This window comes from Ranitomeya variabilis, chromosome 1 (assembly GCF_051348905.1).
Source record: "Ranitomeya variabilis isolate aRanVar5 chromosome 1, aRanVar5.hap1, whole genome shotgun sequence".
Lineage (NCBI taxonomy): Eukaryota > Metazoa > Chordata > Amphibia > Anura > Dendrobatidae > Ranitomeya > Ranitomeya variabilis.
The window spans coordinates 554,554,851-554,699,029 of record NC_135232.1 but is presented as its reverse complement, the minus strand read 5'-3'; the positions used below and the strand labels follow the sequence as shown (position 1 = coordinate 554,699,029).

The 144,179-nt window shown below is 47.8% G+C and overlaps 2 protein-coding genes and 1 long non-coding RNA gene across 3 annotated transcripts; 1 reads left to right on the top strand and 2 right to left on the bottom strand.

Moving 5' to 3' along the window:
* Positions 1-29,771: 29,771 nt before the first annotated feature.
* On the top strand, positions 29,772-132,153 carry LOC143767623 (ephrin-A3-like). Its single transcript, XM_077256062.1, has 5 exons — positions 29,772-29,962; positions 125,631-125,920; positions 128,024-128,089; positions 128,176-128,253; positions 130,675-132,153. The coding sequence occupies exons 1-5, from the start codon at positions 29,868-29,870 to the stop codon at positions 130,794-130,796; spliced, it is 651 nt and encodes a 216-aa protein (XP_077112177.1). The 5' UTR covers positions 29,772-29,867; the 3' UTR covers positions 130,797-132,153.
* Positions 89,022-91,347, bottom strand: LOC143803992 (uncharacterized). The gene is made up of 3 exons (XM_077281765.1): positions 90,292-91,347; positions 90,058-90,214; positions 89,022-89,936 (listed from the first exon to the last, which is right to left on the bottom strand). The coding sequence occupies exons 1-3, from the start codon at positions 90,404-90,406 to the stop codon at positions 89,174-89,176; spliced, it is 1,035 nt and encodes a 344-aa protein (XP_077137880.1). The 5' UTR covers positions 90,407-91,347; the 3' UTR covers positions 89,022-89,173.
* LOC143803936 (uncharacterized) lies at positions 98,842-102,609 on the bottom strand. Its single transcript, XR_013220964.1, has 3 exons — positions 102,554-102,609; positions 99,128-99,205; positions 98,842-98,913 (listed from the first exon to the last, which is right to left on the bottom strand). It is a non-coding gene; the product is annotated as an uncharacterized LOC143803936 (long non-coding RNA).
* Positions 132,154-144,179: the final 12,026 nt, after the last annotated feature.

Genomic DNA, 144,179 nt, shown 5'->3' with positions numbered 1-144,179 from the left:
TTCGCGATGCCCATGAATCCCAGCCCCGCAGTGTCTTTTCATTTATTCACACTGCGGGGCTGGGATTCATGGCCTTGCGCAGTACATATGTTCGCCTCTCACTCATGTCCTTACACCTGCTTCAGACTGTGCGGCGTCAGCTGATCCCTTATCGCATGCCACGGCTATGAAGCCGCACAGTCTGAAGAAGGCGGAAGGAGATGAGTGACAGCCTGGCGAAGATATGCACTGCTCATGCCCATCAATCACACCCTCGCAGTCTACATAAATAAGACACCGAGGGACGTTGTGTTGGGCAGGGCGGCCGCAGAGGCGCAGTTAGCCAAACAATGATGTCAGAAGATGGGCAGCGCTACCAAGGTGGTTGCTGCATGTCATTACAAAGGAAAGTCACACCTCAGGGACGTTTTAATGGTCTCAGGGGACACATTTTATACGTGTTGAGTTCGACGTGTGCAAGGAGACTAACTTAATAAACCACCTTGTACAAATGCAGCATTACTGCTGTACAAGGTGGCTGTTATACATCCAAATGCCTGGGGGGGGGACAGGCTCCCTTCAATTTCAGTTCTTGTGTCTGCGTGGCGTTTGCAGGACACGTTGCCGGCTACACAGCAGGGGAACAGCTGGCGTTGCTGAACCCCACTGACACATTGGCGGGTGTTTTGCTCTGTGCAGCCAGCACTTCCGGGCACCAACTGGCGGTGTTAGAGCCCGGGGTCAGCAGGAGGAGCAGAGGGAGCAGAGTGTAGGCCGAAGTCTGCACTGGAGGCAGCTTTGTGTCTGCGTGGCGTTTGCAGGACACGTTGCCGGCTATACAGCGGGGGAACAGCTGGCGTTGCTGAACCCCACTGACACATTGGCGGGTGTTTTGCTCTGTGCAGCCAGCACTTCCGGGCACCAACTGGCGGTGTTAGAGCCCAGGCTCTGCAGGAGGAGCAGAGTGTAGGCCGAAGCCTATTTGAACCAATTTTAAAGGTAACCTTTAACCCCCCCCTCAGGTGTTACAAACTAGAAGAGCCACCTTGTGCAGCAGTAATGCTGCACAAGTCAAAGGTTGCTCTTTCAATTTTGCTCCTTGCACACGCTGAATGAAACACGTATAACATTTAGCCCTATATACAGTCAAACTGTCTTGGAGGCGGGAGTTTCCTTCTTAATGAGACGCAGCACAGCTGTGAAAAAAAACACCTTGGTGCTGGGCGCGGCCTCCTGAGCGTCGCATTTTGCTGTACAGGAGTCTGCGCTGTTGTGTTATCCCTTGGCCATGCGCTGTTAGCGCTGCCCGTCTTCAGACATCATTTGATGTCGGCCGGTGCGGTTCGCGATGCCCATGAATCGCAGCCCCGCAGTGTCTTTTCATTTATTCACACTGCGGGGCTGGGATTCATGGCCTTGCGCAGTACATATGTTCGACTCTCACTCGTGTCCTTACACCTGCTTCAGACTGTGCGGTGTCAGCTGATCCCTTATCGCATGCCATGGCCATGAAGCCGCACAGTCTGAAGAAGGCGGAAGGAGATGAGTGACAGCCTGGCGAAGATATGCACTGCTCATGCCCATCAATCACACCCTCGCAGTCTACATAAATAAGACACAGAGGGGCGTTGTGTCGGGCAGAGCAGCCGCAGAGGCGCAGCCAGCCAAACAATGATGTCAGAAGACGGGCAGCGCTACCAAGGGGGTTGCTGCGTGTCATTACAAAGGAAAGTTACACCTCAGGGACGTTTTAATGGTCTCAGGGGACACATTTTATACGTGTTGAGTTCTACGTGTGCAAGGAGACTAACTTAATGAGCCACCTTGTACAAATGCAGCATTACTGCTGTACAAGGTGGCTGTTATACATCCAAACGCCTGGGGGGGGACAGGTTCCCTTCAATTTCAGTTCTTTTGTCTGCGTGGCGTTTGCAGGACACGTTGCCGGCTACACAGCAGGGGAACAGCTGGCTTTGCTGAACCCCACTGACACATTGGCGGGTGTTTTGCTCTGTGCAGCTAGCACTTCCGGGCACCAACTGGCGGTGTTAGAGCCCGGGGTCAGCAGGAGGAGCAGAGGGAGCAGAATGTAGGCCGAAGTGTTATGACCCCAATGGCGAGGGTCTCAGAAATATCAGCAAGTCTGCGAAGTACAAAAATCCAGCTCATAGGGCAGTGGTAACTGGGTTGACCATATATCTACTCCTAACGCCAACACTAGAAGTAGCCGGGGAACATGCCTACGTTGGTCGCTATATGTCTCGCGCCAGCCGGAGAGCTAACTACCCCTAGAAGAGGAAAACAAAGACCTCTCTTGCCTCCAGAGAAAGGACCCCAAAAGTAGGATACAAGCCCCCCACAAATAATAACGGTGAGGTAAGAGGAAATGACAAACACAGGGATGAACTAGGTTTAGCAAAGAGAGGCCCACTTACTAATAGCAGAATGTAGTAAGATAACTTATATGGTCAACAAAAACCCTAACAAAAATCCACACTGGAGATTCAAGAACCCCCGAACCGTCTAACGGCCCGGGGGGAGAACACCAGCCACCCTAGAGCTTCCAGCAAGGTCAGGATACAGATTATATACAAGCTGGACAGAAATGCAAACAAAAACAAAATAGCAAAAAGCAAGAAAGCGGACTTAGCTTAATCAACACAGGAACCAGGATCAGTGGACAAGAGCACTACAGATTAGCTCTGATATCAACGTTGCCAGGCATTGAACTGAAGGTCCAGGGAGCTTATATAGCAACACCCCTGACCTAACGACCCAGGTGAGCATACAAGGGATGAATGACATACCCAGAGTCAAATCACTAGTAGCCACTAGAGGGAGCCAAAAGGTAAATTCACAACACCGAAGCCTGCACTGGAGGCAGCTTTGTGTCTGCGTGGCATTTGCAGGACACGTTGCCGGCTACACAGCAGGGGAACAGCTGGCGTTGCTGAACCCCACTGACACATTGGTGGGTGTTTTGCTCTGTGCAGCCAGCACTTCCGGGCACCAACTGGCGGTGTTAGAGCCTGGGGTCAGCAGGAGGAGCAGAGTGTAGGCCGAAGCCTGCACTGGAGGCAGCTTTGTGTCTGCGTGGCGTTTGCAGGACACGTTGCCGGCTACACAGCAGGGGAACAGCTGGCGTTGCTGAACCCCAGTGACACATTGGCGGGTGTTTTGCTCTGTGCAGCCAGCACTTCCGGGCACCAACTGGCGGTGTTAGAGTCCGGGGTCAGCAGGAGGAGCAGAGGGAGCAGAGTGTAGGCCGAAGCCTGCACTGGAGGCAGCTTTGTGTCTGCGTGGCGTTTGCAGGACGCGTTGCCGGCTACACAGCGGGGGAACAGCTGGCGTTGCTGAACCCCACTGACACATTGGCGGGTGTTTTGCTCTGTGCAGCTAGCACTTCCGGGCACCAACTGGCGGTGTTAGATCCCAGGTCAGCATGAGGAGCAGAGTGTAGGCCGAAGCCTGCACTGGAGCAAGTTGAAAGGGAACCTTTAACCCCCCCCCCCAGGCGTTTGTTGCTGAAAGAGCCATCTTCTACAGCACTAATGCTGCAAAAGGAAAAGCTGGCTCTTTTAATTATGCTCCTTGCAACGCTGAACTAGACACTTATGAAATGTGTCCCCTCACACCGTAAAACCGTCCCGGAGGTGGGACTTTCCTTTGTAATGGGACGCAGCACAGCCGTCATTCCTACGCCCTTGACGCCGTGCGCCGCCTCCTCAGCGTTGTTTGATTCTGTCCCGGAGCCTGCGCTGTTATGTTATCCCTTGGCCAGGCTCACTTAGCGCTGCCCATCTTCTGATATCATTTGGTGTCAGGCTGGCTGTGCCAGTGCGGCAGCGCTGCCCGAGATCCAGCCTCGCAGTGTCGTCTAATGTAATCCCACTGCGAGCCTGGGATCCATGGGCATGTGCAGTGCATATCCTGGCCTCTCACTCCCCTCCCTCCGGCCTCTTCAGACTGTGCGGCGTCCCGGCCGTAGCGGAGGTGAAGATACGCACTGCGCACGCCCATGGATCCCAGGCCCGCAGTGTGATTAAATCAGAAGACACTGCGAGGCGGGAACCCCACTAACACATTGGCGAGGTGTTTGGCTCTGTGCAAACAGCACTTCCGGGCAGCAACCAGCAGTGTTGGAGCCCAGGGACAGCAGGAGGAGCAGAGTGTAGGCTGAAGCCTGCACTGGAGGCATGTAAATGTCTGTTAGTGTGCCAGTGTGGCGGTCGCATGACACGTTGCCGGATACACAGCAGGGGAACAGCTGGCGTTGCTGAACCCCACTGACACATTGGCGGGTGTTTTGCTCTGTGCAGCTAGCACTTCCGGGCACCAACTGGCGGTGTTAGATCCCAGGTCAGCATGAGGAGCAGAGTGTAGGCCGAAGCCTGCACTGGAGCAAGTTGAAAGGGAACCTTTAACCCCCCCCCCAGGCGTTTGTTGCTGAAAGAGCCATCTTCTACAGCACTAATGCTGCAAAAGGAAAAGCTGGCTCTTTTAATTATGCTCCTTGCAACGCTGAACTAGACACTTATGAAATGTGTCCCCTCACACCGTAAAACCGTCCCGGAGGTGGGACTTTCCTTTGTAATGGGACGCAGCACAGCCGTCATTCCTACCCCCTTGGCGCCGTGCGCCGCCTCCTCAGCGTTGTTTGATTCTGTCCCGGAGCCTGCGTTGTTATGTTATCCCTTGGCCAGGCTCACTTAGCGCTGCCCATCTTCTGATATCATTTGGTGTCAGGCTGGCTGTGCCAGTGCGGCAGCGCTGCCCGAGATCCAGCCTCGCAGTGTCGTCTAATGTAATCCCACTGCGAGCCTGGGATCCATGGGCATGTGCAGTGCATATCCTGGCCTCTCACTCCCCTCCCTCCGGCCTCTTCAGACTGTGCGGCGTCCCGGCCGTAGCGGAGGTGAAGATACGCACTGCGCACGCCCATGGATCCCAGGCCCGCAGTGTGATTAAATCAGAAGACACTGCGAGGCGGGAACCCCACTAACACATTGGCGAGGTGTTTGGCTCTGTGCAAACAGCACTTCCGGGCAGCAACCAGCAGTGTTGGAGCCCAGGGACAGCAGGAGGAGCAGAGTGTAGGCTGAAGCCTGCACTGGAGGCATGTAAATGTCTGTTAGTGTGCCAGTGTGGCGGTCGCATGACACGTTGCCGGATACACAGCAGGGGAGTAGCAGGCGTTACTGAACCCCACTAACACATTGGCGAGGTGTTTGGCTCTGTGCAAACAGCACTTCCAGGCAGCAACCAGCACTGTTGGAGCCCAGGGACAGCAGGAGGAGCAGAGTGTAGACCAAAGCCTGCACTGGAGGCATGTAAATGTCTGTTAGTGTGCCAGCGTGGCGGTCGCATGACACGTTGCCGGATACACAGCAGGGGAGCAGCAGGCATTACTGAACCCCACTAACACATTGGCGAGGTGTTTGGCTCTGTGCAAACAGCACTTCCGGGCAGCAACCAGCAGTGTTGGAGCCCAGGGACAGCAGGAGGAGCAGAGTGTAGGCCGAAGCCTGCACTGGAGGCATGTAAATGTCTGTTAGTGTGCCAGCGTGGCAGTCGCATGACACGTTGCCGGCTACACAGCAGGGGAGCAGCAGGCGTTACTGAACCCCACTAACACATTGGCGAGGTGTTTGGCTCTGTGCAAACAGCACTTCCGGGCAGCAACCAGCAGTGTTGGAGCCCAGGGACAGCAGGAGGAACAGAGTGTAGGTCAAAGCCTGCACTGGAGGCATGTAAATGTCTGTTAGTGTGCCAGCGTGGCGGTCGCATGACACGTTGCCGGCTACACAGCAGGGAGCAGCTGGCGTTACTGAACCCCACTAACACAATGGCGAGGTGTTTGGCTCTGTGCAAACAGCACTTCCGGGCAGCAACCAGCAGTGTTGGAGCCCAGGGACAGCAGGAGGAGCAGAGTGTAGGCCGAAGCCTGCACTGGAGGCATGTAAATGTCTGTTAGTGTGCCAGCGTGGCGGTCGCATTACACGTTGCCGGATACACAGCAGGGGAGCAGCAGGCGTTACTGAACCCCACTAACACATTGGCGAGGTGTTTGGCTCTGTGCAAACAGCACTTCTGGGCAGCAACCAGCAGTGTTGGAGCCCAGGGACAGCAGGAGGAGCAGAGTGTAGGCCGAAGCCTGCACTGGAGGCATGTAAATGTCTGTTAGTGTGCCAGCGTGGCGGTCGCATGACACGTTGCCGGCTACACAGCAGGGGAGCAGCTGGCGTTACTGAACCCCACTAACACATTGGCGAGGTGTTTGGCTCTGTGCAAACAGCACTTCTGGGCAGCAACCAGCAGTGTTGGAGCCCAGGGACAGCAGGAGGAGCAGAGTGTAGGCCGAAGCCTGCACTGGAGGCATGTAAATGTCTGTTAGTGTCCAGTGTGGCGGTTGCATGACACGTTGCCGGATACACAGCAGGGGAACAGCTGACGTTACTGAACCCCAATAACATGGCAGCAAATGTTAACTGTGCAGGCAGCACTTCCAGGCACCAACTGGCGGTGTTGGAGCCCAGGGACAGCAGGAGGAGCAGATTGGAGGTATTGCCGCACACACAGCTGGGGAACAGCTGACGTTACTGAACCCCAATAACAGAGGAGCGACTGTTGACTGTGCGGACAGCACTTCCAGGCACCAACTGGCGGTGTTGGAGCCAAGGGACAGCAGGAGGAGCAGAATGGAGGTATTGCCGCACACACAGCTGGGGAACAGCTGACGTTACTGAACCCCAATAACAGAGGAGCGACTGTTGACTGTGCGGACAGCACTTCCAGGCACCAACTATCGATGTTAGAGCCCAGGGACAGCAGGAGGAGCAGAGGAGCACAGTGTAGGCCAAAGCCTGATTGGAGCAAGTCGAAAGGGAACCTTTAACCCCCCCTCAAGGCGTTTGTAGCTGAAAGAGCCAGCTTGTGCAGCACAAAGGATGCAAAAGGAAAAGGTGGCTCTTTTCATTATGCTCCTTGCAAACACAGAACTAAACACTTATAAAATGTGTCCCCTGATACCGTGAGACCGTCCCAGAGGTGGGACTTTCCTTCGTAATGGGACGCATCACAGCCGTCATTCCTACCCCCTTGGTGCCGTGCGCCGCCTCCTCAGCGTTGTTTGATTCTGTCCCGGAGCCTGCGCTGTTATGTTATCCCTTGACATCATTTGGTGTCAGGCTGGCTGTGCCAGTGCGGCAGCGCTGCCCGAGATCCCTCCTCGCAGTGTCATCTAATGTAATCCCACTGCGGGCCTGGGATCCATGGGCATGCGCAGTGCATATCCTGGCCTCTCACTCCCCTCCCTCCGGCTTCTTCAGACTGTGCGGCGTCACGGCCATGGCATGCTATTAGGGATCACCTGACGGCGCACAGTCTGAAGAAGGCGAAGGGAGATGAGTGACAGGCGGAGGTGAAGATATGCACTGCGCGTGCCCATGGATCCCAGGCCCGCAGTGTGATTAAATCAGAAGACACTGCGAGGCGGGATCTCGGCCAGCGCGGCCGCACAGGCGCAGTCAGCCTGACACCAAATGATGTCAGAAGAGGGGCAGCGCTAAGTGTGCCTGGCCAAGGGATAACATAACAGCGCAGGCTCCGGGACAGAATCAAACAACGCTGAAGAGCCGGCGCACGGCGCCAAGGGGGTAGGAATGACGGCTGTGCTGCGTCACATTACGAAGGAAAGTCCCACCTCCGGGACGGTTTTACGGTATCAGTGGACACATTTTCTAAGTGTTAAGTTCTGCGTGTGCAAGGAGCTAATCAAAAATAGCTACCTTTTCCTTGTGCAGCATTACTGCTGCACAAGGTGGCTCTTTCAGTAACAAACGCCTGGGGGGGGGGACAGGTTCCCTTCCATTTCAGTTGTTGTGTCAGCGTGGCGGTCGCAGGACACATTGCCGGCTACACAGCTGGGGATCAGCTGACGTTACTGACACCCAGTAACACTGGGTCGTATGTTTTGACTGTGCAGACGGCACTTCTGAGCCTCAACTGGCGGTGTTGGAGTCCAGGAATTACAGTTCAGGTGGTAGAAAGATGAACACAACAGGAGACCTTGATACTGTAGACAGTCACCCAATTATTTAATCAGGAAGAGGAGTGGCAAATTCCTGCGAGATCCAGGCCTGGTTCATTTTCAGGAAAGTAAGCCGGTCAACGTTATCGGTGGATAGTCGCATGCGACGGTCTGTTAGTACACCACCTGCAGCACTAAAGACGCGTTCCGATAATACACTAGCCGCAGGGCAAGCCAGCACCTCCAATGCATACTGGCTTAGCTCTGGCCATGTATCCAGCTTAGAGACCCAAAACTTGAAAGGGGAAGAGCCGTCTGGGAGTACAGCAAGAGGGCAAGACATGTAGTCTGTCACCATCTGACGGAACCGTTGCCTCCTGCTGACTGGAGCCGCCTGTGATGGTGTAGACATTTGTGGCGGGCACACAAAACTGTGCCACAGTTGGGCCATACTGGTCTTGCCTTGGGCAGAGGCACTGCTTCTGCTCCCTCTTTGTGCAGAGCCTCCTCCACTGCCTGGACGCACTGAGCTGCTTTGTAAAGCACTAGCAGCACTTCTCTCAGTTGGACTGGAGAAGATGATGGAATTCACCAGTGTGTCTTGGTACTCCCGCATTTTACAATCCCGGTTCAACTGTGTGACGAGGGTTTGTACGTTGTCTCGGTAGCGAGGATCGAGGAGGGTGTACACCCAATAATCAGCCATGTTGAGAATGTGGGCGATGCGCCGGTCGTTTCTCAGGCACTGCAGCATGTAATCAACCATGTGCTGCAGACTGCCAACTGGCCAAGAAACGCTGTCCCCTGCTTGAGGCGTGAGCTCTGCCCGCTCTTCATCACCCCACCCTCGCTGTACACACTGACTACTGGACAATTGTGTAACTCCCTCCTCTGGACGGATGTCTTCCTCCTCCATTGACTCCTCCTCATCCTCCTCACAAAGTGTCCCCTGCCTAAGCGTTTGTGAGGAACCACGTGGCGCTGACTGTCCAGAAGGTGATGGAAATGGTGACTCCTCATCCTCCACCTCTTCCACAACATCATCCCTTAGCGCTTGCAGTGTTTGTTGAAGCAGGCAGATAAGGGGGACATTCATGCTGACTAGTGCATCATCTGCACTCGCCATCCACGTGGAATAATCGAAGGGACGCAAAACCTGGCAGACGTCCTTCATAGTGGCCCTGTTGTGAATTTTGTTTGTGGGCTCCCCCGGTGGTGTTTGATGGTAGTGCCACTTGTGTGCTTTCTGCTATCCCTGCTCACCTGTTGCCACCCATTAGGGGAGTTTCCTATTTAAGGCTGCTTGGCTGTTAGTCCTATGCCGGCCAACAATGTATCAGTAGCATTCTGTTGCATTTTCCTGCCTCAAGTTCCTGTTCAGCTAAGTTGAATTTTGTTTTGAGTTTATGCTAACTTCTTGTCCAGATTGCAGTAATGTGACTCGCTGCAGCTGGAAGCTCTTGTGGACTGAAATTGCCACTCCAAGTGGCATGAGTTGTCACTGGAGTTTTAAAGTAATTTCTGGATGGTGTTTTTGAGTAGTGTTTTAAGTTGACCGTGAAGTAACACTTTCCTATCCTTCTGCTATCTAGAAAGCGGACCTCTCTATGCTAAACCTGCTGTTCATCCTACGTATGTCATTTCCTCTGAACTCACCGTCAATATCTGTGGGGGGCTGCTATCTCCTTTTGGGGTACATCTCTGGAGGTAAGACAGGCCTGTATATTCCTCTGATAGGGGTAGTTAGATCTCCGGCTGGCGCGTGGTGTCTAGGGCATCGTAGGAACACTCCCCGGCTGCTTCAAGTGTTGTGTGAGGTTCAGGTCACGGTCAACTTTAGTTTCCATCACCCGAGAGCTAGTCCGTTTTGTTATTTTTTATTTCCTTGCCATTGGGAAATCAGGACAGTTTGGCCGGCCAGATGCGTTAAAACCATGCACTAAAGCAGGAAAGGATAAGAAGAGTTTTTTCCTCTATTGTGTTTGAAACTGCTCCTTAGTTTGCTCATTTGTACTTCTTGCTTAAACTGCAGTCTTCAGCCTTTTTTTTTTCCTCTCCTCTTAATCTCTGAATGGCTTTGGTTACACCTGTTTGAATCATGGATCCACAGAGTCTGGTTGCAGGTTTGAATAACCTTGCTACAAAGGTTCAGAACTTACAAGATTTTGTTATACGTGCTCCAATGTCTGAACCTAAGATCCCTATGCCTGAATATTTTACCGGAGACAGATCCCGTTTTTTGAATTTCAAAGAGAATTGTAAATTGTTTTTGTCTCTGAGATCTCACTCCGCTGGTGATCCTGCACAACAGGTTAAAATTGTTATTTCTCTGCTGCGGGGTGACCCACAAAATTGGGCATTTGCATTGTCGCCAGGGGATCCTGCGTTGCTAAGTGTGGATGCGTTTTTTCTGGCTTTGGGGTTGCTTTATGAAGAACCTAATTTAGAGATTTTGGCTGAGAAGGCTTTAATAGCCCTTTCCCAAGGGCAAGACGAAGCTGAGATATACTGCCAAAAATTTCGTAAATGGTCGGTGCTTACTAAATGGAATGAGTGCGCTCTAGCAGCGAATTTCCGAGAGGGTCTCTCTGATGCCGTGAAGGATGTCATGGTGGGGTTCCCTGTGCCTACAGGTCTGAATGATGCCATGAAATTGGCTATCCAGATTGATCGGCGTTTACGGGAACGCAAACCTGTGCACCATTTGGCGGTATCTTCTGAGCAAAAACCTGTGCACCATTTGGCGGTATCTTCTGAGCAAAAACCTGTGCACCATTTGGCGGTGACCTCTGAAAAGGCACCAGAGCATATGCAATGTGATAGTGTTCTGTCTAGAGGCGAACGACAGAATTACAGGCGTAAAAATGGGTTGTGCTTCTACTGTGGGGATCCAGCTCATGTTATATCAGCATGCTCTAAACGCATTAAAAAGGTTGATAAAAAGGTTGATAAATCTTTTTCTATGGGTACCTTGCAGTCTAAATTTATTTTGTCCGTGACATTGATTTGTACATTATCATCTGTTACCGTGGATGCTTATGTGGATTCTGGCGCCGCTCTGAGTCTCATGGATTGGTCCTTTGCCAAGCGTTGTGTGTTGTGAATTTGGATTCTGGGCTCCCCCGGTGGCCGCTTGTGGAATTGGACTTGTCATCCTCTTTCCTGTTTCACCTGGTTCCATCAGTAGTGGGTGTCGCTATTTAAGCTCATTTCTCTGGTGGTTTCTTGCCGGTCAACAATGTTATCTGATGCCCCTCAGTGCTTGTTCCTGCTTCTAGACTACTACTAGATAAGTTGGACTTTTGTCCATGTTTTGTTTTGCCTATTTGTTCCAGTTCACAGCTGAAGTTTTGTTACTGTGTCTGGAAAGCTCTCGTTGATCAGGGATTGCTACTCTGGCGTTATGAGTTAATGCCAGAGTTTAAGGTAATCTCTGGATGGTGTTTTGTTAGTGTTTTTCTGCTGACCATGAAAGTATACTATCTGTCTTCTGCTATCTAGTAAGCGGACCTCAAATTTGCTAAGACTATTTTCCTGCTGCGTTTGTTGTTTCATCTGAACTCACCGTCATTATATGTGGGGGGCTACTGTCTTCTTTGGAATATTTCTCTAGAGGTGAGCCAGGTCTTATATTTCCCTCTGCTAGCTATTTAGGTCTTAGGCCAGAGCTGGGCATCTAGCGATAAATAGGAAATGCTACCTGGCTATTTCTAGTTGCGCGGCAGGCTTAGTTCATGGTCAGTATAGTTCCATCTTCCGAGAGCTTGTCCCTCTATAGGCTTGCTATGATCTCTGCCTGCAGAGATCATGACAGTTTGACCGGCCAATAAAGTGTTAAAGACCCAGGTTGAGAAAGGAGAGTTATAAGAAGTCTGCTGGAATTTTTTTTTTTTTTTTTTTTTTTTTCCTCCAGTCTGCCTTGCTGCAGTCTTTTTTCTCTCTCTCCTCCTAATCTCTGTATGGCTCTGTGTGCACCTGACAATAATGGATCTCCAGAGTGTAACTACGGGTTTGAATAATCTCATCACGAAAGTACAAAATTTACAAGATTTTGTGGTACATGCTCCGGTATCTGAGCCGAGAATTCCTTTGCCGGAGTTCTTCACAGGGAATAGAGCTAGCTTCCAGAATTTCCGAAATAATTGTAAGCTTTATTTGTCCCTGAAGTCTCGTTCAGCTGGAGACCCTGCTCAGCAGGTTAGGATTGTGATTTCCTTGCTCAGGGGTGACCCTCAAGATTGGGCCTTCTCATTGCCAGCAGGGGATCCTGCGTTACGCGATGTGGATGCGTTTTTTCTGGCCTTGGGCTTGCTTTATGAGGAACCTCATTTGGAACTTCAGGCAGAAAAAACTTTGATGGCACTATCTCAGGGGCAAGACGAAGCTGAAGTTTTCTGCCAAAAATTCCGTAAATGGTCTGTGCTTACTCAGTGGAATGAGTGCGCCTTGGCGGCAACTTTCAGAGAAGGTCTCTCTGATGCCGTTAAGGATGTTATGGTGGGGTTCCCTGTGCCTGCAGGTCTGAATGAGTCCATGACAATGGCTATTCAGATTGATAGGCGTCTGCGGGAGCGCAAACCGGTGCACCATCTGGCGGTGTCTATGGAAAAGACGCCAGAAAGTATACAGTGTGATAGAATTCTGTCCAGGAGCGAGCGACAGAATTTTAGACGGAAGAATGGATTGTGTTTCTATTGTGGGGATTCTACTCATGTTATATCAGCATGCTCTAGGCGTACAAAGAAGCTTGATAAGTCTGTTTCCATTGGCACCATTCAGTCTAGGTTTATTTTGTCTGTAACCCTGATTTGCTCTTTGTCATCCATTGCCACGGACGCCTATGTTGACTCTGGCGCCGCTCTGAGTCTTATGGATTGGTCCTTTGCCAATCGTTGTGGTTTTGATTTAGAGCCTTTGGAGACTCTTATTCCTCTGAAGGGGATTGACTCCACCCCATTGGCTAATAATAAACCACAATACTGGACACAAGTAACCATGCGTATCAATCCGGATCACCAGGAGATTATTCGTTTCCTGGTGTTGTATAATTTACATGACGATTTGGTACTGGGATTGCCATGGTTGCAGTCTCACAACCCAGTCTTGGACTGGAGAGCAATGTCTGTGTTGAGCTGGGGATGTAAGGGTATTCATGGGGACTTACCTTTGGTTTCTATTTCGTCGTCCATTCCCTCTGAAGTCCCTGAGTTCCTCTCTGATTATCAAGATGTCTTTGACGAACCCAAGCTTGGGTCGTTACCTCCGCACCGTGAGTGCGATTGTGCCATAGATTTGATACCGGGTTGTAAATATCCCAAGGGTCGTTTGTTTAATCTGTCTGTGCCGGAACATGCTGCTATGCGGGAATATATAAAGGAGTCTTTGGAAAAGGGACATATTCGTCCATCTTCTTCTCCCTTGGGAGCTGGGTTTTTCTTTGTCTCAAAAAAAGACGGCTCTTTGAGACCATGTATTGATTATCGGCTTCTGAATAAGATCACTGTTAAGTATCAATACCCATTGCCATTGCTTACTGATTTGTTTGCTCGTATAGAGGGTGCTAAGTGGTTCTCTAAAATTGATCTTCGTGGGGCGTATAATTTGGTGCGGATCAGGCAGGGGGATGAGTGGAAGACCGCATTTAATACGCCCGAGGGCCACTTTGAGTATTTGGTCATGCCTTTTGGTCTTTCTAATGCCCCTTCAGTTTTCCAGTCTTTTATGCATGATATTTTCCGCGATTTTCTGGATAAATTTATGATAATATATCTGGATGATATTCTGATTTTTTCTGATGACTGGGACTCTCATGTCCAGCAGGTCAGGAGAGTTTTTCAGGTTCTGCGGTCTAATTCTTTATGTGTGAAGGGGTCTAAGTGCGTTTTTGGGGTCCAGAAAATTTCCTTTTTGGGGTATATTTTTTCTCCCTCTTCCATTGAGATGGATCCCGTCAAGGTGCAAGCTATTTGTGACTGGACTCAGCCCTCCTCTCTTAAGGGTCTTCAGAGATTTTTGGGCTTTGCCAACTTTTACCGCCGATTTATTGCTGGTTTTTCGGATGTCGTTAAACCACTGACTGATTTGACCAGACAAGGCGCTGATGTTGCTAATTGGTCCCCTCATGCTGTAGAGGCCTTTCAGGAGCTTAAGCGCCGTTTTGCCTCTGCCCCTGTGTTGCGTCAGCCTGATGTGAATCTGCCTTTTCAGGTTGAGGTTGACGCTTCGGAGATCGGAGCTGGGGCAGTGTTGTCGCAGAAAGGTTCCGACTGCTCCGTCATTAGGCCTTGTGCCTTCTTTTCTCGCAAATTTTCGCCCGCAGAGCGGAATTATGATGTTGGGAATCGGGAGCTTTTGGCCATGAAGTGGGCGTTTGAGGAGTGGCGCCATTGGCTCGAGGGGGCTAGGCATCAGGTGGTGGTATTGACTGACCACAAAAATTTGATTTATCTTGAGACTGCCAGACGCCTGAATCCTAGACAGGCGCGCTGGTCTTTATTTTTTTCTCGCTTTAATTTTGTGGTGTCATACCTACCGGGTTCTAAGAATGTTAAGGCAGATGCCCTTTCTAGGAGTTTTGACCCGGACTCTCCTGGTAATTCTGAACCCACAGGTATCCTTAGGGAGGGAGTAATTTTGTCGGCCGTTTCTCCTGATCTGCGGCGGTCCTTGCAAGAGTTTCAGGCGGATAGACCGGATCGTTGTCCGCCTGATAGACTGTTTGTTCCGGATGATTGGACCAGCAGAGTCATCTCTGAGGTACATTCTTCTGCATTGGCAGGTCATCCCGGAATTTTTGGTACCAGGGATTTGGTGGCAAGATCCTTCTGGTGGCCTTCCCTGTCACGAGATGTGCGAGTCTTTGTGCAGTCATGTGACGTTTGTGCTCGGGCCAAGTCTTGTAGTTCTCGGGCTAGCGGACTGCTGTTGCCCTTGCCTATTCCTAAGAGGCCTTGGACACACATCTCGATGGATTTTATTTCAGATCTGCCTGTTTCCCAGAAGATGTCTGTCATCTGGGTGGTCTGTGACCGTTTCTCTAAAATGGTCCATTTGGTTCCTCTGCCCAAGTTGCCTTCTTCTTCTGAGTTGGTTCCTCTGTTTTTTCAGAATGTTGTCCGATTGCACGGTATTCCTGAGAATATTGTTTCTGACAGAGGTACCCAATTTGTGTCTAGATTTTGGCGGGCATTCTGTGCTAGGATGGGCATAGATTTGTCTTTTTCATCTGCTTTTCACCCTCAGACTAATGGCCAGACCGAGCGGACTAATCAGACCCTGGAGACATATCTGAGGTGTTTTGTCTCTGCTGACCAGGATGATTGGGTTGCTTTTTTGCCATTGGCAGAGTTCGCCCTCAATAATCGGGCCAGCTCTTCCACCTTGGTGTCCCCGTTTTTCTGTAATTCGGGGTTTCACCCTCGATTTTCCTCCGGTCAGGTGGAATCCTCGGATTGTCCTGGAGTGGATGCGGTGGTGGAGAGATTGCATCACATCTGGGGGCAGGTTATGGACAATTTGAAGTTGTCCCAGGAGAAGACTCAGCGTTTTGCCAACCGTCATCGTCGTGTTGGTTCTCGGCTTTGTGTTGGAGATTTGGTGTGGTTGTCTTCTCGTTTTGTCCCTATGAGGGTCTCTTCTCCTAAGTTTAAACCTCGGTTCATCGGCCCTTATAGAATATTGGAGATTCTTAATCCTGTTTCTTTCCGTTTGGACCTCCCTGCGTCCTTTTCCATTCATAACGTTTTTCATCGGTCGTTATTGCGCAGGTATGAGGTACCTGTGGTACCTTCAGTTGAGCCTCCTGCTCCGGTGTTGGTTGAGGGTGAGTTGGAGTACGTTGTGGAGAAAATTTTGGACTCTCGTGTTTCCAGACGGAGACTCCAGTATCTGGTCAACTGGAAGGGTTACGGCCAGGAGGATAATTCTTGGGTCAATGCATCTGATGTTCATGCTTCTGATCTTGTTCGTGCCTTCCATAGGGCTCATCCTGGTCGCCCTGGTGGATCTGGTGAGGGTTCGGTGCCCCCTCCTTGAGGGGGGGGTACTGTTGTGAATTTGGATTCTGGGCTCCCCCGGTGGCCGCTTGTGGAATTGGACTTGTCATCCTCTTTCCTGTTTCACCTGGTTCCATCAGTAGTGGGTGTCGCTATTTAAGCTCATTTCTCTGGTGGTTTCTTGCCGGTCAACAATGTTATCTGATGCCCCTCAGTGCTTGTTCCTGCTTCTAGACTACTACTAGATAAGTTGGACTTTTGTCCATGTTTTGTTTTGCCTATTTGTTCCAGTTCACAGCTGAAGTTTTGTTACTGTGTCTGGAAAGCTCTCGTTGATCAGGGATTGCTACTCTGGCGTTATGAGTTAATGCCAGAGTTTAAGGTAATCTCTGGATGGTGTTTTGTTAGTGTTTTTCTGCTGACCATGAAAGTATACTATCTGTCTTCTGCTATCTAGTAAGCGGACCTCAAATTTGCTAAGACTATTTTCCTGCTGCGTTTGTTGTTTCATCTGAACTCACCGTCATTATATGTGGGGGGCTACTGTCTTCTTTGGAATATTTCTCTAGAGGTGAGCCAGGTCTTATATTTCCCTCTGCTAGCTATTTAGGTCTTAGGACAGAGCTGGGCATCTAGCGATAAATAGGAAATGCTACCTGGCTATTTCTAGTTGCGCGGCAGGCTTAGTTCATGGTCAGTATAGTTCCATCTTCCGAGAGCTTGTCCCTCTATAGGCTTGCTATGATCTCTGCCTGCAGAGATCATGACAGTTGTGGGTTTGATTTAGAGCCTCTGGAAGTTCCTATACCCCTAAAGGGGATTGATTCTACACCTTTGGCTAGCAATAAACCACAATACTGGACACAAGTGACTATGCATCTTACCCCAGACCATCAAGAGATTATTCGTTTCCTTGTGTTATACAATTTACATGATGTTTTAGTGCTTGGATTACCATGGTTACAAATTCATAATCCAGTCTTGGACTGGAGATCAATGTCTGTGTTGAGCTGGGGATGTCGGGGGATTCATGGGGATGCTCCTTTGGTTCCCATTTCTTCATCTACTCCCTCTGAGATCCCAGCATTTCTGTCAGATTTTCATGATGTCTTCCAGGAGCCTAAAATTGATTCTCTCCCTCCTCACAGAGAGTGTGACTGCGCAATTGAGTTGATTCCCGGTAGTAAATTTCCTAAAGGTCGTCTGTTTAATTTGTCTGTACCTGAACATGCTGCTATGCGGGAGTATATCAGAGAATCTTTGGAAAAGGGTCATATTCGCCCCTCTTTGTCTCCACTAGGGGCAGGTTTTTTCTTTGTGGGTAAAAAGGATGGTTCATTGAGACCTTGTATCGACTATCGACTTCTGAATAAGATTACTGTTAAATACCAGTACCCTTTGCCTTTACTGACTGATCTGTTTGCTCGCATAAAGGGGGCTAAGTGGTTCACTAAGATCGATCTTCGTGGTGCGTATAATTTGGTGCGGATTAAGCAGGGGGATGAGTGGAAGACCGCATTTAATACGCCTGAAGGCCATTTTGAGTATTTGGTAATGCCTTTCGGTCTCGCGAATGCCCCTTCCGTTTTTCAGTCCTTTATGCACGATATTTTCCGTGAATATCTGGATAAATTTATGATTGTGTATCTGGATGATATTCTGATTTTTTCGGAGGACTGGGAATCTCATGTTCAACAGGTCAGGAGAGTTTTTCAGGTTTTGCGGGCTAATTCTCTTTTTGTGAAGGGCTCAAAGTGTATTTTTGGGGTTCAGAGAATTTCCTTTTTGGGATATATTTTTTCCCCTTCATCTATGGAAATGGACCCTGCTAAGGTTCAGGCTATTTGTGACTGGATACAACCTACTTCTCTGAAGAGTCTTCAGAAATTCTTGGGATTTGCTAATTTCTATCGCCGATTCATAGCTGGTTTTTCTGCCATTGCTAAACCTTTGACTGATTTGACTAAAAAGGGTGCTGATGTTGCTAATTGGTCCTCTGCGGCTGTGGAGGCCGTTCGGGAGCTTAAGCGCCGCTTTTCTTCTGCTCCTGTGTTGCGCCAGCCTGATGTGTCGCTCCCTTTCCAGGTTGAAGTGGATGCTTCCGAGATCGGAGCAGGGGCAGTTTTGTCGCAGAAAGGTCCTGACTGCTCAGTAATGAGACCATGTGCGTTTTTTTCTCGAAAGTTTTCACCCGCTGAGCGAAATTATGATGTTGGAAATCGGGAGCTCTTGGCCATGAAGTGGGCATTTGAGGAGTGGCGTCATTGGCTTGAGGGTGCTAGACACCAGGTGGTGGTCTTGACTGATCACAAGAATCTGATTTATCTTGAGTCAGCCAGGCGTCTGAATCCTAGACAGGCGCGCTGGTCGTTATTTTTCTCCCGATTTAACTTTGTGGTTTCATATCTGCCTGGTTCTAAAAATGTGAGGGCGGATGCCCTCTCTAGGAGTTTTGAGCCTGACTCGCCTGGTGATTCCGAACCTACTGGCATCCTGAAGGATGGGGTGATATTGTCAGCTGTCTCCCCAGACCTGCGATGCTCATTGCAGGAGTTTCAGGTGGATAGGCCTGATCGCTGTCCGCCTGGTAGACTGTTTGTCCCTGATGACTGGACCAGTAGAGTTATCTCGGAGGTTCATTCTTCCGCGTTGGCAGGTCATCCTGGAATTTTTGGCACCAGGGATTTGGTGTCTAGGTCCTTTTGGTGGCCTTCCTTGTCTCGAGATGTGCGTATGTTTGTGCAGTCTTGTGATGTTTGTGCTTTAGTTTCCATCACCCGAGAGCTAGTCCGTTTTGTTATTTTTTATTTCCTTGCCATTGGGAAATCATGACATGGCCCACTCTGTGGTTGTGAAGTCTGAACGGGACGGAGTGCGACTTCTTTGCGCCTGATGCAGCTGGTACTCCTTTACTGCTTGCTGCTGCTCACACAACCGCTCCAACATATGTAATGTGGAATTCCACCTGGTAGGTAGGTCACATATGATGCGATGTTCCAGAAGGCGGAATCGGCGCTGCAGAGCTGCAATGCGCGATCTTGCCGTGCTGGAACGCCGTAAGTGAGCACACTCTAGGCGGACCTTGTGCAGCAGTGCATCAAGATCTGGATAGTCCCTCAAAAAGCTCTGCACGACCAAGTTGAGCACATGTGCCAGACATGGGATGTGAGTGAGGTTGCCGAGGCCCAGAGCTGCCACCAGATTTCGGCCATTGTCACACACTACCATGCCTGGCTGGAGATTCGCTGCCACAAACCACACATCGCTCTCCTGCTTGATGGCATTCCAGAGCTCCTGCGCTCTGTGGCTTCGATTCCCCAAAGAAATTAATTTCAAGACGGCCTGTTGACGTTTGGCCACGGCTGTGCTCATGTCGGTCGTAACAGGTAAACGTTCACGGGTCCATGTGGAGGTGGACTGTGACGGCTCCTGCAGTGATGATTCTGAGGAACTTGTGTATGAGGAGGAGTCAATGCGTACAGACTGGATTCCTGCAATCCTTGGAGTGGGCAGGACACGTCCTTCGCCACTCGCACGATCTGTACCCGGCTCAACAACATTAACCCAATGGGCAGTGAGGGAAAGGTATCGCCCCTGTCCATGGTGACTGGTCCACGCATCGGTGGTGAGGTGGACCTTGCTACTGACGGCGTTCCGTAGCTCGTGTTTTATGTGTCCCTCCACATGCTTGTGCAGGGCAGGGACGGCTTGCCTGCTGAAATAAAAGTGGCTGGGCACATTGTACTGCGGGACTGCCAATTACATCAAGTCACGGAAGCTGTCAGTCTGCACCAGCCTGAATGACAGCATTTCCAGTGACAGAAGTTTGGCAATGCCTGCAGTCAGAGCCTGTGCTCATGGGTGGTTTGCCGAGAAAGGCCGCCTTTTCTCCCATGCCTGTACTACCGATGGCTGTAGACTGGGCTGGGAGTGTGAGGATGACTGGGAACGTGGTGCTGCGGGTGGAATTACAGTGGGTCTCTGGACAACAGTGCCAGAGGTTCTTCCATGGCGATCCTGAGAGGAAGCCGAACCAGCTGTGTGTGAGCTGGAGGAAGAGGCAACACGAGCTGAAGAGGTGGTAGCTGCCGCTGTTGGTTGGCCTAGCTCTTCAGTGTGTTTTTCTAACTCCGCCGTGTGCCTGGTCCGCACATGTTTCCACATATTTGAGGTATTGAGGCTGCTGACATTTCTCCCTCTTTTGATTTTCTGATGACACACCTTGCATTTGACAAAGCAAATCTGCAACTGTGTCAAAAAAGGCCCAGGCACTGCAAGTCTTGGGATCGCCCTTTTTGGCTGTTGGAAGAGGCATGCTCCTAACGGGTGCCGAAGTGGAGGCTACAGGCTCCGCAGTCTTCCCCCTCCCTCTCCCTCTTTGGCCCGTTCGGGGAATCTCTTCCTCAGAGCTGCTCCCACCACCTTCCTGTCCCTCACGCCTCGATGGGTCAAGGACCTCATCATCTACACTACCCTCTGCCACCAACTGCTCCTCCTGGGTAGTCTCAGCAGCACAGCATGCACCAGAAAGTGGCACCTGAGTGTCATCAGCGGATGCGTACTGCGGTGTGGTGACCGGAGGCACTGGCCCACCCGCCTCTTCAGACTCAAAGAGAAAAAGCTGTTGGGCATCACTGCACACTGCCTCTTCTTCCATTTCTCCAATGCTGCTTGGCTGGCCCCCTGTTTCCAAGCCAAGAGATTCAGAGAACAGAAGTAGAGACGGCTCCTGTCCTGGGCTCTCTGACAGCCTGGGCAATTTGGCAGGTGGTGAAGAGACAGATGGGTGCTCTCCAGTGCTCTGTGCCTGAGAGGATGTGGCACTAATTGAAGTCGATACGTTAGCTGCCATCCATCCGACAACGGCTTCAATTTGGTCTTCATGCAGCAGCGGTGTACGGCGCTCTCCGACAAAGCTGCGCATGAAGGACTGTTCCCTGCTGAAACTGGGTGATGATGAGTCACCGGTGCCCGCAGCAGGCACAGAATCCCCACGTCCTCTCCCTGCTCCGCGCCCACGCCCATGTGCCTTACTCCCTGCCTTCTTCATCTTGGTTGCCTGATAAAGATAAGCAGAAAAGTACTAAGGGCTTAGTGTGCTTATTCCTGAACAGCTCCTAACAGGTATAAGAAACACTAATTTTCTAAAGTGTGGACTAGACTTTAATATGACCTAATGTGGCCTACACAACTGTAAAGTGGTGTGTTTGGTGAACTTTATTATTTTTTTATTTTTTTGGGGCTGAAATGACTACAGGGCGAGCTGCACTCACACGGAGACCGTGCAGACAGCCGTAAACGGCGCTGCAAGGCCCAAAAAAGCTCCTCTACGTTATCCTATGTAGTGTTTTTCCACAATGTAGCTGGATACGGGTGGAAAGCCACTAATAGGAATTATTTGAAAAAATGTGCAACGGGCTGCACTATTTGCAAAAAAGGACAATGGAATGGATAGAACAGTATGAGACAGTGAACCACCCTGAGCTGAATACAACCAGCTATGGCTGCACACAGACTAGAGAGTGGGCTGCACTCACACACACAGAGACCTTGCAGATCGCTGTGAAAATAGCGCTGCAAGGCAAAAGCAAGGTGAACACACAGCGGTTGCTAAATTAGCCTGGGAAAAGCACAAAGAAGCAAATCGCTATCTCAACTGGCCCTCAGTCAGAAGACAGCGTCCTATGTCTAACTGAATTCACAGCAGAGTGAGCCAGAAAGGGCGGCAGCGTTTTTTATAGTGCATCATGACATCATTTCAGCAGCCAATCACAGCCTTGCCAGTAATTACATGCCCACCATGCTGAACAGGATGTGCCCACACTTGGAATCATTCCTCATTGGCTGAATTCGTGCTGTTTGAATTCTGGGAACTTCCGATTCCGGTATCCGATATGCGGTAAGTATCGGATCTCGGTATCGGAATTCCGATACCGCAAGTATCGGCCGATACCCGATACTTGCGGTATCGGAATGCTCAACACTTGTCACCACCATGCGGTATCAGACAGACTATAGGATTCCATCCTTTTGATGTCTTTAAATTTTGATTTTTTATGTATACTTTACTCATATATTGTTTTCTATTTTTTCTATTTCTTTATATAAAAAACTGGTTCTATGTCTGGACGTAAAATAAATTGAATCTTTCGTTTTCACAAACATTTGAGTGCGAGTTATTCTGAACATTTGCCATTACTCGAGCACCAACAACTACTCTTTCACAGTGTGCCGTGTTTATCTATATAATTTGTACAATTTTCATAGTCATAAAAATACAGAAAAATCTTTAAATGAGAAAGTGTTTCCAAACTTTTGGTCTGTACTGTACATTGTATACATGAGGTATATATGAGGCATACACTGTATACATGAGGTATAGACAGGTACTGACCGGGGCTGAAATTCACCCCTGGCATTTGAAATCACACAGGCCCATGTTGTCCCCGCCCCATGAACCAGATGGGATATATTACTAATATTACCCTGGATGGAAGAAAGGAAGATTTACTACAAGACCAATACTTCTAATGATACCCGTGGCCTGCTGGGGAAAGTGACAGAGTCAGCGACTTGGTGCCTCATCACAACTCTTAACAGTATGGGTATCTTGAGAACATCGATTCTGTTAGCAACGTAGCAGACAAGGCAATCCATGACCAGACAGGCCCTTCTGGCATTTGCCAGAATTGCCAGATGGCCAGTCCGGCCCTCGGTATATATGAGGTATACACTGTATACATGAGGTATATATGAATTATACACTGTATACGTGAGGTATATATGAGGTATACATGAGGTATATATGAGGTATACACTGTATACATGAGGTATACTTGAGGTATATATGAGGTATACACTGTATACATGAGGTATATATGAGGTATACACTGTATACATGAGGTATATATGAAGTATACACTGTATACATGAGGTATATATGAGGTATACACTGTATACATGAGGTATATATGAGGTATACATGAGGTATATATGAGGTATACACTGTATACATGAGGTATATATGAGGTATACACTGTATACATTAGGTATATATGAGGTATACACTGTATACATGAGGTATATATGAGGTATACACTGTATACATGAGGTATATATGAGGTATACATGAGGTATGTAAGGAAAACACGGTATACATGAGGTATATATGAGGTATACATAAGGTATACACTGTATACATGAGGTATATATGAGGTATACACTGTATACATGAGGTATATATGAGGTATACACTGTATACATGAGGTATATATGAGGTATACACTGTATACATGAGGTATACATAAGGTATACATGAGGTATACACTGTATACATGAGGTATATATGAGGTATACACTGTATAAATAAGGTATATATGAGGTATATATGAGGTATACACTGTATACATGAGGTATATATGAGGTATACACTGTATACATGAGGTATATATGAGGTATACATGAGGTATATATGAGGTATACACTGTATACATGAGGTATATATGAGGCATACACTGTATACATGAGGTATATATGATTTATACACTGTATACATGAGGTATATGAGGTATACACTGTATACATGAGGTATATATGAGGTATACATGCAGCATATATGAGGTGTACACTGTATACATGAGGTATATATGAGGCATACACTGTATACATGAGGTATATATAAGGTATACACTGTATACATGAGGTATATATGAGGTATAAACTGTATACATGAGGTATATATGAGGTATACACTGTATACATGAGGTATATATGAGGTATACACTGTATATGAGGTATATATGAGGTATACACTGTATACATGAGTTATATGTGAGGTATACACTGTATACATGAGGTATATATGAGGTATACACTGTATACATGAGGTAGATATGAGGTATACACTGTATACATGAGGTAGATATGAGGTATACACTGTATACATGAGGTATATATGAGGTATACACTGTATATGAGGTATATATGAGGTATACACTGTATACATGAGTTATATATGAGGTATACATTGTAAATGAGGTATATATGAGGTATACACTGTATATGAGGTATATATGAGGTATACACTGTATACATGATGGATATGAGGTATACACTGTATACATGAGGTATATGAGGTATACACTGTATACATGAGGTATATATGAGGTATATATGAGGTATACACTGTATACATGAGGTATATATGAGGCATACACTGTATACATGAGGTATATATGAGGTATACACTGTATACATGATGGATATGAGGTATACACTGTATACATGAGGTATATGAGGTATACACTGTATACATGAGGTATATATGAGGTATACATGAAGTATATATGAGGTATACACTGTATACATGAGGTATATATGAGGCATACACTGTATACATGAGGTATATATAAGGTATACACTGTATACATGAGGTATATATGAGGTATACACTGTATACATGAGGTATACACTGTATACATGAGGTAGATATGAGGTATACACTGTATACATGAGGTATATGAGGTATACACTGTATACATGAGGTAGATATGAGGTATACACTGTATATATGAGGTATATCTGAGCTATACACTGTATACATGAGGTATATATGAGGTATACACTGTAAGACTGTATACATGAGGTATACACTGTATATGCAGCGCCCCAGAGTCCTGGTCGTTGCAGTGCTGTGGCTTCGCCGCTAAGGGGAGCCATGGTACGTTCGATGGCACCGAAGGAGTTCCTCCAATCAGGTATCACAGACACCAATATGTTTCACAGCAGGGCCTCCGGGGGGAGCTAAGGGTGCTATTCATTAGGCCACTCCCCACCATAGTGGGTAAACTGGGGGTCAGGCAGGAAGTTAGTGAGAACGCTGACGGGATTGAACGGAGCAACACCCTGTGGCAGGGGGTGTTGTGAAGGGAGAGACTGTAGGGTCTCTGCCAGGGGTGGGATCCTGGCAGAGGCTTGGCATTGAAAGAACGTAACGGGTCCGCGCAGGCTCCTGGAAGCGGCGGGACTCAGGAAAGGACTAGAAGCGAGATAGATTGTGCTGAGTGAGAAACGAGATCAAGCAGAAGGAGAATACCAGCAGGGGTTTTGTTGAAAGAGGCAGCACCCTGCTGAGGCGCAATACCGGTGGCTGGAACGCCGAGGGAGTGGATTAGAATACAGCTTCAAGCCATACTCCAAACAGCGGCAGGACAGTCGGTCTCAGGCGGGCTGTCTACCACATATCACCTATGAAGTCTTGGGGGGCAATTGCGGGAGAGGGGCGACTCTAGGGTCCCGGAAGAACTCCAGGCCTACCTGACAAACGGGTGCCATTCCAACCTGAATACAGGGAAGGGGTGGATTACAGAGGAACATCAAATCGAGTTGTGAGGGAACTTAAGAAACAGACACAACCGTTGTGGGGTTACTTTCCGTAAGCACAGCAGGGAAGGACTACAACACATAGCGCTAGAAGGAAGGCACAGATTTCCACCTGAGAGGAGAACTCTGGAGGTGCCATTGGACCGGCCGGACTTGCGTAGCCTGGTGAACCGTGTTCTGGACTGAGGACTCAGAGATCTCCAGTAAAGAGGTAAAGAGACTGCAACCTGGTGTCCTCGTTATTTACCGCGACTTACACCCCACAACCGCACCGCTACATTGCTACCATTACTACTACCTATTTCACCGGACGTCCCCCACTGACGGACAGGGCCACGGACCGGGTCTAGCCACCGTGACAACCCCGAGACTGAGAACTAGAGGCCCGGCTCCGGGTACCCCTCGGCCCTGCGGCGGTGTGGGGGCGCTCCAACTTGGCGTCACGAACAGGATCTACTTAAGCCTGAAGAATCAGGTCATGTGTGCCTAGAGACTGTGATTTGTTGTGCTTGGACTGTACTTTATTGTAAGACTGTGCTGCGCCATTAGCCGCCAAAAGTTCCCGCCAAAAGGCGCCGCCATTGCTACACCCAAGGGGAAGGAGGGCGTGTTATGGGCGGAGACTCCCAGTGTGGCGCGAGAAATGGCTACCGCCCCCTGCACTTCTGGCTGCAGAGGAATGACCTGCCCCAAAGCAGAAGAGAAACACCCCTTGATATGCAACGGCGAGAGGCTGGTGACGGAGAAGCCCGACCTCAGAGAAATGGCGGAGTTAGGTGCATGCACTGCCAGCGACTATCAGGTGGCGATGATGAACGGCGAGTGCCTGAGCGAGGAAGAAGCGGTTCAGGCCTGCCTTTCTTCACCGGAGATGGACCGGAAGCCTGCGGATCCGACAGCGAAGCTACGTCCACCAATCCCGACCTCGGAGTTAGAGGAGGAGGAACCACAGCAAGCGGAGCGGAGTCCGAGCATCCCATTGGAGGAGCCCCGGTCCGGGCTGCAGCCGACTCCAGCGTCCTCGTTAACGGACCAGAGCGACACCGATGGAACCACATCAGGCGCAGGTATGGGCGGCGCCCCTACTCCCCTGGACGGTTCTGCTCTCCCGATCGATCCTCCTCACAACAGTAACCCCGCGTTTACAATCGACCGGGCGGTTCTCACCCCCGGCGCGTTGGGGAAGTTGTTACCACCATTGCCAACCAGGTGGGGAGAGCCCATAGAAATGGACCCAGGAGGGGTGATGTTCCGATGGGATGTTCCCTGGGTCGAGCAGGATGGGATTCCAATGGAAGGTCTCACTATTGCGATACTTACCTGGGACCAATACAAACAATGCGTGCTCCAGCATTGGGGGCAGCGCACTGAAGTTGAAAAACGGGAACTGCAGGGCAAAAAAGTGATCTATGATGGGACGGATGCTGTCAGGCGAGGGACGGTGGCGGCATTCCACCCAAAGAAGGGGTGGGGTTCCATTTGGGAGTCGGGTCTACCTACTGGCATCTTCGTTGCCGGCTACGATGTGGAGACTCCCTGCTGTGATCGAGAAGGTGAACCACTCCGGGAGGGGGATCAGGTGACGTATATCCGTCACTGGAACACACAAGGATGGCGTGCCCGGAAAGTTCAGCGATACGAGTCTGAGAGAATGGCACCTGTGGCCCCAACTGTGGTCAATCCAGGGCTGCCAGACCTTGTTACTGTTTCTACTGTACGCTTTGTAGCAGCTCCTGAACTTGCCGACAGAGTTAGGCTTCAAATTCAAACAGCAGGCGACCAGGTGGTCCCCGCGGAGCTTGCCGCTGGTGTCCGCGCTACAGTGGCCGGGGTTCAGGAACCCAAGCCACCAGAAGAAGAATAAACCTCGATACCATGAAGATGTAAATAGTTTTCCTTTAACTGTTCCTGTTTGTTGCTAAAACCCGTCCAGGGTTAATGGATCCCTTTGTTGACCCGGAATCCCTGTTTGTTCTGAGTTTTCCTAAAATTTTGCACAAGTTTAAAGAACTGCAGAAATCATGGACTGTGCATGATTCGAACTTCCGTTGTAAATAGTTTGCACCTTCTTAAAGGTGCTTCCTACTGGTTTTAGCCAAAGACACTTTGCGAAGATGTTTGCCCTATTGGTTTGAGCCAGAGACACTTTGTGAAGATACCTTTTCTACCGGTTCTAGTTAAAGACACTTTGCGAAGATACCATACTGGAACCTTTGCGTGGGCTGGTAGGCTGAGAGAACGAGCTACCTCAGAGAGACTTGGTCCCCTCTTAAAGGGGATGTGAAGAATTGAACTTGAGAGAGATACTGTTGCAGAACAGTAAAGCTATAATGATGCTAGAAAAGAATGTAACTGTTTTCCATGAAAAGTTAAATGTGTTCACTTTGTTTGAAATGTGAAACCTGAATAATGTTTTGAAAGGTGCAGAGAGCCCGTAGGGGTAGATGTAGAGATCTGCATAGCTGAAAGTAAAGAAGTAATGATGAAGGTGAGGATAGAAGGTAAACCCTGCGTCCCCATAGAAAGTTACTTTGTTACTAAGGACAGAAAGTGAACCCGTAGGGGTTAGAGAGTGAGTCCTTAAAGGAGCCGAGAAGAGCGGGCTCAGAGTTCTTTAAACGAAAGGAATGTTATGTCTATACTATGTATAGTAGCGAAAGGCAGTAGGCCCTGGCTGAACGGGGCGGTCCTGTAAAAGAAAGGAGAGGCAGTAGGTCTGGTGCCATAGGGACAGGCGGTCCTGCAGGTTCAAAGTAGGAGAATGTGAAGTTACCTTACCCTGTAATGTGATTATAGGAAGGCCTTTGGTAAACTAAGAGTGTATGTTTCTTAAAGGTAATGTTAATTTATTGTTCCAGAATTTGCACTAAGTAGAATACCCGGTTGGGTAACAGGAGTTATGCATAGCCTGTAATTTATAATGTTGACTATGTTTGTAACGTTAAAAGTGTCCTCACCTCCCATAAAGGGAAGCCTGTTCAAGTATGCTTATCGTTTTGCACTCAACAAAATTGTATGTCTTTTTGCTAATCTGTATTGTTGTTTTTCTTCCCAGTCCTGGAGTACTGTGTTTAACCAGGGGGGAGTGCAGCGCCCCAGAGTCCTGGTCGTTGCAGTGCTGTGGCTTCGCCGCTAAGGGGAGCCATGGTACGTTCGATGGCACCGAAGGAGTTCCTCCAATCAGGTATCACAGACACCAATATGTTTCACAGCAGGGCCTCCGGGGGGAGCTAAGGGTGCTATTCATTAGGCCACTCCCCACCATAGTGGGTAAACTGGGGGTCAGGCAGGAAGTTAGTGAGAACGCTGACGGGATTGAACGGAGCAACACCCTGTGGCAGGGGGTGTTGTGAAGGGAGAGACTGTAGGGTCTCTGCCAGGGGTGGGATCCTGGCAGAGGCTTGGCATTGAAAGAACGTAACGGGTCCGCGCAGGCTCCTGGAAGCGGCGGGACTCAGGAAAGGACTAGAAGCGAGACAGATTGTGCTGAGTGAGAAACGAGATCAAGCAGAGGGAGAATACCAGCAGGGGTTTTGTTGAAAGAGGCAGCACCCTGCTGAGGCGCAATACCGGTGGCCGGAACGCCGAGGGAGTGGATTAGAATACAGCTTCAAGCCATACTCCAAACAGCGGCAGGACAGTCGGTCTCAGGCGGGCTGTCTACCACATATCACCTATGAAGTCTTGGGGGGCAATTGCGGGAGAGGGGCGACTCTAGGGTCCCGGAAGAACTCCAGGCCTACCTGACAAACGGGTGCCATTCCAACCTGAATACAGGGAAGGGGTGGATTACAGAGGAACATCAAATCGAGTTGTGAGGGAACTTAAGAAACAGACACAACCGTTGTGGGGTTACTTTCCGTAAGCACAGCAGGGAAGGACTACAACACATAGCGCTAGAAGGAAGGCACAGATTTCCACCTGAGAGGAGAACTCTGGAGGTGCCATTGGACCGGCCGGACTTGCGTAGCCTGGTGAACCGTGTTCTGGACTGAGGACTCAGAGATCTCCAGTAAAGAGGTAAAGAGACTGCAACCTGGTGTCCTCGTTATTTACCGCGACTTACACCCCACAACCGCACCGCTACATTGCTATCATTACTACTACCTATTTCACCGGACGTCCCCCACTGACGGACAGGGCCACGGACCGGGTCTAGCCACTGTGACAACCCCGAGACTGAGAACTAGAGGCCCGGCTCCGGGTACCCCTCGGCCCTGCGGCGGTGTGGGGGCGCTCCATATATATGAGGTATACACTGTATACATGAGGTATATATGAGATATACACTGTATACACCACTCTCGCTCCGCCGCTATCGCCTTTTCGTCGTGTGATGGGGAAATAGAAATACAATTCCGGTCCTTGCGCGCTGCCGCCTGTTAGTGAGGGGCGTGTCTCCGCGATGTGGGCGGGTCGCGGCGGTGGCGAGCAGCGCGTCCCCGCGCCGGAGGTGGCAGTGCGCTGCTTGGTGCGGCTCTAGGATGGCACTGATCTTTTTGCTGCTTCCTCTGCTCTCTCTGCTCCCCGGGACCGGAGCCAACCGGCACGCCGTGCACTGGAACAGCTCCAACTACCAGTGAGTGTGGAACGGCGCTGCCTGCACCCGAGTGTTCTGTATGGGGGAAAGTGCTATCGTGCAGCGTTATATGGGGGGATTTTTCTACTCTGCGCGTTATATGGGGGGGGGGATGCTACTGTGCTGCGTTATATGGGGGGGGGATAGTGCAACTGTGCAGCGTTATATGGGGGGGATAGTGCTACTGTGTTGCGTTATATGGGGGGGATAGTGCTACTGTTCTGCGTTATATGGGGGGATAGTGCTACTGTGCTGCGTTTTATGGGGGGGGGGGGGATAGTGCTACTGTGCAGCGTTATATGGGGGGATAGTGCTACTGTGCAGCGTTATATGGGGGGGGATAGTGCTACTGTGCTGCGTTATATGGGGGATAGTGCAACTGTGCTGCGTTATATGGGGGGGATAGTGCTACTGTGCTGCGTTATATGGGGGGGATAGTGCTACTGTGCAGCGTTATATGGGGGGAATAGTGCTACCGTGCAGCGTTATATGGGGGTTATTATCCCGCTGGGTGTAATATGGGGGTTACTATCCCGCTGGGTGTCATATGGGGCTATTATCCCGCTGGGTGTCATATGGGGCTATTATCCCGCTGGGTGTAATATGGGGGCTATTATCCCGCTGGGTGTAATATGGGGCTATTATCCCGCTGGGTGTAATATGGGGGTTATTATCCCGCTGGGTGCAATATGGGGGTTATTATCCCGCTGGGTGTAATATGGGGCTATTATCCCGCTGGGTGTAATATGGGGGTTATTATCCCGCTGGGTGTAGTATGGGGGCTATTATCCCGCTGGGTGTAATATGGGGGCTATTATCCCGCTGGGTGTAATATGGGGGCTATTATCCCGCTGGGTGTAATATGGGGCTATTATCCCGCTGGGTGTAATATGGGGGTTATTATCCCGCTGGGTGTAATATGGGGGCTATTATCCCGCTGGGTGTAATATGGGGGCTATTATCCCGCTGGGTGTAATATGGGGCTATTATCCCGCTGGGTGTAATATGGGGGTTATTATCCCGCTGGGTGCAATATGGGGTTTATTATCCCGCTGGGTGTAATATGGGGCTATTATCCCGCTGGGTGTAATATGGGGCTATTATCCCGCTGGGTGTAGTATGGGGGTTATTATCCCGCTGGGTGTAGTATGGGGGTTATTATCCCGCTGGGTGTAGTATGGGGGTTATTATCCCGCTGGGTGTAATATGGGGGCTATTATCCCGCTGGGTGTAATATGGGGGCTATTATCCCGCTGGGTGTAATATGGGGGTTATTATCCCGCTGGGTGTAATATGGGGGTTATTATCCCGCTGGGTGTAGTATGGGGGTTATTATCCCGCTGGGTGTAGTATGGGGGTTATTATCCCGCTGGGTGTAGTATGGGGGTTATTATCCCGCTGGGTGTAGTATGGGGGTTATTATCCCGCTGGGTGTAGTATGGGGGTTATTATCCCGCTGGGTGTAGTATGGGGGTTATTATCCCGCTGGGTGTAGTATGGGGGTTATTATCCCGCTGGGTGTAGTATGGGGGTTATTATCCCGCTGGGTGTAGTATGGGGGTTATTATCCCGCTGGGTGTAGTATGGGGGTTATTATCCCGCTGGGTGTAGTATGGGGTTATTATCCCGCTGGGTGTAGTATGGGGGTTATTATCCCGCTGGGTGTAGTATGGGGGTTATTATCCCGCTGGGTGTAGTATGGGGGTTATTATCCCGCTGGGTGTAGTATGGGGGTTATTATCCCGCTGGGTGTAGTATGGGGGTTATTATCCCGCTGGGTGTAGTATGGGGGTTATTATCCCGCTGGGTGTAGTATGGGGGTTATTATCCCGCTGGGTGTAGTATGGGGGTTATTATCCCGCTGGGGGTTATATGGAAGTAATTGTACTGCTGGGGGTTATATGGGACTAATTATACAGCTAGGGAGTTATACTGCGGGAGGTTATTATATCGCTGGTGGTTATTATACCGCTCGGGGTCATTAAACCGTGGGGGTTATCCCACTGGGTGTAATATGGGGGTAATTATCCCTCTGGGGGTTGTATGGGGGTCATTATACCACTGGGGGTTATATGGGAGTAATTATACCGCTGGGGGTTATATGGGAGTAATTATACCGCTGGGGAGTTATACTGCAGGAGTTTATTATACCACTGGGGGGGTTACATGGTGGTTATCCTGCTGGGGGTTACATGGGAGTAGTTATACCGCTGGCGGTTATATGGGAGTAGTTATACCGCTGGCGGTTATATGGGAGTAGTTATACCGCTAGGGAGTTAAACTGCAGGGGGTTATTATACTGCTCGGGGTCATTATACTGTGGGTGTAATATGGGGGTTATTATATCGCTAGAGATTATATGGGGGGCAATAAGGACAGCAGAGCTGATGATGGCCCCCGGTGACCGAACATATGGGGGCAGGCAGTGATTGCAGTTTCCGCGTCTGCTGTCAGCCTGGTCCTGTGAGCTGACTCCCCATTCTGCAGTTGTGCTCCGCACTGCTCCTCGTCGTGTAGTGACATGTACTGCTGTGAGTGCACGCTCAGCTCTGCTGTTCTGAGTGCTGATTGCTGTGGATGCTGCCTCTGGCGCAGGGCATTGTGTAGGACTATTAGTTCCATAGGATCGGCGGCTGGGTCAGTCCTGTAGCAGTCAGTGGTAGGTGGCCTGCGGACCCCTGGCATCGCGCCCAGGTTACACTGCACATCTGTGGGGGCTTGTAGTGTGGGTTTCCCTGGTGGTATCAGGAAATATCCCTAATTAGTGAAGTGACAGGTCAGCGCCCCTGTAATTAATGAGGTACCAGGATGTAATGTGGGGCAGCGGCTCTCGGAGTAGATTTACACTCTGCTGCTGCATCCATCATCCCGATCTGCTGTGTGATGTCTCGGAGGTGACATTCACCGAGGCCTCAGCCCCCCATACACACACGGCTCAGCACATCCCGGGATCTGCTTCATCACAACATATCGGTGTACTGCAGGGCCTGTCTTCCGGGGCCCCTGGAACCCACATAATCAAGGTGCTTTAGGGCCTGTGTGCTGGGATCCCCGGATCTGACATATCGGGGTACTGCAGGGCCTGTGTGTCGGGCCCCCGCTTGGGGTTCAGTCACTTGTAGCGACAGTGATGCGTCGCCCACTCGACTCTGCTGCAGTTATGTGTTGTGTCTCAGCAAGGCCACCTGGAACCCAACATGGTGGTGGTTGCAGCATGGCCCCAGTTTTATCTGGTGTGCATTCATTACTGACTTGAACTCTGGACACGCTGCCGCAATGGAGTTGGATGAGCATGTGCATGCGTTGGCACTAGCAGCATGTCGTTTGTTACACACCTAATCCATTGCGATTCTACCATGATGGAGTCTTTTGTGCTGGTAGCGACTGCTGTTATTTCTCTTGTAAATTCTTTACTCACGTATCGTCAGGAGATGTCACCACATTGGAATCTGTTGTACAGGTGATGATTGGTGGTTATATCATCTGTATGTTATTTTCAGACGCATCCTCTGGAGATGCCACCATGATGGAATCTGTTGTGGTGAAGACTGCTGGTTATGTCTTTTGTGTGTTCTTTACATTTATAACCTCTGGAGAGGCCACAACGATGGAATTTTTTCTGCTGGTGGCAACTGCTGCTCATATCGCCTTTATGTTATTGTCACATGTATCCTTAAAATATGCCCCCATGACTGAGTGTGTTGTGGTGACAACTGATGGTTATATCTCCTGTATGTTCCTGACCTGCGTATCCTCTGGAGATGCCACCGTGATGGAATCTGTAGTGGTAATGGCTGCTCGTTACATCTTTTGTAAGTTATTGATATACTTATCCTCTTGAGATGCCTCCACCATGGAGTCTGTTGTGCCGGCTGCAGGTTATATCTCGTGTGTTTCTGACCTGCGTATCTTCTGGAGATGCCACCATGATTGAGTCAGATATGACTGGATGTGGTGCTAGTGGGACTGCGTTGATTATAGCTGGTGCCCGTTCATTACACTTGTAGAAGCCGCCATGATGGGTGCTGAGTTGCACTCTTCTAGCTGGAGAAAGCTTGGTGAGCAGGTAACTGGGGAGAATGGGGCTCTCTGGCTGTCGAGTTTCTATTTAACGTCTTTTTCCCGAGCTGCTGGATTTGTGGTGTGAGTGTGGAGAAGGCGATGATCACGCACACAATGATACATAATATATGGACACAAGGTGCATCGTAGACTAACACCATGAAATATGTATGCACAGAGGGCAGCAGCTGAAGCACGTGGTGTCTGCCGTATTCATACGTCCTTCTCCTCCGCTCCCACATTTGAGGGTGATGGTGTAATCTCTGGTGCCTCAGAGCGGACGGCTGCTTGTGTTGCCAAGATTTACCGGATGCTATGAGATAATTGCCTGGTTTGGAGAATAGCTAGGGTAAACAGCGTTCATGGCCATGGGAGGCATGAGCGCTGCCTGCCAGTGTAAAACATATAAAATACTGTTGGGTCGATGTGTAAATGTCTCGCGGCTTCCTCATCACATTCAGTACCGATTCTCATATTGATTCTGTTCTGTCCCAAAACCTGGGATTTGTGTGAAGTGACACATGATCCTGAGTGGTGGGATGTGATTGTGTACAGCGTGTAGCTGGCGCGGCGGAGATACGATGTTGCTGAGAAGGATGTAGGATGGCATAGTGTATAGCAGTGTTCCCCAACTCCGGTCCTCAAGAGCCACCAACAGGTCATGTTTTCAGGATTTCCTTAGTATTGTCCAGGTGATAAGTGCATCACCTTCACAGGCAATAATTCCATCACCTGTGAAATACTAAGGAAATCCTGAAAGCATGACCTGTTGGTTGGCTCTTGAGGACTGGAGTTGGGGAACACTGGTGTATAGCATGTAGCTGCTGACGAGGTAGGACGGCATGGTGTACAGCATTCAGCTGCTGAGGAGGTGGAAGGACGGCATGGTGTATAGCATGTAGCTGCTGAGGAGGAGGTAGGACAGCATGGTGTATAGCATGTAGCTGCTGAGGAGGAGGTAGGACAGCATGGTGTATAGCATGTAGCTGCTGAGGAGGAGGTAGGACGGCATGGTGTATAGCATGTAGGTGATGAGGATAGGGTAGGACTGCATGGTGTATAGCATGTAGCTGCTGAGGAGGTAGGACAGCATGGTTTATAGCTTGTAGCTCCTGAGAAGGAGGTAGGACGGCATGGTGTATAGCATGCAGCTAGTGTGGTGGAGGTAGGACGGCATGGTGTATAGCATGTAGCTTGTATGGTGGAGGTAGAACGGCATGGTGTACAGCATGTAGCTAGTGTGGTGGAGGTAGGACGGCATGGTGTACTGCATGTAGCTGCTGAGGAGGAGGTAGGACATCATGGTGTATAGCATGTAGCTGCTGAGGAGGAGGTAGGACGGCATGGTGTATAGCATGTAGCTGCTGAGGAGGGGGTAGGACTGCATGGTGTATAGCATGTAGCTGCTGAGGAGGGGGTAGGACTGCATGGTGTATAGCATGTAGCTTCTATGGTGGAGGTAGAACGGCATGGTGTACAGCATGTAGCTAGTGTGGTGGAGGTAGGACGGCATGGTGTACAGCTTGCAGCTGCTGAGGAGGAGGTAGGACGGCATGGTGTACAGCATGCAGCTGCTGAGGAGGAGGTAGGACGGCATGGTGTACAGCATGCAGCTGCTGAGGAGGTTTTAGAACGGCATGGTGTATAGCATGTAGCTGCTGAGGAGGAGGTAGGACGGCATGGTGTATAGCATGTAGCTGCTGAAGAGGAAGTAGGACAGCATGGTGTATAGCATGTAGCTTCTGAGGCAGAGGAGGCACGACGGCATGGTGTATAGCATGTAGCTGGTATGGTGGAGGTAGAACAGCATGGTGTACAGCATGTAGCTGGTGTGGTGGAGGTAGGATGGCATGGTGTACAGCATGTAGCTGCTGAGGAGGAGGTAGGACTTCATGGTGTACAGCATGTAGCTGCTGAGGAGGAGGAGGCAGGACGGCATGGTGTACAGCATGTAGCTGGTGTGGTGGAGGTAGGATGGCATGGTGTACAGCATGTAGCTGCTGAGGAGGAGGTAGGACTTCATGGTGTATAGCATGTAGCTGCTGAGGAGGAGGAGGCAGGACGGCATGGTGTACAGCATGTAGCTGGTGTGGTGGAGGTAGGATGGCATGGTGTACAGCATGTAGCTGCTGAGGAGGAGGTAGGACGGCATGATGTACAGCATGTAGCTGCTGAGGAGGAGGTAGGATGGCATGATGTACAGCATGTAGCTGCTGAGGAGGAGGTAGGACGGCATGATTTACAGCATGTAGCTGCTGAGGAGGAGGTAGGACAGCATGGTGTATACCATGTAGCTGCTGAGGAGGAGGTAGGACAGCATGGTGTATAGCATGTAGCTGCTGAGGAGGAGGTAGGACGGCATGGTGTATAGCATGTAGCTGCTGAGGAGGAGGTAGGACGGCATGGTGTATAGCATGTAGCTGCTGAGGAGGAGGAGGCAGGACGGCATGGTGTACAGCATGTAGCTGGTGTGGTGGAAGTAGGATGGCATGGTGTACAGCATGTAGCTGTTGAGGAGGAGGTAGGACGGCATGATGTATAGCATGTAGCTGCTGAGGAGGAGGTAGGACGACATGGTGTATAGCATGTAGCTTCTGAGGCAGAGGAGGCACGACGGCATGGTGTATAGCATGTAGCTGGTATGGTGGAGGTAGAACAGCATGGTGTACAGCATGTAGCTGGTGTGGTGGAGGTAGGATGGCATGGTGTACAGCATGTAGCTGCTAAGGAGGAGGTAGGACGGCATGGTGTATAGCATGTAGCTGCTGAGGAGGAGGAGGCAGGACGGCATGGTGTACAGCATGTAGCTGGTGTGGAGGTAGGATGGCATGGTGTACAGCATGTAGCTGCTGAGGAGGAGGTAGGACGGCATGATTTACAGCATGTAGCTGCTGAGGAGGAGGTAGGACGGCATGATGTACAGCATGTAGCTGCTGAGGAGGAGGTAGGATGGCATGGTGTACAGCATGTAGCTGCTGAGGAGGAGGTAGGACTTCATGGTGTATAGCATGTAGCTGCTGAGGAGGAAGTAGGACAGCATGGTGTATAGCATGTAGCTTCTGAGGCAGAGGAGGCACGACGGCATGGTGTATAGCATGTAGCTGGTATGGTGGAGGTAGAACAGCATGGTGTACAGCATGTAGCTGGTGTGGTGGAGGTAGGATGGCATGGTGTACAGCATGTAGCTGCTGAGGAGGAGGTAGGACGGCATGGTGTATAGCATGTAGCTGCTGAGGAGGAGGAGGCAGGACGGCATGGTGTACAGCATGTAGCTGGTGTGGAGGTAGGATGGCATGGTGTACAGCATGTAGCTGCTGAGGAGGAGGTAGGACGGCATGATTTACAGCATGTAGCTGCTGAGGAGGAGGTAGGACGGCATGATGTACAGCATGTAGCTGCTGAGGAGGAGGTAGGATGGCATGGTGTACAGCATGTAGCTGCTGAGGAGGAGGTAGGATGGCATGGTGTACAGCATGTAGCTGCTGAGGAGGAGGTAGGACTTCATGGTGTATAGCATGTAGCTGCTGAGGAGGAAGTAGGACAGCATGGTGTATAGCATGTAGCTTCTGAGGCAGAGGAGGCACGACGGCATGGTGTATAGCATGTAGCTGGTATGGTGGAGGTAGAACAGCATGGTGTACAGCATGTAGCTGGTGTGGTGGAGGTAGGATGGCATGGTGTACAGCATGTAGCTGCTGAGGAGGAGGTAGGACTTCATGGTGTATAGCATGTAGCTGCTGAGGAGGAGGAGGCAGGACGGCATGGTGTACAGCATGTAGCTGGTGTGGTGGAGGTAGGATGGCATGGTGTACAGCATGTAGCTGCTGAGGAGGAGGTAGGACTTCATGGTGTATAGCATGTAGCTGCTGAGGAGGAGGAGGCAGGACGGCATGGTGTACAGCATGTAGCTGGTGTGGTGGAGGTAGGATGGCATGGTGTACAGCATGTAGCTGCTGAGGAGGAGGTAGGACGGCATGATGTATAGCATGTAGCTGCTGAGGAGGAGGTAGGACGACATGGTGTATAGCATGTAGCTTCTGAGGCAGAGGAGGCACGACGGCATGGTGTATAGCATGTAGCTGGTATGGTGGAGGTAGAACAGCATGGTGTACAGCATGTAGCTGGTGTGGTGGAGGTAGGATGGCATGGTGTACAGCATGTAGCTGCTGAGGAGGAGGTAGGACGGCATGGTGTACAGCATGTAGCTGCTGAGGAGGAGGAGGCAGGACGGCATGGTGTACAGCATGTAGCTGGTGTGGAGGTAGGATGGCATGGTGTACAGCATGTAGCTGCTGAGGAGGAGGAGGTAGGACGGCATGATGTACAGCATGTAGCTGCTGAGGAGGAGGTAGGATGGCATGGTGTACAGCATGTAGCTGCTGAGGAGGAGGTAGGACTTCATGGTGTATAGCATGTAGCTGCTGAGGAGGAGGAGGCAGGACGGCATGGTGTACAGCATGTAGCTGGTGTGGTGGAGGTAGGATGGCATGGTGTACAGCATGTAGCTGCTGAGGAGGAGGTAGGACGGCATGATGTACAGCATGTAGCTGCTGAGGAGGAGGTAGGATGGCATGATGTACAGCATGTAGCTGCTGAGGAGGAGGTAGGACTGCATGATTTACAGCATGTAGCTGCTGAGGAGGAGGTAGGACAGCATGGTGTATACCATGTAGCTGCTGAGGAGGAGGTAGGACAGCATTGTGTATAGCATGTAGCTGCTGAGGAGGAGGTAGGACGGCATGGTGTATAGCATGTAGCTGCTGAGGAGGAGGCAGGACGGCATGGTGTACAGCATGTAGCTGGTGTGGTGGAAGTAGGATGGCATGGTGTACAGCATGTAGCTGTTGAGGAGGAGGTAGGACGGCATGATGTATAGCATGTAGCTGTTGAGGAGGAGGTAGGACGACATGGTGTATAGCATGTAGCTTCTGAGGCAGAGGAGGCACGACGGCATGGTGTATAGCATGTAGCTGGTATGGTGGAGGTAGAACAGCATGGTGTACAGCATGTAGCTGGTGTGGTGGAGGTAGGATGGCATGGTGTACAGCATGTATCTGCTGAGGAGGAGGTAGGACTTCATGGTGTATAGCATGTAGCTGCTGAGGAGGAGGAGGCAGGACGGCATGGTGTACAGCATGTAGCTGGTGTGGTGGAGGTAGGATGGCATGGTGTACAGCATGTAGCTGCTGAGGAGGAGGTAGGACGGCATGATGTATAGCATGTAGCTGCTGAGGAGGAGGAGGCAGGACGGCATGGTGTACAGCATATAGCTGGTGTGGTGGAGGTAGGATGGCATGGTGTACAGCATGTAGCTGCTGAGGAGGAGGTAGGACGGCATGATGTACAGCATGTAGCTGCTGAGGAGGAGGTAGGACGGCATGATGTACAGCATGTAGCTGCTGAGGAGGAGGTAGGACGGCATGGTGTATACCTTGTAGCTGCTGAGGAGGAGGTAGGACAGCATGGTGTATAGCATGTAGCTGCTGAGGCAGAGGAGGCAGGACGGCATGGTGGAGGTACAACAGCATGGTGTACAGCATGTAGCTGTTGAGGAGGAGGTAGAACGGCATGATGTATAGCATGTAGCTGCTGAGGAGGAGGTAGGACGGCATGGTGTATAGCATGTAGGTGCTGAGGAGGGGGTAGGACTGCATGGTGTATAGTATGTAGCTGCTGAGGAGGAGGTAGGACGACATGGTGTATAGCTTGTAGCTCCTGAGGAGGAGGTAGGACGGCATGGTGTATAGCATGTAGCCAGTGTTGTGGAGATAGTCCGTCTTGCCTCTGTTGGTGGTGATACTTGCTGGGACATTCTGGCACTTTGTATGGCAGCATCTCCCCAGGGCCCGCTCAGGTTGCTGTTCCTGCAGCGAATGCTTGCACATAATCACTTACTGCAGTACTGACCAAACTCTAAAGGTACCTTCACACTATTAATACTCCTGGGAGGCTCGATATTCTAATGGTACTTGCAGTCCCCGGTGTGTCCAAACGGAGTGCTGTCTTGTGGTGGTCTGTTACATTGGAAAGCAAAAAAGAGAGGAAAGATATGCACACTAGTGGGATCAACCAATAATAATAGTCTTTATTACAAATAACATTACAACAGAGGCAAAGACAAGGACACGGAATTTAAAAACATTTAAAAGGCCAAAAGGGCCAAATAGACCAACTTAAATCCCCCAGGAAGAAAAAACAGATCACCCAAGAAATATATATATTCTTCCTTATGTATACATGGGCTCATCCGGCAATAAATAGAACAATATATTAAAGCACATGACAATATGTGTTAATATGAAACAAGTTGGCACATACAAGAAAAAAATGGATTTACATAACAAACACCAATAACCTGTGCTGCCCGCTGACCTCAAATGGATGGCATAAGTCCATGTATAAGTTGGTGACCCATGGTTTACATGCAAAAATAGACAAAATATCACAATACCGCCTATTTGGATAATGCACAGTTGCCCACCACAACCAATAATCATACAATAAGAAAGTTAACCAACAAAGTTTGAGACCACAATGCTGAAGCGATTTTGGTTGGATAAAGGGAAGGGAAGGAGATTTCCTGAGTTGCCCCTTGGACAATCAGTGCATATAGACCTGTATCAAGATGAATACAATGCCATGCCAGGGTTACCAAAATCCTGGGGGAATCAAGGCCCCACACGTATCGACGCTGCTAGAGCGTCTTCATCAGGGGAAATGTAAGGCTATGTTCACACGATCCTTTTTTTGATCCTTTTTTTTTCAGGTCCTTTTTCCATGCAGGGTACAGTCCAATGTTACTCTATGGAAAACAAAAACCACTGTGCCCACTATCCTTTTTTTCTCAGGCAAATCCGCGAGGATTTGCCTGCAGAAAAAAAGTACCATGTCACTTCTTTCTGCGGATTCAGCTCCTGTTTTCAACAGGCACCAATAGGAAAGTGCTGTTGAAAACCCGCAGAGGAATCTGCAGAAGAAACTGCAGGAAAATCAGCAGTGCAGTTTTGCACTGCGGGTTTTCCAAATCAGGACCTGAAAAAAAAAGGATCAAAAAAAGGATCGTGTGAACATGGCCTATATGTGTAAAGATAACAAATAGAATGGTAGTCACCTGTGAGAGTGCTACGACGCAAGGGATCGTGCCTCCATGTGTGAAGCCGAGTGGACATCCGGTTCGACGCAAGTACTGTGCATACGCCTGCGCACATAGGTGTCCAGCAGCCAGCCGGGTACAAGTGCGCAAGCGCTGAAGTAACCATGGTAGTGAGTCTATCTGATCGCCCCAGGCGCATGCGCTGGCACATAGTACGATGTACGATCCACCGCTATTGGAAAAAGTTCAAGACATACACTATAATACGGCGTATACAGCTACTAGTACGGCGCAAGTCAAGATTACAAGTTTGCGTATGTGCCCATAGGCACCCAACAGACTAGCTGGATCTTATTATACAGGCGCAAGAGAATATGTACATAACGCAGTGAGCGGCAGGCTGCATAACTGTATGCTAACCTACTGCCCACCAGGAAATATTAAAGGTATCGACCAACATGCACTTAGGTCAAATGTGCCAGATTTTTAAGATACCAATAGGCCTGATACTTAAGGGAGTCCGCGGCACATAGATATTACGCATGCGCCACTGGTCAACACACTAATTCGTGCCATTATCGCTAACAATGCCAAAGTACATGCACGCATATTTCAAAGCAAAGCCAGTAAAAAGTACCAGATTAAAGAAGGTATAGAGAGCACAGCGGGTCCTATGAAAACGAATGGAATAGGGGGTGGCAAGTCCGCCATCAAGAACCAATATATAACCCCGCGGAACTGTACAGACAAGAGGTCCCAGCCCAGTTTTAATAAAGGCCCCTAATCAAGCCAAATGAAAAACACTAAACATAGTAAGTATACGAGAAGAATATCCCACCTCAATGAAGGGGGGGAAAAAGCAGGATTGAAGACCAAGGTTGTCCATTTGATCAGAAATTCTCGCATGGGAGCAAGGACAGCAGTCCCAACCCAAAGCTCGAACAGTATTGGGGCTCGAGCTCGCCACTTAAATGAATATTGGAAATAAAAGATGCAGGAGAAGGAGGAAGCCAACTGATTTACAGGGGAACATGTGTATTTATTACAATGAACAGATCCCCAGCAAAATAACAAGGGAGGGACATACATGTGTAGCATTCACTTAAGGTACCTTCACACGAAACGACTTTGTAACGATATCGCTAGCGATCCGTGACGTTGCAGCGTCCTCGCTAGCGATATCGTTTAGTTTGACACGCAGCAGCGATCAGGATCCTGCTGTGATGTCGCTGGTCGCTGAATAAAGTCCAGAACTTTATTTGGTCGTCCGATCGCCGTGTATCGTTGTGTTTGAAAGCAAAAGCAACGATACCAGCGATGTTTTACACTGGTAACCAGGGTAAATATCGGGTTACTAAGTGCAGGGCCGCGCTTAGTAACCTGATGTTTACCCTGGTTACCAGCGTAAAAGTAAAAACAAACAGTACATACTCACCTGCGCGTCCCCCAGCGTCTGCTTCCTGACACTTACTGAGCGCCGGCCCTAAAGTGAAAGTGAAAGCACAGCGGTGACGTCACCGCTGTGCTGTTAGGGCCGGAGCTCAGTCAGTGTCAGGAAGCAGACGCTGGGGGACGCGCAGGTGAGCATGTACTGTTTGGTTTTTTTTACTTTTACGCTGGTAACCAGGGTAAACATCGGGTTACTAAGCGCGGCCCTGTGCTTAGTAACCCGATGTTTACCCTGGTTACCCGGGGACCTCGGCATCGTTGGTCGCTGGAGAGCGGTCTGTGTGACAGCTCCCCAGCGATCAAACAGCGACGCTGCAGCGATCGGCATCGTTGTCGCTATCGCTGCAGCGTCGCTTCGTGTGAAGGTACCTTTATACAAAGAATGCGTGTACACTGAATTAAAGGTAACATAAGGGCAAGTCAAAGCCAGTAAGGTATAATATTGTGGGCCTACCACAAGCAGTATCCTGCTCTCGTGGTAACAGATATCTAAGTCCATTGTGAGACACCCCCAGTTTGAAAATGGGGGGCACCAGAGTATCAGGGTCCATAAGGGCGTAAATCGCCTCAGTATTGGGTCAAGGGTAAAGAGTAGCCCTAATTGCCGAGATGCATCCATATCCCCGATGGGAGATAGGCAGATAGGGCAGGCAGCTCGAACCAAGTTCAATAGAATCATATAACCTAGGAGAATGCACCACCATGTACCAATCACATATACATATAATTTTCTGATCATCCGTCAACCCAGAACATATGAGATAGCCCTAAACCTAAACAGACATGCACAAAGAAAGTCAATATTATAAAGTTTTTATATGGGGCTAGGTACAGCTGGCAGCAAGGGGACAATATGCAAAAATCTGTTCCATGTAGGTCCAAAAAATCCCAGAAGGTTGCCAATTGGTTCACGTAGCACCACAAGAGGGAAGGAGTCAATACAATTATGTCTGTTATGCCTGAAACGACACAATAACATACATGTAAGGTTAGAACATGTCTACCCAGTCTGTTTGTAAAAGCCCGTGTAGAGGCTAACATTGGCTAACAACGCTCTTGACCAGGTGTGTGCCTCGTCTGGTGAACGGTGGTGCTGGCTGTTCAGAGGTTACTTGCGATGTCGCTATGCAGGATAAGTTGAAATCAGCTATTGCCAAATTAGCATAACCTGCATGATTTTGCATATTTGATCGAGCACTTGGATAGTGAATGGCTGCAGCCGTCCTGTCGGATGAAGCGCACTCACAGGTGCCACACCGGTAGTAATGTCATTGTATGTGGGGTGCCGGCTTTACCCCAGTGTGCCTCATGTAACTGATAATGTTGTGCAGCTTGTGCTGATAACCGGCCTCCTCAGAGGTGGTCACAACCCTCGGAGCATAATAGTGACACACATTTACATGACCTGATTATGGGGTGCAAACATGTTTAGTACCGCTTGTTTCTTGATTTTCAGACCCTGTTAATAGGCTGCCAATCACCCAAATGGCTCGTTCGTCACAGTTCTCGCCAGCACATCAATCTGTGTAATCTAGACACGTGCTGCTGAGATCAACCCACCAGTAATTGTCCTGCGCTCATCAGATGTGCGGTCAGCGTTGGACTCAGGCGATTAAAGAGGTGATCATCCTCGGTAGCCTGTTAGAGGTGGTTGTTCCTGGGTGACCAGTGTGATCACAGCCTTATATGTTCCCTCCACGTAATTTCTCTTTGTGCCATTGCATGGATTTCTAGAGCACATCTATTTGACTGTCAGATTTAATTATACCCTGACCATGTAACAAGGCCGTCCAGGAGCGTGGGAACATGTGAGGGAGCTGCGCCACATCTGTCAAGGGTAGCGACCACCTTGGATGATTGGGGAACAGGAGCCGGGGTTCTGCTGAAGAGCGCCTGCTCCATCTGACAAAATGCTGCACTTGTTTAGTGGCTGGAACATCACTAATTAATGAGCAGATTTGCAAGTCAGATGATGCCTTCCAGCCATGTTATCAAAGTGAACATTCAGATCGCCCTCACCTGAGGTCAGTCCTAATAAATGCCGTCCAGAGATGCTATGCTGCCTCCGTCCCTAATTACATGTTGAGGAGTGAGGCCAATTGTTCAGGAGAGGCGATCTTATCTGCTCCTGGTGGAAAGTAATTAGAGAGCAGTGGCCTCGTGGGGACTCATGGCCTCTACATTCTCTGTCCTTTGTGATTGTTCTGTATGAGATGAGTGACCTCCCCTGGGGGCTCAGGGCATTCTTTTGTCGCCAGCCCAGCCGGCTGCTTTCTGGGAGCTCCTGAGATGGCAGTGCATGTGTGCACAGCCCCTAGTCCGGCTAACCCACCTGTACATCCACTGATACAAATGTGCCCAAGTCCTATGTGGGATGAGGTAAGGCAGCATGGCATCGTTGGCCCTTGTGAACAGTACCTTAAATGCATTCACACCAAGAGTGGTGTCCAGGCCGATGTGAAGCGATGATGTGTAGACCCGTCCCCCACCCCGGCCCGGGATGTACCACGCGCTGCCCTAGTGTTGGTGCTGCTTTTTCCTTCATGGCATCTCTCAGCCTCCCGGATAAATACGAGCGCTGTTTTCCCAGCAGCATCTGCTGTTTCCCGGTCTCCCATCCATCTCGCTGCCTGTGATCTAGTTCTGCGGCTCTTCTATATAATTGTGTCACTGGGGACAGGGTGAAGCGGGAGATAAGAGGCTCGGTTAAACAGTGAAGTGCCACCTGGACCCCCAAGGGAAAGTGCTCAGCTATGGATGGACACGTGTGCGCACCGCGGAGCTCACGGCTCACACTGCTGACAGGTCCGACGATAATCCTACAAGGGTTATTATAGAATGAAATGTGGAGAAAAGGGGTATATAGATAAAAAGATACTTTATTAATAGGTATACAAAAGTAAATAATATAGACAATAAAAACGCAGGGTAAAGTGCACAAGGATAGTGCTGAAGGATCACCGATGCTGTGTACCAGCCAACAGGAAACAGGGAGCGCTTATCTAATAAGATCAATAGTAGCAGTAATTGTGACCAAATAGTCCAAAAATAGTATCAATAGATACAGATAAATAGCGCTTACCAGTATATAAGTTGGAGGGTTCGCAGCGCCGCACAGGACCCGAAAAGAACCCCAACGTACGTTTCGCTTTTTTGTGTAGACTCTTTCTCAAGGGTCATTATAGAGGTGGCCATTACAGCCACTCCCAGGGAGCCGTACAGTGGAGCGTCTTGTCCTCCTGCCCCCTCTGTATTACACTGAGGTGTGAAGCGGTGGGCACCTGCACCCTGGTTCTGGTATCTAGGTGACTGACCGTGAGGGTAGACTTCGTCACATGGTGGTTCAGCGTTGCTGCTTTCTTCTGTAGGTCTGGTCTTTTTTTCTCCACGTGACGTTTCCTGGCTTGCACTGTATCTGTAATTAATTTTTTTCCTGGGGTCAAAATGAGAGAGACAGGAGGGCTCATTATCAGCAGTGCTGCAGACCTGCGAGGCGTCCACGAGGACCCTTATATTTGGAGTCCGCAGTTAACCCTTTGCCGTGCATCGTCCAGGTTGTGCTTAGCTTTGCCACTACGGTGCAGTTCTTTCTGATGAAATGGTTTTCTGCTGCGATGACTGATCAGATATTTTATGCGTGGGATCGGTGAGGAAGGAACCAGGCCCTAATGATGGCAGCATGCATATACTGTGTTAACTCTTCTGGGCCTGTGATTCATGGCAGTCGCGTTGTGAGGACAGACACTGGACCACTTGGCGTCATGCTCGGTGGCTTGGCTTGCCTTAGGCACCATCGTCCTTTCTCCTGGGCTGCTATGAATGTGGTACTAAGCCGACCTATTGCCCTGATCACAGCTTTGTCTGGGCCCTGTTCACACGCACATTCCTGCTGCCCAAGGGATCTCAAGAGTGGGAACGTTGCTCAGCTCACTATGAGCGCCCCACCGAAAGGGGCCTGGGATAAATGACTCTGCATGGGGCGCATTAATGCAGGATGCTGTCTCTCAATAGATGCAAAGTTGGGGTCTGTGCATGTGATGAAGGACAGGGAACCCCTATTCAGCCCGGTTAAACAAGCTGAAAGTGATCTACTTGCCGCTGTAGAGGGCAGAATGAGGTGAGACCCCCCTCCCCCGGCTGCTTGGCCTCAATGAGCTCATTGAGTGTAGTGATCTGTTAATGATCCCCTCAGCTTCTCATCATGAGGGTCTGCAGCCGTCGGGGCCTTTAATACCGGAATTCTCTACATACGCCTCATGGCTCCCTATGGATTATGTACCAGAGGAGTTGTTGTGTAGTACACATAACATGGCCACAATTGGCCTATATGGATGCAAGTGATAATTTCTCTTCTCAATTCTAAATACTAGTTGGCCCGTGCAAAATTTTCAGACATTGGTTGTCATGGGCGCAGGCAATTTCAGGAAAATCAAGCTGGTCAAATGTAAACGTTTGTAATGAGATGATGAACACAGAGAGGTATGTGTCTCACTGACATATATATGTATGTTTTCATGAATATTTGAGCCATGGATCTATTATATGTCCGTTTTGCAAGCCGGCGGCAAAATCTCACCATTCAGATGTCATACGGATGTCACATGGATGCTTTCATGCGAGAAAATCGCATCCTCGCACTGCGAACGGATGACATGCGGATCACTGTTCAGGGAACATTTCTGTGATTTTCGTCCGTGTAAAACGGACCTATTATTCATACGTTGTGTGTGACTCCAGACTAAAGGAGATCCCCCAACATTAAACATAATGGTATTTTACGTACTGTGCAGAAGGGGTCTGATTGTCAGGACTTTGCAAAAGAACAGTGGCAGCAGCATTTTTTCCCCTCCACAACAGCACTGCCATCTATCTGCAGTAGTTTTTGTAAGGTTGTTTCCACCAATCTCTCCCATCGGGAAACAATGTACAGTCTGAGTTATGTCAACGCTGCAGTTTTTTACTTGGAACCAGAGGTGACTCCAGGTCACCAATAAGCTGCAACCTTACAAGGAAGATAGACTTTGCAATGACTGTCCAATAATACGGAAAATCTGATGGTTCAGAACCTGTCCTCTCCCTCTTAGGTTGCATTCATTTACATCTTCAGTTTTAAAGCTGAAGTTTTAAACAGGTAAAGTTTTACTTTAATTGTACTTCTACATATGTAGCAAATATTTTATATGTACCTGCCTGAAATCGGCTGGGCAAGGAGTTTGGCAAGCTGGAGCCCCCAAGGCAAATGTTAAGATTTGTTTCAGCCTTGTGGTATTTTCCTTTGGGAAAGTGTGGTGCCACCTGCAGGTCATTTTTCCTTACTGCAATTTTATGAAAATTAATGTTTAAAATGTATTTTGTGATCACATCGTGGATGTGTGGTTTGTTTGGCTATTTTCTTGCTGAAGGAAGCAAGTTTACCTTTCAAGTGTTGTATAATTTGTGCGTGTGGTGCAGCATGAACGGAGATATAGAGTAATCACCGAAAAAGAGTGTTTTGAAATAATATAGAAGGATTTTTCTTCTGGCGTAATGAGATCAGCTCCCTCACCTCTGACACATATCTGCTGGGACGGGCCTGCGCCCATCTTTACTAGAACAAACACTTTGATTAAATTCCACGTTATCCGAAATCTCAGTGCAGTTGACGGGGATTGGTACAATGTCCTGTCTATGTCCAGCTTTACTGCTGGCTGCGCCCAACTGAGGACATGTCCCACCTTAGTACTTATTTGTGTCTTATCAGAATAGTTGATGTGGTTTAGAGTATTGTGTCACTGGACGAGGAGCTGTGTCAGCTGTGTAATTCTGGAGCTGATCTAGGTTGGATTTAATACAGTTCACGGTGTCAGAAGTTGTGCTTGGATTCGTCCACATTGGAATTAATGTGTGTGGAAGAATGATCAGCTCAGGGTGCTTGTCCTGCTTGTGTGTTTACTGCAGATTAGATAGAGAAACTGCTCCCCTTTCTCCTAGTTAAGGGTTATTGATCCTGATATGTAAGAATTATCTACTTCTCTGGGATGCAGAACCTGCTTTTGTTCATCCTGAAAGGATTATGTACTCCCTGGGATGGAGATCCTGCTTTGGTTCTTCCTGTAAGCGTTGCCTACTCCTTAGGATAGAGAACCTGCTTTGGTTCCTCCTATATGGATTATCTACTCTTTGGGATAGAAATCATGCTCATGCTCCTCCAGTAAGAGTTATCTATACTCGTCGGGATGGGGAGCCTGCTCTGGTTCCTCCTGTAAGGGTTATTTATTCCTCAAGATAGAGGACCTGCTCTGTAAGGATTATCTACTCTTCGGGATGGAGACTTGCTTCTGTGTCTTCATCATGTGGCGGTCCTTTTGTGGTCCTCATCCGTGTTGCAGGTAGGTGACATTGTGAGTCCTGGTCATTGCTCTCCGGCACTGGATGAGCTGGGAGCTGCAGGTTGTGAGGATGGTAATTTGTTCCAGCCTGTGAAAATTCAGTGTGAAATCAGGAGATGTTAATCCTCCATCCTGTCAAGGGGCAATGAAAGAAGAGGGCCCTTTAAGTAAGTCACTTTACTCACTTCAATCCCATCTTTGCTGCATGAAAGGAAGATGAGGAGACAGAGAGCCCCTTCTCTGCTAGCGGAGTGATCAGTCAGAGGGGTGAATGTGTCTGTCACGGGCTCCATTGTGCGGCCCCGCTGCTTTCAGGAGCAGATCTTCTCTTATTATGATTTTATTTTAAACCACGACACATGAAGAGTTCTGCTGAGATGGGCGCATTGAGCGGCTGCGCCAACCCCGGAATGCCAGGCTTCTCAACACAAAGCCCCACGCTTTATCTTCTGATGCTTTGTGTCTCCACAGTACTGGGAGCTGGGAATCTCTCCCACCTGCACTGCTCTCCCCACGGCAAGGAAGGGGTTAGCTGCTCTATGTAATGTACACCCCTGAGCCCCCCCTCCCGCCGCAGTTCTGAAAAATGGGGTGACAAGGAGGGCAGTGGAGACTCGAGCTGTAGACCGGCCATCTGCGAAATGCGGTACGGGTCCTAGTAGCTAAGAAATTGGGGTGTGTCCTGATTGAGGTGGTTCAAAGGCGAATCCAATCTCTGGTGGTCATCGCTGCTCTCATCGCCACATCTCCTCCGTCAATCGTCGATACTTGTCTCACACTCCACAGCAGCATTCGCAATTCTGCCGGCCTCAATGTCTGACCCCTTAAAGGGAATCTGTCACCCCATTTTTGGCCTATAAGCTGCGGCCACCGCCATCAGGGGCTTATCTACAGCATTCTGTAATGCTGCAGATAAGCCCCCGATGTATCCTGAGAGATGAGAAAAACGAGTTATATTATACTCACCTGGGGGGGCAGTCCCGCTGCGGTCTGGTCCGATGGGCGTCGCGGTCCGGGGCCTCCCATCTTCATACGATGATGTCCTCTTCTTTGCTTCCTACCGCGGCTCCTGCGCAGGCGTACTTTGTCTGCCCTATTGAGGGCAGAGCAAAGTACTGCAGTGCGTAGGCGCCGGGCCTCTCTGACCTTTTCCGGGGCCTGCACACTGCAGTACTTTGCTACTGGTAACCGCAACCCTGGAAGTGATGTAACGGCAGAATAGTGACCTCAGACTTTGGGGAGAAGACACAATATAACAGCAGAATAGTGACTGCAGCTCTGGAGGATAAGACAGGATGTACAGCAGAATAGAGAGTGCAGCTATGGAGGTGACAACAGAATAGTGAGTGCAGCTCTGGAGGTGACAACAGAATAGTGACCGCAGATCTGGAGGTGACTGGAGGAGAAGACACAATGTAACAGCAGAATAATGACTGCAGCTCTGGAGGATACAACAGGATGTAACAGCAGAATAGTGAGTGCACCTCTGGAGGTGACAACAGAATAGCGACCGCAGCTCTAGAGGTGACTGGAGGAGAAGACACAATGTAACAGCAGAATACTGACTGCAGCTCTGGAGGATAAGACAGGATGTAACAGCAGAATAGTGACCACAGCTCTGGAGGTGACAACAGACTAGTGACCGCAACTCTGGTAGTAATGTAACTGCAGAATAGTGACCACAGCTCTTGTGGTAATGTAATGGCAGAATACTGACCGCAGCCCTGGTAGTAATGTAACGGCAGAATAGTGACCGCAGCCCTGGTAGTAATGTAATGGCAGAATAGTGACCGCAGCTCTGGTAGTAATGTAACGACAGACTAGTGACCGCAGCTCTGGAAGTAATGTAACGGCAGAATAATGACCGCAGTCCTGGTAGTAATGTAATGGCAGAATAGTGACCGCAGCTCTGGTAGTAATGTAACGACAGACTAGTGACCGCAGCCCTGGTAGTAATGTAACGGCAGAATAGTGACCGCAGCCCTGGTAGTAATGTAATGGCAGAATAGTGACCGCAGCTCTTGTAGTAATGTAATGACAGACTAGTGACCGCAGCTCTGGAAGTAATGTAACGGCAGACTAGTGACCGCAGCTCTGGAAGTAGTAATGTAACAGCAGAATAGTGATTGCACTCTGGAGGTGGCTGAAGGAAAAAACATAATGTGACAGCAGAATAGTGACTGCAGATCTGGAGATCAGTGGAGGATAAGACATGATGTAACAGCAGAATAGTGACTGCAGCTCTGGAGGATAAGCCATAACAGCAGAATAGTGACTGCAGCTCTGGAGGTGACTGGAGGATAAGACACAATGTGACAGCAGAATAGTGACTGCAGCTCTGGAGGTGACTGGAGGATAAGACATAATGTGATAGCAGAATAGTGACTGCAGCTCTCGAGATGACTGGAGGATAAGACATGATTTAACAGCAGAATACTGACTGCAGCTCTGGAGTTGACTGGAGGATAAGACACGATGTAACAGCAGAATATCAGAATATTGAATGCAGCTCTGGGGGATAAGGGTATGTTCCCACGGTCAGTAAAAGGGTTTGACTCTTTAGTACATCCGCAGTGTACAGCTGCAGCGTCCAACCTGCATCATCCAGATTTTACAGCATAGTGGATGGGATTTCAAGAAATATCTCCACTATGCGTGCTCCGACACCTGTGGCTTCGCTGCGGAGACGGACATGCAGCGCGTCTCTCCAGACCGCAGCATGTCAATTTATCTTGCGCGGAGACGCTCAGTCTCTGCAAGATAAATCTCACTAGTGCAATGTATAGGATGCGGTGATTCCGCATGGATCAATGAACTCTGTGGTTCAATGGTTCATGGTTCAATGCCTCTGTGCAAGGCCGATTCTTGGTACAGTGTTTGGCTTAGTTGGAGAATCGGGGCTGGCTTGTTGGTTCTGGGAGCCACTCAACAACTGGATCTACTTAAATTCAACTTAGAGCACAATTCCCACTGTTGAGATAAGTCTTGGAGGTCTTCGAGGTCAATCTCCAAAGCTTTAACCTAATTAAAGCTTCAGACTCTGCTCAAGTTGTTTTTCTACACATTTGCTGTGGGAGGTAAACTATTTTCTTGTATCTCACTGCTGTCTTTGATTCTTTTTCACCAGGAAGGGAAAGCTATGAGGGTACAGTCGGTGCCCCCCCGCACTGTGCAGATGTCTACCAGCGTGTGTGGGTAAGGGTACCGTCTCACAGTGGCACTTTTGTTGCTACGACGGTACGATCCGTGACGTTCCAGCGATATCCATACGATATCGCTGTGTCTGACACGCAGCAGCGATCAGGGACCCTGCTGAGAATCGTACGTCGTAGCAGATCGTTTGGAACTTTATTTTGTCGCTGGATCTCCCGCTGTCATCGCTGGATCGGTGTGTGTGACACCGATCCAGCGATGCGTTCGCTTGTAACCAGGGTAAACATCGGGTTACTAAGCGCAGGGCCGCGCTTAGTAACCCGATGTTTACCCTGGTTACCATCGTAAATGTAAAAAAAAACAAAAACGTACATACTCACATTCCGGTGTCCGTCAGGTCCCTAGCCGTCTGCTTCCCGCACTGACTGACTGCCGGCCAGAAAGTAAAAGCAGAGCACAGCGGTGACGTCACCGCTGTGTTCTGCTTTCACTTTACGGCCGGCACTCAGTCAGTGCGGGAAGCAGACGGCTAGGGACCTGACGGACACCGGAATGTGAGTATGTACGGTTTGGTTTTTTTTTTACATTTACGATGGTAACCAGGGTAAACATCGGGTTACTAAGTGCGGCCCTGCGCTTAGTAACCCGATGTTTACCCTGGTTACCCGGGGACTTCGGCATCGTTGGTCGCTGGAGAGCTGTCTGTGTGACAGCTCCCCAGCGACCACACAACGACTTGCCAACGATCACGACCAGGTCGTATCGCTGGTCGTGATCGTTGGTAAATCGTTTTGTGTATCGGTACCCTTAGTCCAATCTTTGAGGCTTGTAGATTATTTTATCAATCGTACAGCTGAAGATCTAGATTCTAGAGGTTCATTCCTCCTCCATCCCATGTACTGATCATCAAGGAAAAGCTGACATCTCCTGATGAGACGGGAGTCTCCAGGGGTCACTCTCCTTAGGGGGCTGCTGCGGGCACCTATCTTTTTGGCTAGGTTTGGTCTTTTGAGGTCTTATAAACAAAAAAAACACTTAAAAACAAATCATATTTGGTTCCTAACGTTTGTAGGATCTTGGCTGACCTTGAGGGTGTCCTCACATGGAAGCTGGGTCATTGGGGGTGGGTGTTTGGAGGTTTCGGAACACACTACTTTCCATGCTCCTGACACAACTAATTATATGTATCTGGACTTCGTTGCCTCTTGTGTTCTTTCAGTTAACTGAGAATACAAGAAACCCCAGCGCTGCTAATATTGTGCGTGCCTCGTTTTTCTTCTAGGCATTTAAATGGAGGCATATGTCAGAAGAGATTGTGCTGGGAATTGTCAGAGCAAATCCAGTCTCTGTGTGAAACAGCTGTGGTCATTGTCACACATCTCCATGCCAGGAAATTTTCTGTAATATCGCATGTGGAGGACGGATTCTAAGAGGGCAGCATCTGCGCCGTTGCTTGTGGGTCATCTTCCCTTAGCGTTCAGAAAAAACCTTGCTGTTCCGCATCCCCCACTATTGGGTCATTGATTTAGTTTCCCTTCTCCTGAGCAAGCACAAACATGGTCCTAAAACACCACATAGTGTCTGTACTAATCCCAGATCACCCCAAATGCTCCCTCTACGCTGGCTAGTTGTTACTCCACACTCGCCTGGATGGGTGGGAAGACGTGCCCGCATTCTCCACCATCTGTTCCATCCTGCTGACAGGTAGAAAGATTTCATGCTCAAGCCACCAAGCATTCCATGTATGTATCAATTCATCACCTGACACCTTTAGATTGTAGCATGAGGGCAAACGGTGGTCTTCTCAGCTGCATTATTACTTAACACCCTTTCCAACCTTCTGTGTGAAATTTGAGGCTGTTAACGTCTGCTTATGGCACCTTGCGGTATTAACACAACGATAGTGACCTCACCATAATTTTGAGATGTGTGGACTCGTGAGCAGGGCCATGTGCCCAAGTAAAAGTTCTGGATTTCGAGTTGGATCATCAGGCTCAGAAACGTTGGCTGAAATCAAGAACCTCTTGGAATAGAACTGACATATTTGCTACTATGGTAACCGTGTTTCCTGTGAGATTATTCCACTCCTCGCATGTGTACACAGATCACACATAAACTGAGAGACCCACCATGCTCCATGGTTTGGTTGTTACGTGAGGTGCGGAGTTGCCTCTCTCCTGTTCAGAGGCTTTTGCCCCACTGTGTTGCATACCTTCTGGTTTCTCCTATTCTGTGGGGCCTTCACAGTAGCTGTCGTGTTTATGGCTAATTCGCACAAATGTTACGTTAGCCATTTTTTCTTACTCCTGGTTAGGATGACGAGAGCCAGTCTACCCAGAACTTTAATGAACAGAGCAGAAATATGGCGTTTTTTTTATTTTATGACTGTGTGATTTGGTCCTTATTGGTGTTTTCCCATTGAGTTTCTCTCCTGTTGTGGGGTGGGAAGAGGGTTGAAATCACATGTGGAGGTATCTGGCTCCCGGGGCTTCAGTTTTAGGATTGTTTTCACCGTCCCAGCTCCTCTTCCGTTCTCCTGCTTAGCGCAGCCAGTGTTTCGTGGTGTCTGAATATCACTGGGGCCACTAATTGAGTAAGAGGATGTAGATTGATTGTTTAATTAAAACCCAATTTAGAATACCATCGATCTCGTTAGCAGATCCCCAATGGTTGGGCTCTTAAACAGATTACAACTGGCCAGAAAAATGTCAGCAATGTGAGCGCAACAACTTTCTCTGTCTGAGTGTCAGCCCATCTGTTACTGGTCAGGATGGGGAGCAGACTTACTAAACCTGAGACTAAAAGTTGCCATACAGATGAGATCAACCCACTGCTTTTTGCAATGCTACTGACATAGGCTGCTAACCTAGGCTTCACAAGTTTGTGTGCGGTCTGAAGTTACCCAGACTGACCAATACCTAGAAGCAGGCATATATGAGGCTGTTCCCTTGGGTCAGGAGACTCGTGGTCTGTCTGGAAATGTCACTCTGAACCTGTGAATCCAGCCTAACATGTACAGGGGCCTCCTGACTCTTCCACCAACTGATAATGTGAAGGAAACAGAGTGGGCATGATGACATTTTTGTTCTCCAGGAGGAAAGCCCCTACAGATGTCTGGCAGACGCTTCCTACCCTCTCCACTGTTGCAAACCTGGATACACAGCTGAAGCAAGCATGCTGCTATGTTTGATTATGGCTATGTAGGTGCTATATGAGCAGATTCATGGTGATCCAACTATGTTATGTGTATGGTGGTCTTCCAACTCTACTGATGACAGGTGTCAGGGGCCTGAAGGGTCAGTATGCCAACAAATGTCTTTGGGAGGGGCCTGACAGCAGCCTAAAGACCTATATAAACATTAGACTGAAGGTGGACAATCCTGCCGGTTATAATGGTTGACGCATCTTCTATGGTGGGATGAGACTTACTTACTGGTGGGTGTGACTGGTGACATCATCCGTATAATTTTGACAGTCACATCCTCTCTCATGGGAATTGTATTTCCATTTGGTCCGTGTGACCTCCGTGCTTTGTGCCATCACCTCAAGTGGATACAGATTCTTGCATTCTCCTAGAAGCTACAGGTGATAATTTTTGGATTTTCTACCTTTGATCTGGTTGCTGAGCCCTGAGGTGTCCCACCATCCCTAGGATTCTTCTCCCGTGTCGGGTCACCTTCATTAAGAGTATGTTGGTCCTGGGGCAGTTGTAGATGTGCAGTGGGCCCCATGTGTGTCTGTGCTGCTGGCTGAGTCTTCGGGGTCGGTGGAGGCTCTGGTATAGTTCTCTGTTGTTTCTGTCACTAAGGTGTTACATGGCAGAGACTGTCCTACATAACCAGTCATCCGCATGACGTGAACTGTCTTCACCGCCGCTTAAAGGAGCCATCTAGTCAGGAAGGCCATTCGTGTGAGCATCCCAGTATGGGTGCGGCGCGCTGCTTATCCAGATTACTACTGTGCATTCAATCATGGGTCGCGCCATATAACGGGTGCTGCTCCTACAACTAGCTTGCTAGTCGTGCCATCTCGTTACAGGCATCACCCAGTGCCGTGATGTACACGCTATACAGTTGACATATGAGCGTTCGTCTGTATCTAAGCTCTTAGATGCCCTCTGTGCACTATATGGCACAGAACGATGTTGGTAAGGCGTGCTTGGCTGTGCCCAGCGTACATGAGCAGTGGTATCGGTCCCTCTCGGCTGAGTGCTGTGCGCAGCCATGCAATAAATATCACTGATAAGTAGATCCGGGAGAGCTAGTTGCTAATTTAGGACTCTGCCGTTCTCTGGAGCGGCTCGGATACAGCAGCCGTGCTTTGTTGCTTTAAACCTTTCTGACAGCAGAGGATTGTGGGGAGGGGGAGCAGACTGACTGATATGGGTCTAATGGGCTGGTGCTGGCTGGCGCACGTGTGACCAGCCCGCTGACTGCGCACTGTGCCGAACAGGCTGCTGGTGTAGACGGGACAGCTGCCCTTAGATGGCACTGCTACCGCCTTCCTGCTGGTGGGGCTCTCATATTTATCCTCTACCAGCACCCGATGGCCCCAGATGGGTGCTGGCAGCGGCCTGGTGTACGATGAATGACGCCTGTGCCAAGGTCACACCGAGTGACGGGGAGCAGGTACCAAGGCTGGATGATAACAAGGTGCATTGCTGGGGAAGTGCACAGTCGCTGCGATGCCTCTGCTCCCCGACGCTGCGATGCCTCTGCTCCCCGACGCTGGCAGCAGATAAATCAAAGTGAAGGAATCTTAATGGATTCTGAGTCTGATCAGCAGCGGTAAATTAGAGGAAGACCAGCCCGGTGCAGCTTGGTAAACACATTACTTATCTCGTGATCCCTCGCCTTGTGATGAAATCTCCCTCTTCGTCAATAACGTTCACAGTGAGGTGCCATTGCTTACACTGGGTGTCCAACACCATGACTCCTCGTAACTGATGTGCACTCGTTGGGGGAATGAAGGGGAGCCAGGTGGCATGCCTCTAACCTGGGGGGAGGGGAAGCCAAGTGGTGGGCCTCTAACCCGGGCGGAGGGGACAGCCAAGCGGTGGGCCTCTAGTTCGACGGGAGGGGACAGCCAAGCGGTGGGCCTCCAACCCGGGGGGAGAGGAAAGCCAAGCGGTGGGCCTGTAACCCAGGGGAGGGGGGTAACCAGAATGGTGGCGGGCCTCTAATCTCGGGGGGTGGGGTCTCCATGCTCTCTATATGTTATCCCTCTTGACGGCCCTCCGGTCTCATGAGGTGCCATTGCTTACACTTGGCACCCAGCACTGTGACTCCTCGTAACTGACGTGCCACTAACTCGCCGGTGGGGGGAGCCAAGTGGCAGGCCTCTAACCCGGGGGAGGGGAAAGCCACGCGGTGGGCCTCTAGCCCGGGGGAAGAGGAAAGCCAAGCGGTGGGCCTCAAACCCGGGGGGTGGGGAGAGCCAGATTGGCGGCGGGCCTCTAACCTCAGGAGGAGTGGGGTTCTCTATCTGTTGTCCCTCTTGACGGCCTTCCGGTCTCATGGATCACTGTGCTTTCGTCTGCCCCTCCCCTCGCCAGCTTTCCCTCCCCTCACGCCATAGATAATTTTTTGTTATTCCTTTTTTTCACCCGTATTTGTAAATTTATATAATTTTTTTTAGTCTTTGGGGCATAATAGTATTTTTTTTATAAATAATTTTATTGTGTGCACATCAAAGGCCGGCACTTGAAAGGTGGACGGCTCTCTGCTGGGGCGCCGGGCTCGGCACCTTGACTCGCGGCTTTGATGTTTGTGAATAATGTAGAAATGAATCCCTGATGAATAATTCATAGCCACAAACCAGAAATGGAATATTTTAACCCAGATTTTTGCCAGGGCCTGTAATAAGGTGCCGGCAATGTGTTTAAACCTGCGGGAATTGTCCTGGTGGTGCAGGAAGACGCCTCCTCTATGTATGATGCCATGCGGAGTGAGCGGCATATCCGCACCCAGCCTTGTCTGCAGAGCTTATTCTTTCTCCTTTTCTCCTTCTGTCCCCAAGGATGGTGTGAACTTCTCCCTAATAAAAGCCTCCTCATCTGGCGTTGGGTCCCTACTCCCTCCAAATTACTTTGAATTGCAGATCTGTGCCAGCTTCTAAATGACCTCATAAAGCTGATTTATGGGATGTTGATGTCAGGAATCGCTGCTTTCATTACCAGGACGCCATTTATCTCCTCGTCCTGCTGCTTTCTTCCTTCCGCCTCATAAACTGCACCTCCCCAAGCAAAGACAGCGGCATCCTGGACCTGTTCTCAAAAGCTTGTTCGCCATTGCTGGCCTGATCATCGGGATTGGGTCCCGACATTGGGGATGTTTGTCTCCTTAGACAAAGGCTGATAGAAGGGGTTAATACGTGGCTTCCGCAGTGCAATATGGAGGCTGTATAATATATGGCAGAGATGGGAGGACAGGCAGCAGAGATATAGGGTTCGATGCAGCAAACCATGGCCCGGGGATTACTTTCATGCCCGGGACCGCTCTCCGGCCTGTGATTTGCATGTCGCACGGACGCGCAGTTTGGCATAGTCTCGAATGAGCACTCCATGCTGCGCAATTAAGACACAAGACTCCAGCTCGTCCCCCACAGCTACATCCAAATGGTTGCTGGTAATTTGCATGGATATTACAAGAGACTTGTCGACCTTGTGAGAGCGGGACGGCGACAGATAACATGGAGGTGGAGGGGCATATATAATGCACAACTCCTCACTGTACAGGGGAGGGATATATAATGGACGTGCTCGATAACCTCTTCTCTGAACGTCCGGGAGTTCTCTTCTATTATGTTCGAATCTCTGCAGCTGTTAGACAGCCGCCACATATGGGAACACATATGGAGATTCCCTAACACACATACCATGTAGCCTCGGAGACTCGAACATAATATACGAGCATTCCCAGATACTCTGAGAAGGTGTTATAAGAGCACGTTCGCTCATCACTAGTAGATAATCATGTCCTCTCTGTGGTGGCCTGCTGACTTGACCTTTGCTCTCGCTGTTTGTCACTGAGGGAGTGAGTCCTAATAATAGCTGGACAGGGCCGTCCGGCCATTGAAGCGGATATTCGGGTTTCTCTTCTCTGAATAGTGAGAGTTTTTGTTGGGGGTGTTGGGCAGTGTATAGGCGCCTGCTCATAGATCATGGTCGAGGGCTTGTGCTCTGCTCGGGTTCACAGGAGAGTGACATGTTGGCGAGGTCTCCAGGCAGAACCCTGTACATGGCACCGGTGCATTTGAATTGCCAATATGGGCAGATCCCCTCTGCTCCTAATCCATCCAATTTTGCTCAGCCGAATCGATGGTGACTGACATGAGCTCTCTGCTCGGGCTGTGGAGTCCTCCATGCATATTGGATATTGGGGGGCAGCATGCTCTGTAAGTGTACTCCCTTGAACTCCGGGCTGGTCGCTGATTTAGACTTTCACGATCTGATCATTTCATACCGTTATTGCGGTCTCCTGAATTAGACCCTTTTGTATATATCAAGAGCTCGCCCCTAGTGATTCCGGGTAACGAGGCTGAGGTGGGATGATTGCTGATCCGGTCGTGTCCGTGTCCTGCTCCCCTTGTAATTTTCTGTATCAGGAGGAGATGTCTCTCTAATCCCTGAGACTGTCACCTCATTTATTTGCTTTCCCCTCACATTACGCAGCTCAAATTCTTTTTCGTTTGATTGAGCTGAGCTTCGACATTGTGATGATTGCCCCTCAGAATGCGAAGGGCAGCATGAACCCTACTGACAGTCTCCCTGCCTCTTGTAGATAAGTGCTATTAATGGTTCACGATTTGTCACATCTCCTCTTATGTCGGATCTTGTAGAGAAGGTATATGGATGATTCCTGTTCTGCGGTTCTAGATGATTGTGGATCTCTTCGAATACTGGAGCTTGTGGATAAGCAATAGGAGTTAACAATCCATCTGTGGTTCTAGATCACCACTGATCTCGTCTGGTGATGTGGCTGGTAGAGAATTTATAGGAATCTTTAACATTTCAGCTTCAGTTCTAGATAATTACTGATCATCTCCGAAGCTGGAGCTTGTAGTGATCTAGAACTGTAGACCTTGTGAACGATCCCTACAACTTCTCTGCAAGCTGCAGCATCAGAGGAGAAGAGCCGTTGGAGGAATCAATCATGTTCCATCTGATCTCCTCTGCTACCAGAACTTGTAGAAAACTCATAGAAGTTGTTAAAAATCTATCTGCAGTTCCAGATTTACCTATGATCTCTTATTTTGACAGCGCTTGTAGAGACAAAGTAGAAATCGTTCACACACTGCCTGTGGTTCTAGATAATCACAATTTTTTTCTGATTCCTTACTTGATTATGAACGTTTCCTATGACTTATCTGTCTACATCTCTTCAAGCTCCAGCATCAGAGCTTTAGTCTCAGGAATCTGTAATGTTCCATCTGATCTCCTCTGTTACCGGAACTTGTAGGTAAGTTGAAGGAATCTTTCACATTGGATCTGATCTCCTCTGCTATCGGAACTTTTTCTCTGATGCCTTAGCTCGTAGAGAAGTAGGAATCTGTCACATTATGTTGGCATTTCTATATTATTAATGATCTCCTCTGATGCTGGAGCTTGTAGAAGTCAGTAATGATATAGAACTTTAGACCATGCCAACGATTCTTACATCTTCTCTACTGGCTCCAGCATCCGAGAAGTCAGAGGAATCGGTGGTGTTCCATCTGATCATTCTGTTACCAGAACTAGTAGATAAGTTGTAGGAATCGTTCACATTCCGTCTGCGGCTTCAGATGAGCATTGATGTCCCCAGATATTAGAGCTTGTAGAAAAGTCATAGAAGTTGTTAATGTATCTACTTTTCTAGATTATCACTGATCTTATGCCAGAGCTTGTAGAGACAAAGTAGAAATAGTTCACATACTGCTTGCTTATCTGGACTATCACTGATCTTTTCTGATGCCGTAAATGGTAGGCAAGCGGTTCACTTTTCCACTGCAGTTCTAGAACATTACTGATTTCCAGGAGCTGATAGGTCGCCACCACTCGATAGTCTGTTTGGGATGTTTCACATGTAATCGGATCCATTGTTGTGGTAATGGTCCGATGTAAGATCACAACCTGTGGTGTTGCCTTACATGACGCCCTCCCGCCATGGTGACACATGAGCGTCGGGACGTCCCACTAGACCTGCCGTCCTCTTAGTCGTTGACGACTCCCTGAAATCTACACTAGTTTATTTAGTAAAGCATTGAACTGTCTTTTAATTCTCGAGTCAAACACAAGAAGGGAGCCTCTGCGCTGGCATGAAAGATAGGTTAATAATTAATTAAGCGGGACCGCAGGGTCACAGGCTCCAGCGATGATCAGACACGGCGATTCAGTCTCACTCCCGATTAGGAGGCCTGGGATTTTCTGCGGAGTGGATATGAAGGGATTGAAGCTCTTAATCAATGATGGCCGCTCCCGGAAGGCTGCCCTTTACAGCATTAAGGAAATAAAAAGGGATTTACTTTTAACAGGGCGAGAAATCCTCTTTCTATGCTCTGCGTTCTCGTACAGACTCATTAGTATGTGGAGAACCATAAGACTTAGCTCCTGTTAATTCTCCGCTAAGCGAGGTTCCTGGCATGTAACTGAAACCATTCAGTCCTGCGGATTTCACTGAAAGTTGCTCCCTGTGTGGGATGACAAAGAGCACGAGCTGTAACTGAGCGCACCACACTACACAAGCCACAAAGCATGGCGTAACGGAGGAAATCGGTCACATAGAGGAGCTCAGACCCAAACTTTCCACAGCTTGGAGTGGCTGATAACGGGGAGCAATAGGGAGCTTTAGGTGTGTGTACCTTTAAGGCTTGTATGGCCTGGGCACCCAAAAGATAATGTTCCCTCAGTGTACAGTTATGTATGAGGTTTGTAGGGCCTGGCCTCCTGGGCCTCGCTCCTTAGCTGCTCCATGTTTATCAGTCGCAGGACTTCTGTGCTTGTGGTCCAGTCCCTTGGGGGAGAAGGTGGTTGTACTTCTGGTCACATCTGCTCTTCACAGCTCCCGAGTGAGGCTCTTGTTCGGAGTCTTCTCGGGAGGATACTTTGCTCCAATGCTCAGCGTCTCTCTCTCCAGAGGTCTTGTGCACGGTAAGAACCCATTTCCCTGTCAACCTAAAAGTTAATGAGCGCATGTCATCCATCACGTCCTCAGCGCAATTCCCATTTCCTTCTGTGAGTACTTTGCTTGTCCTTTGCTTATAAAGATCTTTTCAAGGTTCGGTGCCTTTTTAGGATGCCCCTCATGGAGAAGTGATAAGTATGTGTATGGCTAACAGTGTCATCATCCACCGCAACTCTGGTTCATTCTTCTGGGGAGGTAAAACCTCCACTTGTTGGACCCTGTGTTGGCAGCAGATCCTAGACAGGACAGGGTACCTAAGCTTTCCCAAAGGGTGAATCATGGATATCTGACTCTGGCACAACTTCTGGCCTGGAAAGTTGGGAGAGGTGTAAGGAGGGCAGGTCTCTTGTTTAAGTGGCTTTTTATAGACTGATCCCTCTACACTGGTGACAGCCCTTCAGATATTTGTAGACCGCTATTAAGTCTCATCTTAGCCTTCTTTTTTGCAAGCTAAACATTCCCAGATCCTTTATCCGTTCCTTGTATGACCTAGTTTGCAATCCGCACACTATCATGTTAGCTCTTCCCTGAATTTGCTGCAGTGTGATACACTGGAGACGGTTGCCCCCTAATGCCCCTGTGATTCCTTTCTTCTCTACCTCCATTCCTGACTCTATGAAGGCTTTTACGTGTGCGCTGCAGACCTTTGTGAGCGCCTTATTAGGCCATGGGGCTGTGACTGGAAAATAGTGGCTTCCATCTTTCGCTAAAAGCCCTGCACTGGGTCTGAGTTGCTCTTAAATTAAGAGCTGCTTCTATGGTCCCCTGACCCTCTGCTCCTCTCCAGGCAGGATACCAATGTGAAGCTTAAATTGCCGTAAAACTTTATTCCTGGGGAATTTCTTGGATGGCTCAAAGAGGAAGCGGCTCATGTCGTTCCTATCACCCTTTACTGACCTGAATTGTGGCTAGTGCCCGAAAGCTGAACGGCATTTGCAGGAGGTCTCGTCCCTCATCTCACCCACAGTGGTTGGTAATGGCCATGGCTGTATTGAAAAGATGGGATGCAGCTGCGCTCCCTGACTCTACCTTAAGAAAGGAGCTGAATGCATTGTCCCTCCGCTCGGTGACCTCTGTCAGGTTTGCAGTTTGTGCAGATTTCTGGTCTCTTTCTCTAGAGACCATTTTGCATGAATAAATGCACATCTGGCTTATAAAACCTTGTGAAGGGCCCCTGTAAGGTGCTTGTGAGGATGTCGTACGCAGCACATCCTTCTCCTGGGACTGTACGGTAGAAACCTGAATATATTGAATATTTTATCGTAATTGTGCAGACATCCATCAGCCACAAATGCTCCTCCAGCACCTTTACACACTGTCCATAGAGTGTGAGGTCTAGATCTCCAGGAGAAGGTGGGGAGGGGGGGGGTGTAGTGACCGTGGCTCGGAGGTGACTGCTCTGGGATTATTGATGGATGTCATTAGGGCGATGTTCCAGCCTATAGATCTGGTGATGCTGTAAATCTGGAGGACTCTGATGATACTGAGTGCAGTATTGATCTCAGTGGAAGGAATACATTTACATGTTTATTGCTCTTGATGAACGGCCCGCATGTTTGAAGATTACTGCTGAATGGATTTGGAGCTACATCCTCCGTAGTGGAGGGAATGCTCAGTCCGGGCGAGCTGAAGGTTTGGGACGTCCCAATAGACTTAGACATTTTCTCTTTACTCCTCCTTTTTGTTGCGAGTTACAGCTCGGCTTAGGCTACTTTCACACTAGCGTTAACTGCATTCCGTCACAATGCGTCGTTTTACCGAAAAAACGCATCCTGCAAAAGTGTTTGCAGGATGCGTTTTTTCACCATTGATTAACATGAAGCGACGCATTGTGACGGATTGCCACACGTCGCACCCGTCGTGCGACGGATGCGTCGTGCAGTGGCGGACCGTCGGGAGCAAAAAACGCTACATGTAACGTTTTTTGCTCACGATGGTCCGCTTTTTCCAACCGCGCATGCGCGGCCGGAACTCCGCCCCCACCTCCCCACACTCCCCCCGCACCTCACAATGGGGCAGCGGATGCGCTGGAAAAATGCATCCGCTGCCCCCGTTGTGCGGCGGAGACAACGCTAGCGTCGGGAACGTCGGCCCGACGCACAGCGACGGGCCGAGCCCGACACTAGTGTGAAAGTAGCCTTAGTCATCTCACATCAAGCCAAAATATACACTATTATCTGTCTACAGTTTGACGCAAAATATTGTCCTCCAAAAACTAGGTGCAGCCACATTAATAAGCATAAGCCACTGCTCCAACTGGCGAGCTGGTCTCCATCGCGCTGCAGACACGCTCATGAATATATTTGTTTGGTCTCGGACCACATTCAGGTTCCTACGGCATCTTCACATGAAATGGAAGCATCTTCATCTGCAACCCTGGGGATCTTGTGCCTTTGTTTCCCCCAGCAACATTAAATTGAGTCACTGTAGGATTCCTCCCTCGAGGATTGTGTACGTCTCTCTTGGACGCCTGATGGGGAGGCTCTGAGAAATCTACCTGACAAATGTGAGCAGCTTCGCATCAGTTTTGACAACAAATCGATGCCAACAGGAAAGTGAGTGTGAATTACAAATTGAAGATTCTTGCAGTTCTTCTTTTGGGGTCCCTGCACCCTGAGACTGTATCTACTGGGCAGAAAGCTTGTACAGTTGATGATTGGTTGATTTTCCTCCATCACCATCTGAAATATTTCACGATGCAGAACAAAGCCTTATGCAAAAAATATGGTCTCAGAGTTAGCAGACTGAAAGCAGTCATGTGCTACCTAGAGCTTGTGTGTGGGGGTGAAATGAAAACTACTTGGTAAAAGGTCCATGTCCTGCCTTGGCATGTTCGTGCAGATCACGTATGAGTCGTCAATGTCACCACAAAAATGATGGAAGGTGCGTGTCCTCTCCTAGTGAATCTGTGTCTCCGCAGACATAATGGAAAGTGCGCGTCCTCTTGTGCCTCTGTATCACCACAAATGATAGAAGGTGCCCTTCCTCTCCTGGTGTCTCCGTATCACCACAGACATAAGGGAAGGTGCGCTTCCTCTCCTGGTGCCTCCGTGTCACTACAGGCATGATGGAAGGTGCGCTTCCGCTGCTGCTGCCTCTGTGTCACCACAGACATGATTTAAGGTGCGCTTCCTCTCCTGGTGCCTCCGTGTCACCACAGACCTGATGGAACGTGCGCTTTCTTTCCTGGTGCCTCCTTGTCACCACAGAAATTATGGAAGTTACGCTTCCTCTCCTGGTGCTTCCGTGTCACTACAGACATGATGGAAGGTGCGCTTCCTCTTGTGCTTGCATGTCACCACAGACCTGATAGAAGGCACCCTTCCTATCCTGGTGCCTCCATGCCACCACAGACCTGGTGAAAAGTGCGCGTCCTCTCGTGCCTCCGTATCGCTACAGATGTGATAGAAGGTGCCCTTCCTCTCCTGGTGCCTCCGTGTCACCACAGACCTGATGGAAGGTGCGCGTCCTCTCCTGGTGACTCCGTGGACGCCACGTCTGAGGTGCCTGCACCCTAACATCCTATGATTAAGATTACATCCCCACGCTATTGTTATTACAAAACCCACCATAAATATTGAAATACCAGGGAATATTTCCACGGACATCCCTAAAACACTAAGTATAGTATGTCACTGATGAAGGTCAAACGTGACCGAAACGTTTAAGCGTACTACAATAAATCATCACACCACTAAGTTGAGTGCAAGGTTTTATTATATCATCCGTGTCACTACAGACATGATAGAAAGTGCAAAAGACGAAAAAACTGACTGGCACATCCAGACTAGTGTGAATAGGTGCATACCAGGAGGAGCTACCTCCATATTCAATATACAAAAAAGGTTGCACTCTATCCTGTTAAAGCATGTCAATTTGGAAAATGTAAAATTTGAATAGCAATATGACTTTGGAGAATTAAAAAAAAAAATCTGAGACGCTTAGCATAAAATTTAGCCAAATATTATGTGCCCATCAACCAACGTGAAGGTGGTCTCGGTCTGATGGGTCCCTGGCCTGTGTGATTACCTCTCTAAGGACTAGTGATGAGCGAATATACTCGTTGCTCGAGATTTCCTGAGCACGCTCGGGTGTCCTCCGAGTATTTTTTAGTGCTCGGAAATTTAGTTTTTATTGCCGCAGCTGAATGATTTACATCTGTTAGCCAGCATAAGTACATGTGGGGATTCCCTAGCAACCAGGCAACCCCCACATGTACTTATGCTGGCTAACAGATGTAAATCATTCTGCTGCGGCAATAAAAACGAAATTTCCGAGCACTAAAAAATACTCGGAGGACACCCGAGCGTGTTCGGGAAATCTCGAGTAACGAGTATATTCGCTCATCACTACTAAGGACCCATCAGACTGAGACCACCTTGACGTTGGTTGATGGGCACATAATATTTGGCCAAATTTTATGCTAAGCGTCTCCTATTTTATCCTAATTCTCCAAAGCCATATTGCTATTCAAATTTCACATATTCCAAATTGTCATGCTTTAGCATGAATAGAGTGCAACCTTTTTTTGTATATATGATAGAAAGTGCGTCCTCTTGTGCCTCCGTGTCACTACAGACATGATGGAAGGTGCACGTCCTCTCCTCCTGGTGCCTCCGTGTCACCACAGACCTGATGGAAGGTGCACGTCCTCTCCTCCTGGTGCCTCCGTGTCACCACAGACCTGATGGAAGGTGCGCGTCCTCTCCTGGTGCCTCTGTGTTATCACAGATCTGATAGAAGGTGCGCTTCCTCTTCTGGTGCCACCACAGAACTGATGGAAGGTGCAAGTCCTTTTCTGGGGCCTTCATGTCAATACAGACCTGATGGAAGGTGCGCTTCCTCTGCTGGTGCCTCTGTGTCACCACAGACATGATTTAATCCCTTTCTAACCTCAGATGGGATAGTACTTCCGAGGTCAGGTCCACTGCTTTGATGCAGGCTGTGGCAGTGAACCTGATTGCTAAACGGCGTAGCGAGAAAAAAAATTCAAAACTAACATTTAAAATGCAGTAGCGGGCAATCAAAAGAACGTATCTGCACCAAAATAGTATCATTAAAAACATCAGCTCGGCACGCAAAAAATAAGCCCTCACCCGACCCAGATCACGAAAAATGGAGACGCTACAGGTATCGGAAAATGGCGCAATTTTTTTTTTTTTTTAAGAAAAGAATTCTTTTTACAACTTAGATAAAAAAAGAACCTAGACATGTTTGGTGTCTATGGACTCGTAATGACCTGGAGAATCATAATGGCAGGTCAGTTTTGGCATTTGGTGAACCTAGCAAAAAAACAAGTGTGGGATTTGCCCTTTTTTTTTTGCAATTTCACCGCACGTGGAATTTTTTTCCCGTTTTCTAGCAGGGCTGTGGAGTCGGAGTTGTGGAGTCGGAGCTAGTTTTGGTTGGAGTCGGTAGAAATGTACCGACTCCGACTCCAGCTTTAAAAAAAAAAAAATGTAATAATATTTCATAATTGAACTTTCATATGAATTTTATAAATGTTACTCAAATATATATGTTCTATCAACTATGAACAACAGTGATAAGCAGTTCTGCTGGAGATAGAGACATTTCTTACTTCTTGTGTGTCACTGTTCTCCACTGCCCTTATCTAAACTTGGTTAACCTCATGGTGCCCCAACCCCTTACTTACAATGTATGAAACTGAAAGTGAAAATGTGTTGCAAATTCTTAGTAGTAAAGCTCCTCCTCTAGACTAGATGTTTACTAGGTGTGCGTCTTCCAAGCATCTCACAGCTGCTACTCAGAAGAGGAAGACTGTAAGAAGTATTATCCTTTCAACAAACTTTGCATCAGTTAACTGTGAGTACATGAGGAATAACAGTATGACTGACCACTATATCAGTTGTACGACCTGGCAATAATTTTGTACAATTGTTTTTAGGAAAAACAATCGTCATTTGGATTGTGAATGCAGAATTAAAAACCTGAGAATGTCAAAGAAGCGTCACATTAAATCAGCTGTATTTGAACATTTCATCATCACTCAAGATAGAAAACATTATGTCTGTCAGTGTATGACAAATGATCCAGACGAAAACAAATGCTGTGTAGCCAAGATCAGTGCATATTCAGGCATAGATAAAAATGCTCCTACCAGAGCTTCTAATCTAAAGAGACATTTACAGCGCTTTCATCCAGAAGTACTGAAAAAACAGATCATAGAGCTTGTTGTAAAGGATAGTGTGCCTATTTCATTATTTTCACGACCAGGTTTTATGTGTCTGAATGGGGAAATGGCCCGCAAGCTTGGTGTTTCTCTGGAGAGAGTATTAGAAAATTAGTAATCGAAGAAGCTTTTAAACAAAAGGAAGAACTTAAAAAAACTCTCAAGGGACGCTTTCTGTTTCTTAAAATGGATGCCTGCACACGTCACAGAGTGAACTATTTTGCCATCAATGTACGAGTTGTTTGTGACAAAAATGAAAGTTACCAAGACATTGGCAGTAAAAGACACCAAATCTCATCACACCAGTGAGTTTCTCCAGGTCTTGGTGGAAAAGGTTCTGCAAGACTATGAACTTAAAAAAGAGCAAGTTCTTTCTGTCGTAACTGACAATGCTTCAAATATGATAAGTACTATTAAGCTAATGAATGAGAGTAATGATGGTGACCAGCAGCTAGAAGAACATTCTGGGTCCACAGACACAGAAATGTTTGAAATAGAGGAACACAGTATTGTAACTGAGGAGCAAACTGAAGTTGCTTCAGATGAACAGCAACATGATAGTTTAGATGATCTTGTTGAAACTGTGTCAATACGTTCTTTCATTCATCACATGCGCTGTGTTGTGCATACGCTACAGCTGGCTATAAGAGACAGTCTGCAAGAAGGACATCCTGCTGCACTGATTGGCAAGGTGAGAAAATTGGCTACTGTTGCCAGAACCCCTAAAGTTGACTCAATTTTGAAGAGACGTCCTGGAAAAGGGGAAATTATTGATCAAGCCACATGATGGGGCAGTACTTACTTAATGATTCAGCGCTTGGTGGAACTGAAAACCTTTCTTGTAGACATGGCTAACCCTCAACTGACGCTAAATGAAAGTTAGTGGAATCAGGTGACTGAGCTGGAAAAATTGCTAGAGCACCCATTTACAGTGACTAAAAAATTACAAGCAGAGGACTTAACTCCAGGTATTTTCTTAAAGGAGTGGAAGACCCTGATATTTCGCCTGTCCCAAAGAGGAGGGTTAATTGCAAGTGGCATTGCTACATCAATGAAACGGAGAGAGGAGCTACTATTACAAAATAACATTCTTTTGGCAGCTGTTAATGTAGACCCAATGCATCGGATTCTTCTAGGTGATCAACAGCTAACTAAAGGAAAAGAAGCTCTGTCTGAAATAGCAGTAAGGATGAAAGGGTTGCAGAACAGTCAGGAGGAACAAGAAGAATTTGGTCGTCCTGCCACGTCTTCACCCTCATCAACTGATGAATAATTTAATTTCGAAAAATATTTGGATCACAAGGACCATGCAAAGCGTTCCCGCATAGAAGAAGAGTCATCAAAAATAACAGTGCAACAAGCAATTCCTCTGTATCCTGACATTGTCAGAGATGTTGCCCGAGTGGTTACTGCTTTGCCACCAACCCAAGTTAGTGTAGAGAGGTTGTTCTCTGCTCTCAAAATAATTAGATCAGATTTGAGGGCATCCATGAAGGAGGATCTGACAGAGGCAATACTTCTTCTGAGGACAAATTTATAGATTTCTTCTTATTAACTGCATAACAGTGTTTATTGCATATTTACTTACAAGAGTTTATAAAAGTTTATAAAAGTTATTTGCTATATTCTAATTGTATTCTAATAAATATAGTTTTTGCTCTAAGTGGTCTGATTACTTATATGATGGTGAGAAACTGAATAAGCACGATGTTAATATTTTACAACAGTAAATTTATTGTTACGAATTGGCCATTTATGAAGGAGTCGGAGCCGGAGTCTGAGTCGGAACCTGATAAAATCCAGGAGTCGGAGTCGCAACTGTGGCTTACCGACTCCACAGCCCTGCTTTCTAGTGCATTTCATGCTAAAGGCAATGATGTTGTTCAAAAGTACAACTCGTCCCGCAAAAAATAAGCCCTCACATGGCCATAGTGATGCAAAAATAAAAAAGTTATGACACTGGGAAGGAGAGGAGCGAAAAAACGAAAATACCCCAGGTCATAAAGGGGTTAAGGTGCGCGTCCTCTCCTGGTGCCTCCCTGTCACTACAGACATGATAGAAGGTGCACTTCCTCTTGTGCCTCCGTGTCCTCTCCTGGTGTCATCGTGTCACTACAGGCATGATGAAAGGTGGCAGCACGGTGGCTCAGTGGATAGCACTGCAACCTTGCAGCGCAGCAGTCCTGGTTTCAAATCCCTTCAAGGACAACATCTGCAAGAGTTTGTATGTTCTCCCCGTGTTTGCATGGGTTTCCTCCGGGCATCCTGGTTTCCTCCCGCACTTCAAAGACATACTGATAGGGAATTTAGATTGTGAGCCCCTTCGGGGACAGCGATGATAATGTGTGCAAAAATGTGCTGCGGAATATGTTAGCGCTATATAAAAAATACAGATTATTATTATAAGGTGCGCGTCCTCTCATGATGCCTCCGTGCCACCACAGACCTGATGGAAGGTGCGCGTCTTCTCCTGGTGCCTCCTTGTCACTACAGATATGATAGAAGGTACACGTGGAACACGTTCTCTTGGAACGTCCCATCAATGGCACATCCTCTCCTGGAACACCCGGGCAGCTTGCCTCAGAGTCTTCCATGTCACTATGGACATGATGGAAGAGGAGTGACCTCTCCTTGCACGTTCTCTCCAGGAGCATCCGGGCAGCTTACATCCAGGTGCTGTGTAATTATAGAAAGAACAACCTTTGAAAGTGCAGATTCTGCTCGGTGCATTCATGAGCTCGTGGCCCCTGTCCCTGATGACTTTACTGCCGAGTGAGAAGTTCATGAAGGTCGTACAGGAGATTGGGAAAGTCTCATCTGTAACGTTTCTGGAAATGGTTCAGCTGAGGTCAAGGATCTATTTCGTACCTGTTTCTTGATTGATTTCTGCATCCGTAGGTTATCCTGGTTCTTGTACTTTTATCCCTTGAGGACAGGAGAAGAAGAGAGAGCAGCTTAGATATTTGGAGTCCTGTGGACACCATCAATATTCCTGCTATGTGGAAGGTCTTCTGTCGCTGCACTCATTGCCTTATTCTTGATTGCTGCCCTACATTTGTCGCATTCATACTTCAACCTTGACCATTTATGATCGCCTGCCTTTGGCCCGTTTCATTATGACTGGCATTTTGTGTGACGCAAGACGCGTGAAATTCAAAGAAGGCTGACTGAGCGACCCTGGACTGGCGAAAGGGAGCCATCTGCTCCCTGCGGCCAGGATTGATTTTTTTTTTTTTTTATGGCTTGTTTCTTCTCCTTCTCGCATGGCTCTTTTCATACTTGTAACCTCCGCTGGTAAGGTCTTATGGGGTGGGCACACTGAGATTCATGTAGCCCGCCTTGTTGTCCTCTGTGCCTGGTGACTGCTGCATGAAGGATATTGTGGGGGTCATGGATGTAGAAAAATTCAAAAAAACACAACATGAAGAGCAAACTCGCCAAAACCTTGTCAGATGACAAATGCACTCGCAGGGTGCAGCAGGCCCCTGATAATAAATGCTAATGCAGCACAGGTGCAAGCTACTGATGAGAGCAACCACCCACTCGCCCAAACATTAGAAGGGTTGGCTGCCTAGTAGCAAAAATGCACACAGGTAAGGCTTGCATAAGACACTATTCACACAGATAAATGTGATGCACAGTGTCTGGACAACCTATTGATCACACCCATAGTATTAGCAGGTGGGCTGTCCAGCACTATATATACATGCAACACACAAGGAACAACATAAAGGGGTTCTGCTGTACCCTGCAAAAAGATGATAAAAAGTGCAAAAAAAGATGAAAAATTAAATGTATATAATACATTAGATGAGGTATTGGTTACAATTTTGGTCAAAATGGATAAGCTCGCAACTCAACGTCAAGGGTTCTCATAAACTTGCGAGTCCTACTCTAATCTCAAAAACAGCTAAGGCTAGTTTCACATTTGCATTCGAATCTGCAGCGTTTAATCCGCAAGTGCAGGAAAAAACGCATAAAAACACGTACAAATTCAGCGTTTTTTAGACGCATGCGGTTAATAAAACGCTGTGTTTTCACGCTTAACCATGCGTTTTGTCATGCGTTTGCGGTTTTTGTGTGCATGGTGGAAAATTTTACAGGAGAAAAATCTAGATAACCAGACACCACCAATGGGACTACACAGGGCATGTATTATGGGATATCTATATATAGACCCTAGGACTGCTGAAATCTTAACAGTGTGCTACTGTATCCTGTGTCATGATGGATCTTCGCATGGAGAGCTTTTATTTCAACCTGGATTTAAGCATCAAGTTGTTTCTTGCCTGTGTGTTTGCTTGGGAGCAACACAGAAATCGCGAAAGATGGAGAAGGACATGGCGTAGGCGTTTTTGGCGACACCCCATTATCGAACTACGTGAGAGCCGTGGAGCGTATCACATGCTAAATGGCGAACTTAATGTCAACCTGGAAAAATTCCCGGAATATACCAGGATGTCGCAAGACTCTTTTCGGGATTTGCTTGGTCGTGTCCAAGGAGCCATCCGGAGACAGGACACCCAGCTCCGTAGAGCGATTCCACCAGAGGAACGTCTGCTGATTGCATCAAGGTACATAACAATTCTAAACAAATGCCAGTCCTAATTTTGGTTGGTCTGACATGTATTCTTTGTATTTTCCTTTGTCTTTCGCAGAACAACACCATAAATAGAATTGATTCTAAATTATTTTTTATTTATTTTATTACAGATTTCTGGCAATCGGAGAGAGTTTATCATCCCTCCACTTCCAATACCGGCTTGGAATTTCCGCTCTGTCCGGAATAGTTGCGGACACCTGCCGGGCTTTGTGGAATGTTCTCCGGGATGAGTTTATACCCCTACCCACCGCGGACATGTGGATTGAACTTGCTGAAAAATTCTAGAGTGTGCGTGATTTTCCCCAACTGTTTGGGAGAGGTGGATGGAAAGAACATCCGCATCATCAAACCAGCCAGAACAGGATCGGAGTACATCAACTATAAAAAAAAAAATATATATTTTTCTGTTGTGCTCGTGGCAATAGCAGATGCGGACTGTCGCTTCATCGCCGTGGACATTGGAGCTTTTGGCCGTGGCAACGATTCCCAGACTTTCAAGAACTCGGATATGGGCCGCCGTGTGTATGGCAAAAATTTTAATTTTCCACGGCCACGACCTCTCCCCAACACTCAAGGTCCACCGATGCCATTTGTTATGGTTGGGGATGAGGCCTTGCAGATGTGTGAAAACCTACTGAAGCCATATTTTAGTCGGGACTTGAACCATACTAAAAGGATCTTTAACTACAGACTGACCAGGGCCCGAAGAACAGTAGAATGTACCTTTGGGATTCTAGTCTCAAAATGGCGCATTCTTGCAACAGACATTAATCTAAAAATGGAGACAGTCGATGAGGTGGTCAAAGCCTGTGTGGTTCTCCACAATTACATAACCCAACATTGAAATGGATGAACCAGTTGCAAACCCATTGCCAGATTACCAGCATCACCCGCTGCGGTCAACTGCTGAAGTTGGCCACCGGCGGAACAAATTTGCTGCTTTTTTTGATTCTGATATTGGACGTGTGGCATGGCAGGACAATATTGTGTAATATGTCCTGCTGGGTTTGGGTCTGTACCAGTTATGTTTTAAATGTTACTAATATTTGTTGTTAATAAACGTTATTTTTTTGGTATCTTGACCGTGTCTTCCATGTATTTCCTCTACAAACCACTTAGGTTGTTAGTGGTAAGGTTATTGGCGTCATTGCGTCCTGATTCTGTTCTGCAGTATCTATTGGACGCAGACTGAAGAGACGATGGCTGTTTAATACAAAACAGATCTATACTCATCAAGTCTGGTGTCAGAAATAATGAATTCATGATGCACATATAACAGCCTTTAGAATTCACTATTTCTGACACATGTCCAGGTGAGCATAGATATGCCTTGTATGACCGCCATCGTCCTTTCACTTTGTGTGAAATAGATTACGTATTCATAAGGGAAAATGGAGTTCTCTACTCGCCAGGTCAGGTGTCCTAACTAATGAGTTTTTGGACACACATGACCTGTTGAGTATAGTTCTGCATTATATTGCCGCCATTTTCTCTTCAGTCTGCAACACTAGTCACAGACTAAGCAGAAGGAAGAGATTATGGATAAAATACAAGTATACATTTTTTGGCCCACCTCATATCTCTATACTAAAGACACACAAAACTGCAGTGTTGTGCTTGCTAACTACTGGAGCTATGATGTGGGCAAAAAATAAAGTGTGCAGCGCAGTTTTTTATTTGGCGAACGGTGTGTGATGCCGACGGCGAAATACACAATTAACCAAACATTTTTGTGGGCAAAAAACATTATTTATTTTTATAACAAAAAAATTAACTGCACCTGCTTGGGGTAGAGTGCTGGAGACGGGGGGTATGTAGCTGTGAAGCTTGACTCACTGTGGACGACGCAGAAGTGGCAGGAGAAGGGGCAATTAAATTACTGGGGTCTGGCAGATCGGGGATGGGGCTCGACGCATGAGAGGGCTGAGACACACAGGAAGGGTGAGACAAAGCTGGCATAACAGACACATTGGGAGGTGAGGGGGGAGGAATAAAAATAGTCTGCTGTTTTTTTTCCGCTTTTTGGGATCGGCGCTGCGGTCTGGGGAGCCTTGTCGGGCTCATTTCTTGCGGCCTGGTCATAGTGGCCAAACTGTCACTGTCTTTGTCCCGCTGCTGCATGGTTGCGGTAGTTGTTTGGAAGGCCATGCCAGGGTCCTGCTGCATTGTGGTGGTGGAGCGGAAGGCCATGCCAGGGTCCTGCTGCTGCATGGTGGTGTCAGTGGAGGAGGTCCAAGCAGGAGCAGCAGTTGTCATGGTGGTGGCGGTGGGCTGTCCTACAGCACTCGGCATGGTGGTGATGCTGTAGTGGTGTCCGGCAGTGCTTGGAATGGAGGTGGCCGTGCAGTGGTATGCAGCAGAGTTCGGCATTGAGGTCAAGCGTGACAGTGTAGGCACAGGTGGATATGCCGCCACTTTCTGCTGAAAATACCGACTCTGCTGCATAGCCTGCACGTAAGCAGCATTGCAAGCGTGCATGACACTAAGCTGGAGATCAGGAGTAAGGTGTTCCGACATACCCTGTTCAATTTGATTAAAAAAATTATGTGCTGGCCTCTGGAAGTCGGCTTTTACTTGGTCAAGGCTTTTGGTGACCTCCTGGATACGTGTATTCATATGGCTAATTGCAGTATCCAGGCGTTCACCCAAAGCCTTGAGTCCATCGTGAAAAACCGAGCTCAAGTGCAAAAACTCAGGCATGAGTGACCTGTCCGATGCCCTCTGCCGCTGCCGAGAGGAGCCCCCCAAAAAAGGGCAGAGGACTGGGAAAGGGGAACACCAGATGGACCAGCCTTCCTGGTCTCCAGTTAGTGTGGCAGGCCCACTTGATGCTGGATGGCTGGGACGGGTCCGTGGCTGTCTGATGAAGGACCACTCCAGAACCTGGGTCAACAGTGCTGCTCCATGTGCTGTGAAAAAGCAAACAAAAAAATGAATACCAAACATTTACTAAACGCCAACTCCTGTGGAATAGAAACATACGGCTTATGGCAATACAACACAACCTAATACACCGAAAAAAATACTTACATTCTCTGGGCAAGGACCGATGTTAAAAATGCCAGAATGCGGTGGTATTTATATTTTCGGATCCTTGCTCCAGAACCACTGGGAACACTGCTCTCTTGACGCAGGTCCTTGTTGAAGCGGTCCTTCATCGAACGCCAATGTGTTTTGACTTTGAGCACTGTTGAAAAAACAAAAAATAATGGTTAGACAATGGACTTTTGGCCGTTCTCACACCACTGTGTGTGATGGGAGAAACTCCTGAGAGTTTCTGTCATCACACACGGTTTTGTGAGCACGGCCAAGGTTTCTGCTGCATCACACTGCATTGCAATACTTACAAAATGCATTTCGGACCCGAGTCGGGGCGTTGTCCCAGCCATCCCACGTCGCTTTGGCCACCTCATTCCATAGCCGCCGGATCGTCACGTTGTCTGAGTGCTGGGGAACCCGGGTGTCCCACAACGGGACTCGCTCATGGACCAGGGAGATGAGGATATCATTGTCAGAGGTCCTCATCCCATTCTGGAACCTAATTTATTTTTTAAGACATTAAGGTTGGAGACATTAACATAAGGAAAAGAAAGAAAACAGAGGCAGAGAAATGGCATGAATAATGAAAGTCAAGATAAAAAAGGAGTCCAGAAGAAAAATGTAAAGTAAGAGGAAAGTAAAGAAAGGAAGATTCTAGAATAGTAAAGTGAGGATACAGTAAACAGTCAGCCCGGTATACTTACACTCTGCAGCCTTGCCACCCGACCTTGAACCCGCTGCTCCTGCTCAGCCTCTTCAGTGGAAGAAGTGCTCTTAAAAAAAGGAAAAAAAAATTCACATGTGTAGATGTGACCGTGAATACTTACCAATCTGAGGAGTTGAGTTCTCACTTCACTGACATGTTCGGCTTGTGAAGGCTCAGGACGTTGCTCCTCATCAGAAGATGACATTCTGATGCATGCAGAAAGAAAAAAATAGCAGAAATTAGGACATGTAGAGACAGAAAATAGAAAATAAAGGCATTGGCTAGGATATACTCACATTGTTCAGAGTGTAGATTCCTTCCTGTGTCTGGTCTGCTGCGTCTGCTCTTGTTTCCAGTCTGCTGAGTAGTGACCTGCAAATGTCCGCTCCCTCCCTTTATCACCTTGTATGTGGGGGGTGGCTAATCAGTGTCTAGACATGTTTTCCTGTGGTGCAGCGCATGCGTTCACAAACGCAAGCAAATGCATGTGCTTGCAGCCGCATGCGTTCACATAGACAGCAATGCGTTTTTTGGCCGCATTCCATCCTCTAACAACCGAATACGTTTCTAGGCGGCAAATTGACGCCTCTAAAATTACTACATGTAGCGTTTACCGCGCCAAACTGCAAACGACGAAACGACGCATGCGTCGTCAAACGCGGCAAAACGCAACCGATCGCAGACACATGCGTCTCTGTTAAATATAGGAATACACAACACATGCGGATAATTGCGGAAGAAACGCTGCGGACAAAACCGCAAATGTGAAACCGGCCTAACATAGAAAAAATTTAAAAAACACAACATGAAGTGCAAACTCGCCAAAACCTTGTCAGATGACAAATGCACTTGCAGGGTGCAGCAGGCCCCTGATAATAAATGCTAAAGCAGCACAGGTGCAAGTTGCTGATTAGAGCAACCACCCACTCTTCATGTTGTGTTTTTTTGGGGTCATGGATGTGTCTGGATAACTTGCTGTCTCTGCACTTAAGATTAATTCTAGAAAACATTTAATGTGCCACTGGCGCACACAGGTGAAACCACACAGACCTGCTGTAATCCATTCATGCGCTACAGCCACATACAAGCGGGACCTCATTACCTGTGATGCACCACGACGGCCGCCATCTTAGCTTGCTGTATGTGAATAGATGAGCCCCGTCCTACGTGCCACGTCTGCTGGCACAATGGAGATGAGGTGATTTGTGGAGGCTCGACTATTCGACAGAGTTCCCAGCGTTTCTGGTCAGTGGCTGCTGCCGCCTGTATTACTATGGAGATTGTCACTTTCATGCATGGCTTCCTCCCGCAGATAGATGACCATCTCTGCGCCCCCCTTGTGCATTCAGCGGGACAGTAGAAGGAAGAGAACAGATTGAGGCCAGAGCCTGTCACTTATATCATTGGGCAGCAGAACCCGCTAATGAGATCTCTCTGGGGTGGATGTGACCGAACTTCTGCCGGGATGGGGCATCTGAGTGGCTCAGCCCTGCACATACTGGCATCAGTCTTTGTGGGGTCAATTTACTGAGAACATGATCTGCTGATGATCCTGGCTGGGTTAACACTGCTCTGTCCATTCAATATTCTCAAGAGACAATGTGCTCTGTGGGGGGGTCACCAGGACCTCATGTTACCCAGCTGCAATTGAGGAGGAGCGAGCTCTACAGCAAATATGGGTATGAGAGAAGCAGGGAGCACTACAGCAAAGATGGGTATGAGAGAGGAGCAAGGCACACTACATCAAGGATGGGTATGAGGAGCATGGAGTTCTACAGAAAAGATGGGTATGAGAAAGGAGCACGGAGCTGTACAGCAAAGATTGGTGTGAGCGAGAAGCATTACAGCAAATATAGGTTTGAGAGAGGAGCAGATAGCTCTACAGCAAGTGTGGGTATGAGAGAGGAGCAGGGAGCACTGCAACAAAGATGGGTATGAGAGGAGCAGGGAGCACTACAGTGAAGATGGGTATGAGAGGAGCAGGGAACACTAAAACAAAGATGGGTGTGAGAGGAGCAGGGGAGCTCTACAGCAAAGATGGGTATGAGAGGAGCAGGGATCTCTACAGCAAAGATGGGTATTAGAAAGGAGCACGGAGCTCTACAGCAAAGATTGGTGTGAGCAAGAAGCAGGTAGCACTACAGCAAATATGAGTATGAGAGAGGAACAGGGAGCACTACAGCAAATATGGGAATGAGAGAGGAACAGGGAGCACTACAGCAATATGGGTATGAGAGGAGCAGGGAGCAGTACAGCAAATATGGGAATGAGAGAGGAACAGGGAGCACTACAGCAATATGGGTATGAGAGGAGCAGGGAGCACTACAGCAAATATGGGAATGAGAGAGGAACAGGGAGCACTACAGCAATATGGGTATGAGAGGAGCAGGGAGCAGTACAGCAAAGATGGGTATTAGAAAGGAGCACGGAGCTGTACAGCAAAGATTAGTATGAGCAAGAAGTAGGTAGCACTACAGCAAATATGGGTATGAGAGAGTAACAGGGAGCACTACAGCAAAGAGGTATGAGAGGAGCAGGGAGCAATACAGCAAAGAGGTATGAGGAGCAGGGAGTGCTGCAGCAAACATGGGTATGAGAAAGGAGCACAGAGCTTTACAGCAAAATTAGTATGAGCGAGAAGCAGGTAGCACTACAGCAAATATTGGGTATGAGAGAGGATCAGGGAGCATTAGAGCAAAGATGGGTGTGAGAGAGGATCAGGAACCAATACAGCAAAGATGGGTATGAGAGGAGCAGGGAGTGCTGCAGCAAAGATGGGTATGAGAGGAGCAGGGAGCACTATAGCAAAGATGGGTATGAGAGAGGAGCATGGAGCACAACAACAAAGATGGGTATGAGAGAGGAGCAGGTAGCTCTACAGCAAAGATGTGTATGAGAGAGGAGCAGGGAGCACCGCAACAAAATGGGTATGAGAGGAGCAGGAAGCTCTATAGCAAAGATGGTTATGAGAGGAGCAGGGGCGCTAAATCAGAGATGGGTATGAGAGGAGCAGCTAGCACTACAGCAAAGAAAGGTAAGAGAGGAGCAGGGTGCACAACAGCCTAGATTGATTGATATGAGAGAGGATCAGTGAGCTATACAACAAAGATGAGTATGCGAGAAAATCAGGGAACACTACAGCAAAGATGGGTATGAGAAAGGAACAGCGAGCTCTACAGCAAAGACTAGTATGAGCGAGAAGCAAGTAGCACCACAGTAAATATGGGTATGAGAGAGGAACAGGGAGCACTACAGCAAAGATGGGTATGAGAAAGGAACAGCGAGCTCTACAGCAAAGACTAGTATGAGCGAGAAGCAAGTAGCACCACAGTAAATATGGGTATGAGAAGAGAGCATGGAGCACAGCAACAAAGATGGGTATGAGAGAGGAGCAGGTAGCTCTAAAGCAAAGATTGGTATGAGGAGCACAGAGCACTGCAACAAAAATGTGTATGAGAGGAGCAGGGAGCTCTATAGCAAAGATGGGTATGAGAGGAGCAGGGAGCGCTACAACAAAGATGGGTATGAGAGAAGAGCAGGGAGCACTGCAGCAAAGATGGGTATGAGAGGAGTAGGGAGCTCTATAGCAAAGATGGGTATGAGAGGAGCAGGGAGCACTATAGCAAAGATGAGTATGAGAGGAGCAGGGAGCACTATAGCAAAAATGGGTATGAGAGGAGCAGGGAGCACTACAGCAAAGATGGGTATGAGAGAAGAGCAAGGAGCACTACAGCAAAGATGGGTATGAGAGGAGCAGGGAGCACTATAGCAAAGATGGGTATGAGAGGAGCAGGCAGCTCTATAGTAAAGATTGATATGAAAGAGGAGCAGGGAGCACTGCAAAGATGGGTATGAGAGAGGAGCATCCAGTACTCGAACAAAAGTGAGTGTAAGCAGAGCACTGAGTTGTAGAATAAAAATGTTAGGAGCAGGGAGCTTTATAATGCTGTCTGTTAGTTGTGGTGCACAGTACTGGGGATCATTTACTGAGTGTTACACCCCTGGGGACGCTGGCCATAGAGGTCTCGCTTTTGCTGTAGGGATGAAGCATTGGCCGTAGGGGGCATGCTTTTGCTGTAGGGATAAACAAAGATGTTCTCTGTAGTGCTAAAACATGTCAACGTGAAATATATTGTAGATTGTGAGCCCTCACGGGCAGGGTCCTCTCCTCCTGCACCAGTTGTGACCTGTATTGTTTAAGATTACTGTACTTGTTTTTATTATGCGTACCCCTCCTCACATGTAAAGCGCCATGGAATAAATGGCGCTATAATAATAATATATGAAATATGAATAGCAATACGGCTTCTGGATACTAGGAAAAAAATGAGATTCTTGGCACATAATTTGGCCAATTCATGCATGCCCATCAACCAACTACAAGGTGGTCTCAAAAGTGATGGGTCCTAATGTGAATACTTCTCTATGTCTGAAGTAGGGATGACCTTGACTGTAGGGGTCACGCTTTTGCTGTGGAGAGGACACCAGCCATAGGGGGCATGCTTTTGCTCTGGGGGCAGGGGAGGGCATGCTGTGGCCGTAAGGGGCACTATTTTGCTGTAGGGATGACCCTGGCCGAAGGGGGCACGCATTTGCTGGAGGGATGACACTGACTGTAGAGGGCATTCTTTTACTGTAGGGGGCATGCTTTTGCTGTAGGGATGACCCTGGCCATATGGGGCACACTTTTGCTGTAGAGGGTTCACTTTGGCTGTAGGGGGCACACTGTGGAAGTTTCAGGCATTCTTTTGCTATGGAGAAGAACACTGGCCATAGGGGACATGCTTTTACAGTAGGGATGACCATACCCGTAGGGAGCATGCTTTTGCTGTAGGGATGACTCTGGTCGTAGGGGGCATTCTTTGCTGTATGAATGATTCTGGTCGTAGGGGGCATGCTTTTGCTGGAGGTACGACCCTGGCCGTAGGGAGCATGCTTTTGCTGTGGGAATGACACTGGCCGTAAGGGACATGCTTTTGCTCTAGGGATGACTCTGGTCGTAAGGGACATGCTTTTGCTCTAGGGATGACTCTGGTCCTAGGGGGCATGCTTTTGCTGTAGTGATGACTCTGGTCATAGAGGAGGCATGCTTTTGCTGTGGGGGAGTGTTGTGGTTGTAGGGGGGCACACTTTTGCAGTAGTGGAGCACACTGTGGCCATTGGGGGCATGCTTTTACTGTAGGGATGACCTGGCTTTAGTGGGCACGCTTTTGCTGTAGGGATGACACTGTGGCCGTAGGGGGCATGCCTTTGCTGTAGGGATGACTGGACATAGGGGGCACACTATGCTGCAGGGGGCACACTGTGGGGATGATGCTGGTTGTAGGGGGTGTGCTTTTGCTGTAGGGATGACGCTGTGCCTATAGGGGGCATGTTTTTGCCGTAGGGATGACGCTGGCCATAGGGGCGCACCCTGTGGCCGCAGGAGGCATGCTTTTGCTGTAGGGATGATTCTGGCTGTAGGGGGCGTACACTTGCTGTATGGGGTATGCTGCTGCTCTCGTTCCATGCTGGGCTCTGATTGTGTCCTCACACCTTTGAGCCTACTGGAGGCGCTCACTCGGCCGGAATCCTTCGTAACCTGGGTGTTAGAAGGCCGTAGATAAGAGCCACCTCTGTGGCTTATATTTGCTGTGTGAGCCTTCTGATAGCGGCCTGCTCCTGATGCCTCTATAGCCGGGCCCCTCCTTTACATACTAATTTTCGCTGTGTTGTCTGCTTATTCGGTGTTCCGGGACCTGGCGGTGGTGGCGCTGATTGTGATTCTGCTCACACCTGTCTCCGGGTCCACGTGATTTCCGATCGATGGCATCTGACACTTGGACAATAGTTTTTTTTCTGTAGAATAAATTCCCCTCATCTGCAGAAGCTGTTACATGCTGTTCTACAAGCTGCTGCCATTAGTATGGACCCCTTGAAGCCGGCAAAGACCTCTTACAGGTGATGTGTGACCTCCATGTAGTGGTATGTCACGGGCAGGAGGCGAGGAGGGATCTGTGCCAGCCTGGCCTCCTCACAGTGCTCAATCAGTGGTCCTCGGGGGTCCGTTTGTGTCCCTGATATGGCGATAACGTAATCTGTGAAGGTCATGATGCGCTGGCCCAGCATCCGCGGACTCCCGTGTCCTGTCGAGGATTGCCCGCGTGTTTCCTGTCCTCAGATGGTGGGGAGGCGCCGGGGGTCGGCAGTGTTGGGACCACTTCAGCTGATTTCCCCGTCCTGAGTGATTGCTTGGTGTGTCACTCACAGCTGCCGGGCTGATGTATCGTCCGTCTGATGAGCACTCAATTATTCATGACTGGAGCACGGGAGACACGCGGTGCTGTGCTGCCCAAAGCTTCGTTGTAACTAGGGCACACATATTCTGCAGCCGGGCCCAAGGACGCTGCAAACCAAATTCCAACCCTCGTACAAGTGCATCTCTTCTGTCCCAGCTCCAGGACCGGGGCCTGCTCACACCCCCTCCAGCCCTTTTTTGTATCTGCTGTCCACCCTGGTGCGTTGAGCGCTGCAGAAGTGGGCCAAGTCCTGGAGACCTGGCTTGTGCCGACCCCCTGCCGCAATGTGGTTATATTCTCCCTCCTCTCCCTGCCCTCATCCCTTTTCTCCTGCCGTGTACAGCTGTGTGCGCCTGCCAGCTTAAATTAGTCCCATTGAAAGAGTGTGCGGCAGATAGACAGCGTGCGGGCTGCGGTGACTGTCAGCAGCCACGGTCTCAGCGGAATTGGTCACTAGGAAGAAAGGCAGAACCTTATCCTCTGCTCAGTCGCCAGATCTGTGATGCATAGTCACCGCTGGACCTTTGTGACCACTAACACCTCTAGACATGAGGGCGGGCCTGGCTATGTCCGCTGTATCCCAAATTCTAAACAATTGCCGGGTGCAAACGTACCTGGGCTAGTGCCACCATAGAGATGTCGGCAATAGCCCAGGTACGCTCCCTGCTCCTTGTTTGTGGCCACTGCCGGGAATATAGCACACAGTCTGCTCCTTAGCTCGTGAGGTGGAGCTTTGGGGCCGGCATCCCTCTTAGGCTGGCGTCATATTTAACGTATTAAAAATCAGTTGGATTCTCTCGGCCTAGAGTCGCACGAGTGTTCTCTGTATGGTCATCCATGTGTAATCCGTTTACAATGCGATTTCCTCGCATCTATGTATTCGTATGACATCAGTATGCAATCCATATGCAATGTGATTTTAACAAGAGTGTCATGAACCGGGGTTGTTTGGTTGCCCCGGTTCTTTTCTGAAGGGGATTTATTTATATCCCACTTCCCAATTTCAGTTTGGAACTGGCACCCCCTTTTACCCTCAGGTCAGACAGGGAACTGCACCTAGGATAATAAGTCACCAGAAAGGCTGCCTGCTATGTACTGGCTATTGGGCACACTGCAGCGAGGGCGATATAACTACTCCCACTCAGGCGGAAAAAAATAATTATCAACGCCGTCTGTCGCTGCCAGTTTTCCCCAAGGCGCAAGACACTTTCGCTGCCATCAGCTTCTATTTCTTAATTAATAACGGGTCAGGAACCATCACATTTAGTAGCGTAATTTTATATATATAATATATATATATATATATATATATATATATATATATATATATATATATATATATATATATATATATATATATATATATATATATATATATATATATATAATTTTTTTTTTTTTTAAACCAGCACATGATCTGCCGCGTACAGCAGAATCAGAGTGACAGGTTAGAATAGAAATATATGCGCATATGTATGTATGTATATATGTATGTATGTATAGAGAGAGCGGCGTCAATAAGACGCTCCCAATACTAACCCCAAATAGTAAAATTAAGAAAACACAGACACTCAGTGAAAAATCCTTTAATTGAAATAAAGACACAGACTCCTTTAATATTCTTAATTAAACCATACTTACTGCAACACCTAATTCCTGCGAAGCCCTCGATCTCCTGTAATAAAAGTAAAATAACAAACCTACAATATACCATACCTGTCCGTCATTGTGTCCCATGCAGTAATCCATATCTGGGAGATATACAGTTTTCAACCAGGACGGTGCCAAGATGCGACCGCCCGGGCTGAAAACCACTGGTGAATGAGCTGCTGAGAGCGGAGCTTCAGTGACTAGCGGTGACGTCACTGTAGCTGCGCTCCCTCACAGCCTGAACTGCAGTGAACTCTGGACTGTGGGAAAATGACAGTGCATGGGACCGTTGGCGTCCTTTGTACCATTACACTTTGATCCTCTGCTTCTGATGTAGTGCAGATGCGGAACCCTAGGGCCGGCGTCCCTCATAGCGTAATACTCTGATCTTCTGCTGCTGATGTAGGGCAGATGTGGAGCTCTGCGGCCGCTGGTCTTTGAAGTGTAATACTGTGATTCTTTGCTGATGTAGGGCAGATGTGGTGCTCTGGTGCCACCGGCATCCTTCATAGTGTAATACTCTGATTCTCTGCTGCTCACGTAGGGCTGATATGGAGCTCCAGCGCCGCCAGCATCCCTTGTAGTGTAATATTCTGATTCTCTGCTGCTGCATAGGGCAGATGTGAACCTTCTGGGCCAGCCTCAGTTGTAGTGTAATACTCTGAACCTCTGCTCCTAATGTAAGGCAGATGTGGAACTCCAGGGCCGCCGATATCCTTGTAGTGCAATACTCTGCTACTCACATAGGGCAGATTTGAGGGGCCGGTGTCCTTCGTACTGTAATACTCTGAACCTCTGGTGATTGTAGGGCAGATGTGGACCTCTGGGGCCGCCGGCGTCCTTCGTAGTGCAATACGCTGCTACTCACGTAGGGAAGATTTGAGGGTCGGATGTCCCTTATAGCGTAAACTCTGATCCTCTGCTGCTGACGTAGGGAAGATGTGAAGCTCCTGAGCCACCAGTGTCTCTCGTAGTGTAATACTGTGATCTTCGGCTGCTCACATAGGGCAGAGCTCTGAGGCCGTTTGCATCCCTCATAGTGTAATACATCCGACGTCCCTTAGGCCTCTTTCACACTTCCATGTAGAAAAGCCGCGGAGACACTATCACGTGTTTCTCATCGCAAGCAATGAATAGCCAGGTCTTTCACCGGGAAGGAACAACCACGGGAAGGGCAGCATCCAGTAAAGGAAAACCACCTATGCCAAAACATGGTATCCATCCACAGACAGCTGTTTCGGGGTATTTGCCCCTCATCAGTGTGGAGTAGGAAACTGGCTATTAGGAGCAGTGCCTAGTGAAAAGGCTATGAACATCAGGATGAATGACCTCGGGGAGATCAAAACATCCAACACCGCGGAGACACCATCACGTGTTTCTCAATGCAGTGATCCAGAACACTGCCCCCATCCCTTATGGGAAATATGCAAATGCATGTAGAAAAGCCACGGAGACACCATCACGTGTTTTTCAACGCAAGCAATGAATAGCCAGGTATTTCACCGGGAAGGGCAGCATCCAGTAAAGGAAAACCACCTATGCCACACTGATGAGGGGCAAATACCCCGAAACAGCTGTCTGTGGATGGATACCATGTTTTGGCATAGGTGGTTTTCCTTTACTGGATGCTGCCCTTCCCGTGGTTGTTCCTTCCCGGTGAAAGACCTGGCTATTCATTGCTTGCGTTGAGAAGCAATGAATAAGGGATGGGGGCAGTGTTCTGGATCACTGCGTTGAGAAACACGTGATGGTGTCTCCGCGGTGTTGATGTTTTGATCTCCCCGAGGTCATTCTTTCACACTTCCGTCTTCTGGCATCAGTCACAATCCGTCGTCACAACGGATGCAATGGATCCTGTTTTTCGACGGATTCGTCTAGCCAATCTGTCGAAAAATTGGATCCGTTGCATTCGTCACATCAGTTTTTTTTGCTGATCTGTTTTACATATCTCCAAATGGGACTCTCCCAAATGTGATTGGCTACTGGAAAATAATGGGAACATATATATTGAGTGTTTTAACACCCCATCTTTGAGAGGTTTTAGAGCAAGTGGCAGAAATGGAAGGTGTTCTAGCAAATATTGCGAGCATGTATGCGGATTTTGGTTTTGAGGCCAATAGGTTGAAAGTGATTGTTCGGGAAAAGGAGGAAGCAAGACAGCGCATCCTTCGTCAGTGACGTCTCCGACACCTTTGGATCCATCCAATCACTGCACAGTGATTGACCCGTGGGGTCTATTCAACGCTTTATATGGAATTGAGGCAAAACCCGGAGAAGTTCTTCAATTATGTACGCATGAGAGCTGAAAACTTTGATGTTTTGGTGGAACGGGTTGGAGAACTAATCAGGAGAAAGGACACGTATTTGCGCTTTCACCGGCGAAGCGTCTGATGGTGACACTTCGGTAAGCCTTTTTTTTTTTTTTTTTTTTTTAATGGTTTGTTTCTCATTCATCAGACTTAAAGGGAACCTGTTACCCCAAAAATTGAGGGTGAGATAAGCCCACCAGCATCAGGGGCTTATTCCAGAATGCTGAATATAAGCCCCCGATGTATCCTAAAAGATGAGAAAGAGAGGTTATATCACTGTATGCTCACCCAGGGGTGGTCCCGCTGCTGGTCCGGTCTGATGGGCGTAGTGGTCCGGGGCCTCCCATCTTCATAGGATGACGTCCTCTTCTGGTCTTCACGCTGCAGCTCCAGCGTAGGGGTACTTTGCCCTGTTGAGGGCAGAGCAAAGTATTGCAGTGCGCAGGAGCCGGGCCTCTCTGACCTTTCCCAGCCCCTGCGCACTGCAGTACTTTGCTCTGCACTCAACAGGGCAGATAAAGTACGCCTGCGCCAGAGCCGCAGCGTGAAGACCAGAAGTTGACGTCATCCTATTAAGATGGGAGGCCCTGGACTGGACCGCGACGCCCATCGGATCAGACCGCCCCCCTAGGTGAGTATAATCTAACCTCTTTTTCTCATCTTTTACGATACATCGGGGGCTTATCTACAGCATTACAGAATGCTGTAGATAAGCCCCTGATGCCGGTGGGCTTAGCTCACTGTCGATTTTGGGGGTGACAGGTTCCCTTTAAAACTGTAATGTTGTTTCTGGTAGTTTGTAATAATTATTTTCTGTGTCTTTGTTTACAGATTCATTGCAACTGGCGAATCCCTTTCCTCCCTCCATTATCTATTTCGGCTGAGGATTTCTACAATATCAGGGATAGTAAAACAGACCTGCCGGGCATTGTGGGATTGTTTACAGGAGGATTACAAATCCAACAATGGAGAAGTGGCTGGAGATTCCCGCTAATTTTGAACAGATTTGCCATTTTCCAAATTGCTTGGGTGCAGTAGATGGCAAGCATATAAGGATTGTTAAACCTGCAGGATCGGGCTCAGAATATTTCAGTTATAAAAAATATTTTTCTATTGTGCTGATGGCCATAGCTAACGCCGAATGCAAATTCATAGCAGTGGATATTGGTGCCTATGGTCGCTCCAATGATTCGCAGGTTTTTAAAATGTCTGCAATGGGGCGTTTTTTATACGGAGACACGTCATTTTCCACCTCCAAGACCACTCCCTGGAACCTCTGGCCCACCAATGCCATTCGTGTGTGTTGGTGATGAAGCCTTCCAGCTTTCGCCACACCTGCTCAAGCCATATGCAAGTGGATTAACACGAAGGAAAAGAGTATCTAATTATCGGTTAACACGAGCGCGAAGAGTGGTGGAGTGTGCCTTCGGGATTTTAACTGCAAAATGGCGAGTGCTGTTGACCGCAATCAAACTGCAAACTGAGACTGTGGATGAGGTGGTGAAGGCTTGTGTGGTGCTGCACAATTTTGTCCTATCCAAGGAACAGGTTGCCGTGGAGGAAAAGGAGTCTGAAACCACCTTGCATAACTATCAAAATATAACTTCGTAGCGCTGTTGCAGTTTCCAGAATGAGGGACAAATTTGCCGATTACTTTGCCACCTCAAGGAAGAGTTGAATGGCAGGATGACATGGTTTGATATGTTTGTGTTTTTATATAATGTATGTTTGGATTACCAAACTTATTGCTGAAGTCACACTTCTGATTTTATACCCGCTGAAGTCACACTTGTGATTATACCATATGTTTTGTTTTATACCTTTCACTAAAGTTGTGTATGTCTTTTTTGTCAACCTTTTTTTTTACCTTTACAACTAGTGTTGTTTGTTTCTTTTATACAAAGAGTTATATAAATACAATTGACAATAAATGCTTTTTGAAACCCAAAATTTTTTTTTATTTACAATGTTACAGATTGGTAAACTGTTGGGTGAAGATAGTATCGGAGGAGCTGGCAGGGTGGACCGCATCGATAGTGTGGGGGAATAGCGACGGGGTTGGGGTTGATCAGAAGTGGAAGGGTGGGAGAAAACATGATGTTGAAGCAGGGACGACAGGTTGGGCGGGGGGTTGGTGTAGGTGAGAAATTATAATGCACAGTAAGCTGGGCCGGGGAAGGAATATGTAACGGGGAAGGAAACAGTAGGGAAGGCATTTGGAACTGGGACGGATTTTGGAAACGGCAAGGGTTTGTGCACTGGGAAGGATTTTGGTACTGGGAAGGATTGGTAGGAGGGACAGTGGCTGGAGGGAGGTGTGGGAGCAACTACCGGGGGAGGTGGAGGGGCTTTGGAGGTGGCCCGCGCTATATCAGCATGGCAACCTTGCATTACATGCATCTGCTGGTCAGGAGTTAGATTTTCCATGCGCGTGAGTACTGCCTGAAAAAAAATATTAGGTGACCTACTTGCATCTAAATGCATCCTATCGAAACGACTGCTGAGTTCAAGGATGCATTTATTCAACATGTTGAACTCCGCAGTCATTTGTTCGGCCAAAAGCTTTATCGAGTTCTGGAAGGCTGCATTCAGATGCAAAAACTTGGGCGCATAACTCCTTTCCTGACCCCTCTGGCGCTGCCGCCCATAACCTACAGGTGTTCTACAAGTGGCAGCATCAGAGGGGTGGGGTAAATGGAAAGCTAACTCCTCACCAGCAGCTTCATGTGACAAAGTCTGACATGATGCTCCAATGCTGGTGGATGAGGCTGAGGAACCAGCAGTGAGGGAAGGATCAGACAGAGGGTCAGAGGGGTGGGGTCTATCGACGTGGTCCCCGGTGGCGGACTCCTGTGGGATCGCTCCAGAGGGGTCCAACGCAGTAGCAGGCTCCCGAGTGCTGCAGATGGTGCTGTGAAAGAAAATAAAAATTAAAATTAATATATTGATATTCCATAGCCCTGGCTGAAACCAAAAAATAAGGTTAGACAGGTAAACATTGTGACTTAATAAATGGGCTGTGGAATATTTACCTTCTGCTAACCATCATCGACCGGAGGAAAAACAGGACCCTGCCGTACTTGTATTGGCTCCTGCGTTCTCCCGATCCACTCGGGGCCTGCATCTCCTTGTTGAACTCCTTCTTGAAGCGATCCCTGAGTGACCGCCACAGCTTCATTACCCTTTCACCTGTAAAGGGGAAAAAATTTTTTCGTTTACAACACATTCCTTCATGCAACCGAAATTACTGAAATGTGAATACTTACGCGCTTGAGTCTGTTGCAGAGGTTCGAGGTCCTCCCAGTTGTCCACAACGATGAAGTATACTTGCTCCCAGAGTCGACGTGTGATAAATTGATCTGCATGGCTGCGGTGACCCATGTTCCACAGTGGCTCCAGCTCACGTACCTCTTCGATGAGGCGGTCCACATCAAGTCCCCCCTCCTCACCATCCGAGTCGGGAGCACGTTGTGAGGGCTGTAAAAAAATAAAAATAAAAAATAATAAACAGAAATCCACATCTAATATATATACCGTATATACTTGAGTATAAGCCGACCAGAGTATAAGCCAACCCCCCTAATTTTGCCACAAAAAACTGGGAAAACTTATTGACTCGAGTATAAGCCTAGGGTGGAAAATGCAGCAGCTACCGGTGAATTTCAAAAATAAAAATAGATGCTCCTGTCGGGACCACACTCAGTCGGAGCAGCCTTTGGAAGTGGGGAATCACCAGAAATAATACACAAGACACGTCTCGTATAGTATATCACTGGGAAGCCTCTGAGTCACGCCTGCCTTCAAGGTGCTATCCCCTCTTTATATAGTTGTACAGGTAGTTTCAGTGGTTATACAAGTTTTGCTTGTTTAAACAAAGAGAGAAAAGAGAAGACAAAAAAAACAGTTTCGGCTATGTGATAGTTTCACAACAAACAAAACAGTACAGTTTCGCCTAAGTGGCAGTTTCACAAACAAAAAATAGGATTTCACACTATAGCTAAAATGTCCTTGAATGGACAGGTCAATATTGATCACAAATTCCTTTTTGGTTCATTGAGGTAACCATTTTTGTTCCGCTCTTCACAATCCCCCCTTTGACATATTCCATTCAAAACCTTGTCATATAGACGATTATTTTAGTCATTCTTTTTGTGATATTACAAAAAAAAACAAAACTTTATATTCTCGCATCTATTATACAAAATGTATTTGTGCATACCGAGATACCCTTGAGTACAACCTTGAATAATACATATATAATTACAATAACTATAACTGTATGTATTAGGCTTTGCATAATCCCGGTAACCCACCCACCGATCCCCCTGAACCAATTGGCCGGGTTAAGAAAAGAAAAGGTATCTGACCACCAGCTATCCTTATTTTGGTCATTGTCTTTGTCATACTGATCCCTGAGTCGTTGTACGTCTTCTAATTTAAATCTCATACTCATAGTACTATTCGGGTCTATATAATGACAGCAGGTGGGTCCGATGATTTGACACATACCCCCTTGTGAGGCAGTTAGGTAATCCAATACCAGGGTATGTTGGTTAGTGACTATTATAAGCTGATTCTGTACAGCTATACTAGTATTTAATATGTCCAATATATCCCAAATCTGGTCATCTAGATAATCCGTGGCTCTAACTAATTTATCCCACATCTGTGTTAACATTATTAACATCAATATCATGAGTCTTATACTGCTTTTTTGCAATGGCTTGCATGTATCCATGATGCCTTTCCTTCAAGCTTGACTGCTGTTGGAGTTGTTAACAGGACTTGGAAAGGTCCGTCAAATCTCGGTTCCAGAGTCTTTCTGGTGTGTCTTTTCACGTAGATTTGATCACCAGGTTCCAACTTGTGGCCTCCTTCGAGATTTTCTGGATCTGGAAGGGAAGCAAAAACTTGCGAATGCACACATAAGCAGTTAAAGTCTCAGTATTCAACATCAGTTGTTGTGGAAAATAACAACCCAAATTTGCTGCTCTACCAAAAAGAATCTCATGTGGTGACAGCTTAGCCTTCCCCCTTGGGGCGTTTCGGATGGAATACAGGGCAAGTGGTAGACACTCGGTCCAAGGCTTTCCTGTTTCTGCCATGGCCTTCTGGATTTTTAATTTTATTGTTCCATTTAATCTTTCCACTTTACCTGAACTCTGTGGGTGATACGGAGTGTGAAACTGGTTTTCTACTCCCAACATTTTCATAACATTCTGGAATATTTCCCCAGTAAAATGGGTACCCCTATCTGACTCGATCACCTCAGGCATGCCGTAACGGGGTATCAGTTCATGTGCTATTTTAATGGCAGTAGTTTTTGCTGAGGCTTTACGAACTGGATAAGCCTCTGGCCACCCTGAGAACATGTCCACACACACAAGCGCATATTCGTATCCATTGTACCTAGGAAGCTGGATGTAGTCGATCTGGAGTCTTTGAAAGGGATACAGTGGTCTTACATGATGCTTGGTTGGGGTTTTAATGGTCTGACCTGGATTGTGTGCCAGGCATATAGCGCATGCAGCACACATGTTCCGAGCGAAATTACCAAAGCCTGGAGCCAACCACCTTTCTTTTACCTTGAGCGTCATACCGTTTGCCGATACATGCGTAGGTAGGTGGAGGTCACTCGCCACTGCGGGGTACCAGGCTCTGGGTAAACACAACAAAGTTCCTTTTTTCCATAATCCTTTCTGATCTTCTGCCCCTTTTTTCTGCCACTGCCCTCGTTCTTCGTCGTCTACCTGTTTCTGAGCTTCCTTCAATCTCTCCTCATCATCTTCAGAGCTATCTAGTGTGTGGGCATGATGTAAGGGTTTACGTGCTGCCTGTTTTGCTGCTTTGTCGGCTTTATCGTTACCCCTGGCTTCCTCGGTGTCGAGTCTCACATGTGCAGCTACCTTTATCACCGCTATTTCTTTAGTTTCTTGTGCTGCCTCCAGAATCTGTCTAATGAGGGAGGCATGTTTAACAGGTTGGCCTGAAGCAGTCATATAACCTCTGGCTCTCCATATTACGCCAAAATCGAAAATAATGCCATGTGCATATCTAGAATCAGTGTATATGTTTGCTGTCTGATCTTTGGCTATTTTTAGAGCTTCAACTAATGCCGTAAGTTCTGCTTCTTGTGCAGACTGATTAGCAGGGAGAGGTTCTGCTTTCAGCACTTCATGCTGAGTTACTACCGCATAACCTGTATGAAATTGTCCATTCATATCTGCATATCTACTGCCATCTATGAAAAGTTCAAATGTAGCATTACAGAGTGGCTTGTCACGTACATTACGTAAGCCCTGAGTCTCTTGTTCCATTAATTGTACACAATCATGCATTGACTCTGATGGGTCAAAGGAGTTGGAGAGTGCAGTTTCCTCAGGTATGGTACCCCCCTCAGACTCTAAAGGGAGCAAAGACGCGAGATTAAGAGTCTGAAGCCTGGCAAAGGAAATGTTGGGCGGCAGTAGTAGGGAACATTGGAGACGGAGGTGTCTGGCCATTGAAATATGTTTAGGTTGGACCTGGTTAAGAATGCCATGTACATCATGAGTGGTCTGAACTAGAAGTGGGTGATCAAGAACAATCTCAGAAGCTTTATCTAATAACAGTGAAATTGCGGCTACTACTCTTACACAAGAAGGTGCGGCTCTAGCTACAGGGTCCAGATGAGCTGATATGTATGCCACCGGTCTCTGTTTGTTTCCATGTTTTTGTGTGAGCACCCCTGTAGCATGTGAGGATATCTCAGCTGCCATCAATTGAAAAGGTTTAGTGTAGTCTGGGAGTCCCAAAGCCGGAGCTGATACCAGTGCTGTTTTCAAAGAGGAAAATGACTGTTTAGCCTCTTCACTGAGTGAATATGGCGTGTTGGCAATACAGTCATATAAAGGCTGCATGAGTTGACTTGCATGTATGATCCACTGTCTACAGTGTGAAACAATACCTAGGAAAGCACGCAGCTGTTTGTGATTCCTGGGTTCAAGCATGTTACGTATGGCTTCCGTACGTTGAGGTGTGAGGTGTCTGATGCCCTGTGATATGCAGTGACCTAAAAACACGACTGTTTGTTGACAAGCCTGGAGTTTCTGTCTATTTACTTTACAGCCTTCTTGCGCTAGGAAAATTAAGAAATTAACAGTTGAGGTAACTGCCGTCTGCTCATCAGGGCAACAAATAAGTAAGTCATCTACATACTGTAGAATGACTACTCCTGGTTCTGGGGTGAAATTTTTTAGCACGGTCTGCATTGCTTCAGAGTACAAAGTTGGTGAGTGTACCATACCTTGTGGCAATCTTGTCCATGCTAATTGTTTACCCTTGAATGTAAAGGCAAACAAATGCCAACAGTTCTTATGTAGTGGCACAGAAAAAAATGCGTTTGATAAGTCAATTACCGTAAAATATGCAGCAGTGCTGGGAATTTGAGACAGTAAGGTATGAGGATTCGGTACCACAGGGGTGACCGGTGCCAAAACCTTATTGATTTCCCGTAGGTCGTGCACCATGCGATATTTCACCATAGTTTCTTTGGAGGAAACTTTCTTTTTAACAGGATATAAGGGTGTATTGGCGGGTGACCTGATTTCTACCAAAACACCTTGTAACACATAATCCTGAATTTGTTGAGAAATCGCCAGTTCTTGCTGGGCGCTGATGGGGTATTGCCTAAGCTGAGGTAAAATGGTTCCCGGGGCAGTTTCTAACAGTATAGGAGCTACTGATAAGAATCCTACATCAGTGTCTCCTTTTGCCCATAGGCTGTCAGGAACCCGAGACAAGTCAATTTTTGCTTGTTGAGTGTAAATTTCGGGAAAATCCTCCATTGCCTGTATTCTAACATATTGTTCCAGAGTTTCTGCATCTTCAGGGATGGTCAGCATAACTGTGCCATTTTCTCTAAAATGGATGTTTGCGTGCATTTTACTTAAGACATCAGTACCCAGCAAGCAGGTAGGTGCACCTTTAGCAAATAAAAATTTGGATACAAAGGTTTTAGGGCCAAAGCTCACATTTAAAGGTTTTGTAAAGGGCAACGCCTGAATTTTACCATCATACCCTTCTGCATATGTTACCTTTGAGGATATATTGTCAGGATATGGTAAAAAGTCTTGATTTAAAATGGAGGATGTTGCTCCCGTATCTATCAGAAAAGGTACATTTTTACCCTCAACCTCAACTTGTATTATTGGTCTTCTAGAAGGAAGAGAGACCTGCATAACCTTCAGTCATTCTGAGCTGTCTGTTTGATCAGGCGCTGGGTTATTTATCCTATTTTTGGGTACAAAGGTTCCTGAATCTATATCTGCTTTTCTCTTCCTACATTCCCTTTGGAAATGTCCTGGCTTCTTACAGTAATGACAAGTAAACTTTTGATTAGCAGAGCCAGTATTAGCCTGTGCAATTCTTACTGGCTTAGAATTTTCTCTTAAGTCCATTTCTATCCCTACAGCTTTCTGTCTAGCCAGGTGTGGGTCTTCCAAGGTTCTCCAATCAGGGGTTGCGGCCTTAAGCTTTTCCTTCACTTTTGGAGACAATCCATCTATAAAGGTTTTTGTAACTAACCTCATCATTCCTGAAGCGGTTAGATACATGCCTTCATCTCTGAAATTATTTTCTACACTTAGATAATATTCGTCTACTGACTGTCCAGATTTCTGAGCCACCACTCCCGTTGTTCCTCTCTGCCTCTGTTTTTCCCTCATGAAAACCATTAAGTGATCTACAAATTGCGTACCTGATTCTATCGTTTGTAAGGCACCATCTCCTGCCTGGGGCCTATGTACCTGTAGATTTGCTAATAGCTCCTGGAAGAGTCCAGGAGTCATTTTCATTCTACATAATTCTTCTCCATCTGCCCAAACTCCAGCGTGAGTCTGCATAATTTGCTGTATATATTGTGCAAATCTAACTGGACACTGGGTGGGATCTGGTGCGTTATGCAAGAGAGACATGCCTTCAGCGGGGGACCAAGGGAAATATTGTCGAGTTTGGTGATATCTAGTTCCTATTACTCCGTCAGCACCAGGTTCCCTAAAGGGTCTTGGTACTACCCTAACAGGGGCAAGTACAGCGCCATGTCTAGGTGTACCACAGGCTAGGCAATCATTTCTCCAGTCTGGATTTTGTTGTCCACAGTGCGGACATAGCCATCCTCCTGGTCCGGCTAAACTTTGAGGTGGTGTTTGGAGAAAAGATGGGGCATGTGGGTTAAGGTATGGGGGTGGGGTGTTCTTATATTCCACATTTTGTTTTTCTCCATAGCCTGCGGGTCTAATACACCACTTTTTATTCTGTTGATTATATGTCCATCCCTCTTTTTCTGCTACCCTAGAGACATCAATCAACGCTTGGATCTGATCTATCCATTTCTTGTCTCTGATTATGCCTTTTTTTTTTTTTTTTCCTGAATTCCTTCCCATTTTTTTCTACTAAAGGCTTCTGCCTTAGTAACTCCAAACTTACTAAAAATCTTTCTCAGCCCCTTAGTGGCATCTTCACCACTTCTCTCCTTTATGATAGTATAGATATCTAATTCTTCTGGTTCCGACTTTGTTTGCTTATTCCCCATTTTCTTATCCTGAGCTTTTTTCTTTTCTTGCCCTAGGTGGCGTTTAGGTATGAGAATACCTCGTTACCTTCTTCCTAAGGAGCTAGGATGTTTAACGGCTTCTGCGTACCGTGTTGATGTAAGAAAATCCTGATTCCTACACCTATAGCAAACAACACAAATGCAACCAGACAGAGGATCAAAATACAACGTATCTTGTCCCAGGCTAATTTATCTGTCCTGGGCTCATACTATCATACACTTATCCGTCACCAGGTTTTCGTCAAAGACAGGATCAGAGATTGAACATAGGCGCGGAGGTCTCCCCGAAAGGACGCAACCACGTTGCCCAGTGGGACAGTCACTTCTTCTGTTTCAACACCCTGGGCGGCTTATAGGGCTATTCCCAACTTCCACACACCTTCTATTCACATTCACTCTCATTCAATGCCGTACTCCGTGAGGTGGTCAATTCCTAAGTAGTTCAAGAACCCGAGCTATAGGTATCCTCCTCTACTAGAACTACCCGCTAAAGGACACGACACAGAAAATCTTACGGACAGTGCAGGGCAGATATAAGAGATCTAACAGTGTCTCTTACCTGGCCAGGTTTTTATTCATCTGCCGTCCATTATCCCAGATTCTCTTTTCGTTCGTATTCTGCCGGTGTTCTTGAAGGAGTACACAGACCTCGGGTCCCTGTTCAGGCGCCAGGAAATGTCGGGACCACACTCAGTCGGAGCAGCCTTTGGAAGTGGGGAATCACCAGAAATAATACACAAGACACGTCTCGTATAGTATATCACTGGGAAGCCTCTGAGTCACGCCTGCCTTCAAGGTGCTATCCCCTCTTTATATAGTTGTACAGGTAGTTTCAGTGGTTATACAAGTTTTGCTTGTTTAAACAAAGAGAGAAAAGAAGACAAAAAAAACAGTTTCGGCTATGTGATAGTTTCACAACAAACAAAACAGTACAGTTTCGCCTAAGTGGCAGTTTCACAAACAAAAAATAGGATTTCACACTATAGCTAAAATGTCCTTGAATGGACAGGTCAATATTGATCACAAATTCCTTTTTGGTTCATTGAGGTAACCATTTTTGTTCCGCTCTTCACACTCCATACCGTTCATTATGGCCCCATAGCTGTGCCATATAGTGCTCTGCACCGTTCATTATTGCCCCATAGCTGTACCATATAGTGCTCTGCACCGTTCATTATTGCCCCATAGCTGTGCCATATAATGCTCTGCATTGTTCATTATTGCCCCATAGCTGTACCATAGAAAGCTGTGCCATATAGTCCTCTGCACCGTTCATTATTGCCCCATAGCTGTACCATAGAAAGCTGTGCCATATAGTGCTCTGCACCGTTCATTATTGCCCCATAGTTGTGCCATATAGTGCTCTGCACCGTTCATTATTGCCCCATAGATGTACCATAGAAAGCTGTGCCATTGCTGCTGCTGCAATAAAAAAGAAATGACATACCCACCTCTCTTGCTTGCAGCTCCTCAGCGTCCCGTCCCGGCGTCTCTCTGCACTGACTGATCAAGCAGAGGGTGGCGCGCACACTATATGCGTCATCGCGCCCTCTGACCTGCACAGTCAGTGCGGAGAGACGCCGGGAAGATGGAGCGGCGACCGGCGTGTGGAACGCGGACAGGTGAATATGTAATACTTACCTGCTCCCGGCGTCCCGCTCCTTCCCCCGGACAGCTGGTCTTCGGTGCCGCAGCCTCTTCCTCTATCAGTGGTCACCGTTACCGCTCATTAGAGATATGAATATGCGGCTCCACCCCTATGGGAGTGGAGTCCATATTCATTTCTCTAATGAGCGGTCCCACGTGACCGCTGAACAGGGGAAGAGCTGCGGCACCCGGAGACTGTGGGACTGCAGGGACAGCGCCAGGAGCCCCGGAAGCAGGTAAGTATGCCTCAGCGCCCTCTCCCCTTCACCCGCCGACCGTGACTCGAGTATAAGCCGAGAGGGGCACTTTCAGCCCAAAAATTTGGGCTGAAAATCTCGGCTTATACTCGAGTATATACGGTATATAAAAAATGTACTTACTGGAGGCTGACCGCAGCGGCGATCACAACACCGACCCTGGGAGCTGCTGGGAAGACCTTGACAGCGTTGGCCAGAACGTGCAGCATATGTTGGATGTAGGCATATGCTTTGTGTGTACTGTGATGTATGGTGATCTGTTTTTTATGTGTTGGGTGTACTGTGATGTCTGTAGGAACTGTTTCTGCAAAACTTACACTCTGCGCTCCAGCTCCGGGCATTTCTCCACCCACCCGATGATCTGCTGAGAGGCCCTCTGCTGCTTCAGCTTCCTGTGAAAACATAATTAATGCATATAGTGTTAACAAAAAAATTTTAAGAACCAAAAGAAAAGATTTAATTTTTAAATTATCTCAATACGCCGAAGCTGTGAAGGACGGCTCCCAGAAGAAGACATAATGGCTGTTTTTTGGATCTGCAAGTATAAAGACACTTGGTAGCTACTATACAAATTATGTGCAAAGATTTGTGTTCTTTAATACTTACATCAGGAGTTCTGCTTGCTGGCCTGGTTGGTCCCTGCTGGCTTGTTGGTCCAGTTGTTCCCTGATGTTTGGCCTGGTACTGCAAGTATAAACACAATTATAAAATTATGTGTATGCAGCTGAATTAGAACATAAAAAGTTGCTCCAGAGCTAGTAGAATTTAAAAACCTACCCCCTAAAATAATCCCCATAGGACCCACAACCCAAAAAAAACTGCTAAGTAATTTAATAGGTTTATAAACCACCCCTTTCAAATTTTGTTTCTGAGCAATGTGCAAGCAGGCAAACCCCAAAAAATATACCAAAGGCACACAAGTCTGAGCTTCATATCCTCCTTCCATAATATGCGCAAGCTGGCAAACCCTTACCCCCCAAAAAACAAACCTAAACCTTGCAAACAATACCCTCCTTCAAAGTTTAAATGCCTAAACCCCAGTTGAAAATCTATTGACCACACATGCTATTTTTAAAAATCCATTAAAAAAATTAAAATACTCAATTTCTGCTATCCACATTTTTATACACCTTTTATTTAAACAAATAGACCCTCAACCAACTCTGTATTGCATGTTGTATGTTCCAGTTTTACATACACCACACTATAAAACTTACCTTTGTGAAATGATGATACGCACGGTTTTAGGAGAAATTTTTATTTGCTTTTTTTGTTTGTTTTTTTTGTTTTTTTTTAACATCACAAGTAGGAGCTACACTGCTCTTTATTTTAAATACAAGTACATTGAATGCAAATTTTGTACCAAAGGAAAAAAGGAATACACTCTCCACACACACATGCCACACACACACACACAAACACACTGCCATCACACACACACACCGACACACCGCAGAACTTTGTTTAAAATACATGTAAAGTTGTAAAAAAAAAGCCTGGACACAGACACGCAGCACACACACACATCATTTTACACAGACGCCGCACTCGCACACACGCCACAATACTTTGTTGGAAATACATGACAGTAATAAAATAACTAAACAACCACGGCTGGACACACGCTGGCTGGCAGTCCTCTGGCTGACTGGCAGTCCTCTGGCTGGCTGGTAGTCCTCTGGATGGCAGGCCTCTTGCTGGCTGGCTGGCAGGACGCTGGCTGGTAGTCCTCTAGCTGGCAGGTCTCTTGCTGGCTGGCAGGTCTCTTGCTGGCTGGCAAGATGCTGGCTGGTAGTCATCTGGCTGGCAGGACCCTGGCTGGCTAGCAGTCCTCGGGCTGGCTGGCAGGACGCTAGCTGGTAGTCCTCTGGCTGGCTGGTAGTCCTCTGGCTGGCAGGCCTCTTGCTGGCTGGCTGGCAGGACGCTGGCTGGTAGTCCTCTAGCTGGCAGGTCTCTTGCTGGCTGGCAGGTCTCTTGCTGGCTGGCAAGATGCTGGCTGGTAGTCATCTGGCTGGCAGGACCCTGGCTGGCTAGCAGTCCTCGGGCTGGCTGGCAGGACGCTAGCTGGTAGTCCTCTGGCTGGCTGGTAGTCCTCTGGCTGGCAGGCCTCTTGCTGGCTGGCTGGGCTGGCTGGCTGGTAGTCCTCTGGCTGGTAGTCCTCTGGCTGGCAGGACGCTGGCTTGTAATCCTCTGGCTGGCAGGACGCTGGCTGGTAGTCCTCTGGCTGGCAGGCCACTGGCTGGTATTCGGCTGGCTGGCAGTCCTCTTGCTGGCTTCTATGCTTCTTGCTGGCACATTGAGGAATGAAGCCACATGGCAGGTTTATATAGATTTGGTGCTGTCTGGCCAATTGGCTACTAAATACAGATTTGGAGCATGCTCAGTGTAAAAAAAACAAACAAAAAAAAACCGGAATCCGTTGCTGGATTCCGTGATTTGACGGACAGCGACAGATCCTGCTCCCATAGGCTTCCATTCTAGCCAATGACTGACGCCGCTAGATCCATCGCTGTACGATTTTTCGATGCAGACAAAAAACTTTTCTTTGTACTTTTTTTTTCCAGACGACGAATGCACAAATTCTGACGGATCCAGCGCATGACGGACGAAATTGGTGGCCATCTGTCGCAATCCATCGCTAATACAAGTCTATGAGAAAAAGACGGATCCAGCGAATACATTTGCTGGATCCGTTTTTTTTCACAAAACGGCTCATTTAGATAGAAACAGAAAGACGGTAGTGTGAAAGAGGCCTTATAGTGTAAACTCTAATCCTCGGCTGATGACGTAGAGCAGATGTGGAGCTTCGGGGCCACTGGCGTCTCTCATAGTGTAATGCTCTGATCAGGGCCGGCGTTAGGGGCAGGCAGACTAGGCAGCTGCCTAGGGCCCCCGCTGCCCTCGGGGCCCCCAGGCAGGGGCGGACATACTGCTGATGGCACTGCTCCGGGGCCCAGAGGTGGACGGGGCCCCTGCAGGCAGGCCCGGTATCATGCAGGATAGGGCCCCTCTCCCTCCTGTAATCATGGAACATCGGTGAGTGTCGGGGAGAGAGCGGGGCGCGAAGTGCAGGAGATCAAAAAGGGGGCATGTCATGCAGGCAGAGACGTTGGCCAATGAACGCTTTCCTCACCAGACTGAGGAGAGCGCTCACTGGCTGCCATCTGCCCTCCTGCATGGCGTGTCCCAATGGTGACTGGTGAGTACTCACCTACAGTCAGGGGCCCCTGCCGCACAGCACATAGGGAGTCATCAGGGACAGCAGTGGAGGAAGAGCAGGACTTAGTGTACCTTTACACTAAACGACTTTGCAACGATAACGATAGCGATCTGTGAAGTTGCAGCGTCCTGGATAGCGATATCGTTGTGTTTGACACGCAGCAGCGATCTGGATCCTGCTGTGATATCGCTGGTCGTTGCTGAAAGTCCAGAACTTTATTTGGTCGTCAGATCGGCGTGTATCGTCGTGTTTGACAGCAAAAGCAACGATGCCAGCAATGTTTTACAATGGTAACCAGGGTAAATATCGAGTGACTAAGCGCAGGGCCTCGCTTAGTAACCCGATATTTACCCTGGTTACCATTGTAAAAGTAAAAAAAAAACACTACATACTCACCCTCTGATGTCTGTCACGTCCCCCGGCGTCCACGCTGCTGCTCAGAGCTTCCCGCACTGAATGGGTCAGTGCCGGCCGTAAAGCAAAGCACAGCGGTGACGTCACCGCTGTGCTTTCCGGCTGGCGCTTACACAGTGCAGGGAAGCACAGCGCAGGGGGACGCGGCAGACACCGGAATGTAAGTATGTACTGTTTGTTTTTTTTTACTTTTACACTGGTAACCAGGGTAAACATCGGGTTACTATGCGCGGCCCTGCGCTTGTTAACCCGATGTTTACCCTGGTTACCCGGGGACTTCGGGATCGTTGGTCGCTGGAGAGCTGTCTGTGTGACAGCTCTCCAGCGACCACACAGCGACGCTGCAGCGATCGGCATCGTTGTCGATATCGCTGCAGCGTCTCTTAATGTGACGGTACCTTAAGTGTGTCTTCTGCTTCCTCCACTGTTCTGTTCTCGGCAGGCTGCAGCATCTCCTCACAGGGAAGAGATGGGGGAGGAGCTCACTGCACAGGACAACACGGCAGCAGCAGGGGGCTGATATCAGTCCTCTCTGCTCTGTGCCCCATCCCCCACAGTGAGTTCTGCAGCCCTCTCCAACTGAACTATGTGGCCTCATCTGATCACCTGATATCACAGATTAGTATGTGTATATATGTGCTTGTATGTATGTATATGTATGCATCTGTGTATGTGTATGTACAGTTATATGAAAAAGTTTGGGCACCCCTATAAATCTTAAGCTTAATGTTTTATAAAAATTGTTTGTTTTTTTTTGCAACAGCTATTTCAGTTTCATATCTCTAATAACTGTTGGACACAGTAATGTTTCTGCCTTGAAATGAGGTTATTTGTACTAACAGAAAACTGCAATCTGCATTCAAACAAAATTTGACAGGTGCATAAGTATGGGCACCCTTATCATTTTCTTACTAAAGCACTTTTTTTGGTTTTGTAACCTCATTGAGCTTTGAACTTCATAGCCAGGTGTATGCAATCATGATGCGAAAGAAGCCGTTTCTGCAAACCCGCCACAAACAGAGTCGGCTGAGGTATGCAAAAGCACATTTGGAGAAGCCAGTTTATTTTTGGAAGAAGGTCCTGTGGACTGATGAAACCAAGATTGAGTTGTTTGGTCATACAAAAAGGTGTTATGCATGGTGGCAAAAAAACACAGCATTCCAAGAAAAACACTTGCTACCCACAGTAAAATTTGGTGGAGGTTCCATCATGCTTTGGGGCTGTGTGGCCAATGCCGGCACCGGGAATCTTGTTAAAGTTGAGGGACGCATGGATTCCTCTCAGCATCAGCCGATTCTTGACAATAATGTTCATGAATCAGTGACAAAGTTGAAGTTACGCAGGGGATGGATCTTTTAGCAAGACAATGATCCAAAACACCGCTCCAAATCTACTCAGGCATTCATGCAGAGGAACAATTACACTGTTCTGGAATGGCCATTCCAGTCCCCAGACCTGAATATCATTGAACATCTGTGGGATCATTTGAAGAAGGTTGTCCATGCTCGGCGACCATCAAACTTAACTGAACTGGAATTGTTTTGTAAAGAGGAATGGTCAAAAATACCTTCATCCAGGATCCAGGAACTCATTAAAAGCTACAGGAAGCGACTATAGGCTGTTATTTTTGCAAAAGGAGGATCTACTAAATATTATTGTCACTTTTCTGGAGAGGTGCCCATACTTATGCACCTGTCAAATTTTGTTTGAATGCAGATTGCACATTTTCTGTTAGTACAAATAACCTCATTTCAAGGCAGAAACATTACTGTGTCCAACAGTTATTAGATATATGAAACTGAAATAGCTGTTGCAAAAAAAAACAATTTTTATAAAACATTAAGCTTAAGATTAATAGTGGTGCCCAAACTTTTTCATATAACTGTATGTTTCTATCTGTATGTATGTATGTACGGTATACTGTATGTGTGTATGTATGGTCTATTTGAATGGCTGTGTGTATGTATGTACAGAATATGTGTATCTGTATGTGCAATAAATTTGTATGTATATATGGTATATATGTATGTGTGTACGGTATGTGTATACTATGTGTATATACTGTATGTGTGTATGTACGGTACATGTATGTGTATCTGTATGTATGTACAGTATGTGTGTATGTATGTCCAGTATATGTATGTACGGTATATGTATGTATGCACGGTGTATGTATGTACAGTATATGGATGCGTATCTGTGTGTATGTACGGTATGTGTATGTATGGTATATGTATGTGTATATATGTACGGTATATGTATGTGTAGCTGTGTATGCACAGTATATGTATGTATGGTTTGTGTGTATGTACGGTATATGTATGTGTATTTGTGTGTATGTATGGTATGTATGTACGGTATGTGTATACTATGTGTATATAACAGATTCAAGATTCAAAGAAGCTTTATTGGCAGGACCAAATACACATCAGTTTTGCCAAAGCAAGTGTATAATGGCAATAGGGATAGGGACTGGAGATGTTGGGTAGGAGCTGTAGGGGAGGTGGATGGGGCAGATCCAGGGTAGGGGCTATAGTCCATGGCATAAGGGAGGTATAACTGTATGTGTGTATGTACGGTATGTGTGTATGAATGTACGGTACGTGTATCTGTATGTACGGTATATGTGTGTATCTGTGTGTATGTATGGTATGTGTGAATGTACGGTATATGCATGTGTGTATGTACGGTATCTGTATGTATGACGGTATGTGTATGTATGACAGTATATGTACGTGTATGTATGGTATATGTATGTGTTTGCATATACTGGATTTGTATGTGTATCTGTGTGTATGTACGGTGTATGTGTGTACGGTATATGTGTGTATGTATGTACACATGTATCTGTGTGTGTATCTCCATCTCAGTGAAAAAATATAAATATATATTTTTTAGAGCTGAGAGGGCCCTGTGATTGCTATGTATGCCCCTGCTTGCAGGGCAGTAATAATGAGGACAATCTGACTTGTTTCTCGGAGCCCGAGGCTCCAGGGTCCCATTGCCAGATTGCAATCCTCATAAGCAGAGTACCGGGCAGGGAGGGGGCCCCAAGCTATTAGTGTCCTCCCCTGCCCCCAGCCAGTGGTGTGTCGCTAATAGCGGCACACCATGCAGCTGCTATGGGGCCCCTGAGTCAGGCCCCATAGCTTGCCCGGTGTCAGTGAAGCTGCAGCGGAGCAGTGGGTGACTGCAGGCAAGAGTCGGCTGCTGTGGCTAAAGCCTATGCCCGCTGTTAAAAGAGAAATTCATATTCACTGCTCCCCACGCCAATAGTCCCTCCCACCGCTATGCACTGAAGCCGGCTCCCAGAGATGGGTGGGACTATAGGAGTGGAGAGCAGTGAATATTCATTTCACTTTAATGGCGGGCACAGTAGCCGCAGCTGCAGGCTTCCTGCTGCTGGGCAGTCACATGTGCCCGCTACTAAAGGGAATGAATATTCACTGCTCTGCACGCCCATGAACACGGTATATATCAGTGAGTGAGTGAGTACATGGTGGGCATAATACTGTAGGACTAAATTATAATCTATGGGCGACTGCATTATATTCTATGGGGGGGCTGAATTTTATTCTATGTGGGGTTGCGTTACACTATATGAGGTCAGAATTATATTCTATATGGGGACTGCATTATACTCTATGGAGGACTATGGGAAGTGTATTATACACTATGGAGGACTCTGAGGAGTGTAATAGGCTGTGTGCACACGTAGGAAATGTGGTGCAGAATTTTCTGCACTAAATCTGCATCTGCAGAATTGATGCAGTTTCTGTGCAGTACAGTGTAAATCAGTGTGAAAAAAAAAAAGCTGTGCACATGGTGCAGAAAAATCTGCGCAGAAACACTGCAGAACTGCACAAAAGAAGCGACGTGCACTTCTTTGAAATCTGCAGCGTTTCTGCGCAGATTTTTCTGCACCATGTGCACAGCTTTTTTTTCACATTGATTTACATTGTACTGTAAGGCTATGTGCACACTTTGCGGTGTGCTCTGCGGGTTCTCCCGCAGCGGATTTGATAAATCTGCAGGGCAAAACCGCTGCGGTTATCCCTGCAGATTTATTGCGGTTTGTCTTCCGGTTTCCACTGCGGGATTACTCCTATACTATTGATGCTGCATATGCAGCAATATGCAGCATCAATAGTAATGTTAAAAATAATAAAAAAATTGGTTATATACTCACCCTCTGACATCCGTTCTCCTCGGCGCTGCACGCGGCGGTCCGGTTCCAAAGATGCTGTGCGAGAAGGACCTTCGTGACGTCACGGTCATGTGACCGCGGCGTCATCACGGTCATGTGACCGCGACGTCACCGCAGGCCCTGCTCGCACAGCAACCCTGACACCGGAAGGCCGCGTGCAGCTCTGAGAGGTGAGTATATCATTATTTTTTATTTTAATTCTTTTTTTTTTTTACACTAATATGGTTCCCAGGGCCTGGAGGAGAGTCTCCTCTCCTCCACCCCGGGTACCATCCACACATGATCCACTTACTTCCCGCATCGTGGGCACAGCCCCATACGGGAAGTAAGCAGAACAATGTATTCCTATGGGTGCAGAATCGCAGCGATTCTGCACAAAGAAGTGACATGCTGCGGGTTGTAAACCGCTGCGTTTCTGCGCGGTTTTTCCCGCAGCATGTGCACAGCGGATTGCTGTTTCCATAGGGTTTACATGTAAATGTAAACGCTATGGAAACTGCTGCGGACCCGCAGCATCAAAATCGCCGCGGATCCGCGGTAAAACCCGCAAAGTGTGAACATGGCCTAAATCACAGTGCAGTTCTGCAGCGTTTCTGCAGCAGAAAAATCTGCTGCAGTTCTGCACTAATTCTGCACTAAACTTGCATCGTGTGCACATACCCTTATACTCTATGGAGTGTATTATACTCTATGGGGATTGTGTATTATACTCTATGGAGGACTATCGGAAGTGTATTATACTCTATGGAGGACTCTGGGGAGTGTATTATACTATGTGTAGGACTATGGCGGTGTGTATTATACTACAGTATATGGAGGGCTAGGGTGAGTACATTATACTATATGGAGGACTATGGTGAGTGTATTATACTATGTGGAGGGCTAGGGGGAGTATATTATACTATATGGAGGACTATGGGGGTGCATTATACTATATGGAGGACTATGGGGTGTATTATACTATATGGAGGACTAGAGGAAGTGCAAAATGTAGGATATTCATCAAGTAATTGGACTGGTTATGCCGGAACAAAAATCATTGTTCTCATCAGCACATCGCCCAGTGAAAACTGCAGATATGCTGCTAAGATGATACTGTATGGGGACAGATTGATTTACTAGTGATCATTCTGTCCCCAGCCAGTGTAAAGAGGCTGGAAACAAGTGGCGAATGACTTCAATATTGTTGATCACACTCGTTTAGTGGCCTGAAATCAGCACATGTAAATACAACCAAAATGTTTCTGTGTGATGTGCAATATGTTAGTATTTGGGGCCCCATTTTAAACTTTTGCCTAGGGCCCCACTTTGCCTAAAACCGGCCCTGGCTCTGATGCTGTGCTGCTGACGTAGGGCAGATGTGAAGCCCAGGGGCCGCCAGGGTGCCTCGTTGTGTAATACTCTGATCCTCTCCTGCTGACACATTCTGGAGTCAAGGACAAGAAGGACCGCATAGGTTTTCTTGTGGAAAGAACCATTGAAAATGTGATGAACATGGCCAACACTAAACCAAGATGTAAGACCTCTCAAAAGACAAGAGCATCCCCATCCATCTGCAGAAAGAAAAGCATCAATCTCCAGAGGACAGCAGGTTTCTTTACCATGAGACCTATAAATATCGATCACATGAGCTGGTTCTTTACTGTAAAAGCAGTTTCTATATGGAGCAGTCGACCTCAGAAGCTGCTTCTTTACTGTAAAAGCGGTGTCTATACTGAACAGCTAACCTCAGGATCTGGTTCTCTACTGGAATAGCAATGTATGTATGAAGCAGCAGATCTCAGTAGCTGGTTCTTTACTATAAGAGTGTTTATATGGAACAGTCGACCTCAGGAGCCGCTTCATTACTGTAAGAGCGGTGTCTATACTGAACAGCCGACCTCAAGATCTGGTACGCTTCTGTAAGAGCATTACATGTGTAGAACAGCAGATCTCAGTAGTTGGTTCTTTACTGTAAGAGCTGTGTCTATACTTAGCAGCCAACCTCAGAAGCTGCTTCTTTACTGTAAGAGTGGTGTTTATACGGAACAGCCGGCCTCAGGATCTGGTTCTCTACTGTAAGAGCAATGTATCTATGGAACAGCAGAACTCAGTAGCTGGATCTTTACCATAAGAGCAGTGGTTGTACTGAACAGCTGACTATATGAAGATGGTGGTAGTAGTGTATTGAGTACAGGAGCACTCTGGCGGATGATGGTGGTAGTAGTGTATTGAGTACAGGAGCACTCTGGTGGATGATGGTGGTAGTATTGTGTACAGGAGTACTCTGGTGGATGGTGGTGGTAGTAGTGTATTGCGTACAGGAGCACTGTGGTAAATGATGGTGTTGGTAGTAGTGCATTCAGTACAGGAGCACTGTGTTGGATGATGGTGGTAGTAGTGTATTGTGTACAGGAACACTGGTGGTGGTAGTAGTGTATTGCCTACAGGAGCACTGTGGTGGATGATGGTAGTAGTTCATTACGTACAGGAGCACTGTGTGGTGGATGATGGTGGTGCTAGTAGTAATGTATTGAGTACAGGAGCACTTTGGTGGATGGTGGTAGTAGTGTATTGCGTACATGAGCACTGTGTGGTGGATGATGGTAGTAGTTCATTACGTACAGGAGCACTGTGTGGTGGATGATGGTGGTGGTAGTAGTAGTGTATTGAGTACAAGAGCACTTTGGTGGATGGTGGTAGTAGTGTATTGCGTACAGGAGCACTGTGTGGTGGATGATGGTGGTAGTGTATTACCTACAGGAGCACTGTGGTGGATGATGATGGTGGTAGTGTATTGCGTACAGGAGCACTGTGGTAGATAATGGTGATAGTAGTGTATTGCGTACAGGAGCACTATGGTGGTGGTAGTAGTAGTGTATTGCGTACAGGAGCCCTGTGTGGTGGATGATGATGGTGGTAGTGTATTGCGTACAGGAGCACTGTGGTAGATAATGGTGATAGTAGTGTATTGCGTACAGGAGCACTATGGTGGTGGTGGTAGTAGTAGTGTATTGCGTACAGGAGCCCTGTGTGGTGGATGATGATGGTGGTAGTGTATTGCGTACAGGAGCACTGTGGTAGATAATGGTGATAGTAGTGTATTGCGTACAGGAGCACTATGGTGGATGGTGGTGGTAGTAGTAGTGTATTGCGTACAGGAGCACTGTGTGGTGGATGATGATGGTGGTAGTGTATTGCGTACAGGAGCACTGTGGTAGATAATGGTGATAGTAGTGTATTGCGTACAGGAGCACTATGGTGGTGGTGGTAGTAGTAGTGTATTGCGTACAGGAGCCCTGTGTGGTGGATGATGATGGTGGTAGTGTATTGCGTACAGGAGCACTGTGGTAGATAATGGTGATAGTAGTGTATTGCGTACAGGAGCACTATGGTGGTGGTGGTGGTAGTAGTAGTGTATTGCGTACAGGAGCCCTGTGTGGTGGATGATGATGGTGGTAGTGTATTGCGTACAGGAGCACTGTGGTAGATAATGGTGATAGTGGTGTATTGCGTACAGGAGCACGATGGTGGTGGTAGTAGTAGTGTATTGCGTACAGGAGCCCTGTGTGGTGGATGATGATGGTGGTAGTGTATTGCGTACAGGAGCACTGTGGTAGATAATGGTGATAGTAGTGTATTGCGTACAGGAGCACTATGGTGGATGGTGGTGGTAGTAGTAGTGTATTGCGTACAGGAGCACTGTGTGGTGGATGATGATGGTGGTAGTGTATTGCGTACAGGAGCACTATGGTGGATGGTGGTGGTAGTAGTAGTGTATTGCGTACAGGAGCCCTGTGTGGTGGATGATGATGGTGGTAGTGTATTGCGTACAGGAGCACTGTGGTAGATAATGGTGATAGTAGTGTATTGCGTACAGGAGCACTATGGTGGATGGTGGTGGTAGTAGTAGTGTATTGCGTACAGGAGCACTGTGTGGTGGATGATGATGGTGGTAGTGTATTGCGTACAGGAGCACTGTGGTAGATAATGGTGATAGTAGTGTATTGCGTACAGGAGCACTATGGTGGATGGTGGTGGTAGTAGTAGTGTATTGCGTACAGGAGCCCTGTGTGGTGGATGATGATGGTGGTAGTGTATTGCGTACAGGAGCACTGTGGTAGATAATGGTGATAGTAGTGTATTGCGTACAGGAGCACTATGGTGGTGGTGGTAGTAGTAGTGTATTGCGTACAGGAGCCCTGTGTGGTGGATGATGATGGTGGTAGTGTATTGCGTACAGGAGCACTGTGGTAGATAATGGTGATAGTAGTGTATTGCGTACAGGAGCACTATGGTGGATGGTGGTGGTAGTAGTAGTGTATTGCGTACAGGAGCACTGTGTGGTGGATGATGATGGTGGTAGTGTATTGCGTACAGGAGCACTATGGTGGTGGTGGTAGTAGTAGTGTATTGCGTACAGGAGCCCTGTGTGGTGGATGATGATGGTGGTAGTGTATTGCGTACAGGAGCACTGTGGTAGATAATGGTGATAGTAGTGTATTGCGTACAGGAGCACTATGGTGGATGGTGGTGGTAGTAGTAGTGTATTGCGTACAGGAGCACTGTGTGGTGGATGATGATGGTGGTAGTGTATTGCGTACAGGAGCACTATGGTGGATGGTGGTGGTAGTAGTAGTGTATTGCGTACAGGAGCCCTGTGTGGTGGATGATGATGGTGGTAGTGTATTGCGTACAGGAGCACTGTGGTAGATAATGGTGATAGTAGTGTATTGCGTACAGGAGCACTATGGTGGATGGTGGTGGTAGTAGTAGTGTATTGCGTACAGGAGCACTGTGTGGTGGATGATGATGGTGGTAGTGTATTGCGTACAGGAGCACTGTGGTAGATAATGGTGATAGTAGTGTATTGCGTACAGGAGCACTATGGTGGATGGTGGTGGTAGTAGTAGTGTATTGCGTACAGGAGCACTGTGTGGTGGATGATGATGGTGGTAGTGTATTGCGTACAGGAGCACTGTGGTAGATAATGGTGATAGTAGTGTATTGCGTACAGGAGCACTATGGTGGATGGTGGTGGTAGTAGTAGTGTATTGCGTACAGGAGCCCTGTGTGGTGGATGATGATGGTGGTAGTGTATTGCGTACAGGAGCACTGTGGTAGATAATGGTGATAGTAGTGTATTGCGTACAGGAGCACTATGGTGGATGGTGGTGGTAGTAGTAGTGTATTGCGTACAGGAGCACTGTGTGGTGGATGATGATGGTGGTAGTGTATTGCGTACAGGAGCACTGTGGTAGATAATGGTGATAGTAGTGTATTGCGTACAGGAGCACTATGGTGGATGGTGGTGGTAGTAGTAGTGTATTGCGTACAGGAGCCCTGTGTGGTGGATGATGATGGTGGTAGTGTATTGCGTACAGGAGCACTGTGGTAGATAATGGTGATAGTAGTGTATTGCGTACAGGAGCACTATGGTGGATGGTGGTGGTAGTAGTAGTGTATTGCGTACAGGAGCACTGTGTGGTGGATGATGATGGTGGTAGTGTATTGCGTACAGGAGCACTGTGGTAGATAATGGTGATAGTAGTGTATTGCGTACAGGAGCACTATGGTGGATGGTGGTGGTAGTAGTAGTGTATTGCGTACAGGAGCCCTGTGTGGTGGATGATGATGGTGGTAGTGTATTGCGTACAGGAGCACTGTGGTAGATAATGGTGATAGTAGTGTATTGCGTACAGGAGCACTATGGTGGTGGTGGTAGTAGTAGTGTATTGCGTACAGGAGCCCTGTGTGGTGGATGATGATGGTGGTAGTGTATTGCGTACAGGAGCACTGTGGTAGATAATGGTGATAGTAGTGTATTGCGTACAGGAGCACTATGGTGGATGGTGGTGGTAGTAGTGTATTGAGGCCAGGTGTGCGGGATGATGGTGGTAGTAGTGTGCTGCAGATGCTCTTTCTGGCTTCCCTGTAGATTTTGCCCTGGTGACAGCTGACATCCGCTTCTTCTGCCTCCAGGGCTATCGCCTGCTCTGTTAGTGATGGGCGCGATGCCGTTGTCTGTCTCTTCTGTGTGGGGCGCAGAGCTGCCTCTTATCACTCACTACAAATATCTGCTGCGGGTCAGGGAGCGGAGGCCTCTGACAGCTGGAGCCGGGTAAAAATGCCGCCTGCCAGCGACATGCTTTCCTCCACGTTCATCCTGACGCTGCGTGCACTGCTCTATTACCGTTTGTGGCCCGTGCCAGGGACATGACAGCGCCCCTACACCCCTGCCCGGCGTCACGACCCCCGCAGCCGGCCCGCCGTCATCCTCACACGTCTCTTCTTTTGTGTGGTCGCGGCTCTGTATACCGTTGCTCCGTGGCCTGGCACAGTCGGGGTGTGTGTTACAGGGAAGCATGAACATTGCGAAGTGCTTTTGGCCAGCTCAATATTTCCTAATTAATTCTCAGCCTTGAGAGCAGAGATTAGAGAAAAAAAAACAAATTACAGCTCAGCCATGCGTGCAAGGTATTGACTGACGCATGTGACCAGAGGCTGCCAATCATAGGCTTTTCAGTAGACTATGTCGATATAAGATGAGTGTGTTTCTGGTACAAAGATGTTAATTTATTTTCTTTTGGGGAGCAGGAAATGTTAGGGTGCAGTGCAGCTTGTGTGGAAGGATGTATGTGTCACTGACTGCAGCAGTACAGCGCTTTCGTGTGATATGGTGCACATGTGACTCTGCTCTGCGGTGTAGCGTGGTGGCTCGTGATATGTTGCCCATGTGACTTACAGTTGTGTGTTGTAGCGGCTCCTGTGATATGTTGCACATGTGACACAGCTGTGCGGGTATGGCATGGTGGCTCCTGTGCATTATGGTGTGGCGGCTCCTGTGATGTTGTACATGTCACTCACAGCTGTGTGGTGCTGCTCCTGTGATATGTTGCACATGTGACACAGCTGTGCGGGTATGGCGTGGCGGCTCCTGTGATGTTGTACATGTCACTCACAGTTGTGTGTTGTAGCGGCTCCTGTGATATGTTGCACATGTGACACAGCTGTGCGGGTATGGCATGGTGGCTCCTGTGCATTATGGCGTGGCGGCTCCTGTGATGTTGCACATGTCACACAGCTGTGTGGTGCGGCTCCTGTGATATGTTGCACATGTGACACAGCTGTGCGGGTATGGCATGGTGGCTCCTGTGCATTATGGCGTGGCGGCTCCTGTGATGTTGTACATGTCACTTACAGCTGTGTGGTGCTGCTCCTGTGATATGTTGCACATGTGACACAGCTGTGCGGGTATGGCATGGTGGCTCCTGTGCATTATGGCGTGGCGGCTCCTGTGATGTTGTACATGTCACTCACAGCTGTGTGGTGCTGCTCCTGTGATATGTTGCACATGTGACACAGCTGTGCGGGTATGGCATGGTGGCTCCTGTGCATTATGGCGTGGCGGCTCCTGTGATGTTGCACATGTCACTTACAGCTGTGTGGTGCTGCTCCTGTGATATGTTGCACATGTGACACAGCTGTGCGGGTATGGCATGGTGGCTCCTGTGCATTATGGCGTGGCGGCTCCTGTGATGTTGCACATGTCACTTACAGCTGTGTGGTGCTGCTCCTGTGATATGTTGCACATGTGACACAGCTGTGCGGGTATGGCATGGTGGCTCCTGTGCATTATGGCGTGGCGGCTCCTGTGATGTTGCACATGTCACTTACAGCTGTGTGGTGCTGCTCCTGTGATATGTTGCACATGTGACACAGCTGTGCGGGTATGGCAAGGTGGCTCCTGTGCATTATGGCGTGGCGGCTCCTGTGATGTTGTACATGTCACTCACAGCTGTGTGGTGCTGCTCCTGTGATATGTTGCACATGTGACACAGCTGTGCGGGTATGGCATGGTGGCTCCTGTGCATTATGGCGTGGCGGCTCCTGTGATGTTGCACATGTCACTTACAGCTGTGTGGTGCTGCTCCTGTGATATGTTGCACATGTGACACAGCTGTGCGGGTATGGCATGGTGGCTCCTGTGCATTATGGCGTGGCGGCTCCTGTGATGTTGTACATGTCACTCACAGTTGTGTGTTGTAGCGGCTCCTGTGATATGTTGCACATGTGACACAGCTGTGCGGGTATGGCATGGTGGCTCCTGTGCATTATGGCGTGGCGGCTCCTGTGATGTTGCACATGTCACTTACAGCTGTGTGGTGCTGCTCCTGTGATATGTTGCACATGTGACACAGCTGTGCGGGTATGGCATGGTGGCTCCTGTGCATTATGGCGTGGCGGCTCCTGTGATGTTGCACATGTCACTTACAGCTGTGTGGTGCTGCTCCTGTGATATGTTGCACATGTGACACAGCTGTGCGGGTATGGCATGGTGGCTCCTGTGCATTATGGCGTGGCGGCTCCTGTGATGTTGCACATGTCACTTACAGCTGTGTGGTGCTGCTCCTGTGATATGTTGCACATGTGACACAGCTGTGCGGGTATGGCATGGTGGCTCCTGTGCATTATGGCGTGGCGGCTCCTGTGATGTTGCACATGTCACTTACAGCTGTGTGGTGCTGCTCCTGTGATATGTTGCACATGTGACACAGCTGTGCGGGTATGGCATGGTGGCTCCTGTGCATTATGGCGTGGCGGCTCCTGTGATGTTGTACATGTCACTCACAGCTGTGTGGTGCTGCTCCTGTGATATGTTGCACATGTGACACAGCTGTGCGGGTATGGCATGGTGGCTCCTGTGCATTATGGCGTGGCGGCTCCTGTGATGTTGTACATGTCACTCACAGCTGTGTGGTGCTGCTCCTGTGATATGTTGCACATGTGACACAGCTGTGCGGGTATGGCATGGTGGCTCCTGTGCATTATGGCGTGGCGGCTCCTGTGATGTTGCACATGTCACTTACAGCTGTGTGGTGCTGCTCCTGTGATATGTTGCACATGTGACACAGCTGTGCGGGTATGGCATGGTGGCTCCTGTGCATTATGGCGTGGCGGCTCCTGTGATGTTGCACATGTCACTTACAGCTGTGTGGTGCTGCTCCTGTGATATGTTGCACATGTGACACAGCTGTGCGGGTATGGCATGGTGGCTCCTGTGCATTATGGCGTGGCGGCTCCTGTGATGTTGTACATGTCACTTACAGCTGTGTGGTGCTGCTCCTGTGATATGTTGCACATGTGACACAGCTGTGCGGGTATGGCATGGTGGCTCCTGTGCATTATGGCGTGGCGGCTCCTGTGATGTTGTACATGTCACTCACAGCTGTGTGGTGCTGCTCCTGTGATATGTTGCACATGTGACACAGCTGTGCGGGTATGGCATGGTGGCTCCTGTGCATTATGGCGTGGCGGCTCCTGTGATGTTGTACATGTCACTCACAGCTGTGTGGTGCTGCTCCTGTGATATGTTGCACATGTGACACAGCTGTGCGGGTATGGCATGGTGGCTCCTGCGCATTATGGCGTGGCGGCTCTTGTGATGTTGCACATGTCACACAGCTGTGTGGTGCGGCTCCTGTGATATGTTGCACATGTGACACAGCTGTGTGGGTATGGCATGGTGGCTCCTGTGCATTATGGCGTGGCGGCTCCTGTGATGTTGCACATGTCACTCACAGCTGTGTGGTGCTGCTCCTGTGATATGTTGCACATGTGACACAGCTGTGCGGGTATGGCATGGTGGCTCCTGTGCATTATGGCGTGGCGGCTCCTGTGATGTTGCACATGTCACTCACTGCTGTGTGGTGCTGCTCCTGTGATATGTTGTACATGTGACACAGCTGTGCGGGTATGGCATGGTGGCTCCTGTGCATTATGGCGTGGCGGCTCCTGTGATGTTGCACATGTCACTCACAGCTGTGTGGTGCTGCTCCTGTGATATGTTACACATGTGACACAGCTGTGCGGGTATGGCATGGTGGCTCCTGTGCATTATGGCGTGGCGGCTCCTGTGATGTTGCACATGTCACACAGCTGTGTGGTGCGGCTCCTGTGATATGTTGCACATGTGACACAGCTGTGCGGGTATGGCATGGTGGCTCCTGTGCATTATGGCGTGGCGGCTCCTGTGATGTTGCACATGTCACTTACAGCTGTGTGGTGCTGCTCCTGTGATATGTTGCACATGTGACACAGCTGTGCGGGTATGGCATGGTTGCTCCTGTGCATTATGGCATGGCGGCTCCTGTGATGTTGCACATGTCACTCACTGCTGTGTGGTGCTGCTCCTGTGATATGTTGTACATGTGACACAGCTGTGCGGGTATGGCATGGTGGCTCCTGTCCATTATGGCGTGGCGGCTCCTGTGATGTTGCACATGTCACTCACAGCTGTGTGGTGCTGCTCCTGTGATATGTTGCACATGTGACACAGCTGTGCGGGTATGGGATGGTGGCTCCTATGCATTATGGCGTGGCGGCTCCTGTGATGTTGCACATGTCACTCACTGCTGTGTGGTGCTGCTCCTGTGATATGTTGCACATGTGACACAGATGTGCGGTATGGCGTGGCTGCTCCTGTGATATGTTGCACATGTGACACAGATGTGCGGTATGGTGTGACGGCTTCTGTGATATGTTGCACATGTGACTCATAGCAGTGCGGTTTGGCGTGGCAGCTCCTGTGATATGTTGCACATGTAACTAACAGCTGTACAGTGTGGCATGGTAGTTTCTGTGATATGTTACACATATGACTCACAGCTGTGTGTTGTAGCTGCTTTTGTGATACACTGCACATGTGACTCACAGATGTGCAGTGTGGCTTGTTTGATATGTTGCACATGTGTCTCACGGTGTAGCGTGGTGGCTCCTGTGATATGTTGCATGTGACTCACAGCTCTGCGGTGTGACATGGCAGCTCCTGTGATATGTTGCATGTGACTCACAGCTCTGCAGTGTGGCATGGCAGCTACTGTGATATGTTGCATGTGACTCACAGCTCTGCGGTGTGGCATGGCAGCTCCTGTGATATGTTGCACATGTGACACAGCTGTGCTGTATGGCATAACTGCTCCTGTCATATGTTGGACATGTTGTTCACAGCCCTGCAGTGCGGCTTCTGTAATATGTTCTACATGTGACTCACAGCGGTGTGGCGTGGCAGCTTCTGTGATATGTTGCACATGTGACTCACAACTGTTCTGTGTCATATTGACTTCTGTACTATGTTGCACATGTAACTCACAGCTGTGCACTGTGGTGGCTACTGTGTTATCTTGCACATGTTACAGCTTTGTAGTATGGAGTGGTGGCTCCTGTGATATGTTGTACATGTAACTCACATTGGTGTGGTGCGGCAACTTCTCTGATATGTTGCACATGTGACACAACTGTGCGGTATGGCTTGGCGACTTCTGTGATATGTTGCACATGTAACTCGCAGCTGTGCGTTGTGGTGTGGTGGCTCATGTGATATGTTCTACATGTGACTCAGTTGTGTGGGGCGTAGCGACTTCTGTGATATGTTGCACATGTGACTCACAGCTGTATTGTGTGTGGTGGCTTCTGTGATATAATGCACATGTGACACATCTGTACTGTATTGCATAACTGCTCATGTCATATGTTGCACGTGTGACTCACAGCTGTGTGGTATGGCGTGTCTGCTCCTTTGATAGGTTGCACATGTGACTCACAGCGGTGTTGTGTCGCCTGTGATATGTTGCACATGTGACTCACAGCGGTGTGGTGGCTCCTGTGATATGTTGCACGTGACTCTCCGCAGTGCGGTATTGCATGGCGACTTCTTTGATATGTTGTACATGTGACTCACAGCAGTACGGTATGGCATAGCAGCTCCTGTGTTGTGTTGCACATGTGACTCGCAGCTGTGCAGTGTGGCGTTCTGGCTTCTGTGATATGTTGCACGTGACACAGCTGTGCTGTATGGCATAACTGCTCTGTCATATTTTGCACACCGCAGCTGTGCGGTGTGGTGTAGCGGCTTCTGTAATATTTTGTACATGTGACTCACAACTGTGCAGAATGGTGTGGTGGTGGCTCCTGTGATATGTTGCACATGTCACACAGCTCTGCAGTGTGGCTCCTGTAATATGTTGCACATGTGACAGCTGTTCGGTGTGGCGTGGTGGCTCCTGTGATATGTTGCACATGTGACTCACAGCTGTGCGGTATTGTGTGGCGGCTCCTGTTATATGTTGCACATTTCATTCAGCTGTGCGGTGTGGCTCACTTGATGTGTTGCATATGTGACTCCCAGCAGTGTGGTGGCTCCTGTGATATGTTGCACATATGTGACTCACAGATGTGCTGTGTGGCATTCTGGCTTCTGTGATATATTGCACGTGACACAGCTGTGCTGTATGGCATAACTGCTCCTGTCATATTTTGCACACGTAACTCGCTGCAGTGCGGTGTGGTGTAGCGGCTTCTGTAATATTTTGTACATGTGACTCACAACTGTGCAGTATGGTGTGGCGGCCCCTGTGATATGTTGCACATGTGACTCACAGATGTGCGGTGTGGCTCCTGTGATATGTTGCACATGTGACACACAGCTGTGCGGTGTTGCTCCTGTGATATGTTGCACATGTGACACACAGCTGTGCGGTGTTGCTCCTGTGATTTGTTGCACATGTGACTCACAGCTGTGCATTGTTTCGTATAGGCTTCTGAGTTTGTCATCCACCCATACTCCCAGGTCTTTTTCATTGACGGTTTTGCCCAGAGTTTTTGAATTAAGCCCATCGTTATACATCTTATTACTTCTACCCAAGTACATGACCTTACATTTATCCCCATTAAAGCTCATTTGCCATTTATCAGCCCAAACTTCTAGTGTACATAAATCATCCTGTAATATAAAATTGTCCTCCTCTGTATTGATTACCCTGCAGAGTTTAGTGTCATCTGCAAATATTGAAATTCCACTCTGTATGCCCCCTACAAGGTCATTAATAAATATGTTAAAAAGAAGAGGGCCCAATACTGACCCCTGTGGTACCCCACTGCTAACCGCGACCCAGTCCGAGTGTGCTCCATTAATAACCACCCTTTGTTTCCTATCCCTGAGCCAGCTCTCAATCCACTTACACATATTTTCCCCTATCCCCATTATTCTCATTTTATGTGACAGACAGCTCTGCGGTGTAGCATGGTTACTCCTGTAATGTGTTGTACATGTGACTCACAGCTGTGCGGTGTGGCGTGGCTGCTCCTTTGATATGTTGCTAATGTGACTCACAGCTGTGCGGTGTGGCGTGCTGGCTTTTGTAATATTTAGCACGTGACACAGCTGTGCTGTATGGCATATCTGCTCCTGTCATATGTTGCACATGTGATTCACAGCCATGCCGTGTAGCGTAGCGTAGCGGCTTCTGTGATATGTTGTACATGTGACTCACAGCTGTGAAATGTGGCATAGTGGCTTTTGTGATATATTACCCATGTGACTCAGAACTGTGCGATATAGCACACCTGCTCCTGTCATATGTTGTACATGTGACCGACAGCTGTGCTGTGTCATATTGGCTTCTGTACTATGTTGTACATGTAACTCACAGCTTTCTGGTGTGGCGACTTATGTGTTATGTTGCACATGTTATAGCTGTGTGGTATGGAGTTGGCGGCTCCTGTGATAAGTTGTACATGTAACTCAGATTGGTGTCGTGTGGCAATGTCTCTGATATGTTGCACATGTGATACAGCTGTGCGGTATAGCGTGGCGACTTCTGTGATATGTTGTACATGTAACAAAGCTGTGCGTTGTGGCGTGTTGGCTCCTGTGATATGTTGTACATGTGACTCACGGCTTTGTGGCGTAACGACTTCTGTGATATGTTGCACTTGTGACTCACAGCTGCGTGGTGGCTTCTGTGGTATGTTGTACATGTAACTCACAGCTGTGCGGTGTCGCTCCTTCTGTGATATGTTGCACATATGACTCGCAGCTGTGTTGTGGCGTGGTGGCTCCTGTGATATGTTGTACATGTGACTCACAGCTTTGTGGCGTAGTAACTTATGTGATAAAGTTGCACATGTAACTCACAGCTGTATTGCGCGTGGTGGCTCGTGATATGTTGTACATGTGACTCACAGCTGTGTGTTGTAGCGGCTTCTGTGATATATTGCACATGTGATACATCTGTACTGTATTGCATAACTGCTCATGTCCTATGTTGCACATGTGACTCACAACTGTGTAGTGTGGCGTAGCGGCTTATGTAATATGTTGTACGTGTGACTCACAGCTGTGCGGTATGGTGTCTGCTCCTGTGATATGTTGCACTTGTCACACAGCTGTGCAGTGTGGCTCTTGTAATATTTTGCACATATGACGCACAGCTATGCGTTGTGGAAGCTTCTGTAATATGTTATACATGTGACTCACAGCTCTGCAGTGTGGCGGTGTCATGAACTGGGGGTGTTTGGTTCACCCAGTTCTTTCTTAGGCTACGTTCACATTTGCGGTGTGCGCCGCAGCGTCGCCGCCGCAACGCACAGCTCAAATGTGAACACATGCACAACGCTGCTTTTTGCGCCGCATGCGTCCTTTTTTCCATTGATTTTGGACGCAGCAAAAATGCAACTTGCTGCGTCCTCTGCGCCCCGACGCGGGCGCCGCAGGGACGCATGCGGCGCAAAAAGCAAGTGCACCGCATGTCCATGCGCCCCCATGTTAAATATAGGGGCGCATGATGCATGCGGCGCCGCTGCGGCGCCCGACGCTGCGGCGCTAGCCGCAAATGTGAACGTAGCCTTAAGGGATTTATTTATATCCCAGTTCCGGTTTGGAACTTGCAGCTCTCTGGCGGCCCCCTCACCCCTCAAGTCAGTCAGGGAACTGCACCTAGGATAATTAGTCACCAGAAAGGCTGCCTTTCTATGTACTGGCTATTGGGCACACTGCAGCGAGGGCGATATAACTACTCCCACTCAGGCAGCAATTTTAATTATCAAACGCCGTCTGTCGCTGCCAGTTTTGCACAACCAGCTCGGAACACTTCGCTGCCACCAGCTCCTATTACTATGATTAATAGCGGGTCAGTTACACTGGTTTAGGTCGGAGGACTTGGGATACTTTTAGAGCAAGGAAAACGAAGCTACTATATATCTTTTGCTCCAAAAAAGATTTGGAAGTGTTTACAAAAGTATATAAAAAGATATTACCAAAATGAGAGAATCATAGTATGTACAAGAACGATTACAAAATAAAAGGGATTAAAGATGAAAGCAAACTTACATTTGTCTTATGTCATTCCATGGTAAGCCATGCGGCAGGGAAGAGGAGGAGTATAAGTCCCAATGTATCAGAGCAGAATGCAGAGTGTCTGTTAGCTCACTTCCTGGGCAAAAGCTACTCCTAAAATGAGGTCCATATTTTATACACTCTGCTAATGACACCACTGAGGGGCTGGATATGCCCCCCTTGGAAAGGTATGGAAAACCTTCTAATAGCTCATAGCCATCCTAACTCAGTCTGTGAGGCTCGTAGACGGACAACAAAATTATCATTTTTCTCAGCATGACATTATCGTTCATTTTAGTCCAAACATAACTTGGCTATGTGACTCGGATAAACAGTAATGCATTTCTCAGATGCTGCCAGGAGCTGAGCAAAACACTGGTGTGTAGCGCTATCGTCTCGCATCCCAAACTTGTAATTTTCACACCTATATTTCTACTTGAGTTATTTCATCTTGAATAACTAACTTTCTCGTACACACATGGAGCACATGGCTGCAGACAGGTTGTGGATGGCTTTGTATGTCATAGTTAAGGTTTTGAACTGGAGCCTTTGGACAATAGGAAGCCAGTGAAGGGCTTGGTATAGGGAGGAGAAAGGTGGATTAGTCGGGCAGCAGAGTGTAGGATGGATTGGAGGGGAGGTCAGAGAGTAGGAGGTTGCAGTAGTCAAGGCGGGAGATAAGGGTGTGCACTACTGTTTTTGTGGTCAAGGAATGAGCGGATCCAAGAAATATTTTTGAGCTTGAGACTGCAGGAGGAGGCAAGGGCTTGGATATGAGGCTTGAAAGAGAGGGCAGAGTCGAGGATCACCCCAAGACACTGAGCATGCGGGACTGGGGAAAGTGAGCAGCCATTACATTGATGGATAGGTTTGGTGGAGGGGTAGAGTGAGAAGGGGGAAAGATGATGAATTCTGTTTTGTCCATTTTCAGTTTTAGAAAGCGAGCAGAAAAGAAAGCTGAAATAGCAGACATACATTGTGGGATTTTGGTCAGTAAGGAGGTGAGGTCAGGTCCAGATAGGTAGATCTGCGTGTCATCGGGGAAGAGGTGATACTGAAAACCGTGGGATTCTATGAGCTGTTCCAAGTGACTCAAAGCTGCGCATTGTGGTGCGGCGACTTCTGTGATATGTTGCAGATATAACACAGCTGTGTGGTATGGCGTGGAGGCTCCTTTGATATGTTGTACATGTGACTCACAGCTGTGCGGTGTGGCAGCTTTGGTTATATGTTGTATATGTGACTCAGCTGTGTGGCGTAGCGGCTCCTGTGATAAGTTGCACATGTGACTCAGCTGTCCGGTGTGGCATGGCGACTCCTGTGATATGTTGCTCATGTAACTCACAGCTGTGCGGTGTAGCAGCTTCTGTGGTATGTTGCACATGTGACTCACAGTGATCTGGTGTGGCGACTTCTGTGATATGTTGTACAAGTGATTCACAGCTGCGTAGCATACTGGCTTCGGTGGTATGTTACACATGTGACTCACAGCTGTGCAATGTGGCGTGGCGGTGTCACGGTTCACGGGGAGGATACCTTTATCATCCCCACCGCTCACATCAATTTGTCATGAACCGGGGTTGTTTGTTTGGCCAGTTCTTTTCTGAAGGGGATTTATCTATATCCCACTTCCGGTTTGGAACTTGCAGCTCTCTGGCGCCCCCCTTATCCTCAGGTCAGACAGGGTACTGCACCTAGGATAATTAGTCGCCAGAAAGGCTGCCTTACTTTGTACAGGCTAATGGGCACACTACAGCGAGGGCGATATAACTACTCCCACTCAGGCGGGAACAATAATTATCAATGCCGTCTGTCGCTACAAAGCCTCCCAAACGAACAGGACAAATCCGCTGCCACCAGCTCCGATTTCTTAATTAATAACTGGTCCGGAGCCAACCCAGATTAGTAGCTTAATTCACTTCAGAGGACATGACAGTTCATTATAGAGCAAGGAGAAACAAAACTAGTAATTTTATATATTTTACTCCAAAAAGGTAGGCAGTGTTTACAGAAGTATAAAAAGATATTCTAAAAGAAGACAAGTATCGTATGCACAGTACAATTACAAATAAAATGGGATTAAAGTTGAAAAACACAGTTCTTTCATATCATTTCATCTTATGGCTGACCATGTGCGGTGGGGGATGGGCACACATCTAGATGTATCGCAGATCTGTCTCGCAGCTAGACCCAGGACAAAAGACTAGGGAAGACTGATGTCTCACTCAGTTATCTCCGTGCCCAAAACCAAGGCACTCCCCCTGTGGTGACCTCATTCAGAGGTTGAATACTCCCCTTTCTTAGGGTTATGACAAACAATTTCTATACATAACTCACTGTATGAACATTGTAGAAGAACGACACAAGGATCGTGATGCTTACCACATCAGGGGGGTTCGTTTAAGTATAAACGCGGCGTAGGTAAATGACCCCTTACAGAGAAACCCGTTGCTTGCATTTCATTGGGTTTAGCTCCTAGCGATTACATTGCGTTATAGATCTCTCGGTGGACATCCGGAATATGTAACTTTTATCTTGCTATCACTGATAGGTGCCAATATACATAACTTTTCAAGAACAAGAGAGAGTCCCATGCGGTTTGAAATTTGCTGTACCAGTTATGATGGTATCAGGTGTGAGGGGGGATGAGGGGTTTAGGGAGAGGACTGGCTTTCGCAGCACAAAGCCATAAAAATTCCTCAGTGGAGCTGGCACGCTGGTCTCACATTACAACTATATAGCAGGGGGGAGGGAGTTGCCTGCAGTCTAAGAGAGAAGAAGAGCTTTCTAGGCAGAGTGAAGAGGGGGGTGGTGGTCGGAAATGCCCACAGCGTGTCTGAAAAGCCAAAACATGGCATATTCATATTATCATGATAGGCGCCTTCTGTGATATGTTGCACATGTGACTCACAGCTGTGTGGTGTGGCATGGTAGCTTCTGTGATATGTTGCACATGTGACTCACACCTGTGTGGTGTGTTGTGGCGGCTTCTATGATATGTTGCATGTGTGACTCGGAGCTGTGTGTTTTAGCGGCTACTGTGATATATTGCACATGTGGCTCACAACTTTGCTGTATGGTGTAGTGTTTTCTGTTATATGTTGCACATGGGACTAACAGCTGTGTGGTTTGGCATGGCGGCTTCTTTGATAAGTTGCACAAGTGATTCACAGATGCGTGGCATACTAGCTTCTGTGGTATGTTGCACATGTGACTTACAGCTGTGCAATGTGGCGTAGCAGCTTCTGTGATAAGCTGCACATGTGACTCGCAGCTGTGTAGTGTGATGGCTTCTGTGATATATTGTATATGTGACCCACAGAGGTGTGACATGGCGGTTCCTGTGATATGTTGCACATGTGACTCACAGCTGTGCGGTATGGCGTTGCAACTTCTGTGATATGTTGCACATGTGACTCACAGCTGTGCAGTATGGCGTGGCGGCTCCTGTGATATGTTGCACTTGTCACTCAGCTGTGTGGTGTGGCTCCTCTGATATGTTGCACATATGACACAGCTGTGTGGCATGGTGGTTCCTGTGATTTTTTGCACATTTCACTCACAGCAGTGTGGTGTGCGCGGCTCCTGTGATATGTTGCACATGTGAGTCATAGCTGTGCAGCGTATCATGGCGGATCCTGTGGTAAGCTGCCCATGTGACTCACAGCTGTGCGGTGTGGCGCTGGCGGCTCCTGTAATATGTTGCCCATGTGACTCACAGCTGTTTGGCATTGCGGTGGTGGCTCCTGTGATATGTTGCCCATGTAACTCACAGCTGTTTGGTATGGCGTGGCGGCTCTAGTGATATGTTGCATCTGTGTGTCACAGCTGTGCAGTGTGGCGTGGCGGCTCCTATGATAAGCTGCTCATGTGTCTCACAGCTGTGTGGTGTTGGCGGCTTCTGTGATATGTTACCCATGTGTCTCACAGCTGTGGTGTGGCGTCAGCTGCTCCTGTGATATGTTGCCCATGTGACTCACAGCTGTGTTATGGTGGCTACTGTGATATGTTGCCCATGTGACTTACAGCTGCGTGGCGTTGGTGACTCCTGTCATATGTTGCACATGTGACTCAGCAGCGCGGTGTGTCTGATGTCTCTCTCCATTTCTTCCAGTTTGCGGCGCAATGATTACACGGTTCATGTGAATGTGAACGACTACCTGGACATTTACTGCCCACATTATAACGATACAACGGCGGAGCACAGGATGGAGCAGTATACCCTGTACATGGTGAATTACGACGGCTACCGCTTCTGTAACATCAGCCAGGGCTTCAAGCGCTGGGAGTGTAACCGGACGCACTCCCCGCACAGCCCCATCAAGTTCTCCGAGAAGTTCCAGCGATACAGCGCCTTTTCCCTGGGGTACGAGTTCCACGCAGGGAGCAACTACTACTACATCTGTGAGTACCGGAAGAGAGATGTGTACGTTCAGCGAGCGCCAGATTATAGATGTGCATGTTCAAAAAGTACCGGAGAGTAGATGTGTATATTTAGTGAGCGCCAGAACATAGATGGGTACTTTCAGCAACCATTGGAGGATAGCTGTACGTTCAGCGAGTGCCGGAGGATTGATCGGTACGTTCAGCAAACACCGGAGGATAGGTTTCCTCCTGTAGATAGGTTCAATAGTCCGGGCCGCACTGTCCTGTAATCTGGAGATTTCCCCATGTAGATGGGTCACATAGTCGTGTAATCCAGATATTTGCCCCTATAGATAGGTCTCATAGTCCGGGCTGCACTGCCCTGTAATCCGGAGATTTCCCTCTGTAGATAGGTCTCATAGTCTGTGCTGCGCTGCCATGCAATCCAAAGATTTCCCCCTGTAGACTGTTCTCATAGTCCGGGCTGCACTGTCCTGTAGTCTGGAGTTTTCCACTTGTAGATAGGTCTCATAGTTCAGGCCGCACTTCCCCTGTAGATAGCTTTTACAGTCCATGCCTCACTGTCCTGTAATCCGGAGTTTTCCGCTTGTAAATAGGTCTCATAGTTCAGGCCGTACTGCCCTGTAATCCGGAGATTTCCACCTGTAGATAGGTCTCATAGTCCAGGCCGCACTGTCCTGTAATCCGGAGATTTCCACCTGTAGATAGGTCTCATAGTCCAGGCCGCACTGTCCTGTAATCCGGAGATTTCCCACCTGTAGATAGGTCTCATAGTTCAGGCTGCACTGCCCTGTAATCCAGAGATTTCCCCCTATAGATCGGTCTTACAGTCCGGGCTGCGCTGCCCTGTAGTCTGGAGATTTCCCCCTATAGATCGGTGTTACAGTCCGGGACGCACTGCCCTGTAATCCGGAGATTTCCCCCTATAGATCGGTCTTACAGTCCTGGCTGCACTGTCCTGTAATCCGGAGATTTCCCCCTTTAGATAGGTCTAACAGTCCGGGCCGCACTGTCCTGTAATCCGGAAATTTCCCCCTGTAGATAGGTCTAACAGTCCGGGGCGCACTGCCCTGTAATCTGGCTGGAGCAGACATGGCGCTGCCTGTGTAATACGCTGAAAGGCTAGTGCAAAGCTCTCCCTAGTGGCCAGCTACTGAACTGCAGATGTGACTGGTGCAGTGGATGGGACTCGCTGGGACAGGAGGCGTTACACTGGGGGCATTGCATCCTGGGAGTGATCATTTCCATCCGTCTTATAAAACTGGTAAAATGTATACAACAACACTTCTAAAAAAAAATGTATTAATTTGGATTAAACCCTTTTTCACTGTCTTTTTCCTTCCTTCCTTATTTTGGAGGAGATTGTCTTCCCTCCCCCATTCTGCCAGGTAAATGGCAGATGCCCTCACCCCACGTCACACAGAGATACACTGATCATATTGTGGGGAGGCTCCTGCTGCAGTCGCTGCCTTACAGGCAGTTAGATAGATAAACTTGGCACACACAGAACATAGATGCGGTGAAATTTAATGAGGTAAAAGTACATACAGTAGACGTTTCGGTCAGTTTTGACCTTCAGCAATGTACCTCGTATAGCTATTTCTGAGTCTCAGGGTCTCATATATGAGAATTCCCAATGTTAATTGGTTGACCGGAGATGCCGCAGTGACACCAGGTCAGGAGACGTAGGAGAGGTGAGATGGACGCAGTATCCAATTTGAGCGCACTGGACAAGCAGTGGATACTGCATCCATCTCACCTCTCCTACGTCTCCTGACCTGGTGTCACTGCGGCATCTCCGGTCAACCAATTAACATTGGGAATTCTCATATATGACCCTGAGACTCAAAAATAGCTATACGAGGTACATTGATGAAGGTCAAAACTGACCGAAACGTCTACTGTATGTACTTTTACCTCATTAAATTTCACCGCATCTATGTTCTGTGTGTGCCAAGTTTATCTATCTAACTAAGCACGGTTTGGGCACCTACTTGAGCACCACTAGCGAGTTGTGCCCACGTTATTCCTTATTGCCTTACAGGCAGTGTCACCTCAGGTACTAGACTCTCCAGCTTCTCCTCTTCCTTTGCTTTGATTCTCCTTCTTTTTTTTCCCCAGCAACTCCAACTCACAACCACCGGCACACCTGCCTGAAGATGAAGGTGTCCGTGTGCTGTGCCACCAGTAAGTATTGGCTGTTCCGGCGCGGTGATCTGGACCATGGGGTGGTTGTCGCTGACGGGTGCTAATGCTGTTATTCTTCCCTGCAGCGGCCCACTCAGGAGAGAAGCACGCTCCCACGCTGCCTGACTTCACGATAGGACCAGACATGAAGATTGAAGATCTAGGTGAGTCCGTGCCTCTCATAGTCCGCTGTTGCCCCCTGCTGGATGGCCATGTATTAGCTGTTTTTTGTTGAGCAATGTCTTTTCTCACTATGACTTGTGTCCAGGTCGTATCCTACACTTGCCCGGGGCTGTAGATTTGTGGTCGATGATCTGCAGGGCAGCCTCGCTGGTTCTTAGACTTGTCTGTGATGGACAATCACATTTATCGCCTATGATGGCCTGCGGGCACTCGTTCCTGATGCCCTGGCTCGTCTTTTGTCTTGGTTTCGGGGATTGCAGCCATATGGCCTGTATGACTGGATTAGTGAATGAGCTCTGACCGGCTGTTACTTAGACGCGGCTTCATTGCTGTAGTTGGAGCATACCGAGAGGAGAATGGTGTGCACTCAAGTCATGAGAAGCGAGGTGCTGGTGTAACGGACTGTAAAGCCAAAACAATCAAGTACTGAAGATCACCGCACACTCCAATAGAAAGTTTTGCTAAAGTATATTACAAGTTTATTCAAAATTTAGTTCAACAAAAATTGCCATAAAGAATGCCCTGAAAAATTGAATTCAGAATGACCGAAAACCCAACGTTTTGATCCTTAATCATGGGGTTACTTGGTTCCAGGTAAGTATTTAAGAGAGGCAAATAGAGGGGAAGAACAGACCCCTTAATAGATTTCCAGGCACTTATGGCACGTAACTGGTCTCTAAGATTCCTGGCCGTCTTTTCAGCATAGGGCCTTCTGACATAGGGATGGACGTCTAATGTGTGTGGCCGTCTTGTCAGCGTGAGGCCTGAAATGAGCCGTAGGTAGGCACAAGCGACGTTCCCGCACCCTGCTGGATGTGCTGGCACGTCCATCCCTATGTCAGAAGGCCCTATGCTGCAAAAACGGCTAGGAATCTTAGAGACCAGTTACATGCCATAATTGCCTGGAAATCTATTAAGGGGTCTGTTCTTCCCCTCTATTTGCCTCTTACATACTCACCTGGAACCAAGTGACCACATGATTAAGACCCAGGAGGGTCGAAACGTTGGGTTTTCGGTCATTCTGAATTCAATCTTTCATGGCATTCTTTATGGAAATTTTTGTTGAAATAAATTTTGAATAAACTTGTAATAATACTTTTGCAAAACTTTCTATTGGAGTGTGCAGTGATCTTCAGTACTTGGTAGTTGGAGCTTAGACATGGATTCTTCCTGGCCTTTGTTTCTCTTTCCTGTGCTCGCAGCCAGACCTTCACACAAGCGGCTCCATTTCCCTTTAGTCATGGTTAGCTCTTAATGTGGCCAGCGGAACAACATCATAGGGTGACTCTGAGCTTTCATGGGCTCCAGAAGGACCTGCTGTTCCTGGATCATCCCCTCCTGTCTCAGCCACCTCTTCGTACTCTGACCCCAGACTTTCTCTTGGACTGCAGCGCCAGCTAGTCTCCACCTGCCTCTTGGGTTGTGGTCCTTGCTCGTCGCCTATCGCACTGTGGCCCCATCCTGTCCCCTGCTGCCTCAGTCGCTTCTCGTACTCTGGTCCAGTCTTTCTCTGTCCGCTTCTCGGACTGCAGCTTGTCTCCACCCGCCTCTCGGACTGTGTCCCCTCCTGCCTCAGCCATCTCTCGTACTATGGCCCGGCCTGCTTCTGCCTGCGTCTTGGACTGCAGCTCGTCTCTTTCCGCCTCTCAGACTGTGGTCCCAGCCTGTCCCCCCTCCTGCTTCAGCTGTCTCTTATACTATGGCCCCAGCCCATCTCTGCCCTCCTCTTGGACAGCAGCTAGTTTCCACCTGCCTCTGACTGTAGCCCCAGCCTGTCCCCTCCTGCCTCAGGCATCTCTCATACTCTGTCCCCATCCTGTCCTGCCCTTGGACTGCAGCTCCAGCTAGTCTCCAACCGTCTCTCAGACTGTGGCTCCAGCCTGTCCCCCTCCTGCCTCACCGTCTCTTGTACTGTGGATCGTCTCTGTCTGCTTCTCGGACTGCAGCTTGTCTCCTCCTCCCTCTCGGACTGTGGTCCCAGTCTGTCCCCTTCCTGCCTCAGCCTTCTCTCGTACTATGGACCAGCCCCATTTCTGCCCACCTCCTGAACTGCAGCTAGTCTCCACTCGCTTGATCCGTCTCTTGTGCACTGGTTTTGGCCCGTCTCTGCCCGCCTCTTGGACTGCAGCTAGTCTATACCCACCTCTGATTGCGGCCCCAGCCTGTCCCCCTCCTACCTCAGCCGTGTCTCATACTATGGGCCTGTATCTGCCCATCTCACCCCCCCCCCCCATCCCCCTTGGCCCATGTCTGTTGTCTATTGAGTTGTGCTCTTGTTTTCCATTTCCAATCGCAGATTCCGTTCTGATGAGGTCGCTGTTGTTTACTGTTAAAAACGTCAGACCATCGCTTGTATTTTGGGTATAGGGCAATGCACAAACCTTTTCCCTCTTTTATTTCAGGTAACTTTAATCCCGAGATCCCCAAGTTGGAGAAAAGCATTAGCGGGACGAGCCCGAAGCGGGAACACTTACATTTGACTGTGACCGTCTCTCTTCTCCTAATTACTCTCTTGGCATCTTAGTTTTCTTGTGTCAGGACTGAAGACCTCGGAGCTGGAAAACGAACGCTCACTCCACAGTCAGAACTCTGTATGGACTGCACAGGTTGGGTCACGGCTGAAGGGAGGAGCAGCGTCCTTAGTCATCTTTTTTTTTTTTTTTTTTTTTAAACTTTCCTTTATAAAGAATGAAACTTCAGGACTAAAATCACAACTCAGACACCAGTGGAAACTACTGAGGTCGCGTGATCTCTTCAATAATATTAGTGAGAAGACCGGGCCAAGGAGCTGCTGCCACGAGCTTGTGATCCACAGGAGCCTGCTTCGTCCCGGCCCCGATGTACACCTGGCAGCCATAACTATGGGCTGTTAATACTTTAGTGCCTATGCCCGCTAGTTTCCTGCGAGGACAGAATGCACACTGAGTGCAGGACCTTGGGGTGACAACAGACCATCGTATTAGTCAGCCTTACCGTCCCAAGTTGGTTTCCTGCATTTCTTCTGGACATGTTGACCTGTGGTTCTTTTCAGTATCTCATCCCCTTGTGATCTCTTGCTCAGATTATCGCCAGCCTCATGGATTTATCAAGTGCATTGAGCACAGTAGCAGAAACCTTTACATACCAAATGTACCTGTCTCCCACTTTCTAGTGCCATATTTTGTCCTCCTCCTCCTCCCCACAGACCACCGACACATGATATATAACAAGCCAACTGATGCAATGGACGATAAGTCTGCAAAATACCGGAGGAGGTGGAAGTACCAGACCTGTAGTGATGGCCGCAGCTTCGTGTGACGCCCAGAATTGGGATTAGCGCCCAGTCTTTTGGGGGTTCAGGATATACTGTAATTGAACCAACATTCGTAGCAGAGCCTGAATGCAGCAGATGGAGTACCCTCATCTAGTCAGTCTACAATGGCCTATGAGTACCCACAACTCTAAATCACACCTGTGTGATGGGAGGAAATTGCACTAAATTACCCCAGAACCCGAGGACATCCACTGCTTGATGGTCAATACCCCAGGAGTTCTCAGTCTTGAGGAATTGGGGGGGCAGGTGGGGAACCAGATCCTCTGTAATACAGCAGGACCCTGCTGTACAGAACTGTCAGGGGAGAGCAGCATGCAGGAGACAGAATGGCGTTGTATATACATGTCTATCTATATTGTATGTATGCAGTCTTTTCGATGATGTATACATTGTCCCTTCTGCCCGAACTGTAAATACAAGTGTTGTCTTCTATGAAGGCACATCTCCACCTATGCAATGCACAGACACTTTGAGAATAAATATCAGACTGACATTTTTATGAACGGCATCGGCTGTGATTTTCATATAATGCTGTAAACCTAGAAAACAAATAAAAGAACAAACTTGACTTGTCACTTGTGCGTGCTGGGAATTGGGGGCAAGGTGCGAATCTGAACACATCCGTGGTCCTCTCACCTGGAAAACATGACACCGCCATGGTCACCGTACCTCGCCTGAAATATACGACACAGCTCAGTTTCCACCCCCTCTTGCCTGGAATAGACGACAGATTGACAGTCCCCGCTCCCCTCTCGCCTGGAATATACCTCACATCCACAGTCCTCTCTCCTGGAATATACGACACATCCACAGTCCTCTCTCCTAGAATATACAACCCATCCACAGTCCTCTCGCCTGGAATATACAACAAATCGATTATCCCCGTGCGCCTCTCGCCTGGATTTTACAACACATCCCTAGTCCCCGCGCCCCTCCCGTCTGGAATATATGGCACATCCACAGTCCCCGCGACCCTCTCGACTGGAATATACAACACATCCACAGTCCCCTCTCGCCTGGAATATACGATACATCTACAGTCCCCGCTCCCTTCTCACCTGGAATATATGTGATACATCCACAGGCCCCGCTCCCCTCTCGCCTGGAATATATGACACATCCACAGTCCCTGCTCCCCTCTCACCTAGAATATACGACACATCCACAGTCCCTGCTCCCCTCTCGCCTGGAATTTGACATATCCACAATCTCTGCGCCCCTCTCGCCTAGAATATACAACATATCCACAGTCCTCTCGCCTGGAATATACAACACTTCCACAGTCTCTATGCCCCTCTCGCCTGTAATATACAACATATCCATGATCCCCCCTCGCCTGGAATATACAACACATCCATGATCCCTGTGCCTCTCTCGCCTGGAAAATATATTCAACACATTGATGATCCCCAGGCCACTCTCACCTGGAATATACAACACATCGATTATCCCCGCGCCCCTCTCGCCTGGAATATATGACACATTGATGATCCTTGCGCCCCTCTCTCCTGGAAAATATATATACAGTACAGACCAAAAATTTGGACACACCTCACAAAGATTTTTCTGTATTTTCATGACTATGAAAATTGTAAATTCACACTGAAGGCATCAAAACTATGAATTAACACGTGGAATTATATACTTAACAAAAAAGTGTGAAACAACTGAAATTATGTCTTATATTCTAGTTTCTTCAAAGAAGCCACCTTTTGCTTTGATGACTACTTTGCACACTCTTGGCATTCTCTTGATGAGCTTCAAGAGGTAGTCACCGGAAATGGTCTTCCAACAATCTTGAAGGAGTTCCCAGAGCTGCTTAGCACTTGCTGGCCCTTTTGCCTTCACTCTGCGGTCCAGCTCACGCCAAACCATCTCGATTGGGTTCAGGTCTGGTGACTGTGGAGGCCAGTTCATCTGGCGTAGCACCCAATCACTCTCCTCCTTGGTCAAATAGCCCTTTCACAGCCTGGAGGTGTGTTTGGGGTCATTGTCCTGTTGAAAAATAAATGATCCAGCTAAACGCAAACTGGATGGAATAGCATGCCGTTGCAAGATGCTGTGGTAGCCATGCTGGTTCAGTATTCCTTCAATTTTGAATAAATCCCCAACAGTGTCACCAGCAAAGCACCCCCACACCATCACACCACCTCCTCCATGCTTCACGGTGGGAACCAGGCATGTAGAGTCCATCCGTTCACCTTTTCTGCGTCGCACAAAGACACGGTGGTTGGAACCAAAGATCTCAAATTTGGACTCATCAGACCAAAGCACAGATTTCCACTGGTCTAATGTCCATTCCTTGTGTTCTTTAGCCCAAACAAGTCTCTTCTGCTTGTTGCCTGTCCTTAGCAGTAGTTTCCTAGCAGCTATTTTACCACGAAGGCCTGCTGCACAAAGTCTCCTCTTAACAGTTGTTGTAGAGATGTGTCTGCTGCTAGAACTCTGTGTGGCTTTGACCTGGTCTGTAATCTGAGCTGCTGTTAACCTGCGATTTCTGAGGCTGGTGACTCGGATAAACTTATCCTCAGAAGCAGAGGTGACTCTTGGTCTTCGTTTCCTGGGGCGGTCCTCATGTGAGCCAGTTTCTTTGTAACGCTTGATGGTTTTTGCAACTGCACTTGGGGACACTTTCAAAGTTTTCCCAATTTTTCAGACTGGCTGACCTTCATTTCTTAAAGTAATGATGGCCACTCGTTTTTCTTTACTTAGACTTTGTATTATGGCAAGAAAAAAGCAGCTAACAGTCTATTCAGTAGGACTATCAGCTGTGTATCCACCAGACTTCTGCTCAACACAACTGATGGTCCCAACCCAATTTATAAGGCAATAAATCCCACTTATTAAACCTGACAGGGCACACCTGTGAAGTGAAAACCATTTCCGGAGATTACCTCTTGAAGCTCATCAAGAGAATGCCAAGACTGTGCAAAGCAGTCATCAAAGCAAAAGGTGGCTACTTTGAAGAACCTAGAATGTAAGACATATTTTCAGTTGTTGCTCTCTTTTTTAAGTATATAATTCCACATGTGTTAATTCAGTTTTGATGCCTTCAGTGTGAATTTGCATTTTTATAGTCATGAAAATACAGAAAAACCTTTAAATGAGAGGGTGTATATACAATATATATATATATATATATATATATATATATATATATATATATATATATATATATATATATATATATATATATATATATATATATATACACACACACATATACTCACACACCCCGATTATCCCCACGCCCCTCTCGCCTGGAATATACAACACATCCACAGTCCTCTCGCCTGGAATATACAACACATCCACAGTCCTCTTGCCTGGAATATGACACATCGATTATCCCCGCGCCCCTCTCGCCTGGAATATATAACCCATCGGTTATCCCCCTGCTCCTCTTTCCTTGAATATACGACCCATCGAAGATCCCCACGCCCCTCTCGCCTGGAATGTACAACACATCCACAGTCCTCTCGCCTGGAATATACAACACATCCACAGTCCTCTCGCCTGGAATACGACACATCGATTATCCCCGCGCCCCTCTCGCCTGGAATATATAACCCATCGGTTATCCCCCTGCTCCTCTTTCCTTGAATATACGACCCATCGAAGATCCCCACGCCCCTCTCGCCTGGAATATACAACACATCGATGATGCCTTCGCCCCTCTCTCCTGGAATATTTATATACAACACATCGATGATCCCCATGCCCTTATCGCCTAGAATATATGACACATTCTCTATCCCCGCGCCCCTCTCACCAAGAATATATGACACATCGATGATCCCCGCAACCCTCTCGCCTAGAATGACACCGATTATCCTCGCACCCCTCTCCCCTGGAATATATGACACATCGATTATCCCCCGGCCCCTCTCGCCAAGAATATACAACACATCGACGCTCCCTGTGCCCCTCTCGCCTGGAATATACAACCTATCCACGATCCCCTCTCGCCTAGAATGACACATCGATGAACTCTGCACCCCTCTCTCCTAGAATATACGACATATCCACAGTCCCTGTTCCCCTTTTGCCTAGAATACACGACACATCGATGATCCCCGTGCCCTTCTTGCCTTGAGTATACGACACATCCACTCCTCCATGATCCCCACACCCATCTCGTCTACAATATACAACACATTGATGATCCCTTCGCCCCTCCTTTAATATTTATATACAACACATCGATGATCCACGTGCCCCTCTCGCCTAGAATATACAACACGTCGATGATCCTGTGCCCTTGTCTAGAATATACAACACATCCACAGTCCCCACGCCCGTCTCCTAGAATATATAACACATCCATGATCCCCGCTCCCCTCCCTTACAATATATGACACATCAATGATCCCCGCGTCCCTCTCGCCAGAAGATACGACACATCCATGATCCCCGAGCCAGTCTTGCCTGGAATATATGACACCGACGATCCCTGCGCCCCTCTCGCGTAGAATATACAACACATCGATTATCACGCCCCTCTCTTCTGGGCTATATACAGTGGGGAAAAAAGTTTTTAGTCAGCCACCAATTGTGCAAGTTCTCCCACTTAAGAAGATGAGGCCTGTAATTGACATATGTAGACCACAACTATGAGTCAAAATGAGAAAACAAATCCAGAAAATCACCTTGTCTGATTTTGCAAGATTTATTTTTCAAATTATGGTGGAACATAAGTATTCGGTCACCTAAAAACATGCAAGATTTCTGTCTCTCACAGACCTGAAACTTCTTTAACCCCTTTCTGACATTAGACGTACTATCCCGTCGAGGTGGGTTGGGCCCGTATGCCCACCGACGGGATAGTACCTCATAGCGATCGGCCGCGCTCACGGGGAAAGCGCGGCCGGGTGTCAGCTGACTATCGCAGCTGACATCCGGCACTATGTGCCAGGAGTGGTCACGGACCGCCCCCGGCACATTAACCCCCGGCACACTGCGATCAAACATGATCGCAGTGTTCCGGCGGAATAGGGAAGCATCGCGCAGGGAGGGGGCTCCTACCTTCTTTTCCCTGCAGGCCCCGGATCCAAAATGGCCGCGGGGCTGCATCCGGGTCCTGCAAGGAGGTGGCTTCACAGCGCCTGCTCAGAGCAGGTGCCGGGAAGCCTCCCTGCTGTGCACGTCAGAGCGCTGATCTGACACAGTGCACAGCAAAGTGTCAGATCAGCGAGCTTTCACTTTACTGTGAGGTCCCCCCCTGGGGCAAAGTAAAAAAAAATAAATATTTCCATGTGTAAAAAAAAAAAAATCCTAAATAAAAAAAAAAAAAATATATATATATATATATATATATATATATATATATATATATATATATATATATATATATATATATATATATATATATATATATATATATATATATATATATAGTTCCAATAAATACATTCCTTTATCTAAACAAAACAATAAAAGTACACATATTTAGTATCGCTGCGTCCGTATCAACCCCACCTATAAAACTGTCCAACTAGTTAACCCCTTCAGTGAACACTGTAAAAAAAAAATAAAAAAAACGAGGCAAAAAACAACGCTTTATTATACCACTGAACAGAAAGTGGAATAGCACGCGATCAAAAAGGCAGATATAAATAAACATGGTACCGCTGAAAACGTCATCTTGTCCCGCAAAAAACGAGCCACCATACAGCGTCATCAGTGAAAAAATAAAAAAAGTTATAGTCCTCAGAATAAAGCGATGCAAAAATAATTATTTTTTCTATAAAAGTTTTTATCGTATAAAAGCGCCAAAACATAAAAAAATATAAATGAGGTATCGCTGTAATCGTACTGACCCGAAGAATAAAAATGCTTTATCCATTTTACCAAACGCGGAACGGTATAAATGCCCCCCCAAAAGAAATTCATGAATAGCTGGTTTTTGGTCATACTGCCTCACAAAAATCGGAATAAAAAGCGATCAAAAAATGTCACGTGCCCAAAAATGATACCAATAAAAACGTCAACTCGTCCCGCAAAAAACAAGACCTCACATGACTCTGTGGACCAAAATATGGAAAAATTATAGCTCTCAAAATGTGGCAACGCAAAAAAATATTTTTTGCAATAAAAAGCGTCTTTTAGTGTGCGACAGCTGCCAATCATAAAAATCCGCTAAAAAACCCACTATAAAAGTAAATCAAACCCCCCTTCATCACCCCCTTAGTTAGGGGAAAATAATAAAATTAATAAAATGTATTTATTTCCATTTTCCCATTAGGGCTAGGGTTAGGGTTTGGATTACATTTTCGGTTGGGATTAGGGTTAGGGGTGTGACAGGGTTAGGGGTGTGGTTAGGGGTGTGTTGGGGTTAGGGGTTTGGTTGGGATTAGGGGTGTGTTTGGGTTAGGGTTTCAGTTAGAATTTGAGTTTTCCACTGTTTAGGCACATCAGGGCTCTCTAAACGCGACATGGCGTCTGATCTCAATTCCAGCCAATTCTGCGTTGAAAAAGTAAAACAGTGCTCCTTCCCTTCCGAGCTCTCCTGTGCGCCCAAACAGGGGTTTACCCCAACATATGGGGTATCAGCGTACTCCGGACAAATTGGACAACTTCTGGGGTCCAATTTCTCTTGTTACCCTTGGGAAAATAAAAATTTGGGGGGATAAACAAAAATCATTTTTGTGGGGAAAAAAAAAAAAGGATTTTTTTATTTTCACGGCTCTGCGTTATTAACTCTAGTGAAACACTTGGGGGTTCAAAGTTCTCACGACACATCTAGATAAGTTCCTTGGGGGGTCTAGTTTCCAATACGGGGTCACTTGTGGGGGGTTTCTACTGTTTAGGTACATCAGGGGCTCTGCAAATGCAACATGACGCCTGCAGACCAATCCATCTAAGTCTGCATTCCAAATGGCGCTCCTTCCCTTCCGAGCTCTGCCATGCGCCTAAACGGTGGTTCCCCCCCACATATGGGGTATCAGCGTACTCGGGACAAATTGGACAACAACTTTTGGGGTCCAATTTCTTCTGTTACCCTTGGGAAAATACAAAACTGGGGGCTAAAAAATAATTTTTGTGGAAAAACAAAAGAATTTTTATTTTCACGGCTCTGTGTTAACTGAAGTGAAACACTTGGGGGTTCAAAGCTCTCACAACACATCTAGATGTGACTTCAAATGTGATGTGGTCCCTAAAAAAAAAAATGGTGTAAAAATGAGAAATTGCTGGTCAACTTTTAACTCCCTAACAAAAAAAAAATTTGTTTCCAAAATTGTGCTGATGTAAAGTAGACATGTGGGAAATTTTACTTATTAAGTATTTTGTGCAACATATCTCTGTGATTTAATGGCATTACCACTATCATGAAGTACAATATGTCACGAGAAAGCAATGTCAGAATCACAGTGATCCGTTGAAGCGTTCCAGAGTTATAACCTCATAAAGGGACAGTGGTCAGAAATGTAAAAATTGGCCCGGTCATTAACGTGCAAACCACCCTTAGGGGGTAAAGGGGTTAAGAGGTTCCTCTGTCCTCCACTCATTGGCTGTAGTAAAGGCATCTGTTTGAACTTATCAGTATAAAAGACACCTGTCCACAACCTCAAACAGTCACACTCGAAACTCCACTATTGTGAAGACCAAAGAGATTTCGAAGGATACCAGAAACAAAATTGTAGCCCTGCACCAGGCTGGGAAGACTGAATCTGCAATAGGCAAGCAGCTTGGTGTGATGAAATCAACTGTGGGAGCAATGGTAAGAAAATGGAAGACATACAAGACCACTGATAATCTCTCTCGATCTGGGGCTCCATGCAAGATCTCACCCCGTGGGGGGTCAAAATGGTCACAAGAACGGTGAGCAAAAGTACTAGAACCACACGGGTTAGGGAGACCTAGTGAATGACCTGAATAGAGCTGGGACCACCGTAATAAAGTCTACCATTCGTAACACACTACGCTGCCAGGGACTCAGATCCTGCAGTACCAGATGTGTCCCCCTGCTTAAGCCAGTACATGTCTGGGTCCATCTGATGTTTGATAGATAGCATTTGGATTATCCAGAAGAGTATTGGGAGAATGTCATATGCTCTGATGAAACCAAAGTAGAACTGTTTGGTAGAAACAAAACTCATCATGTTTGGAGGAGACAGAATGCGGAGTTGCAGCCAAAGACCACCATACCTACTGTGAAGCATGGAGGTGGAAACATCATGCATTGGGGCTGTTTCTCTGCAGAGGGACCAGGACGACTGATCTGTGTTCATGAAAGAGTAAATGGGGCCATGTATCATGAGCTTTTGAGTGCAAACCTCCCTCCATCAGCCAGGGCAACAAAGGAGTGGCTTCGTAAAAAGCATATGAAGGTCCTGGTGTGGCCTAGCCAGTCTCCAGATCTCAACCCCATAGAAAACCGTTGGAGCGAGTTGAAAGTCCGTGTTGCCCAGCAACAGGCCCAAAACATGACTGTACTAAAGGAGCTCTGCATGGAGGAATGGGCCAACATACCACCTACAGTGTGTGCCAACCTTATGAAGACTTACAGAAAATGTTTGACCTCTGTCATTGCCAACAAAGGATATATAACAAAATATTGAGATGAACTTTTGTTAATGAACAAATACTTATTTACCACCATAATTTGACAAGTTAATCTTGCCAAATCGGACAAGGTGATTTTCTGGATTTGTTTTCTCAATTTTGACTCTCATAGTTGTGGTCTACAATTACAGGCCTCTCATCTTTTTAAGTGGGAGAACTTGCACAATTGGTGGCTGACTAAATATTTTTTCCCCCCCACTGTATATACAACACATCGATGATCCCCATGCCCCTCTCTCCTGGAATACATGACACATCCATGATTCTCACTCCCCTCTCACCTAGAATATACAACACGTCCATGGTCCCCGCGCCTCACTTGCCAGGAATATACATAAAATGTATCCCCCACGCCCCTCTCGCCTTGAATATACAGGTGCTTCTCACAAAATTAGAATATCATGAAAAAATGAATTCATTCAGTTCTTCAATACAAAAAGGCAAACTCATATAGTCATTTCAAACAGAGTGATCTATTTCACGTGTTTATTTCTGTTAATGTTGATGATTATGGCTTACAGCCAATGAAAACCCAAAAGTCATTATCTCAGTAAATTAGAATAATTAACAAAAAACCTGCAAAGGCTTCCTAAGCTTTTAAAAAAGTCCCTTAGTCTGTTTCAAGGGCTCCACAATCATGGGGAAGACTGCTGACTTGACAGATGTCTAGAAGGCAGTCATTGACACTCTTCACAAGGAGGGTAAGTCACAAAAGGCCATTGCTAAAAAAGCTGGCTGTTCACAGAGTGCTCTATCCAAGCATATTAGTGGAAAGTTGAGTGGAAGGAAAAAGTGTGGTAGAAAAAGGTGCACAAGCAACGGTGATAACCGTAGCCTTGAAAGGATTAAGAAAAGGCCATTTGAACATTTTGAGGACATTTACAAGGAGTGGACTGCTGCTGAAGTCATTGCTTCAAGAGCCACCGCACACAGACTATATCCAGGACATTGGCTACAACTGTCGCATTTTGTTGTGTCAAGCCATTCATGAGCAATAGACAATGCCAGAAGCATCTTACCTGGGACAAGGAGAAAAAGAATTGGACTGTTGCTCAGTGGTCCAAGGTGTTGTTTTCAGATGAAAGTAAATGTTGCATTTCATTTGGAAATCAAAGTCCCAGAGTCTGAAGGAAGAGTGGAGAGAGGCACACAATTCAAGCTGCTGGAGGTCTAGTGTGAAGTTTCCACAATCAGTGATGGTTTGGGGAGCGAAGTCATCTGCTGGTGTAGGTCCACTGTGTTTTATCAAGACGAAAGTCAGCGCAGCCGTCTACCAGGAAATTTTAGAGCATTTCATGCTTCCCTCTGCGATAAGCTTTTTGGAGATGGAAATTTCATTCTCCAGCAGGACTTGGCACCTGTCCACACTGCCAAAAGTACCAATACCTGATTTAAAAACAAAAGTTTCACTGTGCTTGATTAGCCAGCAAACTCACCTGACCTTAACCCCATTGAGAATCTATGGGGTATTGTCAAGAGGAAGATGAGACACCAGACCCAACAATGCAGGCGAGCTGAAGGCTGCTATCAAAGCAACCTGGGCTTCCATAACACCTCAGCAGTTCCACAGGCTGATCGCCTCCATGCCGCGCAGCATTGATGCAGTAATTGATGCAAAAGGAGCCCTGACCAAGTATTGAGTGCATTTACTGAATATACATTTCAGTAGGCCAACATTTCGGACTTTAAAATCATTTTTCAAGCTGGTGTTATAAAGTATTCTAATTTACTGAGATAATGACTTTTGGGTTTTCATTGGCTGTAAGCCATAATCAACATTAACAGAAATAAACACTTAAAATAGATCACTCTGTAATGACTCTATATAATGAGATTCACTTTTTGTATTGAAGAACTGAAATAAATTAATTTTTTTATATTCTAATTTTGTGAGAAACACCTGTATATACAGTGGGTACAGAAAGTATTCAGACCCCTTTAAATTTTTCACTTTGTTTCACTGCAGCCTTTTGGTAAATTCAAAAAAGTTTTTTTTCTCATTAATTTACACTCTGCACCCCATCTTAACTGAAGAAAAAAACAAATGTAGATTTTTTGCAAATTTATTTAAAAAGAAAAACTGAAATCTCACATGGTCATAAGTATTCAGACCCTTTGCTCAGTATGGAGTAGAAGCACCCTTTTGAGCTAGTACAGCCATGAGTTGTCTTGGGAATGATGCAACAAGTTTTTCACACCTGGATTTGGAGATCCTCTGCCATTCTTCCTTGCAGATCCTCTCCAGTTCCATCAGGTTGGATGGTGAACGTTGGTGGACAGCCATTTTCAGGTCTCTCCAGAGATGCTCAATTGGGTTTAGTTCAGGGCTCTGGCTTGGCCAGTCAAGAATGGTCACAGAGTTGTTCTGTAGCCACTCCTTTGTTAGTTTAGCTGTGTGCTTAGGGTCATTGTCTTGTTGGAAAGTGAACCTTCGGCCAAGTCTGAAGAGGTTTTCATCCAGGATATCTCTGTACTTGGCCGCATTCATGTTTCCTTCATTGGCAACCAGTTGTCCTTTCCCTGCAGCTGAAAACACCCCCATAGCATGATGCTGCCACCACCATGTTTCACTGTTGGGATTGTATTGGGTAGGTGATGAGCAGTTTCTGGTTTTCTCCACACATACCGCTTAGAATTATCACCAAAAAGGTCTATCTTCATCTTATCAGACCAGTGAATCTTATTTCTCATAGTCTGGGAGTCCTTCATGAGTTTTTAAGCATGTGGGCTTTTCATATGTCTTGCATTGATGAGAGGCTTTCGTCGGGCCACTCTGCCATAAAGGCCCGAATGGTGGAAGCTGCAGTGATGGTTGACTTTGTGGAACTTTCTCCCATCTCCCTACTGCATCTCTAGAGCTCAGCCACAGTGATCTTGGGGTTCTCTATCATCAAGGCTCTTCTCCCACGATTGCTCAGTTTGGCTGGAAGGACAGGTCTAGGAAGACTTCTGGTGGTCCCAAACTTCTTCCCTTAAAGGATTATGGATGCTACTGTGCTCTTAGGAACCTTCAGTAATGCAGAAATTCTTTTGTTACCTTGGCCAGATCTGTGCCTTGCCAAAATTCTGTCTCAGAGCTCCTTGGCCAGTTCATTTGACTTCATGATTCCTATTTGGACTGACATGCACTGTGGGCTTTGATGTCTTCTATAGACATGTATGTGCCTTTCCAAATCAAGTCCTATCAATTTAATTAAACACACCTGGACTCCAATGAAGGAGTAGAACCATCTCAAGGAGGATCACAAGGAAATGGACAGCATGTGACTTAAATATGAGTGAGCAAAGGGTCTGAATTCTTATGACCATGTGATATTTCAGTTTTTCTTTTTTAATACATTTTTACCAAATGTCTGCAATGAAACAGAGTGAAAAATTTAAAGGGGTCTGAATACTTTCCGTACCCACTGTACAACACATCGATGATCGTTGTGCCGCCCTCGCCTGGAATATACAACACAATGATGATCCCCGCGTTCCTCTCTCCTAGAATATAAAACACATCCATGATCCCTGCGCCATGCTGTCCTAGAATATGACACATCTGTGATCCCTGCTCCCCTCTTTCCTGGAATATGCAACACATCTGTCATGAATCACATGGGGGAAATTTTTATCATCCCACCGCTGCCAGCAATATGTCATGAACCGGGGTTGTTTGGTTGCCCCCAGTTCTTTTCTGAAGGGGATTTATTTATATCCCACTTCCTAATTCCGATTTGGAACTCAGCTCTCTGGAGCCCCCCTTACCCTCAGGTCAGACAGGGAACTGCACCTAGGATAATTAGTCGCCAGAAAGGCTGCATTGCTATATACTGGCTATTGCGTACACTGCAGTGAGGGCAATATAACTACTCCCACTCAGGCAGGAACAATAATTATCAATGCTGTCCGTCTCTGCCAATTTTCCCAAAGGCTCAGGACATTTTCACTGCCACCAGCTCATATTAATTAATAACGGGTCAGGAGCCAACCCAATTAGTAGCGCAATTTACTTCAGAGGACATGAAAGTACGTTAGAGCAAGGAG

Bases quoted from the DNA above. Each gene is read 5' to 3' on its own strand.
- LOC143803992 (XM_077281765.1), bottom strand. From the start codon at position 90,406: ATGGGTCACCGCAGCCATGCAGATCAATTTATCACACGTCGACTCTGG. The intron at 90,215-90,291 runs GTAAGTATTCAC...TCCCCTTTACAG, and splicing joins TCTGCAACAGACTCAAGCGC to GTGAAAGGGTAATGAAGCTG. The intron at 89,937-90,057 runs GTAAATATTCCA...TTTCTTTCACAG, and splicing joins TCGATGATGGTTAGCAGAAG to CACCATCTGCAGCACTCGGG.
- LOC143767623 (XM_077256062.1), top strand. From the start codon at position 29,868: ATGGCACTGATCTTTTTGCTGCTTCCTCTGCTCTCTCTGCTCCCCGGG. The intron at 29,963-125,630 runs GTGAGTGTGGAA...CATTTCTTCCAG, and splicing joins TGGAACAGCTCCAACTACCA to TTTGCGGCGCAATGATTACA. The intron at 128,090-128,175 runs GTAAGTATTGGC...TCTTCCCTGCAG, and splicing joins GTCCGTGTGCTGTGCCACCA to CGGCCCACTCAGGAGAGAAG.